General features: G+C 36.0%; 10 protein-coding genes, 4 long non-coding RNA genes and 3 pseudogenes across 31 annotated transcripts in view; 11 read left to right on the top strand and 6 right to left on the bottom strand.

The window, feature by feature from the left end:
• Positions 1-2,304, bottom strand: part of LOC125204626 (uncharacterized) — a 5,612-nt gene extending 3,308 nt beyond the window's left edge. The window contains exons 1-2 of the mRNA XM_048103333.2: positions 1,357-2,304; positions 1,079-1,150 (exon numbers count right to left, since the gene is read on the bottom strand). Coding sequence (XP_047959290.2) covers positions 1,079-1,150; positions 1,357-2,266 — 982 coding nt within the window. The 5' untranslated portion in view covers positions 2,267-2,304. The remainder of the gene's footprint in view (positions 1-1,078; positions 1,151-1,356) is intronic.
• Positions 2,305-10,745: 8,441 nt separating this feature from the next.
• On the top strand, positions 10,746-13,088 carry LOC125204331 (glucan endo-1,3-beta-glucosidase, acidic-like). The gene is made up of 2 exons (XM_048102951.2): positions 10,746-10,894; positions 11,958-13,088. Exons 1-2 carry the CDS (start codon positions 10,816-10,818, stop codon positions 12,965-12,967), a joined length of 1,089 nt encoding a protein of 362 aa, XP_047958908.2. The 5' UTR covers positions 10,746-10,815; the 3' UTR covers positions 12,968-13,088.
• Positions 13,089-17,382: 4,294 nt separating this feature from the next.
• LOC148923654 (uncharacterized) lies at positions 17,383-21,683 on the top strand. Of its 3 annotated transcripts, none has more exons than XR_016132714.1 (8): positions 17,383-17,804; positions 18,057-18,113; positions 19,397-19,453; positions 19,553-19,598; positions 19,756-19,836; positions 20,029-20,116; positions 20,226-20,318; positions 21,606-21,683. It is a non-coding gene; the product is annotated as an uncharacterized LOC148923654 (long non-coding RNA). The 3 variants fall into 3 exon arrangements; XR_016132713.1 differs by lacking the exon at positions 18,057-18,113 and adding an exon at positions 20,785-20,868; XR_016132712.1 differs by lacking the exon at positions 18,057-18,113 and having other exon boundaries at positions 17,384-17,804.
• A 2,458-nt stretch (positions 21,684-24,141) lies between these two features.
• LOC125208306 (glucan endo-1,3-beta-glucosidase, acidic-like) lies at positions 24,142-26,141 on the top strand. Its single transcript, XM_048107886.2, has 2 exons — positions 24,142-24,244; positions 24,985-26,141. The coding sequence occupies exons 1-2, from the start codon at positions 24,166-24,168 to the stop codon at positions 25,989-25,991; spliced, it is 1,086 nt and encodes a 361-aa protein (XP_047963843.1). The 5' UTR covers positions 24,142-24,165; the 3' UTR covers positions 25,992-26,141.
• A 2,857-nt stretch (positions 26,142-28,998) lies between these two features.
• Positions 28,999-45,812, top strand: LOC125206668 (uncharacterized; annotated as a pseudogene).
• Positions 36,623-45,551, bottom strand: LOC148923655 (uncharacterized). Of its 12 annotated transcripts, none has more exons than XM_089060884.1 (10): positions 45,464-45,551; positions 45,053-45,234; positions 44,869-44,970; positions 43,286-43,308; positions 42,785-42,856; positions 38,731-38,908; positions 38,529-38,658; positions 38,113-38,418; positions 37,940-38,047; positions 36,623-37,170 (listed from the first exon to the last, which is right to left on the bottom strand). In XM_089060884.1, exons 6-10 carry the CDS (start codon positions 38,904-38,906, stop codon positions 36,775-36,777), a joined length of 1,116 nt encoding a protein of 371 aa, XP_088917010.1. In that variant the 5' UTR covers positions 38,907-38,908; positions 42,785-42,856; positions 43,286-43,308; positions 44,869-44,970; positions 45,053-45,234; positions 45,464-45,551; the 3' UTR covers positions 36,623-36,774. The 12 variants fall into 12 exon arrangements, with proteins under 12 accessions (XP_088917010.1, XP_088917011.1, XP_088917008.1 ...); XM_089060885.1 differs by having other exon boundaries at positions 43,274-43,308; XM_089060882.1 differs by having other exon boundaries at positions 43,286-43,342.
• A 2,078-nt stretch (positions 45,813-47,890) lies between the features above and the next one.
• Positions 47,891-54,784, bottom strand: LOC125193069 (uncharacterized). Its single transcript, XM_089061171.1, has 4 exons — positions 53,839-54,784; positions 52,916-52,987; positions 49,801-50,751; positions 47,891-49,337 (listed from the first exon to the last, which is right to left on the bottom strand). Exons 1-4 carry the CDS (start codon positions 54,761-54,763, stop codon positions 47,983-47,985), a joined length of 3,303 nt encoding a protein of 1,100 aa, XP_088917297.1. The 5' UTR covers positions 54,764-54,784; the 3' UTR covers positions 47,891-47,982.
• On the top strand, positions 54,591-55,854 carry LOC148923656 (uncharacterized). Of its 2 annotated transcripts, none has more exons than XR_016132799.1 (2): positions 54,591-54,732; positions 55,314-55,854. It is a non-coding gene; the product is annotated as an uncharacterized LOC148923656 (long non-coding RNA). The 2 variants fall into 2 exon arrangements; XR_016132798.1 differs by having other exon boundaries at positions 54,605-54,736.
• Positions 55,855-59,746: 3,892 nt separating this feature from the next.
• Positions 59,747-66,878, top strand: LOC148923657 (uncharacterized). The gene is made up of 2 exons (XR_016132598.1): positions 59,747-60,853; positions 66,423-66,878. It is a non-coding gene; the product is annotated as an uncharacterized LOC148923657 (long non-coding RNA).
• On the bottom strand, positions 62,314-62,979 carry LOC148923658 (secreted RxLR effector protein 161 pseudogene; annotated as a pseudogene).
• Positions 66,879-80,902: 14,024 nt separating the features above from the next.
• Positions 80,903-81,695, top strand: LOC148923659 (putative glucan endo-1,3-beta-glucosidase BG1 pseudogene; annotated as a pseudogene).
• An 11,186-nt stretch (positions 81,696-92,881) lies between these two features.
• Positions 92,882-98,930, bottom strand: LOC148923660 (putative LRR receptor-like serine/threonine-protein kinase At3g47570). Of its 3 annotated transcripts, none has more exons than XM_089060873.1 (4): positions 97,811-98,930; positions 97,268-97,742; positions 93,524-95,497; positions 92,882-93,414 (listed from the first exon to the last, which is right to left on the bottom strand). In XM_089060873.1, the coding sequence occupies exons 2-4, from the start codon at positions 97,359-97,361 to the stop codon at positions 93,047-93,049; spliced, it is 2,436 nt and encodes an 811-aa protein (XP_088916999.1). In that variant the 5' UTR covers positions 97,362-97,742; positions 97,811-98,930; the 3' UTR covers positions 92,882-93,046. The 3 variants fall into 3 exon arrangements, with proteins under 3 accessions (XP_088916999.1, XP_088917000.1, XP_088916998.1); XM_089060874.1 differs by lacking the exon at positions 97,811-98,930 and having other exon boundaries at positions 97,268-97,339; positions 97,595-97,638; XM_089060872.1 differs by having other exon boundaries at positions 97,268-98,930.
• Positions 98,931-101,307: 2,377 nt separating this feature from the next.
• LOC148923661 (uncharacterized) lies at positions 101,308-102,816 on the bottom strand. The gene is made up of 2 exons (XR_016132711.1): positions 101,676-102,816; positions 101,308-101,607 (listed from the first exon to the last, which is right to left on the bottom strand). It is a non-coding gene; the product is annotated as an uncharacterized LOC148923661 (long non-coding RNA).
• An 11,656-nt stretch (positions 102,817-114,472) lies between these two features.
• LOC125205947 (glucan endo-1,3-beta-glucosidase, acidic-like) lies at positions 114,473-116,318 on the top strand. Its single transcript, XM_048105170.2, has 2 exons — positions 114,473-114,569; positions 115,633-116,318. Exons 1-2 carry the CDS (start codon positions 114,491-114,493, stop codon positions 116,295-116,297), a joined length of 744 nt encoding a protein of 247 aa, XP_047961127.1. The 5' UTR covers positions 114,473-114,490; the 3' UTR covers positions 116,298-116,318.
• A 3,877-nt stretch (positions 116,319-120,195) lies between these two features.
• On the top strand, positions 120,196-125,600 carry LOC125206659 (uncharacterized). The gene is made up of 5 exons (XM_089060653.1): positions 120,196-120,896; positions 120,988-121,131; positions 122,122-122,193; positions 122,790-124,784; positions 125,131-125,600. Exons 1-5 carry the CDS (start codon positions 120,209-120,211, stop codon positions 125,496-125,498), a joined length of 3,267 nt encoding a protein of 1,088 aa, XP_088916779.1. The 5' UTR covers positions 120,196-120,208; the 3' UTR covers positions 125,499-125,600.
• A 2,865-nt stretch (positions 125,601-128,465) lies between these two features.
• LOC125205944 (uncharacterized) lies at positions 128,466-135,270 on the top strand. Of its 2 annotated transcripts, none has more exons than XM_048105168.2 (6): positions 128,466-129,225; positions 129,319-129,462; positions 130,161-130,232; positions 130,504-130,575; positions 132,142-134,139; positions 134,889-135,270. In XM_048105168.2, exons 1-6 carry the CDS (start codon positions 128,529-128,531, stop codon positions 134,930-134,932), a joined length of 3,027 nt encoding a protein of 1,008 aa, XP_047961125.1. In that variant the 5' UTR covers positions 128,466-128,528; the 3' UTR covers positions 134,933-135,270. The 2 variants fall into 2 exon arrangements, with proteins under 2 accessions (XP_047961125.1, XP_047961123.1); XM_048105166.2 differs by lacking the exon at positions 134,889-135,270 and adding an exon at positions 134,212-134,810 and having other exon boundaries at positions 128,468-129,225.
• Positions 135,271-141,611: 6,341 nt separating this feature from the next.
• The window catches only part of LOC125205946 (glucan endo-1,3-beta-glucosidase-like), a 2,571-nt gene continuing 3 nt past the window's right edge, over positions 141,612-144,179 (top strand). Inside the window, exons 1-3 of the mRNA XM_048105169.2 lie at positions 141,612-141,704; positions 142,390-143,003; positions 143,593-144,179. The exon at positions 143,593-144,179 is cut by the window's right edge and continues 3 nt beyond it. Coding sequence (XP_047961126.1) covers positions 141,626-141,704; positions 142,390-143,003; positions 143,593-144,030 — 1,131 coding nt within the window. The 5' untranslated portion in view covers positions 141,612-141,625 and the 3' untranslated portion in view covers positions 144,031-144,179. The remainder of the gene's footprint in view (positions 141,705-142,389; positions 143,004-143,592) is intronic.

The following is a 144,179-nucleotide window of genomic DNA, read 5'->3' on the forward strand; positions in this document are numbered from 1 at the left end:
AAATATGTGCATTCCATTTTTATAAAGTTAAATCAATTTAATAATGTAGGTCTCACTATTCACTAACTCTATTTTAACTACTATTCTCCTCCTCTCTCTTACTTTACCATACTATTCACTTCATCTCTCTTACTTTACCAATTTTATCTTAATTCTCGTAACATATTCATTGCCCACATTTATATGGGACGGAGGGAGTATTATTTATCCAATTGATTTTTTTGCTTTGCTCCAGTGGTTGTTTGAGTTATTATTTGTGCCTCTTTCATTCAATTGATTAGTTACCTCTTTAATGTTGTTAGGGTTAATAAGATTAATCATGAGACGAAACACTTAACTTTGATTAAATGATAATTTACACTTTGATTAATAGAACTCGGGAGAGTTGAGTTTTGTGTGAGGCGTTTGATCATAGTGATTTAAGGAGTTAGATGTTAGGTATTTGAAGAGGACTTTAATCTTAACAACTAATCTTCGGATTTCTAAGTTCGGGGGAAGGTTTAATCTAATAGAGTGACCGACCTAACATCACTAAAGACACTAAAAGCAAGGGAGAATAATTGGATAATAACATAGAACTGTGCATTAGATAGTAGAGTTCTACATTCATTCTAAAATATGCACTGTGGTACTGAAGTTGACACTATAGTGTCTGTAGGAAACGATATTCTTATTTACATTAGCTTCATACACTTGTGCGATTGGTTAAGTAGTAAATACAAAAGCTAGTCACATATGCAGTTTGGTACGGGTGAATTGACCAATTTATACCATAAGTAGATTAGAGGAGACAATGAGGAAGCTAAATGAAACATTTCTTTTTTTTAAGAAATAATTAACACCTTTCTATCTCATATACAAAATATTATTTTATTATCTTTCTTACTTTATTTTATTTTATTTTTATTTCGGTCTCATATTTTGTCCCTACTCTCTTATCTATTACTCCTACTACACACCACTTTCTAAACTTTCGTAAAAAATAAAAATGTCTCATTTTGATCGGATCGTTTTTACTGTTCATTTTGACTATGTCAGATTTCACCTCTGTTATAAATGAAAGAACAAAATAACGTACCTTCCAGCTGATTAGAAGAGAGTCCAAGAAGTTTCAGAGATGTAAGATTTCCAACTTCCTTTGGTATGCGACCTAGATTATCAGTCACGAACATAGAATTTGATTAGCTATACATACAAATCAAATATTTTCGATAAAAATATTGAACATATTCATAATATATGTTCAATATTTAATTAATTGATGTTCAAATAAGTCCAAAAAAAAAGTAAAACATCAGTTTCAAAGAATTTAATTTATTCTAAATATGACACATTCCAACAAGAAGACAGCCATACCTGTTAAACCGTTGGTCGACAATGATAAAAACTCAAGCTTGCTCAAACCCCCAATTTCAAGTGGTATGCTTCCACTTATGTTATTATCATTTAACCAAATCTCTTCCAGCTCTCTGCAATTGCCAATATTCGGTGGAATACTCCCCAACAACTGGTTATTATTCAATATTATTCTTTTTAGTTTTGGATTTTCATTACTACACACATCATTTGGCATCTCACCACTTAAACTATTAGATCTCATATTCACATTCACCATAGTAGAAATATTGAATATGCCATAAGGCAAAGAGCCTATGAACATATTCCCCTCCAAATTCAACCTTTCTAGTGAAGAAAAGTTGGCAATCTCTTTCGGAACATATTCTTCAAGAGAATTGTTTCCGAAATTCAAAGTTAGCAAAGTGGAAGCATTGAACAAAGAAGGAGGGATTGTCCCAAAGAAGGTGTTGTTATTGAGATGGACATGTTGGAGTTGTGATAAGGATCCTAACCATAACGGGATTTCTCCGGTGAGGTTGTTGAATCCCGCGTTTATTACCCTCAAACGACGTAGTTTGGAGAGGTGGGAGGGGATCGAGCCGGTAAAGTTGTTGGAGCTTATGTCGAGGGATCGGAGAAACGTTAGGTTTCCGAGATGTGGAGCTAGGGTTCCGCGGAGGGAGAGGCCGGAGACGTTGAGGGCGGTGACACGTTGGTGGCGGGGCCCGCATGAGACGCCGGTCCATTCGCAGATGGAGGTGTTGGTGGACCAGTTGTTGAGGGAATTAGGGTTTGATGTGAGGGAGTTTTTGAAGGAAATTAGGGATTGTTGTTCATTTGTGTAGTTGGGAGTTGTTTGGGTTGAGGAGAGAGTCAATAAGTTTAGTATGTAAAGTGTAAGGGAAAAAGAAAGGAAATAAGTCTTCATTCTAATTTCTTTTGATTGATGAATAATTGGACTGTGTGTGGTTATGAAAAGTAAGTATTTTTGTAGTATATTTATGAATATTTGATTGTGTGTGTATGCAAATTCTGATGATGGAAAAGTGAATAATAAAACAAGGTTGGGCGTGTCGATCACGACGACGTCGTTTTCAATTCTACCGTTTAATTATGTCTTTTTTCGTCTCTTAATTAATTGAAGTTGTTGGCTTTGAGAGTGGAAGATGGGAACGTCGGAAAATTCAGATTCAGGTCAATGAAGAATTTTCCATTTCATATTAAATTCTACATATTAAAAATAAATGCAAGATTGACGGAGTGGACATCCAATTATTGTTTTGGGACCCAAACACTCTAGTCCACGAGTTTAGTTTTTGGATTATTTTTCGAAGATTAAATAGTTTCATATTGCTATATTACCAATGAAATAGTCTCTGTGTTATCGGTCCATCAAAATTAATTTACTTTTATATTTTAAACTTGATTACCACACATTTACTACACATTTACTACTAATGTTATATAATTCATTATCCATTAACACTATTTCAACTACTTTTTTATTAATTATTCAATCATATTTTCCTTATTTTAATTAAAAACTTTTGATGTCTCCTAAATTTTTATTTTTAAAGGACAGTGAGACTATAATATTATGTCATTTGTGTTAAGAGTACGGGTAACTAAAAAAATCAATCTCAACTAAACTGAAATATTAAATTTGGTAATGAGTTTTCGTATCTTTGAATTAGATTAGGTCGAAATTTATTTTCTTCAAAAATTTTTAGATTTTGAGTTCAATTTGGAAAATTTAAATGGAAAAATTCAAAAAATCTTAATCATATTATATGTTTATACATATACAGGTTTGTGTTAAAATGACAACACCTCTTAAAATAACACCATACCACCATTCCTAGCCAATCATTTGTACACATGGATGAATAATCAGCTGCCATGTTGCAATTATAAAAAATGTTCAAGGGAAAATTTTCTCGGGCTACAATATCCAATACGGTAGACTGCAATTTTTCTCAGCGTATTTGATATTGCAGTGTAGCGTTTATAATATTGCAGTGTAGCGTGGTGTCACAGTGTCATTTTAAGAGATGTTGTCATTTTAATGCACCCCAACATAAACATAATTAAATAACATGTTTTATTCAAACATAATATTTTATTTTAATAAATATAGTTAAATGGAGTAGTAGTTTTTATTAAGTTTTTAAGATATTCAGCTTTTGGGGGAATTTTTGGATATTTCAGATTTCCGATTATCTTCATATTTTCAAAATTATTGGATCAGTTTGGATTTGGTAAAAAATTGTTTTGAAAACAGAATGCTCACCCCTTAATAAGAGTACAAATATATTCTTAGACCCAAAAAACATAAAATATTATTGTTGTAGTGGTATTTTAATTTAGACAAAGTTTGAAGAAAACACAACAATAAATGTTCATTTATTTACATACGAAAAATCTAATCGAAGATATTTCAACTAACAATTATATATATATATATATATATATATATATATAGGGGCGCACTATGGTCCATAAGGCAAATTCTGTCAAAAATCAAAGCAAATCTCAGCCCTTGGATCCTTAGATTTGATGGTTGTGATCATAATATACGAGCTATATTATTACATTAAAAGCGTTACATTATTAACTGAGTTACATTATTGGACTGCACAATCTACATTATTAGACTAAAGTGCGTTACATTATTAGCTGAGCTACATTATTAGACTACACAATCTACATTATTAGATGACACGTGGCATTAATCTAACGGTTACATCACAGGATCCAATGGTTGAGATTTGCTTTGATTTTTGACAAAATTTCACTTATGGACCTGATCACATCCCTATATATATATATATATATATATATATATATATATATATATATATATATATATATGTTTGTGTTAAAATGACAACCCCTCTTAAAATGACAACGTGACAACGCTTATACAGCAATATCCAACACGTTAGACATATAAATTGATGTCTAACGTGTTGGATATTGCTGTTCAAGAAAAATTGTTGTTTAAAGAGCACAAAATTGTTGCCCGTCTTTTTTGGTTTTTTTTTTTTTTGCCACGTGGCAGCTTATTATTCGTCCACGTGTACAAATGATTGGCTAGAAATGGTGGTATAGTGTTATTTTAAGGGGTGGTGACACCCTAACATGCCACTATATATATATATACTCTTTACATAATACTCCCTCTGTCCGCGAATAGGAATCCCGTTTTTCCATTTTAGTCCGTCCGCGAATAGGAGTCCCGGTTCACTTATACCATAAATGGTAATATGTCTCACCTTCCACTAACTCATTACACTCACATTTCATTTAAAACTAATATAAACAAGTGGGACCCCTATTCCACTAACTTTTTTCCATCCACTTTTCTTAACATTTCTTAAAATTCGTGCCGCCCATGAATGAGACTCCTAATGACGGACGGAGGGAGTAATATATTTCGTTTTTGGTTGTTGGAGCTGCCATTCAGCGTGGTTGGTTTGCACCAAACTAAAATATTCTGCAATATAAAGATAATTTTAAAAATGAACTACAGTAACACCACGTCCATGAGCTAGTATTTCCATGAAAATACAATTCGATACTACCCGGAATACAATGATAAATTATTTTATAGATGTGTACATAGAGTAGAAAGTCGTAACAATAGAACAATTAACCAACAACCAGCCAAATGTGGAAAAAAGTTTGAAGTGAGATTTAAAATTCTTTAGTCTGTCTTGATCACAACTTTTTTAGTCCTCAGACCACCAAGCGTGAATTCTTTTTTGTCTTGCTTTCACCAAAAGTAAAATTTTGAGTTTTCATGGAAAGTGTATGGCTTGATTTCTTCGAGAAGGGAATATCACATTAGCCAAATAAGCTCTAGTGAGATTAGGTAATGCCAACTTCGTCCTCATATTGAGCATTTTACAATATCAAAACGGCCACAAATTAAAGGAGGAGGTCAATGGGGCTTAACCTTAACTTTTTTAAGAGGCAACATAAAAAATATTTTTTATGATGATCGTGCACTGTCAAATTATCATTTTAGGTGTTAAAAATATCATTTGAGGTTTGTCAAATTAGAGTTAATATCAGTTATTATTAAAAATTGTTTTAAAATATTTTATTTAATTTTAAATACTACTTTTAATAATTGATGGAATTACCCCTCAAAACATTGAAGATATTATTGACCAAAAATTTTGAAAATAGTAAAAAAGTACTTCAATTGATTTTAATTCGTAGTTGACTGACCTCAAATGATATTTTCAAAGTTCATGAGCCTAAAATGGACCTAAAATGATAGTTTGACAAAATTCGCGGACCATAAAAAAATATTCTCTCTCTTATTTAATTATTTTATAGAAGATTCGGTCCGGCCAGTTTTTAAATTATTGCTATTAGAGTGTCCACAATAGCTCAGCCACGGCGGTTGACGGGGCGCAGCTGCGGCGGTGTATTGCACGTCGTGGACCGCCGCAGCGGTGCCGGTGTTTGTAATTTTTGTTTCTTATTTTATTTATATAAATACAACCTATTCCCAATTCATTTTTTTTTCATTCCATTATTTTTATTCTACTCCAATTAAAATATACCAACGATTAATAAAATAATGTGATTGATAGCTGTGGCGTGGGCTGAACAAGTTTTTGTGATTGTGGATAAGTTTTTTGACTGTGGCGTGACTGTGTCGGATTATTGTGGACACTCTTATGGTTGAGTTTAAAATTGTCACATGCAATTGGCCGGCAACATATTAAATTGAAGATGGAAAGGTCAATCAGATCTTCAGAATGAGTTGTTTTCAATTGATTGGAATAAATCAATAAAAATTGATGCATGCATAATAAAAGTATATAGTCGGAACCGATCTTAACATTTTTTCTGCTCATGCAATTAATACATTGACCTAAGTCAACCTTATGTTTGGTCAATTAAATCAACTGTATATTTTATTCACTGTCCCTTTATTTTATTTTGTTGGTATTCATGATTCTCGATCAGTCGATTGTGTGTGCATATACGTAATTGGCGACATCATTTTCAATTCCTCAAATCATAGTTGGAAAATTTAAATGCATACCCTGTTGATTTGTTGGGACAGAACATTTTTTCCTCATGCGTTTAATATGTCGACACATAATTCAATTTTTTCTTTCTTAATTATTTCATGTCTAAGCTAGGCGTTAAAAGTGGAAGATGGGAGTATATGATGCATGGAAATGATTTTTGGCGTAATTTTGTTTTTTGTTTGTGAAAATGTGTTAATTTAAGGTCCGTAGTGAAGGGTAAGGGCGTGTTATGCAATTTCTAACTTTGGGCATGTTGTATGATCAGAATATATCATAGGAATACTGCAATTTCATGATACAAATAGTCACGGAAAGGGAAAATAATTTTGCGACCTTCTACAGTCGGCGAGTTCCATCCCCACGATATTTTTTTCTTCTATATATTCAACTAAAGATAAAAATAATAGTACTAATTTAGGAAAATCTATAAAAAGTAGTAGTAGTAATAGATTTCACTTTCAGTCTCAATAATTCGAGTCGCTCATGATCTTTAGGTTTAATATCAGAAATAGACTCGCAGAAAACACGTTATTGAGTAATAATACTCCTTCTATCCTACTCTAACTGGATCATGCATTTCTTATTTAGCACGAGATTTTATATAGCGTAAAGTGGAGAGAATAAAGTAAGAAAGTGAAAAAGGTAGAGAGGGTGATATTTTGATATGTAGAAATGTATTATTTGTAGTGGGACATCCCAAAACTAAAAATTTGTTCCTTGAAGTGGGATGGAGTGAGTATAATTTTCAAATTGATAAATTTAGAGATAATAACAGTTAACATCACTAGTATCAATCATCTGAATATAAAAACCACAAAATCTTATTAGCTAAATGATGTCGGGGTCCTATGAGAATGACCAAGCCAAGATAAAATGGAATGAAAGATTGAAGAAATGCTACTTTCTTAAATCTAAATTTAATCTTAAAATGATATATATGAGACCTAAAATGATTTCTACAGTGTTTACAATTACATGGCCTAAAAACTTTCCATAATTCCTTAACAATTCAAGATAAAATAAAATAAAATAAATTGATGTTTTCGCCTCTCAAACAACTCAGGGTGGCCAAAATCTATCTCGATTTCTATGTCTGTTTCGCAAGTTGTGTATGAATTTCAAGGAATTCTTACTTGACTTTTCGTGAAAACCCATATTTAATAAAATTAATTGAATTTAAGTCCATGAAGCGATTTAGAACAAATATTAAATCGCCATCTTGTCTCTAGCAAAAACTTCCTCTACATTATTATTAAATTCTACAAATAAATTTATATCATCATCTTGTCTCTAGCAAAAATTTCCATTGCATAATTGAATTCTACACATAAATTCCACATGTGCAAGTATTGTTTCTGAACCCAAATACACTCATCCACAAGTTCAGTGTACCATTCTTATTGAGAATACAACTGTTTTCTTAGACCAACAAACATATTTTTCTTGTACCATTTTAATTTGAACATAACTTGACAAAAATATCTAAAATAGGTGAAGGCTCGTGTATTTTACATGCAAACAATCAATGGAAAGTGATAAGTATTTGAATTGATACAATTTTGTAGTCTGTGTTGAACACAATGAAAAGACTAGAAGACTATACATATATGATCATATCAACTTCAAGCTGCACGATTAATAATAAATCAAAAAATAAAAATAAAAAAGAAAAGAAAAGAAAAATTGTATTCTAACAATTTTATTAATAATTTTTTTATCACATCAATCAATTAATTTAGTTATTATTTTAATTAATTGATTGAATTTACTTATTGATTAGTAGTATGATATTTATGAATACTATTCCATGTATGTATTACACTATACAATAATACAAAGATACATTTGATAATTAATGATGATGGAAAGCTTAATAATAAACAAAGGTTTTGCCGTGACGACTAAGAAGACATCGTTTTTCAACTCCTTAGTCATCGTTGAATAATTAAATGAATACCCATCCATTTGTTGGGACAAACCTTACTATTTTATTCTCATACATTTCATATGTGGACTTATAGTTCATATTTTGTGTCTTTTAATTAATCCATGTCTAGGCGTTAAAAGTGGAACATGGGAGCATCACAAACTTAAGATATAGGTCAGCTAGTAAGTACTATTACACTACTATAATTTTATTTTTTCTAAAAATATGTTAATCTAATGTCGTAGAATGAGAAAAAGGTATTTGAAAAGATAAATAGAAAGATAAAGTTTTATAACTATCATATTTCATATTGCCAAAAGTCTCCATAAATCAACCTCCGATTGAGCACTATAGCTTCGCCTCCGATTTAGAAAAAAAAAAAAAAAAACGCCACAAATATCATTCTTGTACTATTTTTATTCGAACAATAGTTGAATGAAATACGTAAATAGTTGAAAGCTCATGTATTTACATCCAAATAATCAAATTGAAAATGTGAACTAATATTTGGATATTATATACTAATATAGAGTTATTTTGGGGGGAGTTGCCACTCATCATGATATTAGTTATGCACCTAATTAGTTAACACAAATGCCAAATATTCTTGTAAGAAAATTCATAACCACATTGATAGTTTTTCTATTAATATTAATGTAGAGTAGAAAGTTCAACCAATAGAACAACCACCAAGGGCCTAATGTGGAAAAGTATTTGAAAGTGAAATAACAATATTAATGTGTATCGTGTCACAATAAATAGACTGGAATTATAAATTATATATTAGGTCGGTATTCAAAGCGCCAACCTAGAATTCTTTTTCGTCTTGTGCTTCACTATAGGATATAAGTAAAGCTTTGGTCTTTTAAATTGACTTCTATTTTCTCACAGCTACATCAAATTTTTTAAGTTTTCAGACATTTGATTTCCTCCTAATGTGAAATGACCGCTACAACTTACTCCCGGAGTTCCACAAAAGATATCACACTTCCCTTTTTAGTTTGTCCCACAAAAGATGTCACATTTTCCTTTTTGAAAAAAGTTCTCTCACATGAATATAAAAATTATATTTTATCTCTCCATTTAACACACAAAATAAAACCTCCTAAAATCTCATGCCGGCCCACAAGTGTGACATCTTTTATGGGACGGAGGGAGTACATAATAAAGTTATCTAAGAAAGTATTAAAACAAATTATTTTTCAACTAACAAATTACTCTCACTCAAAATGATCATACTCCCTATGTCCACAAACAATAGATCACTTTTGCCATTTTGGGACGTCCACAAAAAATGGATCACTTTCTTAAAATGGAAAGTTTATCTCTCATACCTTTCCCACTTTTTCTTCCATCTCTCTAACTTTACTCACTTTTTCTCCCTATTTCTCTTACTTTACCTACTTTTTCTCTTCCTCTCTCTTACTTTACCAATTCTACATTAAAACTCGTGTTATAAACAAAGTGATTTATTTTTTGTGGACGGAGGGAGTATTTTTTAGTCACTAAGGTTTAGGTGGAATAATTAATTTTGATAAAGTAGAGTGGAAAAAGTGATTGAATATTTTAATAAGCAGAAATGAGAGAGGTGTAATTCCAAATATAGAAAGTGGACATCTTGAATGAGACAAACTTAAAATGAAAGATGAACATCTTGAATGGGACGGAAGGAGTAGTTTTTAAGATTAAATAAAAAAAATTAAGTCTGTGTACAATTAGTTCCCAAATCGCCTTGATGTTTTCGGGCGAAGAGTATTTGCTAGAAATGAGCCATGTTTATCCATGCACTTATTTATAAAAAAAGTTCAATTCACCATTTTATCAATGTGAGATAAGAATATGGTTTAAAAAGGAACCACAATGTGTAGGCTCGAATAATCACCCGAGTTACGCACTTGCAAGTTGCAATAATGAAATTTATTGTCAACTTAATTATATTTTGATACCATATTAAAAATGAGTCCCTTTCTGCTTTAAAAGTCTTAGAAAAGGAAAGTTATATACTTATTTAAGTGAGTGTTGAGTTTCCTAAATAAAATAATATCAAAAAATAATTTGAGATTGAGTTGTGAGATTATTTCAGTTATAGTGGGTTAGCTATAACTAATTTTCTCATGATTATACATTTAGGATTGAATTGTAGAATTAAATTTCATGAACCAAATACACTACAAATTTAATCATAAAACATAATCGTACAAATCGAACACTCCTTATATAAATATGTTACGTCATGATAAGGAGTTTTAGTAATACTATGTAGAGTTTATCTTTTTCAATATGATAGTTTGCTTATATGTTTACATAACTCAATTATTAGCTAGTTCTCTAATCTATTAGTTAGGCAAGAAAAATATAATAATTGAATGGGCATAATTACAAATATGCCAGCATATACTAGTCTTGACTCTTGAGTGATGGAAAGTCTATATAAAGGAAGGTAACCGATAACAAGATTCACCAACACTTGTTCAATTGCTCTTTCCTTTCTGTGCAATGGCAATCACAATGAATCACTTCTTCCTATCTGCAATGGTCATACTTATTTTCTCGTTCACATCTCTGGATTTAACTGGTTAGTCTTTTTTTGTTCTCTTTTCAATATCAGTTAAATTTATCTTTAATTAATGTTCAAATGCTCACTTTCACTCATAGTTGAGACATAAAAAAATATCTACCATTGCTCAATCTTATTTTAACATCTAAATCAATTGTATGCATTGGCCTAACCTATCACATTAAAAAGTAATACTAGTATTAATATCTTTTCTATCCATCATAAGTTCATGACTATGTATAGTGCGATGCATTCCTTAAAATTAAGAGCTTTTGTTGATTTTATAGTTGGTACACAACTTTTAACATGAAACTCAAAGTGTTACAACTAAAAGATAGCACTATAGGACTATGGTAATAAAAGATACTCTCTCTCCCACAATAATTGTCACCCTTTTCAATTTCGGTTTGTCCCACAATAATTGTCACATTTCTTTTTTACCATAAATGGTAAGTAGGTCCCACATTCCTATATAAACAAATGAGTCTCATATTCTACTAACTTTTCTAATTAACTTTATTTTACATTTCTTAAAACTCGTACCCATAATAAGAGTTATAATTATTGTGGGACGGAGGGAGTATTGAATTCAAATTATAGTTTACTTTTATGTACGGTGTTGTATTTTCCCACATTATGGTAGCGTAGTTGCGGTGACCTTATTGTTTGAAAAAAAAAAAAACTGTCTTACCAAATTGAGTCAGAGGTGGACCACCTTATGACTAAGTTTGTCAAATGTTCATTCACAAATATTTTTACATATACTAGTATTTCTTTTTTTAATTCTGTAATTTTTTCTATTTTTATTTTCAAATTCTCAAAATGTTGTTACCAATAATTTTTCCACATCAAATTTATTTTCCCAGCTATGCTTAGGATCTCCTACTGTGCTTCCCTCCACAGTAGGGGTGTTGTGCACTTACAGCTTCAGCCTCAATATTTTATTCATTAAAATATTTTAATGAATAAAATATTAGGATTGTAAAACTACATTAACCCTACTGCAGAGGAAGCACAACAAGGTATCTATGACCCCGAAACGTTATTAAAAACCTTTTACTATTTTCGATAATTGATGCAGCGGCACAAATCGGAGTATGCTACGGACGGAACGGCGCCGGCCTACCCCCTCCGTCCCGAGTCGTGGAGCTATTCAAGCAGTACAACATCAAAAGAATGCGAATTTACGACACATACCAACCCGCCCTCGAAGCCCTCCGCGGCTCGGACATCGAGCTCACCGTAGGAATCCTAAACATGCAGCTCCAGGAGATCGCCGCCGCCCAATCCAACGCCGACCGCTGGGTCCAAGACAACATCCGCAACTACGGAAACGTCCGCTTCCGCACCGTCGTCGTCGGCAACGAGGTCAGCCCGATCCGACCCGAAACCTCCCAATACGTCCCCTTCCTCCTCAACGCCATGCGCAACATCCGCGCCGCCCTCGATGCCGCCGGCCTCGGCGCGATCAAAGTCACCACAGCCATCGAGACCGAGGTCGTGGACCCCGCCACAAATTTCCCGCCAAGCAAGGGCGATTTTCGACCTGAGGTGAGGCCGTTTCTCGACCCGATCGTCGCGTTCCTCTCCGACACGGGCGCGCCTATCTTCGCCAGCATATACCCCTTCTTGGCCTACTTGAACAACAAGGCGCAGATCTCTTTCAACTACGCCTTTCTGCAGCCGAACAGCGGCATCACTGCGGACGGGGTTTACTACGACAATCTCTACTACGCGCTCGTGGACGTCGTCAACGCGGCGCTGGAGAAGAGCGCTGCGAGGGTGTCGGGTGCGGCTTCTGCGGACCAGGGGGGGCCGAAGAAGCCGCCGCCTGAGGTGGGAGGGGGGGAGTCGGGCGTGCCGACAGCCGGGTCGGGGGATGCGACGTCGAGCGTGGAGAATGCGAGGATTTATAATAATAATTTGGTGAGGGTTGTGAAGAACGGGACGCCGTTGAGGCCGGGAAAGCCGATTGAGACTTACATTTTTGCGATGTTTGATGAGAGTGATAAGCCCGGTTCAGAAATGGAGAGGAATTTCGGGCTTTTTAATGCCAATGGGGATCCCAAATACCCAATGAATTTTAATTAGCTAAAAAATGATGGTTGTAACTTGTAATGGTTGACGACAATAAAGGCCTATATGAAGCCTTTGTAGTGTAGCACGTGTGTAAAATTGCAAGAACTATAATAAAGAGTTGATTGATGGAATATTTTTAATATTTGTGAATTAGGAGAGTTTGATATGAAATAATACTTATGTAATTCATATGTGCAATAGTAAAGTAAAAAAGAGAATAATAGAATAATTTTAATATTTGTGAATTAGGAGTTTGATATGAAGTAATACTTCTATAATTTATGCAATAGTACAATAAAAAAGAGAATAATATTAAAAAGACTTTTATCAACATTGTTCTCTCTCTTAATTTATCATTTCTCCACTTTAACTATTTATTATATCATTTTTATAAAACGAGTGAGCAAAAGTGGCCGGGACTCCTAATGGCGGACGGAGTGAGTACAAAGAAAAGGGGTCTGACATTCCACTAACTTTTCCAACAACTTTTCTTTACATTTCTTAAAACCCATGATAAAAACTCATTTTTTTCTATTTTTTAGAAATTGATTTTGTTTTTATTAGTGTAAACAATGTTATTATATTTAAATCAAATATTTTAATTTAAATGATGTAATTTTTTGGAATAAAAATATGGTTTTTATTAATATAGTTTTTTATTAACATTTATTTGGAAAAATAAATAATTAAGAAAAAATAATAAATGTGAACCCTTTTAATTTTAATAATATTACTGATTAAATATATATGTATATTCCTACACTGGAATGTGAATGCCCTAAATAAGACAACGAAACAAAGTATAGTAGTATACTGACTATTGTTTAAAAAGATGTAAATTATGCGCATATTCAAGATTCAACCACAGTCATTGCTGATGAAAATGTAGTCTTTTTCACTTTAGCGACATATTAATATCATATTCGAATTAATTGAAAGCGACATTAATTTGATGATGAAGTGTTCTGACTTATCTATCTAGAGTTGCGTAATATTCTCCGACTCCGACTAATTGCTACTACGTCAATACACTTCCATTTAACATAAAATAATTGGTCAATCTTTGAATTCTGTTTTATTTTAACTTTTAGCAATAATTGATCATTAATATAAATTTGGGCATCTGATGAATTTATTTTATAATTGATTAAGAGATCAATTATAAAATAAATTCAAGTAATTGATTTCGAATTTAGGATAATCTAGAAGATATGTCAAGATCAAGTAATTGATTACGATAATCAAATTGATTATAATTAATCCTTTTCCTGATAAACCTTACTATATGTATGTATTCTCTACCTATTTTAGGCGTGTAAATCCTCCCATATTGATAGACAAGTTGAATAAATATACATAGCAATATTCAACAAGTACTTATGGGAAATGGAATGTGAATGTTAGCTCTAAGAAGCCAACGAAGCAAAGTAAACTGTTTTATTGATTTAAAAAGATGTAAATTATGCATATGTTCATAATCGATGGAGCAAAAGTATTTTCTAAATAAAAAATTTCAAACATCAATTATTGCTGATGAAAATGTTGAAAGTTTTTTCATTTTAAATCTAGCTTAAACTAATTACAGATTTAATAGCTTTCCATGGATGTGGATAAGAACTAGTCAACAGCATTTCTTAGATAGTGATATTAATATAATTATTAATTGATAGTGACACAGTAATATTATACTGAAATATTATGACTTACTAGTTTTACCACCCGTGCTATGCACGGGCCATAAGATTTTCAAATAATGAAGATAAATTCTAAGGTAAGTATATTAAAATATAAAAAGGGATAACGATAATATAATTATGTTTATAGTGCTAATTAAAATAAATATTTTAATAAGTATTCAGAAAATTATAAACAATAATAAAAAGAGAAATGTACTTCTCTCAACCTACTCTTTTGAAATATTTCATATAAACCAAAACGATTATATACCGTTTAAATTTTTTATATGAGTGAAATAAAATAAAATAAATTAAATGACAAAGAGGAGGTGTGCGACTAAGGATTAAAGAATTTAGAATAGTATTATAAAGTAATTAAATTCACGTGTTAAAAGTAAAATCCTTTGATGAACCAATTAAAATCATTCTTCAACTTTAAAAATTAGAAATAAAGTGCAATTATGTGGATGTTAAGAGCATCATTAACGCTGCTGGGCCGGGCCGCAACTTGCGAGTCCCGGCCCGATTTCAGCGTTGGAGGGGGGAGAGTCACGGCCCGGGATGGTCCCGGGGCCACAGTTCCGTCCCTGGGCCGCTCCCGTGGTCCGGCCCGGCTCAGGGTTATATGCATCGGGACAGGCCGCAAACTCCCAAAATTTTTATTTTTATTTTTATTTTTTATTTTTTTGCCATTTTATTATATCCATTTCTTCAACATTCTTCCACCAATTTCTCCATTTCTATCCTCTAAATTATTTTAATATTTTTTCTAGGATGTAATTTTTATTTTCTAGGTCTTAATAATTTTTTTTTAGGATTTGTAAAATTTTTTCCTCGGATTTTTAATTTTCTATTTTTTGACTGAACAATGAATTTTCCCGGTTTTAATTGTTCAAATTCTATTTTACGATTAAAATATGTTGTAGTTGTGAATAGTGCAAATGAATAGTTGTGGTCTGAGTTGTGGCCTGCGGGATTAATGGAGTTGTGGCCTGGAACTCCTAATTTGAGGGAATGATGACGTGGAGGGACTTGCGGCCCAAATCCGGGACGGGGTTAAGGATGCTCTAAATGAAACAAATGTACTCTATGTGTCTCACTATAAGTGAGGCGTTTTTTTCGGCCGTTGTTTTGCGAAAATAATGAAAAATAGTTAGAGTGAAGAGAAAGTAATGTAAGTAAGAGAATAATGTAAATATGACTCTCTCCTGTATTATTCTCTCTCTTACTTTACTTCCGATCCACTTTCAATTTAAATATTTATTATTATTTTCGCAAAACAACAGTCGAAGCCCGAAAAAAAACGTCTAACTTATAGAAGGACAAAGAGAGTAGTAAAGAATAGTAACATCTTATTAATCATATAAGAGTATATAACTAAATAATTTAGAAATTAATATAGAAAACACAAACGAATGTGTAAATTAATTATATATACAATGGGAATATCAACGGATCCACTGATATCAACTACCCCAAAAAATTTATTATTAGATGAATAAAAGTAAATTAACTATAATAAAATCACAAATCAATAATTATTTAAAAATTTTAGAAAATTAGAGAGAATTAACACATTTACAAAACAATTACAACATAAAAGCACAATTTCATTACAAAAATCCAAAATTTTCTAAATTAAGACATAAATTGACAAAGGGGCCGATGATTTTTTATTAAATTTAACTCACAATCCAATTCAATTATAAAGAAAAGTCCAAAAAAAATAAAATGCCAAGCCCAATCTCAGATACATTACAATAGCCGAAAATAAAGGCCCAAACGATTTTTAAACAAAAGCAACACTTAGTTATTCATACTTAGTTCTAAAACGTTATTAACTCAAAAATATATAATGCTTCTGTCAAACAATTTGTGCCGCCACAAGTGTGACATCTTTTCTGGGATGGAGGGAGTATTAATAAAAATTTAGTTAAGAAACTTATATTCCAACATATGAATATCAGTTGAAGATAAACGTCTTTCATGAAAATGTGGCATTTCTATATGCATTTATAAAATATTGATATTTAAAAGAAAGAGTGATTAAAAATCCTCCATGTCAATTTAAAATTAAGAAATAGTATATAACTAAATAATTTAGAAATTAATATAGAAAACACAAACGAATGTGTAAATTAATTATATATACAATGGGAATATCAACGGATCCACTGATATCAACTACCCCAAAAAATTTATTATTAGATGAATAAAAGTAAATTAACTATAATAAAATCACAAATCAATAATTATTTAAAATTGACGAAACAAATTTATTCTGATTCAAATATATGAATTATGTTCGCCATAAATAATAGGACTTCCAATTGATCCACCCACATCGACTACAAAAAAATAAATAATTATTAGTACGACCAAAATAAATAAAATATAATTCAAATTTAAATTTATGTAAAATAAAACAAAAATAGAAATATATTTTACAATAATAAAATAATTAATCTTTGAATTAATTCTAATTATATTAGAATTAGAATATCCAAACAATCCAAAAAAGTATCTGTCCCAAAAAATACTATATAAGAGCAATAGCCCAAAGAAACAATACTCATGGCCCAAACGTCATATACACAAAATGGCCCACAACTCTAATCCAATTACTGAATAATTAAAACAATTACACTTTGCAGCAGATTAAATTAATGAGAGATTACAGCTAATTAAATTAATCGTACTTAGGAATTTCTAAGCTTGATTATTACAACATATAAATACAGTTTTTCACCATTTCTTCTCTCCTCAGCAGCGCCGACACACACAAACCCTAGAAATTCGAAGACTCCGCGATCTTCAGCTCCGGCGACTGAATCGCCGCCATCAATAGACGTAAACTGCGACATCTGACCACAACGGACTGAATCGCGATGTCTCCTTGCCAAAACAGCGTCGTCTCACCTCAAACTCTAAAGCTTCTACCCTACTCCGCCGATTTTTAGCGGCGACAACCAAAGCGCCGACGTCGCCGGCACAAAACCTAGCCAGCATAGTCTTATCCACGCTGCCTGCGCAAACTCTTGCCGATACAGGCTTATCCACGTCTAACAGAAGCTATTCAATTTAACCGACGACAGTATAGAATCGCAAACCCCAGCCCCAATTCAAGGCGTTCAGAAGTTATTCGGTTAGATCGAAGACGGTTTTGATTTAAGGTAAAATCCAAACAAATTTATTTTTTCTCCAATCCTCGAAATTTACTTATACTCCAACATCTTTCATGTACTATTATTTTATACAAACTGAATGTCACTGAACGTGTCGTTCTAAGTTTTTAGTACCATTAAGTTTTTAAATACTACTTACATTTCAGTCTTAAAGGTAATAACCTATAAAATATTTTAATTTGTATCTGCAACATGTTTATTTTAATTAACTCATAAAGTTTACTCTCTTATTCTGCATAGGAAGAGAAAGACATTTAGGTAGTACAAAAAGACTAAATTTGGTGTTTTGCGTTCAAGGTAATTTAGTAATTACTCAACATTAGAATAGTAATTTAATATATATGCAATACTTCAATACTAATAAACAACAATCTGATTTTTCTGAGTACAAAAAAACTAAAACTGAAGCTATGCATTAAAGGTAATTCAAAAATTTCTTGAATTGCATACTTTGCTAATATTTGTGATAATTTGATCATTTTGGTTCAATATGGGTCTTTGTAGAAAACATAAGCTAATTCTGAAGTCAAATAATTTACTTTGCATGATTTGTATATTTTAAAATAGGTTGGTGCATGCTTGCAATATATGAGCCTGCTTTACTGATATATAAAACTTTTTGATCAGTTTGGTCTCAATATGAATGTTAAAAGCTAATTCACTATGCATTAAAGATGAGATTTTCAGTTGGTGAATGTGATATACAGATGTTATAAGCCTCATATTTAGTGTCTCAATAGCTTCTCCTCATTGTTACTTGCTAAAATCAGTTGCACGAATTTGCAACCAAAAAAATACAAAAATTTACAACTTAGAATCAAATATAAAATGTCTTAAGATATATACCTAATTTACTGAAACAACATCAGAAACACTTTCCTAATAGATTGGTAGCCTCTCAGTCCCAAAGAATGATTCTTCCGTAGTTTTGAAAAGTTTTCCTAAAGGGTCTTACATGAAACATGCAAAATTGGAATATACAGTCAGTCACTTTAAAACTTCCTGTTTTAGCAACCATGGTAATCCTATATTGGTAACTGGTAGTCTTATTTCTGAGATTGTTTGCCCTCACAAAAATCCTAATGAAGAAAATCACTCCTTCCCAAAGTAGAAAACCAACTTTCTAGCATGAATTCTTTGGAGATGATGCTTGGAACCTGGTGCCCTGTAAACAAAAAAAAAAAAAAAAAAAAACTTCCAAGAATGAATACATCTTTTTTATATTAAACTGATCTTTTAAAGGACCCTGTTTCATTTAGATAGTTTACTATAATACTGATTTTTTGTTTATAAAATCAGTTTTAGAATGTGCTGAAATTAGTAAACTTACCATACGATCATGGTAATGAAAGGTGCCATTACTTCAGTTGGTGCTTTCTGCCAAAAAAAATATTCAAAATCACTCAATTGTTTAATGCATATGCAGTATTTGAAGCAATTAATGTTTTGTGCAGGTGATGATATGAATCAGCAAGTAACATTGCTGCCAAAAAAAGGATAAAACAACTTTCATAGAACTATTGACTAAGTTATTGCTTTCAATGTTAATATACTGAATGCTACTTGAATTTTTATTGCAGGGAATCATCTTAATGAACATAAAAAGAACAAAGATTGCATATAAACTAAAATATGAGGTCAGTGAATATTTACAGGAACTGAAAATTCAAATTCATATTGAATCGACTTGCAGCTAAATACAGAAAGTAACAAATAATTTCACATTTTAACTGCAGGAACAAACTGGGCAAAAATGACATGTGATATGCATTCATGCAAAAAGTGAGTTCTAATGAATTCTTACTCCTCCAATGGCAAGGATATGAAAAGTACTGAAGTGTTGCACAATATCTGGTTTCATGCAAGCCTGATACATAGAGAAAACAAAAAAAAAGATGGATATGTTAACTATGCAGTTAACTATTATTGTATCTTGCAGGTTTGAGGACCAAAATTTCTGTTTTTATATGGGATGAAGAACATCCATTAAAGTGGGATCAAGAGTCTCAGGAATAATAAGGTAAAGAAGCTAAGCCAAGATCAATATTCAGTTGTAAATGATTTTAGAAGAATAATAAATGAGTATTCGAAACTGAAATTTAACATCAAAAAGCAAGAACAGAAAAGGAAAGAATCACTTAGCTGAAACATGGAGAAAACAAAAACAAAAGATTGATATGTTAAGGCTGCTAACTTTTCTTGTATCTTGCAGGTTTGAGAAGAAAATTTAACAAACATAGAACGAAAAACATCCACTACAGAGGATCAAGAGTGTGTTTCAAAACGCATAAAACAATAAGGTAAAGAGTCTGAAGCTAAGATCAATAAACAGTTGCACGATTCAGTTCATATGAATGTTGGCAATGTAATAAATAATTATTCAACAATGCTACTTTTTGAATATTGCAGATTTGAAAGGAAGCCACTAAAAATCATGAAATGAAGAAGATTTATTCGAAGCAGATGAAAAGAGAACAAATTTGGGAAGAAAGAAATGTGGAGGTAAAAAGGCTGAACTACCTAATATTTCATTTGCTTGTTTCAGTTGATAGTAATTTTGGAAGGATAATCAGTAGGTTTTATAGAGGAAAAAACGTGGGCTTACATAATAAAAGGTGGGCCTGTTGTGTACTCCAAAAGTATGCATGTTCCCCATAAAAACATAATCATAGAAAGGACCTTCCAAATAACACAATAAAAAAGAATCAGAAATTAATTATCGTTCATGAAATATATTATTATGATTAGTAAAATATTAAATATGTATTATATAAAAGGTTTAGTAAATCTTAGAATAAATAGAGTTTAGTATAGTCTGTCAGTTGGAAACCGATTACATTTAATATATAGAATTTATTACAACCACCTGGAAACATAATATTACGGTTAGTAAAGTATAAATGAAATAGTTTATTAGCTGAAGTAAATCTTAGTATACATCTTAATAAACAGAGTATTATTATTACAGAGAAAAAAGAAAAAGATGAGATGGCAAGTATGAGAGGCAACAAAGCCTACTCCTACTGATTCTGAACTTAGTTTTTAAAAAGAGGTATCTAATTCTTGCTTTTTAATTGTTTTTACTTTAATACTATGAATGCTACACATTCTATCATCTATGATTAATACAAAAATATTAATCATATGCTTACTACAATTCTTCACATTCTTTCTATTTAATCTATGAATATAAATTATGTTCACAAATAGGTTAGGAACTTAGCCCTAATGGGTGCACATTAACTTCTATAACTGCTTATCATTTCATGATCTAGAATACTATTCATAGAATACTAAAGTTTATCATTACAGACTTTTAAACTTATAATCTAGATTTTAAATATAGAACCTAACACGTTTTTTTAACTTTGTTCAATGAGACCTTGCATTGGAATCTGATAAAGTAATTGCTATTGATTTGCATGAATGACTTTTGTAGTCTTTTGTTCTCCATTTAATAACCTGCCACCACCACCCCCCCCCCCCCCTATTTTTTATGTTATAAATATGTGATTTTATTATCTAACTATTCATATCACAGGTATTAATTGCATTGGTAGAAAATGTGAATCTCTCTCAGTATTTTTTTAAATTTTAAATTGAATCAAGATTCTGTCAATTATTAAAGTATAAACGAATTCTTCATATTTCTCTGGGTCGAAATCCATCAAAATAAATTCTTCTTTAGAGTTTTGCAAAGATGCTTGGTTCAAAAAATGAGATTTCTTCGTCCTATTGTTCAGGTTCTAAATGTATGCAGACTAATATTTTGTTTTTATGTTTGTTCAGGTATTTATTGCATTGGAATCTGGAGTAAATATGTATCTCAATCCCTTTTCAAAAATGAATATATAAGTTTATCTGATATCTCTATATTTGTAATAGAATAGGTTTAAGTGCACATACCAATAAAAGTATAGATAAAAAAGGGAAAAAAAACAAAATAACAACATTGGAACCATAAATTGCTTTCAGATTTCGTGTAAAAACAGTAACAAACGCACGTGAAAGAAGCCAAGTAATAAAAACAAAAATACATAGAACTTCATTTTCCCGCCTAAAATAGTGACATGTGGCGGTTTAAAAAACTGTCACTCTATATATTGATAGATTTATCTGTCACTCTATATATTGATAGATTTATCTAAAGTTGTGATTTATGAGGCCCAATTGCTTGGGATATCTGCAAGGCGCAATTGAGTATGCTTGCCGGCCCAAATCTGCTACTTCCAGGCTTCTCTATACATCGCACACCAACAGTTTCAAAGAATGACTCGATTGAAAAATGTTGCTGGTGGTTAGAACCTTTAAAAGCTAAGATCGAATATGCATTCAGATAATCGAATATGCATTCGGTGCATTTTATAGCCTAATCTAGTGTTTGGCTCGTTGGTTAAATTTTCTGCCGGTCAAATTAAGGCTGAAAATGGTTGTTTTATCATCATCAAAAATTGAGTTCTAGTAATAATACTTGAAACACTATTTCAATTTTAAATTTTCTGGCATGATTAATATAGCCATCAGTCTAGGAAATATAGGAAAAGTCAAAGGATAGTTTTGAAATTTCCTACTATAATTGGCTTTATATAACAAACAAAACATGTGTTATTAAATGCTATAGATAATATACCATCAATTCAAATACCACAAATAGAAATGGAAAACCAAGAAAAACATGCTACAAAATGATTGTGTACTTATCTAAATAAAAGATAAACTCCAATTCAAACAAACCCTACATTTGAAGAGTGCCATATTGTATATAGTTGCACATCATCATTACATCGTGTGTTATTTTGATCAATTTAAAAAATAACGAAATAGAATTTATTGCTCCCAGTCCCTTAAATTTTGTCATACTTTGATCGAACACGAATTTTAAGAAATGTAACGGAAAGTGAATTGAAAAGATTAGTGGAGAGTGAGTCCTACTTGTTGGAATAAGTAGTGAAATATGGGGTGGGGCCACTACCAAAAATAATAAAAAAGTGAAATGTGACAAGTTTGGGATGGACATAAATAGAAAAATAAGATAAAATTTAAGGGACGGAGGGAGTATTATTACCCTTTGGGGATAACTTGTTGATGAGGTGGGATGTTTGCCTAGAATCTACGAAAATGATCAATGCGTAAAGCTTCACAATCTTCAAGGTAACATAAGAATTCTCCACCATAGATTGAAAGTCTTCAACTTAGATTGAGATTCCCTTACTACTCTATAAATAGATTCTATCAACATTCACTAGAGTGGTGTATATATTATGAAAAAGACACATGCATTGACCTATTTATTAGATATTTTTCACTTGTTTTGTGATAGTGTATGAATCTAACATAGGATGATAATATTGTTTGAATATTAATATTTAGGATTTAAAATATAATTTATGTGGAAAAGTTAATGCATGCGAGAGACACAAATATTTACTTATGCATAGTATCAACATAATTATGTATGGTAATACCACACATTTCCACTTTATTTGCTCTTTCTAACTTTACTCTCTCCACTTAACATCCAAAATACACCCAAAATACAGATGCATAATGCTGCCCAAGGAATAGGTGTCAAAATGTACACCCCGCAAAAAGAGATATAAAAGCATCAAGAATTATTCTTATGCTTCTCGTTACAAACCAAACAAAAAAACTTATTCAAAAAAACTAGTCTGTTAAGAGAAAGAGCTCATGTAGTCTATATACCTCAAACCCGTTGATCTCATAACCTATGTGGGACATTGAGTCTGTAACAATTGAATATCATTTATGATCCTAACCATATATCCATTGTATTATTTCAATTATTTTTTCTCATTCTCTCTAACTTTACCAACTAATGTATTAAAACTCTTGTCAATCCTAAATAACTTGTTTTCTATTGACGGAGGGAGTATAATATGTACACGAGTCATGTTAATTTTCAACCGTTGAATATTTCCTTCGAATAATGGGTTTTTATATTTGTTTCTTAGTGACAATTTGGCATATAAAGATCAAAGGCTAGTTAGTACTTCCTCCGTTCCATAATAATGGATACATTTTTTTTAGCATGCGTTTAAGAAAAATTTGTGTTAGGTGAGTTAAGTAAAAGAGGAATAAAGTAGAAATGAAAAAGGAAGAGAGACGAAGAGAGCATAAAATAAGAAAGAGTAAAGCAAGTGGGAAGAAATGTGTTGAATATTCTAAAAGGAAAATAACTTCACTACAATGGAACATACCAAAATGGCAAAACGACTTCACTGCTATGGAACAATGGAACAGAGGGAGTCCTTAGTAACTCTAATTTTTTTTTTTTACATTATGAGATTTCCAAACCTCTATAAAACCCAGCTTTTAGTACACACTTTTCATGGCTACTTCACAACAAAACTTCATGTCACCTATTCTCATGCTGGGGTTGCTCATACTGCTATCTCTCAACTCCACAGGTTCATTTCTTCCATCAAATTTTGTCGAAATTTCAATTACTATCAAACATATACAGACTTCTTCCATCTCACCTTCCATGAGCACTGCTGATCACGTTCTATCCACATAAATAGTAACATTATTTTGTTTCATATTTCACAAAAACCAAAGATAAGATTTATTCTTCTTATTATTGATTTGAAATTAAAAATGTAATTCAATTTGATATTATTTTTATAATTAAGTTTCATATCATTTGTAGTAATTAATACTCCTTCCATTCCAACTAAGTTGATATATTTTTTCTTTGGCATAGAGATAAAAAATATTGTATCAAGTTAGTTAAATAAAGAAAACAAAATAAGAGAGTGAATACAATAGCAGATACAAAAGAGTAGATACAAGAGAGAAAGAGTGATTAAATATTTTATTATTTTATTTTAAATACAAAAGAGTAAGAGCGATCAGATGTACTACCTCCGTTCCCCAAATTTTGACTCAGTTTACCATTTCGATCCGTCCCTAAAAATTTGACACACTTCACTTTTATCATTTTTGGTAATGGACCTCATATTCTACTAACTCATTCCTACTCACATTTTATTATAAAACTAATACTTTAAAAGTAGGACCCACCTCCCACCAACTTTCCATTACATTTCTTAAAATCCGTGCTCGGTCAAAGTATGTTAAAATTTAGAGGACGGAGGTAGTATTATTTTTTTTAATCAAATGATGAAATGACTCAACTTAATTGCAGATGCCAAGGTGGGCGTTTGCTACGGCCGCCTCGGCGCAAATCTACCATGCCCAACAGAAGTAGTAGCTCTATACAAGAAGCACAACATCAAAAAAATGCGTCTCTACGACCCTCACCCGCCCACTCTCCTCGCCCTCGGCGGCGCCGACATCGACCTCATGGTCGGAATCCCGGAATCCGACCTCCCACATCTCGCCGAATCCCAGGGCCACGCAGACGCCTGGGTCGCCGCCAACATCTCCGCCTACCCCGCCGTCAAATTCCGCTCCATCGCCGTCGGAAACGAGGTAAACCCCTCCTCGTCCGCGTACTCCCGCTTCGTCCTCCCCGCGATGCAGAACATCCGCCGAGCCGTATGCGGGGCCGGCCTCGGTAACCGGATCGCCGTTTCCACTTCCATAAAACCCGACCTTCTCCAAAAATCATCTCCCCCGAAAGAGGGGGAGTTTTACTCGAACGTCACGTGGTATGTCAAGCCAATCATCGAATTTCTGAGGGACGAAAATGCCCCTCTGCTTGTCAACGTGTATCCTTACTTCGCTTACTTAAACGATATGGAAAACATCAGCCGCGGATTTGCGCTTCTGCAGCGTGGCTGCGGCGTTGTGCTTGGCGGAGTTTATTACGACAACCTTTTTTACGCGATGCTCGACGCGATTTACGCGGCGATGGAGAGGATGCTTGGGAATGGGCCATCTGTGATGTCCGGGGTAGGGGGGCCGGGGCTGACGGTGTCGGAGACGGGGCACTCGTCTCGGGGCGGAGGGAGACCGGTGAGTGATGGTGATGGAGATGGGGATTTCAGCAGTGTTGAGAATGCGCGGATTTATAATAATAATTTGATGCGGGTGGTGAAGAAGGGGACGCCGATGAGGCCCGGGATTCCGATTGAGGCGTACATATTTGGGATGTTTGATGAGGATATGAAGCCCGGCCCGGAATATGAGAGGCATTTTGGGATCTTTCTAAGCAATGGGACACGTAAATACGGGCTTCGGTTTTACTAGGAATGTTGTTTAGGTAATTGTACTGTATTGTTGGAATAATTGAGGAGATATGGCCTACTGTGGCATAGCTCTTCACATGTAAACAAAAATGTTGTATGTAATTTCATCCTATCTTTTAGTGTATATTAATCTTGTCTTTAAGTACTCAAATGTTATTTTCTACTATCAATTTATTCTATCATTCAAAACAAATGCTCCTAGGATCATTGATTTTAATTGGATTTATTGGTTAGTGCTAAAAAATACTCCCTCCGTCTCAGATAGTTTGTCTCACTTTGATCGGGCACGGGTGTTAAGAAATGTAATGAGAAGTGAGTTGAAAAAGTTAGTGGATTTATAGATTGGTTAGTACTAAAAAAATTAATGGAATGTAAGTCCTACTTTTATATAGTTTTATAATAAAATGTGAGTAAGAATGACTTAGTGGAATATGAGGTCCACTACAAAAAATGGTAAAAAGTGAAATGAGACAAACTATGTGGAGCGGACCGAAATGGATAAATGAGACAAACTATGTGAGGCGGACCGAAAGGGATAAATGAGACAAACTATCTGAACGGAGGGAGTAAAGTAAAAGAGAAGAGAAAAAACTTCCATAAATGAATATGGATTATTTGTACGAAATAGAGGGAGTATATATTTTGTTGTCCAAGTGTTGAAATGTAATACTCAATACTCACATTTCCAATTTTGTAATAAACTTGGGTACACGGTTTTAGGTTATTCGGTTAACCGAGAACCGAACCGAAACCGTTCGGTTATAATTCAATTTTAATTTCAATTATATACTCCCTCCGTTCCATAGTAGTAGAGTCATTTTGCCATTTTGGTACGTTCCATAGTAGTAGAGTCATTTCCTTTTTTGGTAAAAGTCAACACATTTCTTCCCACCTACTTTACTCTCTCTTACTTTATTCTCTCTACATCTCTCTACCTTTTTCATTTCCTACTTTATCTTCATTTATTTAACTCACCTAACACAACTTTTTTTTAATCTCCGTGCCGAAAAGAAATGCCTCCACTACTATGGAACGGAGGGAGTATTTATTTAACCCTAGAAGAAATTATAATTTAATTTCAAACTTTGTCACAATGGAAGAAATTGTAATTTATATCTAAATTTTGTTAAAGTCTCATATTGCAATGTCAAAAAGTCCATTTTAATTTGTGTCACTATCAATTATAGTATTATTGTAACACCCCACTTTTTCGAACCCTAATTTTAAAGCCGTAAAAATTTTTTATTGATGACGTGGGAGACGCGAATTAATTGAGGAACGAAATTATGACCGAGTCGAGTTTAGGGTTTTGCGTTGGAAGTTTGAAAAGTCAAACTTGTTGATTATATGACGTGGCATGCGAATATTTGAATTAAAGGTGAAATTATGTGATGATTTAATTGTTTAAGGGTGAGTGAGATTTTTAGGATACTATCCATAACCTTTTCCTTGGAATTTTTGAAAATCATAGCCTTAGTGGAGAAAATCTCATTTTTCCGGATTTAATTTAATTCTTGAGATATTTATCCAAATTAAATCCAAAACCCAATTATTCTCTATTTCCTAATAAGCAAAAATCGAACCCTATTGTTTTAAGGTGATTTTCAAAAATCACCTATATTTGGGAAGGAAGAATTATTTTATTTTTAATTGATCCCTTATTGATTTCCTTCCATACCTAGAATTTAAATATTCTACCAAATCTTTCCATACCTCAAGGAGATCTTGCCATATCTTATTTTAGTTAATATTAAAGATCCATTCCTTATTTAAAGGAGCAAATATACACGCCTATTTCTTTTCCCAATGGGGAGGATTTTTATATTTATTTTGCTCCATGATATTTTATTCTACTCCGTAAAATACACAAAACAAAATCTTGGCTAATTAAAAGCCATATATTTTGAAAATCCCCATGCTTGAACCCTAGATCTTTTTCTTCCTCCCTACTCCACAATATTTGTTTTTAATTAATTATAGAGAATAAAATCTTACCAAATATTCTATATTATTTACCTAAAGATCTTATTGAGCACTATAAATAAGAGAAACCCCTAACCCTAGCTATCACAATTTTCACCCCCTCCCTCTTTTCCTTCTCTCTCAATTTTCTTCTACCTTACTCCAATAATCCTTCATCCTTTGAGAAGAATTAGAGTTTGAGCCTCAAGATTTTTGAAGAACCAAGTCTTTACTTCGTTTCTACCGTTCGTTATTCTCAAAAAGGTATTCTCATATTAATCTTCTTCTTTCTACTCGATTCCTCTTCTTTCTAACCGATTAATCGGTATTCTTGAACCCTCATGCATCTTGTTGGGTGAAAGTGGGATAAAGGGGATATGGAAATATGTATGCATGTGTGTGGCGTGTGTGCGTGTGGGTGTGGCGAGTGTGCGTGCGTGTTGTGTGTGTGTGTTGTGTGTATGTTGGCAAAATACTCTTGTGTGACATATGTTGATGTTAGATGTAGAGTTGAGATGCAAATGGAACTTATGTGATGAACATGGCCTTGATTGATGACGTTAAGATAAATCGATGGGAAAAGGGAAAAGCGTTGAGACATGCATGAGTTAGGAGTTTGTGTTGAATCTGATTTGTGATATATGCCTATGTGATTAAAAGGTGAAACCTCGGTTGCGAAGCAGGATAACAAAGGAAAGAACATACTTGAAATCTAAGCAGTCGAGGTGGGCTTTATTCCTAAACTCTTTTATGTTGCAAATTTATGAAAGTGGAGAGATAAGGGTGGTTTAACTGTTATGCCATGCCTATGTTTGTTTTGTGATGATATTGTGTGCCTGATGCCTAGTTTGTGAGTACGCTCCATTAGGCTACAGTGGCTATGGATATGTTTAAACGAATTCGGGTTTGAGTATGGGCCGCAAACCCTATCACGATTAGTCTAATATTCATAACAAAATTCTATATCATTTAACCATTCCATGAAAGCATAATCTATCGTGCCTTTTAGCAGTGCCAAGTGCTAACATATGAAAGAATCTTTTGTCATGGCAACTACTAAAAGTGGTAGTATATATTCGACTACATATCTCTTAACATTTTTCTTGATTATGTTGAATACAAAAATCCATATTTAATTCCACTTGTTTCATATAGTATTAGCGTTTTTATAAAATTTTATAAATAACATTGTCAATTTTATTATTTAGGTCGAATACCACGCCAAATCGGGAACATATCTTCACTAGTAGATCTTGATCTTGCTTTGAATAAGCTGACCGGTATGTTTATAAATTTCTATACTTGTCGTATATTGCTAGTTTATTACATCAAATATTTCATAATAAATTGTTACTCCCTCCGTCCACGAATAAGAGTCCCGTTTGCTTTTTCGCACTTGTTTTGTAAAAATGATAATAAATAGTTAAAGTGAAGAAATGATAAAGTAAAAGAGAGAATAATGTAGACAAGAGTCTTATCTACACTATTCTCTCTCTTATTCGTGGACGGAGGGAGTATTTGTTAATACTCCTTCGTCCCACTCTAAGTAGAGTATTTATTTTTTGATACAAGATTTTATGTAGTGTTTCTTTTTAATTATGTGACTAGAGATGCCCACGGTTCGTAAACCGGCGGTTCCGGTTCGGAACCGCCGGTTCCGGTTTCGCGAAATGTGGAACCGGAACCGAACCGTGAGGCTTTTTGACGGTTCCGGTTCCGGTTCCAAAACCGGCGGTTCCGGTTCTGGTTCCGAACCGCCGGTTTTCGTACGGTTCTCACGGTTCCGGTTCGGTTTTCGTACGGTTCCAACGGTTTTTTTTTTTTTTTTTTTTTGCTTATATAATTTGGAATTTTGGATTTATATAATAAATTGGAACAAGGCTATAATTTAAATTGAAATAAGACGAATAAGGTGAAAATCATATCAATTTTATTGAATTTGAGTTGTAACTTGTAACGGACAACAATACATTACAATAATACAATTGTCAATACATTACAATAATACAACAATGTGATATAATTTACAAGTGTCGTCGGAACATAAATAAAAAAAACCATGAAATGGGGGGAAAAAGGAAAATATTGAAAAGGGCTTGAACTCAACTTAAACATTCAAAGTTAAACTTTTCAAATTTAAGTTGAGTTGCCTACGTATCCACAATTTTATTGAGGAATCAAAGCCCACGTAGTTCTCTTACCTTGCTTACCTTTTTGGCCGGCCGTGCTCGCCGTTCACCGCCCCCCCGTCATTGATATTGTTGAGCGCCTTCGCTTCCGACCTCGTCATCGGTGGAAAACTCTTCACCATCACTCTCTACACGAAAGTCGAAATCCGGCTCTTGTGCTCTCATGTCCGCCTTTGCCCAATCATCAAGTAACATAGTGGCTTCCATGTTTTTGGCGGAGAGATTGCTCCTTTTGTCGTCTAGGACACAACCGCCGACACTAAAAGCTTGCTCCACGGCGACGGTGGAAGCGGGAACGGCGAAAATCTCCTTAGCCATTATCGAAAGTATCGGAAACTCTTTGTCATGTGTTCCCCACCAATCAAGGACGTCAATTTGTTGAGTAGGGGGACCTGGATTTTGAAAAATAGAGCGCGATTCCAAATATATATCTAACTCACTAGTAGCTCTAGTCCTATTGGTTGTAGCACCGTATAGATCTTGCAATTGTGATACTACGTCGGGATCAATCATGACATTGCTATAATTCCCGCCACCAAAATCAAATGTCGAAGGACTAGGAGGAGCACGTACCTGGTGAATGGTGTTATATCGCATTTCATATTCCCCGAAGAGAGCACGAAGCGCACTATCTAATCTTAGTTTGATTTCTTCAACATTCGGAAGATTTAGTTCGAAGCTTTCTCCTCTTGTCAAGCCCATTTCGCGAAGTTGAGAAAAATCCAAATCGTGCAAACAACCATAGTACATGTCTATAATTTTATGCACACCATGCAACTTCCACTTTGGATCCAAGCATTTTGCAATCAAGAACACATTTGGAATACGCGCAAAATATTTCAACCATTTTTCAACCATATAAAACAAAATAGCCTTCAACTCAATGAATTGAGTATTTTTCACACATGTCTTAAAACCAATTGCCACATACATGCAATGCTCCAAAACGCGCACAGAAGTAGGATAATAAACACCGGATAACTCAACAGTGGCATTTTTGAAAGCTTGGAATAATCGAAACAAATCCATGCTGTGGTCCCAACAAGAGGGTATCAAAAGCAAATCAGAAGGAACATGCGGGCAAGTTCTAAAAAAATCACATAAATACTCAATGTGGTTCAAAGTCGACTCCAACATATCGTACGTCGAGTTCCAACGAGTTGAAACATCCAAACGAAAATTGGTGTACCTGCACTGCTTGCTATGACAATATTTCTTCCAAGCTCTACCAATAGGAGCTTTGTTATGAATCAATTTAACAGCAGTTCTAATAGGATCAACATACTTTTGCCACAAATCGATCGCATCTTGAACACACAAATTCAAAATATGAGCAATACATCGCACATGAAAATATTTGCCATCAATAACAGGAGAACATGCACTGATGAGATCATCTATACTAGCAGTGTTAGCACTTGCATTATCAAAACCAATAGAAAAAATTTTATTGATCAATTGAAATTCATTCAAAACTTGAATGATCAATTGAGCAATTGCTTGTGCAGTGTGTGGTGCGGGAAATTCCCGAAATGCAATCAAACGTTTGTTCAAAGTCCAACTGTGATCAACGAAATGCACAGTAATGCCCATATATGAATTTTTGCAAAAACAATCAGTCCACACATCAGAGCAAATCGAAACTTTATGACCCAAGTTAACAATAAACGTACCTAATTGCACCTTCTTTTCCATGCATTGTCTAACAACAGCTCGAGTCATAGAAGTTCGACTCAATTTTCTTGCAGCGGCATTATAAACTTGTCGCATACTCGACTCAAAAGCATCGTTATCAAAAGCATTGAATGGAAAATGTTTCATCACAGCAAATCTAGACATCACATTAAGAGCATTTTTATGATCATATTTTAAAAGAGTATTGCTACACATACCTGATGTTTGGGATGAACCCGTCCCACTTCCGGTCCCGCCTCCATGTTGAAAGTTGAGTTGAGTTTGGGTTGGAGCGATACCAAACTCGACCGGATGCGCTTTCTCCATGTGACGGGTAAATGTACCATATCCTCCACTCTTTCGTAATGTGTATACGTTTTCACAATAGTTGCAATACACATTAAAAGTGTTCGGATCGGTACTATCTCGTACCTTCTTGAAATGTTTGACCATGATATCTGAGGTTAAAGTCCTTTCAACTGGTTTAGGAGGTTGAGGAGGATGTCCACGACCACGACCACGACGACTCCTTGGTGGTGGGGGTGGGGGTGGCATTTCTTGTTGTTGTTCCTCTTCCGCCTCCTCCTCCTCTTCCTCCTCGTCATCATCGTCGTCATCAAGATTCACCGGGGTTGGAATTTGTTGAGAATAGGCACCGGGACCGGGAGCACCACTACCACTACCAACATAAGCATCGCCTCCATATCCACGTCCGCCTTGGGATTGAGAGCGGGAAAGAGCAATAGCATTGGCCATATCTTGCTCTTCTCGATTCTACAAAATAATATTTGTAGCGAAAGTATCAAATAACATTATGAACAATAATGTAATGTAATTCATAATTAATAATATTAGTAGATAATAAATATTAACCTGCCACATATCCATGTTCCTTTGAGAAATCTCATCAATAACGGATTTTCGACTTGGCCTCTTGGACTTTCCTTTTCCCTTATCAATACGACCTTCTCGGGATGAAGACATCTTGATAGTTTATGGAATTATAGTAGAAATATGGACTTATAATTTTTTTTTTGTTTTAGCAATTGAGAAAGACAACTTATAGAACTATAGATCAAGTATAACAATGCGTAATATAAGAGTAGCACTTGAATAATTCAAATGTAAGCACAAATAGCACAATGAGAATGGGAGACAAAGAGAGAGAATTGGGAGATTGAAGAGAGAAACTCTTATTAACACAAGAGTGGGGTAAATGTAAGTGAGGATAGAGGGGGGTATTTATAGATAAAAATTTGGGGGGAAATCTGAAATTGAATTCAAAATTCGAATTTAAAAAAAAAAAAAAAAAAAAAAAAAAATTTAAAACGGTCAAAAACCGCCGGAACCGCCGGAACCGCCGGTTAACCGCCGGAAACCGCCGGTTTTACACCCGAAACCGCCGGTTTGGTCAACAAACCGTCTGACCACCATCCCATCGAAGCTGCAACGTGTCAGCCTTGTGTTCCGCACCAAAACCGAAAACCGCCGGTTTGGCGGTTAACCGCCGGTTTTCACGGTTAACCGCCGGTTTTGGTCAAAAACCGCCTGCAAAACCGCCTGAAAAAGCCGACCATCCTACCGAAAGCTGGCCGCCTCGAAAACCTCGCCGGAACCGTGAAACCGCCGGTTAACCGGCGGTTCGGAACCGTCCGGAACCGGCGGTTCGGTGACGGTTTCGGTTCATTAAATTTGGAACCGGAACCGGCCCGCGGTTCAAATTATCACGGTTCCGGTTCAAGATTTTTGTCACGGTTCCGGTTCCGAACCGGAACCGGCGGTTCCGGTTTCGCGGTTAACCGCCGGAACCGAAAACCTTGGGCATCTCTATATGTGACAGAATAAAGACAGAATAAAGTAAAACATAGGGAAAAAGTAGAGAGTGATATTTCAATTTTAGAAATGAGTCATTTAGAATGAAACATCTAAAAAAGGAAAATATGTCACCTAAAGTGGTGACTTTGAAGACTAATTAATCATATTTGAATAATTACATACTGTAGGTGAGTTGCCTGAAGAGCTTGGTAATCTAGCAAAAATCGAGTTCTTAACAACATCTTTCAACGATTTGTTGTCTGGTCCCATCCCCTCTTCCACCTTCAACTTATCAAATTTGGTGATACTCTCTCTTCAACAAAACCAGTTTTCTGGTAGTCTTCCTTCAGTCATGGGGATCTCACTTGCCAATCTCGAAGAACTTTATTTATTCTTTAACAGACTCACAGGCGAAATTCCGGCCTCTATCACCAATGCTTCTCAGCTTACTGTTATAGAATTGAACAGAAACTCATTCACTGGTCCCATTCCCGACTTTCGTAATCTAAGACAGCTGCAAGTGCTTCGCCTTTGGGAAAATAATCTGACTGGTGCAGACTCTCCAAATCAAGAATTGGAATTTCTCTCTTCGTTAACAAACTGCCAAAATTTGCTGCACTTGGAAATTACCAACAATCCGATGATGAATGGTATCCTTCCCGCTTCGATTGGGAACTTATCTGCTTCTCTTGTCACCTTTTCAGCGTCTAACTGCAGCATCAGAGGTATTATTCCTCTTGAAATTGGAAATTTAGCAAGTTTGGAGGTTTTGGATTTATCCAAGAATCAACTCACAGGATTCATCCCAACAACAGTGGGAAAGCTAAATCAGCTTGGAAAGTTGCACCTTTATGATAACCAGCTACAAGGATATATCACTCATAGTCTTTGCCAAAACACTTCTTTATTAGAGTTATATTTGGATAGTAATATGCTTATAGGTTCAATACCTGAATGTTTGGGAGATATTAAATCCCTTCAAAAGGTTTCTTTTGCATCAAACAAGCTAAATTCCACACTCCCTTTCAACTTCTTAAATCTTCCAAAGCTCATAAATCTCAACCTGTCTTCAAACAGTTTGAGTGGTCAAATTCCTGATCAATTCACAAGTTTGACTACTCTGAACTATCTTGACTTGTCTTCTAACAAGTTTATAGGAAACATTCCAAACACAATTGGTAGTTGTCAATCTCTTCAGGTCCTATTTTTGTCGAATAATATGTTGAATGGATCCATCCCCGATTCTCTGGAGAAGGTTAAAGGCTTGACGAATCTGAGTCTATCATGTAATAATCTCTCCGGTTCGATACCCGCCTCCCTAGAAAAGCTCAAACTCCAATATTTTAATGTTTCGCGCAACAATTTGCAAGGGAAGATTCCGGAAGGGGGTTGCTTTGCCAACTATCTGCTGACTCTTTTACTCAAAACCCTAATCTATGCGGCGCCAGAAGATTCCAAGTGCCACCTTGTGGGAGTGGAAGGTCAAGATTGGAAACAACTGCAATGATAATGAAATATGTTGTGCCTCACTTCGTTGGAGCTTTGATTTTGGTCAGTGGGAGCTTCGTGGAAGATCGTCTCAGAGAGGGAACTCATACAGGGGACGAGTTCGTTTAGTGAGATGAACCTACTCGGAAAAGGTAGCTTTGGTTCGGTATTCAAAGCAGAGCTCTCGGATGACACAACTGCAGCAGTGAAAGTGTTCAACTTGGAACTGGAAGGAGCGCTCAAGAGCTTCGACACAGAGAGTCGGATACTTGTCAGTATTCGCCACAGGAACTTGATCAAGATACTTGGTTGTTGTAGCAACGAGCAGTTCAAGGCCTTGATTCTTGCTTACATGCCTAATGAGAGTCTGGAGAAATGGATGCATTCTGATGTGTATGTTTTGGATTTGGTGAAGAGGTTGAACATAGCCATAGATGTCGCGTTGGCCTTGGAGTATCTTCATCACAATCACACATTTACAGTTGTGCATTGTGATATAAAGCCGAACAATGTGTTGCTTGATGAAGATATGACTGCGCATGTCGGTGATTTTGGCATTTCGAAACTTTCTGAGGATCGGGAAGCTGTGATTCACACTATAACTATGGCAACTATCGGTTATGCAGCACCAGGTAATCTAAATTACTCTAGAACATCTTATATTCTAATGACTATGATGAGGTGTGATCTTTTACTAACTCTGGTAACTTAATTATCAATTCAGTGTATTAAAAATGTCAACACGATAAAATTGAAATATCAACATAAACTTAGTTGATATTTTAATACACTGTATTGACTTGATATTCAGTGTTGACATTTTAATGTGATCGCATCGACATTTTTAATACACTGCGGCGATGAGCAAGCAAGTTTGCAATTTAAGTAAAGTTAACATTATAAAGCACCCCTGTCTATAAGTTTCTTTTCTTCTTGTGGCTATTGACAAACATGTGCAATGTTACAAATAGAGTATGGATCAGAAGGAAAAGTATCTACTCACGGGGATGTATATAGTTTCGGGATACTGCTGTTGGAGATTTTTACAAGTAAGAAGCCAACAGATGATATGTTTAGAGGAGAAATGCACTACAAAAAATGCGCTGTTTACCGACGGAATATTCCGTCGGTAATTCCCCAAATTCCGTCGGTAATGTGCTTACCGACGGAAATTCCGACCAAAATTTCCCGTACGTAAATTGCTCGTCGGTAATAGTTACCGAAAGATAAAATCCGTCGGTAATATTTTCGACGGATTCTCCGACCGATTTCTGTCGCCGGTAATGCGAAACCGTCGGTAAATGCCGATTTCTTGTTCACACTAATTTCCGTCGGTAATTATACCAATTCCGTCGGTAACTAGATTCCACTATTTCCGTCGGTAATTAAATCATTTCCGTCGGTAATTAATAAGTATTTTTTACAAATTGATTCTATAATTTACAGTGAGAGTGTGAGACACCTATTTTCATTTATACAGTCAAATCACCTATAATAGCCAAAATAATCCAATAATGAAGATATGATAGATAAAAGGTATATTAGTTAAACATAACCAAAGTACGAATAAAAAAACACAAAATAGGAAGTTTATATCAAATTTGGAATTGTTGGGACTATCATGATCCGATTCATCTTCTCCTCCATCAATATGTATCAGGTCTGTGAAGCATCATCATCAATGAGTCGTGAGAAATTGGATTGTTGAGACATCAAGATCCGGTTCATCTTCTCCTCCATTGCTGAAATTTTGACACTTTGCGCATCTAAATCTTGTCGAAATTCCCCCCTTATTTCCTCCCTAATTTCCTCCCTTATTTCTCCTCTTAATTCAGCCCTTAATTCAGCCCTTAATTCATCACGCAATTCATCTCGCAAGGTTTGTGCTCTTGCGGACTCTGTCGAGGTGTAGAACACAAGGTTAGATGCCAAGTTTCCTATCCCGAACATCCTCTTCTTCTTGTCGAGCTTTCCTCCACAAACATCATTGATGAAGATGTCACTCAAATTTGGATTTTCGCCCTTTGTTGCTGCAATCGCTTGCACCTTCGCCTAGATAATAAAAAATTATACACATAACTTAAAACATTGAACTACACCTCAAAAAACATATTACTTGAATAATTGATAACAAATAACCAATATAACAAATTGTTCATGAAAACTTCTTCATTCCCATGCCCCTGACCTCTCCTACCCCCTAAACCAGACCCCCCACCCCCTGACCTCTCCTATACCCCTGATTTGATAGTTTTTGTGTTGTGATAGCATTTAGAGTCCAAACTTTGTAATCTCATATCCATGTTGTGAAATCAACTTCAGATAATAGTAAATATCCACTGCTGCAGTTTTAATAACAATATCATATCATTAATAACTTTTCCTTTCTTTCATTACCAAATTTAATATATTTCCCAATATACTAAGCAATCTTGCATGTTGCCAGTATAAGGAATCACCAAATAAAAGAAATTCAAAAAATTTATGTGCTAGCCACCTAATTCCAGTATGACATATGGAAATCAGAATACATTCAGCTCAAATTTGCAGCTAAACCCTATCACCATGCTTCATGTAGGTAGCCAGCAGCCCAAAGCAAAAATCCAATACAAAACTAGACTTAATTAGTCTTCTTCCAACCCTAAATATCTCAACAAATCCTTTTATTAATCGAGAGGGAGGTCCAAATTCTATCATAGATCCATGCTGTTTTTTTCTTGTGTTTTCACATCTTGTCATTTATTGTAAAGATAATCCAAAGATATAGCCAGCTTGTCATGTATTATAAAGAACATCTACATTAATATATACTATAACTTACATCGACATCTGCAGCCTTTTTGCAAGTGTATGTCCCATCTTTATAGGTGTGGAGTGATTTGAATCCGGCATATGCAACATCCTTCAATGATACACCTCTCTCGGCTGCCTATTTATTAAAATATAAATATAAGTTAAAATATAAATATATGTAGCGTATAAAAAAACACTTACCATTCGTAGAGATTTCTCTGTGACTGACGTTGACCCTCCTAAATGTGTCCTCATGCCCGTACCAGGTCCATCTGGTTCAGATCGTCTGGCCTTACTTGCAATAATTGACCTTTTGACAGTATTAGGATCTTGCCAGTAAAGTATCAATCCTGCCCACATCTCTTGAGGTACATAAATTGGCCTAGGTTGACCTTTATTGTACCTATCCTTCACTTCACTAATATAATCCGAGTATCTTCTACCAGCTCGCTGTCCCCATGCTTTCTTCACATCATTCTCCCATTCGGGGGGCCAAGAAAAAGATTTCTGTACAAAAAATGAAATACTTACTCGAAATTATTCATAATACATCTCCTTGACTTCCTCAGGTTAGTGCAAATCAAAATAGTTTTCTATGTAACAAAAATAATACTTACTCGAAATTCTTCATAATACAGCTCCTTGACTTCCACAGGTGTCCTTTTCCAGTTAAACCCAGTATTGTTTTGAATCTGATGAAATGAAGATGTAATCACCCTTGACATCTTACTGTGATCGGCTATTTTCCTATAACACCAAAATATTAATCAACTATTGATAAATAATGTGAAAGTAATAATTAGTAAACTAATAACAAACCCAGTATATGGATTCCTCTGAAGTGGAATCCTACTATCAAGCATAGTAGAAGTTGCTTCAACGGTCTCCTCTTCCCTTTCACCAGAAGTTTGTGCTGACTGCGTTTGAGTATGTCTTGTATGAGATGAGTTGCTGGTCTGTCCACTACCTATAGCATGACGAACGCGACGATCCATATCTAAAATAAGTAATTGAATGTTAGCGCAGATCATGGCAAAAATCATTTTTAACAATATCCGTCATCATCAAAATAAATCAATAAACATAGAAAAAATTAACCTTATCATATATCATCATCATCATTTGCAATATTGTCATCATCAGAAATTATTATACTATCATCTGAAGGGTATCCATCATAATCATCGATGTCGACCATTCCACCATTTGGATGAAGTACTGGAATGCTATCACCTATCGTTTGGTTACAATCCAACAATGACATATGCAATTCATCCTCTTGAAACGGTGGTTGTTCAGTTACTGTTGAAGATGTTACCGGATTTGGAACTTCAACTTTAGATCTTGCTTTGACCTTGCATACTTCCCACCAATCCTTTCTTGATTGATTCATGCTAGGATACGAACAATAATACACTTGATTAGCTTGATTCGCTAACACAAATGGTTCAAACTTGGATAACCTGCGAGTGTGGTTTATAGAAACCAATCCGAAGTCCTTATGAATTAATGTCCCAGAAGGTGATGGATCAAACCATTCACATTTAAATAATGTGATGCTCTTAAGTGGGAAACCAGGATACTCCAATACACAAACCTCCAATAATCTTCCATAAAAGTTCATCTCTTCATTGCCATATATCTCACCTTTAATGCACAATCCACTATTCATCGTGGCTTGACTTGACTCACGTGTTATGGTGTGAAACCTATATCCATTAATAACATACCCATGATATGTTTTGACCTTTACTAAAGGCCCTTTTGCTAGATCTTGGATATATTTGTTCATGTCAGAGGGGCCCTGATTCCCTCCAAATCTTTTGAACCATTCAGCAAATTGTGTGTCAACCATGTCTCCTAGATCAGAATCTGATAGTCTTGGATTTGCTGATAGCATTTCATCTTCAAACAACCTTTCAAAAAGAAAAGATATAAAGCATATGTATAGAAATATGGATTGAAAGGAAAACATTTTCGGTATTTTACTACTTACTTCAGATAAATGGTTGAAACTTCGGGACAATTGAGTAGAACATAAGTATGTGCAGCCTTGTATTCTGAACTGTCCAAATATCTTACTGACATTTTTCCAAGTGGACGTCCTGTTTCTTTGAAAATAGAAGGAGCATCTGGATCCTCGTTAATGCCACTACAACTTTCTCCACCACAGTTACGAGGCTCGTTCCTTATCTTGGTACTCACATGATCCTCAAAATAGTATGAACCAAATGTAGACACTTCTTCTAGCAAATAAGCATTGCTTATGGAGCCTTCAACTCGAGCTTTATTTTTTATATTGTTTTTCAACCTCTTAAGATACCTTTCAAATGGATACATCCATCGATATTGAACAGGACCAGCAAGGCGAGCTTCATCGGCTAAGTGAACTGGCAGATGTTCCATTGAGTCAAAAAAACTAGGTGGAAAGATACGCTCAAGATTGCATAAGATTATCGGAATATGATCACTAAGCCTGCACATATCATCCATTCTAACTGCTCGAGTTGTCAAGTTCTTGAAAAACATACTCAAATCTGTAATCGCTTTCCAAACATTTTGTGGAAGAAGCTCACGAAATGCAACAGGAAGTATGCGTTGCATGAATATATGGCAATCGTGACTTTTCATTCCATACAACTTGAGTTTACTCGAGTCCACACATCTACCCAAATTAGATACATATCCATCCGGAAACTTAAGACTTTTCACCCATTCACATAAGACCTTCTTCTCACGATTGTCAAGGGTGTATGAAGCTTTTGGAAACATTCCTGTTGTTTCATCGCGCTTTAATTCAGGTCTTGCACAATATTGATTCAATTCTTCCCTCGACTTAGTTGTATCTTTAGTCTTCCCTTGGACATTAAGCACTGTGTTGAAGATATTATCAAACACATTCTTTTCAATATGCATTACATCCAAATTATGTCGAATCAACAAGTCTTTCCAGTAGGGGAGATCCCAAAATATGCTTCTTTTCTTCCAACCTGAACTAGCACGATTAGACAAAATTCTATTCATCCCATTAGAGTCCTCCATCACTCTAACTAGACCCAATCTTTCTATCTCATTCAAGAGTTCTTCTCCAGATTTTGATTCTGGTGGGTCCACTAAAATCATCTTATTCTTTCGAAACGCCCTTTTGTTCTTTCGATAAGGATGATTCTGGGGCAAGAATTTTCGATGATTGTCAAACCATGATTGTTTGCCACTTTTCTCCAACGTAAATGCATCAGTGTTTCCCATGCAGTGAGGACAAGCCAATCTTCCAGCAGTACTCCATCCAGACAACATAGAATATGCTGGAAAATCACTTATGGTCCACATCAACATTGCTCGCATTTGAAAATTTTGCTTCAATGAAATATCATAGGTGGACACGCCTACTTCCCACAATTGATTCAATTCTTCTACCAATGGTTGAAGGAAAACATCCAACTTCTCTTTAGGATTACGTGGACCAGGAATTAAAACTGTGAGAAACATGAACTGCTCCTTCATACACAACCAAGGAGGAAGATTGTAGGGAGTTAAAATAACCGGCCACGAGGAGTACTGTTGTCCTAATTGTCCGAACGGCTGAAAACCATCAGTTGAAAGACCAAGTCGCACGTTACGACTTTCTGATGCAAAATCTGGAAAAATATTGTTTACGTGCTTCCACGCTAGAGAGTCGGCCGGATGTCGCATCACCTCATCATCTATTGATGTAGCATGCCAACGCATTTCTGCTGCTGTGGCTTTAGATGCATACAATCTTTGCAGTCGAGGAGTCAAAGGAAAGTAATACATCTTTGACACTGCCACTTGTCTGTTCTTGTGGGATTCAGATTGTTCCTTAAAACGTGAAGTCCCACAATATCTACATGTATGTAGTTCACTATCATTCCGCCAAAAGATCATACAGTTATTTGGACAACAATCAATCTTTTCAACTGGTAATCCCATGCCACGCAATAGCTTTTTGGTTTTATAATAGCTATTAGGTAATAAGTCCCCATCGGGCAACCCCTCTTTTATCAACTCAGTAAGCCGATCATAGCATCTCTCCGGCCAGTGATACTCTGCCTTAAGACTCATTAGTCGAACCACAAATGACAATTGTGAATGTCTCCTACAACCAGACCACAACTCATTATCAGCTGCATCTAACATATCATAAAGCTGTTGGGCATTAGGATTTGGTGGCTCTTCTGCCTCCTCATTGTTAAATTGAGGACCACCAACGTCTAATACCATTGTGTGGTAAGTGCTAGGTGCTCCAATTTCAAAATCCATTCCGATGTTTCCAGCTGATTCTGATTCTGATTCTGATTCGACTGTGTTTTCGACTGTGTTTTCGACTATGTTTTCAGATGGTTCTATTGATCTTTCACCGTGAAACCTCCATATGTGGTAATTCTTTACGAAACCAAACCTGGAAATATGATACTCTACTTCATCTGTGTCTCTAAAGCACTTGTTATCACATTTTTTACAGGCACATCTGATTTTGTCTCCATCCATATATGCAGGTTTACCACTTGCAAACTTGATGAAATTGTCAAGTCCCTCCAAAAATTCTGGATTAAATTCACCATGTGGAAGTATACGTCTATACATCCACTGGCGATTTCCACTCATTTTTATAATTCCTAATTGAAAATTCAGCTTATTTATTCATCAAAATATAAAAGCATCTTCACATATCATACAATAACACAACAATATCACATAGTATACCACTCGCTTCACCTTAACAACAAGTCGATGGAGCTAGGAAAGCTCCACCCCAAGCCTAGCCACCAATTTCTAACACTAAGGCATGCTCCTAAACAAATGAGTGTAGGCATGACCGTGAATAAGAGAAAATAAACGGAAAGCGGCTTACCCTTGGAGCTAAATTCTTCTCTTCAACTCCAAGCTATAAATCTCCTAGCTCCGCTCGTTGAATAAGAGACAACTGCAAAAAAATGGTGATTAATCAGTACACATGCCCTATTTATACTTAGTTTGTGAAATAACATTGATTTGTTGCACGTATACTGACTTAATTCCATCTAGGATGAATGAAATTCACAAACATGGTGCTGTTATAAAAAAATCGATCAGAAAAGAAAGCAGAATGAATTAGCTGTTATCCTCACATTAACGAAATGACTAATGAAAGCTACATAACTCATCGTTGTCATAATTATGTCTGCAAATTACCACCGGGTTTTATTATTGTATGTATGTAGTTCTTGCATTTTCTCCTCTCTTTATATGACCTAAAGACCTGTGGTTTTTCATTTCAGTACTCTTAACAGATAAAACTGATAAAAATAAAAGATTTAGGTGCCATAGCTGTAAAGGATTTTGTCCACAAGCTTGTGAGAACCTTTTAGAATACCTCATCACCATGAAAGAGATCACCTGTGAAAAATTAGTTAGACCAAAGCATTAACATCTGCATGAATCAACAAGAGGGAAAAAAGAATCAGTACATATCAATGCGTATGACATAAACTGAAACTATATTGGAATTGCTTCAAGAGTACTTGAATATCATAAACTGATAAAATTGTTTTGCAAAGATTTAACTAAATCTGAAACTGTTCATGCAAAATATTTAATAAAATTTGTATTGTAGTCCATCTTCGTTCCAAAAGAAAGGAAAATGAAAAGAACCCTGTGAAAGGCATTAGAATAAAACTGTTAGTTTTAATATAATATATTTGCGTATGTGCAGTTTCAGGTGGAATGCTCCAGCATGGCAAGTACAGCTGAGGAGATCGTAAAGCTAAATGGATATTTAAATGGTAATGGTCATTTTGGTGTTTGTAAAATCATGGATATTTGTTGGTTTCAAGTACATAGATGCAGATTAAAGATGATTGAGAAAGAAGAGAACAAACAGAATGAACAATTTCAGAAGCAAAAATAGAAGAGGTAACAACAAAACTGAAAAATAGAAACATTATATTGATAAATTAACTTGGATTCACATAAGTTGTCATTAACCATAAGCAAGCATTGGATCAAGAAAAAATAACGGGATAGTCCCAAAGATTCACATTTCCTTGTTTAAAAAATGATGTTACAAGATGAATGACTAACTAATCCAATGATGCAACACAGGACAAGGAACACTTTATAGATCAATTTCTCAGCATTTTACAGCATGAAGATCTGATGTGTTTTAATTAACATTTCTGTATAGAAAAGAAAATAAAATCACAACTAGAATTACTGGTACAAGGCAGTGATCACAGCTGATACACTTAACATATTCCTGCCTAAATCCAATAAGAAGGTAATACTGACTCATGTGATGGCAAAATATTTGGTCCTATAACTATAACACAATGGCCAACATCAAGACCAGCCATGGACAAAGAAACTTTAGTCTAAGTAGTACATTCCAAAACTCTATCACATGTAACAGTCTCACTGCAGATATCCCATCCTAGGCAACCTTAATGGCCATTGAATCGTGATTCGTGCATAGCTCTTGGATTCATAAAAGTGCAAGTAGAAGAAAGCATCTATGTCCATTGCCATATATTAGGAAATCTCAGACTATGCAAAACAATTTTACATTCTGTTCCAATATACCATCGGACTAAAATAAGCAAATGGAGATATAAATCATATAAGTCTAAACAAATGAAGGTAGAAGAAGCACTTGATCCTAGCAGCAATGGTATCTAAACAGCAACAATGGTATCGAAACAGACTCGAGTTCCCTCAAAGAGACTCGAGTTTCCTCAAAACAGATCAGCTAAACGTAAAGCAAATTTCTAATAGAGCAAATTTTCTGCTAACACATTACATATCACCTCACAATTAGAAGACCAGTGATGGCATATATACCCACTCACAATTAATTCTGCTAACACATTACAAAAACTTCCTACATATATTGATAATATTAAGTAGAAAAAACCCTTATTATAACATAACATGTAAAAGGAGAAGAATGAAGAGTAATACCTCTGTGAAAATGTGAAGTAAAAGAGTGGTGGAAGAGAGCGCTCAAATGAACCCTAGCAAATCCAATTTAAGAAAAACTCAACCAATTCCCCCAAATCCAACCTACACTTGCAATATTTGAATTCGCTGTCACCTTAATTCTTCAAAAAATGGTGTAATGGATAGGTGAAAAGGGGATTCTCACCTTAATTCTTCAAAAATTGGAGGTTAGAGCTGTGGACAAGGGTGGAGTCGAGAAAACAGAATGCCGCCGATTTGAGGGGAGGAGACGGCGGTGGCTGTAGGTCAGCGACGGCGATGGCTGTAGCTCGTCGACGGCGCAGGCTGTAGCTCGGCGACGGCGTAGGCTGCAGCTCGGCGACGGCACTGGTGTAGCTCGGCGCAGAAGAATGAATGACTTCAGCAAACGGTTGTGTTTTGGAAATTTAATTTAATTCTTAAGATTATTTAATTCTCTTATTGTGTATTGGAATATTTAAATTAATTCTTAAGATTACCGACAGATCAATTCGGTCGGTGATAGCTTTACATTAACAAATAGAGAAAAACAATTCCGTGTACAATAAAATGCCACTAAAAAAAGTGAGAAAATTACCGACGGAACTGTTCCCTCGGTATTCCGGCGGTAATCACAGACGGATTTGTGTATGTCGGTAATTCCGTCGGTAAATAGCGCATTTTTTGTAGTGATGGGCATAAAGGAGTGGGTAGGCAAAGCATTACAAGAAGATGGAATAAGTGAAGTTGTGGCTCCCGGTTTGCTATCAAGATCCGATCGGCATTTCCCTGCAAACGAGCAATGTGTGTCGTCTATATTTGATTTGACAATGAAATGTTTGGCCTTTTCGCCCGAGCAAAGGATCAACATGATGCAAGCAGCAGCTGCATTACAGAAGTTCAGGGCTATAGTACAAGCAGCCAAGAAGAAGCAAAGCAGATCTTGATTATGTATAATACTTATCATACGTAAGCACTATTCTCGTTTACTCCGTGTAATTAGCCTATTATTTATCATCTGATTGTGTGTTTACAAGTTCAAAGTTTACTAGTAATACAATATGATTTCGTACTTTGTTTTGATGATTAGATGGCGGATGTCACATGTATATATTTATATAAGGAATGCAAGATACCAAAGTCCAAAACTAATTCTTATATTAATTAGATTAAGATGATCCACCTGCTAGATTGTGTCATGTGGCAGATTTATATGATTTATTTTAGTGTAAATTTGGAAAGCAATGACGATTCTTAAAAATCTCAATAAATCCTTAAAACTTAAATTTTATGTATAAATTTTCTTTCAATTGAAATTTTTTTTTTTTTTTATGCCATATAGTATCAAATTAAAGTATCAAATTAAAGGTTATTTTACGAGGATTTTAATGAAGTCTAAATTGCATACTTTTCGACAAAAAAAAAAATTGCACAAAAATATAATTTGTTGAGTATATTTCTATAATGTTCTTCATTGCATTACTTTGATGTCCTAAGTAAATGTACATGATACCATACGTTCAACGTGTATAACAGTAACACTGAAAAATTGTACTACGAATATTTAAGTGTGCTTTAAAATTTACAAGCACTTTGGGCTTAATGCAGTATGTTACAGTAGTGTAATGCATCAAGTGCAATGTATATATGCCTGAGCTCAGTTTATATAATGCCAATAAAATGTGTATATTTTCGAATTATGTGTATTTAGTACAATTATCAATGAGACCATTTTAACCTTAATGCCTATTCAGTGTTCTTAATATAGACACATTTGTCACACTCGTTGATTTTAAACCCATTTGATAACATTACATTATCAAATTTCAAGTGTCATTGTAACGGTGCTTGCTTCAATCCATAGAGGGACTTCACCAGTTTGCATACCTTCTTCTCTTGTCCAGGTACTACAAACTCTTCGGGTTGTTCCATATAGATTTCGTCCTCTAGTTCACCATTTAGAAACGCAGTCTTTTAACATTCATTTGATGAATCTCAAGATTGTGCAATGCAGCAATCGCGAGAAGCACTCGGATAGATGTAATCCTCGTTACAGGTGAATAAGTGTCGAAGAAGTCATGTCCTTCCTTTTGTTTAAAACCCTTTACAACCGGTCGGGCTTTATACTTATTCACTGTTCAATCAGCCTTAAATTTTCTTTTAAGCACTCATTTGCACCCTAAAGGTTTTGCACATTCGGGCAAATCAACCAACACCCAAGTAACCAGTCAGGCTTTATACTTATTCACTGTTCCATCGGCCTCAAATTTTGTTTTAAGCACTCATTTGCACCCTAAAGGTTTTGCACCGAACCAACACCCATGTGTGATTTAGCAAAATTGAATCAATTTCGCTTTGAACAGCTTCTCTCCAATGTAGTCAGGACCAAATGTTTTTGATGTTCTGACCCTACTACCACGTCTTAGTACTGCATCACTTCAGCACGCGGCTCGCGGCGGGGCGGGCGGCGGTAGCGCGCGTGTGTGCGCGCGTGTGGGCTTTACAACCCATCTTAGTCCACTATAATTATTACATGTAATAATCCTTCTTATTAAATACTGGTTTAATAAGGTTGTAACCATAATTAACTCTCATAATTATTCGCTAAGCTTCTCTCACAGCTCATTAAGTTTACAATTTTGCACAACTTTAATCCATTATTTCTCACTCACCGGGAATCGCATTTGAGAAAATGAATATACAACGGTCATCTACTCCGAACATAGATCGACTCTATATCATTTAATTTCACAAAATTAAATGTCTCGTTGAAATTATAATTGGTCAAAGTCCATTGACCGGCATAGATTCCAACATTGTTATCGTGTCATGTTGACCCGAAGTGGTTCGTGTTGTTAATGGGTTCGTATCGTGTTCATGTCTGAGGGTAGCGGGCCGTGTTCGTGTTCGTGTTTAGAGTTTTTTAACGGGTCGTGTTCGTGTTTGTTGTTACCGTATCGTGTCGTTATCGTGTCGACACGATAACGACACAACAAGCACAATTTGCCAACCCTACACTCATGGATAAGGAAGCAATGGATTGTAGAACACAACTTAGAAAGTTCAGCATAACATGCAAACAAATGTGACAAAACACAATAGCCATTATTCAAATTCTTATCTTCTTCTTTGTGGTGCTCGGCTTCTCATCTTTATCATGTAAAATCTGTAGATCCATTCCAACAACCATTTAGGCCTTCCATACCCAAGAGTCAGACCACCCACAATCAGACCGATTGCGAATCCACATCCATATCCGGAAACAACCGCCTGCCAACCGAATCCGTCTAGAATACCATAATCATCATCATGATCTTCTTCTTGCAGCATGACAGGAGGCGAAGGCTCTTCACATTTTCGTGTTAATGGAAATCCACACAGTCCAAAATTCCCAGCATATGATGTATTTTCAAACGTGGAAAACTGGCCATTGGATTGAGGTATCTTCCCTGAAAGATTATTCATGGAAAGGTTTATCACAGCAAGAAATGTGAGCTTTGTAAGCTCTGTTGGAATTTCCCCTTCCAATCGGTTTGAAGACAGGTCCAACGACTCGAGTTCTGCCACGTTTCCAAGAGATGCAGGTATACCTCCTGTGAGGCAGTTGTGAGACAGATTCAAATATATCAAGAAATTCAAATTTCCTATGGAGTTTGGGATACTGCCTGAAAATCTGTTGGATGACATGTCGATTGTTGTGAAGGTAGTCAAAAGATTCTCGTATTCTAGATCTGAACCTTTCACTGTTAATGTCAATGAATATCTATAAAATGAAACCCGTTCTTGATCTACTGGATGATTCTCTTGTACATCCATCATCCCTTTGAAATTCCTCAGATATCTTTGGGGCAGATTGCCAATGAATGCATTATGAGATATATCAAAAACTTGAAGCTTGGGGAATGGAAGCCTGGTTTTGGAAATGAGAGAAGAAATGGTACCACTAAAGTTGTTGGATCTCAATATGAGGACGCGAAGATCAGTGAAATTTCCGGTCCAAACTGGAAAGGTGTCTTGTATTCTGTTGTTTCCAATATCAAGAACCTGCAGACTTTGACAATTTGAAAGGGATTGGGGTAATGCTCCTTCCAACTTATTACCATTGAAATCGAGTAATTCAAGCATACATCCTTTTCGAAATATAGGTGGGATGAATCCTCTGATGCTGCAGTTGGATGCTGTGAAGGTGACAAGAGAAACAGACAAATTTCCAAAGGAAGCTGGAAGGACACCATTCATCATCGGATTGTTACTAATATCCAAGTAGCTTAAATTTGGGCAGTTTGATAAAGAAGAAAGAAATCCCAATTCTTGATTGGGAGATTCTGCTCCGGTCAGATTATTTTTACTGAGGACAAGGAATACCAGCTGGCTTAGATTACCGAAGTTGGGAATGGAACCCGTGAATGAGTTACTGCTCAAGTCAATAAAGGAAACCCGAGAAGCATTGGTGATAGAGGTTGGAATTTCACCTGTCAATGTGAGTCTGTTAATTAGAAACATACCTATATACTTATTCAAAAGTAAGATCCAGGCATTGTACTGAAGAGAGGTCAAAATTAATAACAAAATTTTATAAAAAAAGCTGAAATTTTATGGGAGAAGTAAACTTAAAGATTCAAAATTATATTAGACCAATTGTAAGAGACAGATAAGTCAGATTATTTTATTCTGAAATCAAAGTAAGTTATCAAATCATATTTATCAAGCCGTTATCATAAAGAGACAGATAAGTCTAGTAAGTTTTCCAATTTGTTGTGAGACACATTGAAGTACTCAAGAAGCTCGAGGTGTTGCAGTGACTTAGGTATGAATCCAGAAAGACTGTTGTTATGCAAAAACAGCGTTTCTAAACTTATAATATCTCCCAAGGAATCAAAAATGCTTCCATCAAAATTGTTATCATTAAAAAATCAATCGAGCTAGGAATATTACCTGAAAATTGATTATACGAGAGGTCTAATATGTCTATTTCCTTCAAATCTCCAATAAGTGGTGGAAGCTCACCACTCAATTGGTTTGATTGCAACTCTAGATACACCAAATCCTTAAGACTCCAGAAGCTCAAAGGTATTGCCGAGTTCATCTTGTTCATCGCAAAGGAGATGCTTCTTAGGGTTTGAATTTCACCTAGGCATCCCGGGATCGAGCCAGTGAACAGATTCGCACTCATATTCAAGTCCCCCAGCATCCGGAGCTGACAGAGATCATTTGTGATTTTCCCCTCAAGTTGATTTTCTCCAAGCCTCAATACTTGGAGGTTTTCCAAGTTTCGAATAGTGGTTGGGATGGATCCGGTGAGTTTATTACCAGACAACTGCAAATTCAGCAAACTAGTTAAGTTTCCAATCTCAGAGGGAATGCCACCTCTAATGTCAGAGTATGTAGCCCTAATAACTTCAAGCGAATTCGAGAAGTTCCCGATCGAAGGAGGGAGAACTCCGGCCATTTCATAATTGAATGAAATTTCTAAGAATTTCAAAACGGGGCAGTTTGTTAGGGAAGATAGGAGTTCATTCGCTCCGGTGAGATTATTTTCCCAGAGGGCGAGCCTTTCGAGGTAGTGTAGGTTGGAGAAGGCGGGAACAGAGCCGGTGAATGAGTTTCTGTTGAGTTGCAAGCTAGTGAGCATGGTGGCATTGTTGATGGAGCTTGGGATTGTGCCGCTGAGTCGGTTTAAGAATAGAGTAAGATCCTCGAGATTGGGAAGTGTAGCCCCCATGTCTGGTGGGAGTGTTCCAGAAAAGAGATTTTGTTGAAGTTGTAATGCTTTCAATGTTGAGATGTTGAATATGGAAGATGGGATGGAGCCATTTAAATGGTCATTGAAGGCAACATGCAAACGCTCAAGGTTTGCTAGTTTACCTAGCTCTTCTGGCAGTTCACCTGCCATACAAATTTAGAACAACGATTTGGAAATATTACATAGAGTAATGATACAAAGTATGAATTAAAATAATAAAAAAACTGCACATAATATACACACACTACACAACAAACACTATGCACACACACTGCATACAAACATACACTACACATACTATACACTCACTGTGCACATTATAAAAAAAAAAATACTCAACACATTGCACACTCTACACACACGCTATACACAAAAGAAACACACTACATACTCTATATGTAAAATACACACATTCCACACAAATTACACACACTACGCACACTGCACATTAAATACACACACTGCGCCTACATCATTCACAAACTGAAATTTTAAATTTGGCTCGGTTTTACAGTTTTTCGGTTTGGTTCAGTTTAAACACTAGGCAAATTCAGTTTTTCAATTCAATTCAAATCGGATTGGAAAAAAAATCTAAAAACTAAAAAAAAAAAAATGGATGCTTGAAATGTGTGTAATTTGTTAAGTGTGTGAAATGTGTGTGGTATGTAGTATGTGAAATGTGTGTAGTGTGCGTAATGTGTGTGGTGTGTGAAAATATGTGTAGTGTGTGAAATGTGTGTAGTGTCTGTAGGTGTCAAAATGTGTGTAGTGTGTGAAAAGTATATAGTGTGTGAAATTTGTGTATTGTGCGAACTGTGTAGTGTTTGAAATGTGAAATGTCTGTAGTGTGTGTACTGTGTGAAATATTTGTATAATGTGTGTAGCGTGTGAAATATTTGTAGAGTGCATGTAGTGTGTAAAGTGCGTCTAGACTGTAGTACTATATTCAGAAAATGGATGCTACATTCCACTAACTCAATCCACACACATTTTAATATAAAATCAATATAAAAAAGTAAGACTCACCTTCCACTAACTTTTTCTACCACTTTCTTTTACAAAATCAAAAATTTCTTAAAACTTGAGGAAATGAGACATTTATTAATGCACGGAGGGAGTAATAGACTTTTGGATTCGAGCAAAAAATGTCTAAGTTGGTTCCTAGTTACAAGTAAAAATTGTCTAGATTAACTAGCTAATCTCGACACGACTATCAATTTTAAATTGAAATGCTTTTACACACGAGTCAAAACCGTCAACAGAAAAAATGAAAATACTCCGTGCAACGAGCCTAAATTTTCAATGAAGAAAAATGAAAAGCTCCATGATACTCCTAAATACGATTATAAACTATTCATCAAATTGAAGACTATTTCGAGTTACGTACTCCCTCCGTCCACAAAAAATAGACAAAGTTATGAATGACACGATTTTAATGTATAGTTGGTAAAGTAAGAGAGAGATATGAAAAAGTAATAGAGGGATGGAAAAGGTAATGGAATGAGTGTTAGTGGATTGTGGGGTCCACATTCAGAATGATGTGTATGGTTAGTATTGGTTGAAAATTTCCCATTTTTAGAGCATTCACAATAGGTAGGACTAACCAATAGCTTTGCACTAGGACAAACCAAAAACACCTCCTGCCACATCACTAGGACTAACCACAGTACAATAATTACCTAGCACTAGGACTAGCCGACGCCCTAGCCAATAAAACAAATTCACAGATTCGCAAATACATAGTAAAAATTCAACACGAATACGGACGGAAGAGAAACTCGTTAATACAACAACGAGACGTATATATAGAGTTTTAAAAAAATTTAGAAAAAAACGTTAGGATCGCTCACCAATCGCGTGTCCACAATAGCAGACGAGCGATCGGCTAACGCCCTCCCCTGACGGATGACCGCTCGTCCTACTCGCTCGTCCGTCGCCAGCTCACCGACTCCAATAGTGGACGAGCGCGACGGACGAGCCGTTAGTCGGTCGCTCGTCCATCTGTTCGTTCGCTATTGCGGATGCTCTTAGACTTGGTACAAAGTTGGTGGATACCCCTAAATGGCAAAAACAGTCTATTTTTTTTGGATGGAGGGAGTAAAAATATTTCTGATACTTAACTTGAGGATATGAATAGATTTAATTAATGAAATTATAGATATATATTCGTATCATATTTTTAGAGATATCTAGTACGATTAGAACTATGTTTTCCCTATATAAAGAGTATGAAAATATTTCTGATACTTAACTTGAGGATATGAATAGATTTAATTAATGAAATTTGTAATGCGACAGAAAACATACCTTCCAGCTGATTTAAAGAGAGTCCTAGAGTTTTGAGGTATGTAAGATTTCCGATTTCCTTTGGTATGGGACCTATATTTTAAGTCCACACATATATCAAGACTTTATAAGGTTTACGTACAGAAGATGAAAATAATCAATTAAACACAGAATTTAATTAGCTATATATACAACTTTCAATCAAATATTAGGGTCATATATAAGATACAGTTAATGAATTCGAGCAAAAAACTATATGAGGTCTTTATGTTAAAAAGACACACCTAAATTACCGTGTATTATATATGAACTCATAAGCAAATTATAACCCAATCATTAATTTATCAATTATGAACTATTCATCAAAGGATGTGTTAAAATGACAACCACTCTTAAAATAACACTATACCACCATTTCTAGCCAATCATTTGTACACGTGGACGAATAATCAGCTGTCATGTGGAAATCATAAAAAAATCGCAAGGGTAAATTTACACGGACGGCAACATCCAATACTCTAGACTGCAATATCCAATACTCTAGACTGCAAGGTGACGCGGCCTGCAATATCCAATACGCTAGACTGCAATCTATAGATTGTTGTAGATTGCTGTCTAGCGTTTATACTATTGCAGTCTAGCATGATGTCACATTGTCATTTTAAGAGTGTTGTTATTTTAACGCACCCCCATAATAAATTGCAGAAATATAGAATTCTAAAAATCTTATTTTTATCATAGCTTATTCAAATTAATCTTAATAAAGATAGATTAATGAATTAGGTATAATTAGGTTAAAGCTCTAACATATCATTAATCAATTATCATATTATTAACATTACTAGGTGTTCAAATAAATCCAAGTATAAAATGAAACATCAATTTCAAAGCATTTAATATATTACTAAAAAATATGACATGTGCCGACAAGAAGACAGCCATACCTGTTAACCGGTTGGTCGAGAATGATATAACCTTGAGCTTGCTCAAACTCCCAATTTCAATTGGTACACTGCCACTTAACTCATTACTACTTAACCAAATCTCTTCCAGCTCTTTGCATTTTCCAATATTTGGTGGAATCCTCCCTAACAACTGGTTGTTATCCATTATAATTCTTTTGAGTTTTGGATTTTCATTACCACACATATCATTTGGTATCTCACCACTTAAACCATTAAGTTTCATATTCAAATACACCAAAGAAGAAATATTGAAGATGCCACGAGGCAAAGTGCCCATGAACATATTCCCTCTCAAATTCAACCATTCTAGTGAAGAAAAATTGGCAATCTCTTTCGGAACATATCCTTCAAGAAAATTGTTTCCGAGCTCCAAAGTTAGCAAAGTGGAAGCATTGAACAAAGAAGGAGGGATTGTCCCAAAGAAGGAGTTGTTATTGAGACGGACATGTTGGAGTTGAGATAAAGATCCTAACCACGGCGGGATTTCTCCGGTGAGGTTGTTAAATCCCGCGTTTATCGTCCTCAAACGACGTAGTTTGGAGAGGTGGGAGGGTATGGGGCCGGTGAAGTTGTTGGAGCTGATGTCGAGGGATCGGAGAAACATTAGGTTTCCGAGATGCGGAGGGAGGGTTCCGTGGAGGGCGAAGCCGGAGATGTTGAGGGCGGTGACACGTTGGTGGCGGGGCCCGCATGAGACACCGGTCCATTCGCAGATGGAGGTGTTGGTGGACCAGTTGTTGAGGGAATTAGGGTTTTGTGTGAGGGAATTTCTGAAGATAATTAGGGATTGTTGATCAGTGGAGTAGTTGGGAGTTGTTTGGGTTGAGGAGAGGGTCAAGGAATTTAGAATGAAAAGTGCAAGGGAAAGAGAAAGTAAGTAAGTCTCCATTCTAATTCTTTTCATTGATGAATGATTAGATTGTGTATGTTTGAAAAGTGAGTGATTTTTTTGTTGATATTTATGAATATTTGGTAGTGTGTGTACATGCAAAGAGAAAGTAAGTCCCCCTCTAGTCCCCACTAAATGTTCCACATTCGACTGACGAAGGTTTAAAGAAATTGTTTAACTCTGTTAGTAAAAGTGGGTATAAAAAGTTAATGAAAATGAGTCTTACTTTTATATATTTTGTATTAGTTTTTTCATAATAAAATATGAGTTAAAATGAAATAGTAAAATAAAAGGTCTATTATCAGAAAACAGTAAAAATGAAATAAGACATTTATTGGGACCATCCAAATAAGAAAATATGTGATATTTAATATAGATTGAAGGGAGAGGGATATGATGTTAATGGAAAGGTAGATGACAAAACAAGTTGACCGTGAGGACCACGTCGACGTTTTTAGTTATAATTCCTTGCTCATCGGTGGAAAATTAAATGCATATTTATTTGTCATGCATTTACTATTTTTCAAATTAGACCTTTTTTTATCCATCTCTTAATTAATTGCAGTTATCGGCGTCGAGAGTGGACGATGGGAACGCAGAAAATTAAGACTTAACTCATTTAAGTCAATCAATTGATTTTCCTCTGCATACTTTAATTCTACGTACACATTAAAAGTAAGATGGCGTAGTGGACATGTAAGTATTGTTTTTGGACCAAAACACACTCAGCCACAAGTTTAGTTCTTGGATTTTCATTTATAACTGTCGCATATTTTTTTATCCATCAAAATTATCTACTCCCTCCGTCCTACAATGAATCACTCATATTGTGTACACAGATTTAAAAATGTAAAGAATAGTGGAATGAAAAAGTTAGTGGAATACGAGGTCAACTTTTTTATATTGCTTTTATATTAAAATGTGAGTGATGTGAGTTAGTGCAATATGAGATCTACTTACCATTTATGGTAAAAATGAAGTATGACTCTTATTGGGGGACGGACCAAAATAACAAAGTGTGACTCTTATTGCGGGACGGAGGGAATACTATTTTCGATGTTCTAGAATGTTTATCACTTGTTTCATTTTCTGTTCTTCTAACAAAATTTGTCACGTTTTACATTTACCAATTTTGGTAGTGGGACGACCCTACATCCCACCCACTAACTCATTCCTACTCATAGTTTATATATAAACTAATATAGTACTCCATAAAAGTAGAATCTATATTCCACTAAATGTTTCAACTCAGTTTTTATTATATTTCTTAAAACTCATGCTGGATCAAAATTGACAAATTTTGTTGGACGATCATAAAGAATCACAAATTAGGACACAAAAACAAGCGCGCGTTTCTAAGTTGAGGATAATTTATTATAATTATATTTTTTAGGACACTTTTACTTTTGGCCAGAACACCAACAATAAAGGCACTTTATAAAACATTGATATAATAAAAAATATAAATTAATATTATTAATAGCGTTAAAATATCCTTAGCCATTTTTTTATTGCACTAATTATTACCGTAACACGTACAACCTCTGATTAAAATAAACTACAGTAACACTCAGAGTCTCAGACTATGTCCAAGAAAATGCAATTCATTACTATCCGGAATATAATGATTATTAGATGTGAATCTAGACTAGAAATTCGTACTAATTATCTGAAAAATCCGGTCAAATGATGACAAAAGGTTGATAGTTAAAAAAAAAAAATTGAGTCCGTCTTATCATAACCTTTTAGTCATCAGATCGCCAACCAAGAATTCTCTTTTTATCTTGAGCTTCACCACTGTAAAATTTTGACCTTTCATGGAAAGTGTATGACTTAATAAGGTCATGCTATCCTCGTCCACATAGAGGTCAAGTGGCTGAAGGCTTAAGCGCCTACCAAATTTTAGTGCAAAAGCCTCTATTTTGGTCACACTCAACTAAAATTAAAAATGAGTTTAATCGGTAGATAGTTCACATGTGAATCGATCTGTTGTTCACATGCGAATCGACCGGTTCATCCGGTTCAAAATGGCTCTTTATATAGATCATTGGTTTATTAATGCAAGCTAGAATTAACCAAGCACGGTTTGTAGCTAAACCATATGTCCTGGCGGCCGCGGTCCAGTTATTAAATACTTCATCCGTCCCACCCTAATTGACACATTTTGTTTTTTGGAATGTCGCACTTTAATGACATATTTTTAAATATAGAAACATCACCCTCGATTTCTAATTTTTCTCATTCTTACTTTATCTTCTGTCAACATAACTAACAAAATAACACTGTGTTAAATCTCATGTCAAAAGGGAAATATTCCACTTAGGACGGGACAAAGGGCATAATTGTTTTTATGGTATAGGTTAAAAAAATCACATGCAAATTATGCAATTGGCCGGCAAGATATTAGAAAATCACATGGAAGGCGTCGTAGTCGTTTTCAATTGATTGGAACAAATTCGTGCATACATACAACTTGATAATGGAGTCAATCATAACATATTTTAAATATTGCATTTAATAAGTTGACTTAAGTCCACCTTTCGTTAGGTCAATTTATTCTGTATTTTACTGTTTCCCTTAATTTTATTTTGTAGATATTTGTGAATTCTCGATTATATCCAGGAGTTAGAAGTGGAAGAAGGGAGTTACAATGCATGAAAATATTTTATGGAGTAATTTTTATTTGTTTGAAAAATGTTTATTAAAGGTGGAAGAAGGGAGTCTATGATGTACTATCAAATTAGTTAAGGTTGGCATCTGAAAATGATTTTCACAGTATTCATATGGCGTGTAAAACCTTCCTACAAACACTGAACAACCTAAAACTAAATTTAGAAAATTCCAAAAAATTAATAAAATCATAATAATACTCACAAATTGACGTTTTCTCCTTTTAAACGAACTCGGTTGGCCAAACTAGAGCTTGATTTCTAGGGCAGTTTGGAAAATCATCTGCGAAATTTACGGAATTCTAACTTGAATTTTAGCGGAAAACTGCATTTAGTGAAATATGAAATACTAATATTTAGGTCCATGAAGTAACTCGAACAAAATTTAAGTCATCATATTGTCTTTAGCAAAAATATCCCCTGCATAATTAAATTCTACATGTGCAAGCACAATTTTTGGACCCAAACACACTCATCCACAAGTTAAGTGGCCCATTCTATTGAGAATACAACTGTATTGTTAGACCAAAACAAAATACGCCAGAAATATTACTTGAAAGAGACTACATTAAATAGCCGGAAGTTTCGGGTATTTATATGCAAATAAATAGAGAAGTGGAAAAATTTGTGGACTAATATTAATTTAGCTATTTTTATATACATAAGAGTTTGCAAAGTTTAGTGTATTTATATAAATTAAAGAAATTGAAAATTTGTAGACTAATATTTTAGTTATTTTTATATACATAAGAGTTTGCTTTATGTTTGTTGGAGTTACCATTCGTCGTGATTTTTTGGCTAAGCACCTAGCTAGTTAACACTAATAACAAATATTCTTGTAAGAAAATTCATAACTACATTGGTAGTTTTTCTATTGATGCTAATTGAGAATAGAAAGTTCAACTAATAGAACAACCACCAACAGCTAGCCCATGTGTGGAAAAGTATTTGAAAGTGAAATAACAATATTAAATTATATACTAGGGCAGTATTCTATTAAAAATGGCTAGATGAGACTATTTTGTGGACGAATGGAGTAATAAAGTGTGGATGGAGTAAGATTAGTGGAATGTGGGCCTACTATCATTTATGGAAATAGTGAACGGTGAGAGTAATAAAATGTGGATGGAATAAAATTAATGGAATGTTGGCCTATTATCATTTATGGAAATAGTGAACGGAGGGAGTAATAAAGTGTGGATGGAATAAGATTAGTGGAATGTGGGCATATTATCATTTATGGAAATAGTGAACTTAGATTCCAAATGTGAGACGGAAGGAGTATTTGGTGGAAATGGATTGCTCACATCTTTAAAAGGTATTATACGTAGGGAGGATTGTCCACTCATTTATATGCCCTCTGTACATGAAATGTTCTCCACATTTTGACTCGACGGGTTCTAATAAATGTGATGAAAATGAGTGGAAAAAGTTAGTGGATTGTGGGTTCCACATTTATATATTAGTTTTATAATAAAATGTGAGTGTAATGAGTTAATGAATAGTGAGCTTCATTTATGCAAAATGGAAAAAGAAAAAAATAGAATATATTTCGCGAACGGAACTAAATGACAAAAGTAGACAACATTTCATGTACGGAAGGGTGTAAGAGTTAGGATTACCATTTTACTGATGCGGACAAGAAGATGTTGTTGTACGACCCCATAACGTGTAAGGCTTGAATGATTATTAGGCTTTCACGCTTGCAAGTTTGCAATAAAAAAAACTTGTTACTAACATGAATATGTTCTAATACTATGTTAAAAATAGAACACCTATTCCCTTAAATATCTTATAAGAAGGACGAGTTATCTGCTCAATTATAAAAGAGTTCAATTACTATTATGTTTGTGTGACAAAAATGAGTTTCACTAATATACTTCTTTCGTCCTAATTAAGTTGGGTCATATTCTTTTTGTTATGTTCTAACTAAATTGAGTTATATTTTCTTTTTTGACAAAATATAAAATATTCAATCATTCTTACTTTATTCCATCACCCACTTTACTCTCTCTTTATCCTTTCTACTTTATTCCTCTCTCTTACTTTTCAACATAATTTCTTAATCTCCGTGCTCAAAAATTGTGACTCAACTTTGTTGGGACGGGGGTAGATTTTTTTATGTATGAAGCTTGCCTAACTATTTACATGACTCAGTTATTTTAGCTGGTTTTCGAATACATTAATTAGGCAAGAAAAAATATACTACTGTTTAATAATTGAATGGGCATATATAATTACAAATACGTCCAGCATATACTACTCTTGAGTGATAGAAAGTCTATATAAAGGGAGGTAAGTGATAACAAGATTCACCAACACTTGCTCAATTGCTCTTTCCTTCCTCTGCTATGGCTATCACAAAAAATTACTTCTTCCTATCTGCAATATTCACACTTATATTTTTGTTCACATCTCTGGATTTCACTGGTTAGTTTTATTTCTCTTTTCAATATTATTTAAATTTATCTTTAATTAATGTACAATTAATGTTCATTCTCAGTCATATAGTTGAGATAAACTTTTTTAATATAGATTATTCTACCATTGATCAATCTTGCTTGATCATCTAACTTAATTACATTCCATCATGACTATATGTAGAGCGATACATCCCTTAAAATTAAATATTTTGGTTGATTTTTTAATTGGTACACAACTTTTAACTTGCAATTTAACTCAAACTTTTAAAATTTTAAGAAAGATGTTGGATTCAAAGATTTTACACCTTCCGTGCTTAATATGAGTCTCATTTTAATAAGACACGAGTTTTAAGAAATGTAATAGAAAATGGGTTGAAAAGGGGTGTAAAATGTGGGTCCTACTTTTATACTCTCTCCGTCTCATAGAAATCGACCATATTTCTTTTTTCGTACTTCCCATACAAATAGTCGATATCCATTTATCGTAACTTTTTTCTCTTTCTCTTTTACTTTATCATTTATGGATCCCGCCATCCACTTCACAATTTCAACTAATTTTTCTTTTTCTCTCATACTTTACCAATTATGCATTAAAACCCGTGTCCATAACAAATGACTTATTTCTGTGTGAATGAGGGAGTATTAGTATATAATAATATGTGAGTGGAAATAAAATAATGGAATGCTAGGTACACAATAAAAAATGTGAAAATGGGACGAGTAATTTGGGACGGACAAAAATAAAAAACTAGAACTAATATTGTGAGACAGAGGGAGTATGTTCTTTTAAACTCATACTTAAACGTAAATATGCGGGTTAATTTAAATTGAACATATTTCTTATCCATCTGAGTGGCGCTTCATTGTCAATTCGAACCCCTTGACGAGTTTCGGGTACTCGATGCAGCTACTCAAATCGGGGTATGCTACGGATGGAACGGCGCGGGTCTACTGTTGGGGAAAATCGCAGCGGAAATTGCAAATTAAATAAATCTACAAAAGAATCTATTTAGGTGATTATGTGGGTCGATTCAATTTTATGCTTGAACATGTAGAAACATATAATTGCGCAATTAATCACATAATTTAAATTAAATTATGTTATTGAATACTTACAACAATGATTCTCCAAAGAATCGAAGTGGCTTGCTACTTCTCCACGAGTAGATCTTGAAGCTTGATTGTGAATGCAAGACCAAAGATCTTCTAACCTATGACCCTTAACTCTATAGATCTAAATTCCTTGTGGGAGGAATCTCTTAGAAATTATAAGAATCTTGAAGGAGAAGACAAGAAAGCCAAGTGTGGAGGCTAGGGTTTTGTGATAACATTTGTCTCATCTCCTTACATTCTTATTTATAGAGTTTATGATGGGCTAGGTTAGGGATCTATGGGGCTTGGATTGGGCCTCCCCTATTGGACCTTCTTTACTAAATAAATTATAACCCATAATTTAATATAAGGCCAACGGAATATTTCTTGTGCCACTATAGAAAAAATATTGACCGCCCATCCAATCCGTGATTACAAGCAATCCGGGTTAACCTCTTTAATATATTATTTCCCGTGTCTAAGAATTTCTATATCCATTAATTAATTTGTAGTCTGCTATAGACTTTAAATTAATTAATATCTTTATTTCCAAGAGTTTGTCTAGTACGAGATGTATATTAAAAATATACTTTTCCTTTTCTATTTATTCTTGGATTAAATCCAAACCGGCCGGGTTTCCGAATAATAGAACTTCTCTCGAACACCTCTTGGGGATATAGTCAAACCACGCAGGCACACGATTCAATGTAATAATAAAACTGGCACCATTCTAGTTATTAATTACTACTACCCAAGATATCAGAAATATTGGGTTACGAAAAACCCGCACCTATTGATAAGTCAAAGCAGCGTATGATTAAATAACGTGTGTCCTATATTATTACAAAGATTAGGAAATATTAAATCTCCAAGACATCGTCTTACAGTAGATAGCAACAAAGACGTGTCTATACTTTAGATCCATTCAATGCTATACCACACCAGTGTCACTAGTTATTCTCAAGGTAAAGACGACTTTCAGATGGACACTACAACCTTTCGCGATAGGTAGCCAAAGCCTATCTAGGTTGTGAAAAAGTTTTACTTCTACAAGGTACCGGTTGGGCCACCTACAGTGATGACCTGTTCCACTACCCTACCTTCAATGTAGAAGACTTAGACTGATTTTACTTTCCGGCGCTTTAATTATATAATTTAATATATAATTAAATACGGTCAATACCCATTAAAGTAAAATACACAGTGTGAAGAAAACATTTATTATTCTCATTAAATGAAGAGTGTTTACAATATACAAGCAATTTATCAAATTCAAAAACTCAAAAAATGCTTTTTAGTATATATGTTCCAACAATTTCCCACTTATACTCAAAACATGCTTTCGAGTATACTACTGTCAATTTTCTTCAATTTCTCCCACTTATAGAGAAAGCAGGTCTGAGTCTTTAATGCATCTAACACCTATCCCTTCCATATGACGATCGAACGTCCCACCCGAGAGGGCTTTCGTGAAAGGATCAGCAAGGTTGTTTTCTGTTGCAATCTTGACTACTTGTATGTCACCTCTCTGTACAATCTCCCGAATGATATGATACTTCCTCTCAATGTGTTTGCTTGCCTTATGGGATCGTGGTTCCTTTGAGTTTGCAACAACTCCAGAGTTATCACAATATACCGTGATGCTCTTGGGCAAACTCTGAATCACACCCAACTCCTTTAGAAAGTTCTTGAGCCATACAGCCTCTTTTGCAGCTTCAGAAGCAGCTACATACTCGGCTTCCATGGTCGAGTCCGCAATGCATTTCTGCTTTGCACTCTTCCATATAACGGCTCCACCTCCCAAGGTGAACACATAACCAGAAGTAGACTTCCTCGAATCACGATCGGATTGAAAATCTGAATCCGTGTACCCCATCGGACATAGATCAGATGCCTTGTAAACAAGAACATACTCTTTAGTCCTCTTCAGGTACTTGAGTATATTCTTTACTGCAGTCCAATGTCCTTGGCCAGGGTTCGACTGATACCTTGCCACCATGCCTACGGCAAAGCATATATCAGGTCGTGTACACAACATAGCATACATGAGACTTCCAACTGCCGAGGCATAGGGAACCTTCTTCATGTCCTCTATCTCTGTATGTGTCGTAGGACACATCTCCTTTGATAGATGAATTCCATGTCTGAAAAGAACAAAACCCTTCTTGGAATTTTCCATGCTAAAACGTTGTAGTACAGTATCGATGTAGGATTCTTGAGACAAGCACAACATTCTTTTCTTGCGATCTCTGATCACTTTGATTCCTAGAATGTGTCCCGCATCTCCCAAGTCCTTCATCTCAAACTGGGTAGACAACCAGTTTCTTACGGACGAAAACATCTTATTATTGTTTCCAATTAGTAAGATGTCATCCACGTAAAGTACCAAGAACACCACATTTGCACCTTCAACTTTCTTATATACGCAACTCTCTTCTGGGCACTGATCAAAACCAAATGATTTAACAGTTTTATCGAAGCACATGTTCCATGCTCTGGATGCTTGCTTGATTCCATAAATGGATCTTTTAAGCTTCCACACCATGTGCTCCTTGCCCTTAATTTCATAGCCCTCGGGTTGTTTCATGTAAATGGTTTCCTCAAGACTACCATGCAAGAAGGCGGTCTTGACATCCATTTGCCAAACTTCCCAGTCCATGTAGGCTGCGATGGATAGGAGAATCCGAATTGATTTAAGCATAGCGACGGGTGAGAAGGTCTCATCATAATCGATGCCTTCTCTTTCGGTATAACCCTTTGCCACTAATCTAGCTTTGAACAATTTAACTTTCCCATCCGGACCTCGTTTACGCTTGAATATCCACTTACTCCCAATGGCAATGCAGCCTTCGGGTAGATTTTCAAGGTCGTAAACGTCCTTATCCTCCATTGATTGTAATTCGGAATCCATTGCCTCAATCTAGTTGAGACTATCCAAATCATTTATTGCTTCTTTGTAGTTCCAGGGGTCAGGTTCCAGATGTCCGGAAGCTGAGTCTGAAGACTCTCCCAGACCAATCCACCTTTCCGGTTCTTTTGAAATCCTCCCACTACGACGAGGCTCTACAATCATAGGAGTAGAAGAAGTTGCATTACGTGGTGCAATATTTTCTTGTGGAGTTTTCTCTTGTGTAATTGGAACGTCATCATCTCTCATTTCTTCAAGAGTGATTACACTTCTGGGTTTTTTATTCTTAATATACTCCTCTTCCAAGAACTTTGCATTTGTGCTTACAAATACTTTGTTGTCTTGAGGACTATAGAATTCATAGCCTTTTGTTCCTTTGGCATATCCCACAAACAAACATACCTCTGTGCGAGAGTCCAATTTACTTGGATCTTTAAGTAGCACATGCGCCGAACAACCCCATATCTTGAGATGTTCTAGGTTGGGCTTACGCCCAGTCCACAACTCATGAGGTGTTTTGGGTGCTGACTTTGTAGGTAAGTTATTGTGGGTATAACACGCTGTTTCTAGTGCAAACCCCCAAAGGAATTTTGGCAACTGAGCATAACACATCATTGATCAAACCATTTCAAGAAATGTTCGATTTCTCCTTTCCGCAACTCCATTTTGTTGAGGAGTGCCAGGTGCAGTCAGTTGGGATTCAATCCCAGCTTCCGCTAAGTAGCCAAAAAATTCATCACTAAGGTACTCGCCTCCTCGATCAGATCGTAAGGCTTTTATAGTCTTACTATGATGCGTTTCTGCAAATGCCTTGAATAGTTTGAATTTTTCAAAAGATTCTGATTTGCGTTGCATCAAATAGACTTGGGCTAGTCTTGAATAATCATCAATAAAGGTGATGAAATATACATAGCCTCCCCTAGTTTGAATTTGGAATGGACCACACACATCCGAGTGAATGAGATCTAGTACTTTCTTGGCTCTATTTCCTTTGATCTTAAAGGATCTTTTGGTCATCTTGCCTTCCAAGCAGGATTCGCAAGTTGGAAAAGGGTCTAAGCTTAGTCCCTCAATTGAGCCAAGGCTCGCCAACTTTTGGATCCTTCTCGGATTGGCATGCCCAAGCCTTATATGCCATAAGTACATATCATTCATATCATGTGGTGAAGTCTTTCTCTTGCGAGAAACAGATATGTTATTCGACTCAACAATTTGATGCGTAGAGCGTATAGTATACAAGTTATTATCCATGATACCTTGACAGATAAAATAATCATATCTCCTTATAATGCAAGCATCATTGAAAGAAATAGAATATCCGTCAAAAACCAGTTTAGAAACAGAAATCAAGTTCCTTCTAAACGAAGGTATCAATAAAACATTGTTTAATACCAAAACTCTACTACTAGAAAAGCGAATATAAACAGCTCCCACTGCAATAGCTCCCACTCTAGTAGCATCCCCCAGATGGACAATTATCTCCCCTTCACTTAGTTTCCTTGAATCCTGCAACAAAGCGGGATCGAAACATACATGATCAGTTGCTCCCGTATCTACTACCCATTGATGGGTAGAAACAATTGCTAAGTAAGTTTCAAGAACATGAGCTTGGTGTTTACCTTGACCATGACCTTTACCCTTCTTGGGGCAATCAGGCTTCCAATGTCCCTTTTCACCACACTTGAAACACTTTCCAGTTTTTCTTGCTTTAACCTTCTTCTTGCCCTTCCTTGCCTTCAATCCCTTGGCAGCCTGCTCCGCCTTGCCATCCTTCCTAGGTCTAGTGACTTTGGAACTGGAGGCGCGGTCAACCAACATAGCTTGCTTAGCTTGGGCATAAATGCCTTCAGCGTTTTGAAGCTCAGTTAGAAGCTCAGCCAAGTTAAGGTCTTGCTTAATCATCTCATAGTTGACTTTAAACTGTTGAAAACTTGCCGGAAGACTTTGGAGTATTATGTCTACCTGAGAATCTGGATCAATCGATCCTCCCAAGACCTCAATTTGATTGAGATGGCGCATCATTTCAAGGACATGATCCCTGACTGGCGTGCCCTCCTTCATCGTCTTATTCATGAGACTCCTAATCGCTAGAGATCTAGCAGATCGACTCTGAGTCCCAAAAAGAGATCTAAGGTTCTCCATGATCTCATAAGCGGATTTGTAGGAATGATGCTGATGTTGAAGCACATTTGACATAGAAGCCAAAATATAGCACTTCGCCATCTCATTGGCCTTAATCCACTTATTGTACACGGCCTTATCTTCCGCGGAAGCATTATCAGCAGGTTTTGCAGGGCAATCGGTCTCAAGCACAAACTTATAATCATCAGCGATAAGGACAATGTCCAAATTACGTTTCCAGTCTACATAGTTAGGCCCCTCGAGTTTGTTTTCTTTCAAGATTACAGATAATGGATTGAGCGACATAATTGATATTGACTGAGAAAAATAAAAGGTATCCATCACACAACCATACATGATAAAGGAATGTAAAAACCATATGATAAGGCTAATTTCATGCATTGGTTATGTAGTGAAAAACATCACATTTCTGCTGGATCTAACAAGTTTTGTTAAGCCAGGTGTGTGTGTAGCGCTAGATCCAGGAGATGCTGGAGGAGGATATCTAGCGAGGAGCAGGAACGGAATCACGAGGAAAAGCTAGAGGAAGGAAGCCAAAAGCTGAGGGCAATCAAGTCAATCAATACCTCGCTGGGCCCCACCTCGAAGCTTATAAATAAAGGAGTGCGCAACAAGAATGGCAGATCGGTTACACTCCACACACAGTCACGCTCTTAGCACACACACTAGGGATATGGGAAATTTGGGGTGGTTTTCGTTTTCAGGAGTCTCGTATCAGTGCATCACCGTCCCTTGAGGGCGAAGAAACAATTGTTCTTTTAAAATTTCTGTTTGGTACTCAGTTCAGTCTCGAACTTCACGTTTGGAAGTCGAGCTTGTTGTTTTGTTGCTGAATCAGTTTATCCGTTCTATTTACATTTGATTTGCTTTGATGAAGTTAGATTTCGTGTTGATTATTATGATGCTTGCTATTTTGGTTTGTTTATTTGAGATGTTCTCTTGAATTTGTTGCTGAATATTTTAGGAGATTCGAGAATCGTGGTATTGAAGTTGTGTTCGGTTGGATTTTTGTTCTGATGCTTGGATCCGGAGTGGATTTAGCATCCGAAGTGTGGATCTGAACAGGGGAGGTGAAATTTGTGCATGAGATTATGGGGATTTTGTTCTGCTTGGTTTGCTTCGTCTAGCAGTTTAATTTCCGTCGTTGTTTAGTTTTCTGTTAAGATTATGCCTCCGATCTACATCTGAGTTTGTTTTTCTTGATCTCTGCATTTATTTGTGTTCGTTGAAGAAGATGAAGTCATTTTCAGTTGATGCTTTAGTTAGTTAGGCTGCAGATTCGATTCTGTCCGTACTTACCTTTTTCAGAGTTTGGTCCCCACTTGTTTTAATCTCCTTGGTCTAGAGATGTTCGTAGAAGTCCCAGATCTAGTAGTTGATTTGATTTAGTTCTTATACATAATTCATTTTTTGCCTAGATCTAGCAGTTAGCATAGCATACTTTATTTCCAAATTCACTTAGTTAAATTCCTCAACCCAAAATATGCGTGGCAGCAGCCAACCCAAAAATAGTTTCCAATTCTCTACGCATGTATTTTACGAGTCCATCTCTGTGGGATCGATCCCTACTTCCCTGTGCTAGTTTAGTATCTGTGGTTGAGGGTTTTGAAGGTTTGCTTGCGTACCAACGACCAGACTTCCAGTCTTGTGAGTCTCTAGACCTTGTGATCTAGTTGATTTACTGGATCTAGGAAGTGTGTAATTAGAAATTGATAGGATACAGCAAGCAAGAAAATCAACTCTTCAAATGGCGCCGTTGCCGGGGATGGATGGCGTAGTTTGTTTATGTGTTTAGAGATTTGGTGTAAATAGTTTTAATCTTTTGAATTTCGCTTTTGGCAGTTTATGAGCAAGGGCTCAAGGTCAGGAATCTGGAGCAACCCATCTTGGTCAAGGAACGTGCAGTTGAAGTGGCAAGTTAAGGAATCAACATCCGCCATAACTACCAGATCGGGGTTGTCAACTGTAGATCCATTTCCGTTTGAATCAGGGAGTGAAGAAGAGTGGAATTCATCGGGGAAAGAGGATTCACGGTCGTCGTCAGAAACTGAGCATTCGGAAAGGGAGGAAGAGGAGTCTGTAATGGCAAACTTAGTGGACCTAGACCCAGAGATTGGTTCGCTAACTGCACATCTCGACGGAGAGCCAGCTCATGCCATAGTGTCAAATCAACGTCAGCGGTCTATTGAGATCAAGACGAATGTGCTGGGCGTTTTACCTACATTCTCTGGACGGAGGAATGAGTGTCCTTATGAGTTTTTGAACGAGTTTAGTAAGCTATGTAGCATCCAGAAAAGGCCTAACGAAACTACCGAGGAGGACTATCGCCTGCGAGCGATTCCATTTGCATTGAAAGGAGAGGCAAACACTTGGTTGCTGAGGCTTCCACCTGACTCGATCACCACATGGAGGGATTTCAAATTGGAGTTCCTGGACTATTTCTTTCCGTCCAATAAGACAAACGCTTTGAAAAAAGAAATTCAAGAGTGTAAGCAGGACTACGATGAATCTTTAAGCCAATATTGGTCTCGGTTTAAAGGCCTGCTTGACGCTTGCCCAAATCACAGGATGACGGAGGCTGAAACATTTTATCTATTCTACGAAGGGGCAAATCCTGAGTCCAAGGACTTAATGAATTCCTCGAGCGGGGGGAATTTCACCAAGAATAAGGCAAGCGAGGCACGCGAGATTCTGGGAAGATTAATCGACGCGAAGAAGGCGTATGACTGCCCGCGTGCTATCATGAGGAGAAGCTCCGCGAACACAGTTAAGGAACGAGAAGGAGAAGAGGTTAGAGACAGAATAGATCGACTGGAGAAGGCACTGCTAAATGCCATTGAAAAGAAAAATACCCCTGGGTCGACTGATAAGGAAAAAAACCCAGGTCAAGAGGAACATCAGCTTCAATTTTACAATAATCCCTCACTCGATGGAGATTTCCAAGCTCAAGTGAATGCAATGGGGAATTGGAATCAAAGTAATCAAAATACCAACTGGAACCAGTGGAAGATTAAGGAGGCACCATGGAGGGACAATCCTTGTTTCAGATGGGCTGAAGGGAACCAACAACCACAGTCACAACACCCAGGTCCAGCGGAGAACCAGCAGACATGGCCCAGCCGGAATCAGGAAGGACCACAGCATAATTCTAACTGGGCAGGGAAGCAGCAAGAGGGGCTGAACAACTGGAATTTCCGTAACCAAGGGGATCAGCATAACTGGAACAACAGGAACCAGAGCAACCAAGGGAATTCTTATGTGCCACCGCATCAGAGGAACAATTCAGGAAACAATCAAAATTTCCAACAGAGTCACCCAGGTCCAGCAACCCAGTACAACAATAATCAAGGAGGTCAGGGAAATTTTCGCCAGAACCAGGTGGTTGGAACCAATCAAAATCAAGGATTTAATCCCAGTTCAATTCAAGGTTTCCGACCACAGCGGAATCTTGATGACATGGTGCATGATCTGGTAAATTCCCAACAACACATGCAGAATAACATGCAGGCTAACAATGACGTGGTGCACAAAATTCAAGATGCCCAGCAGGAGCAGAAGTCTGCCATGGACATGCTGGCAAAGCAGATGTCCCAGTTGGCCACGTCGCTGAACGAAATGCGGGGAAATGAAGGGAAATTGCCTGCCACTGTCAAACCACCAGACCGAGCAAATATTAGTCAAATTACCTTGAGATCGGGGAAAGGCTATGAAGGACCGAAGCAAGTGATAAACGAGGAGACACCCTCACAGATGAACGGAGAAAAGGGGAATCAGAAGTCTCGAGGAGATGATCCTGGACTCAGAGAAATTCCTATACAGGATGACCTCCAGGAGGGAGATTTAAGGGGATCTATGCCTCGACTAAGTGACCCATTTTTCCTTGATCCAGAACCTGAGTTGGAACTTAAAGAGGGAAGCAGGGAGACAGGTGCAGCCCCAGCAGGGAGTTCCACGAATGCAGTAAAGCGACCCAAACCATTCCCATATCGAGGAGAAGCCAAGAAAAAGAAAGATGATACTGAGGACCTTGTGGAAATATTTAGCAAGCTGGAGATAAACCTACCCTTCTTGCAGGCTCTGAAATTACCGACCTTCAGCAAGTTCATTAAGGAATTCATAGCTGGAAAAACCAAACCTGATGGGAAGATTGTCATAGGAGAAAATGTATCCGCCGTGATACAAAAGAGAAGGATGCCGTCAAAGTGTACAGACCCAGGTATGTTCACTCTCCCTATTTCTTTAGGTGACATTAAAATTGAGCATGCCATGTGTGATCTAGGTGCATCGATAAATGTCCTACCGCTGTCAATATATAAAAAATTGGTGGGAGTCAGTTTGGTTGATACTAAAGTAGTGATTCAGTTGGCCGATAGAACATGCATCTCTCCTGAGGGAGTATTGGAAAATGTTATAGTTAGAGTGCATGATTTCCTATACCCAGCTGATTTTCATGTGATAAAAATGAGGGGAAATGAATCTACTGAGTCTAGTGGGGTGTTACTGGGGAGACCCTTCCTTCGCACCGCGAAGACTGTTATTGATGTGTTTGATGGAACCATATGCCTGGACTATCATGGGGAGAAATACACCTTCAACATTGAAGAAGCTATGAAAAAACCGCTTGATGTTGAAAACTTGCATGTTGTAGATGTAATTAACCCCCTAGTCCAAGAATATCTTGAGACTGAACTAATGCAGGAACAGTTTGACAATTCGGAGCTGAGCCAGACTGTAGAAAAGGAGGTGACAGGATGGTGTGAAACTTTTTTCACACAGGACTTGACAGATGATCAGATCAATGAAGCGATCATGGCATTCTGCCACCAGCCACTATCATTCCAATCAGCCAGATCTGTTCAGGAGAAGAGCCCAGACGAGGGAGCGAATCTAGAGGAAATGGCGCCAAGAAGTAAGGCGGAGAACCCTTTACCTCAGGAAGCCATCACACCGCAGAAGGAGTTGAAAACTTTGCCTGAAAATTTAAAGTATGCATACCTGGAGGAAGGAGAAACTTGTCCAGTGATAATTAACAGCCGCTTGACTGAAGACCAAGAGAGTGCGCTGCTGGAAGTAATAAGGAGGAACAAGAAGGCCATAGGGTGGACACTTTCTGACCTAGTTGGAATTAGCCCTGATCTTTGCATGCACCACATCAGACTAGAGGAAGGGGCAAAGGCTCGGCGTGATCCACAAAGGAAACTGAATCCAAACATGAGGGAGGAAGTGCTCAAGGAAGTTCTGAAACTACTGTCCCTTGGAATCATATACTCTATTCCAGATAGCGAGTGGGTCAGTCCGGTTCACATGGTACCGAAGAAATCTGGAATACAAGTGGTGAAGAATGACAAGAACGAGTTGGTGCCTACTCGACTGGTCACTGGATGGAGGATGTGCATCGACTATAGGAAACTAAATGAAGCCACCAAAAAGGATCATTTTCCTTTACCATTCATTGACCAGATGCTAGAGAGGCTGGCTGGCAAACAGTATTTCTGTTTCCTCGACGGATATAGCGGTTATTTCCAGATTTTCGTGAACCCAGAGGACCAGGAAAAGACCACATTTACATGCCCTTTTGGAACTTATGCCTACCGAAGGATGCCATTTGGTCTATGTAATGCACCAGGGACATTCCAACGTTGTATGATGAGTATTTTTTCGGATCTACTAGAGGTGTGCATCGAGATATTCATGGATGATTTCACTGTATATGGAGGCTCATTTGACACTTGTTTAGCCAGCCTTGACCTAGTGCTGCAAAGATGTCAAGAGAAACATCTAGTTCTGAATTTTGAAAAATGTCACTTCATGGTAACTGAGGGGATTGTTTTAGGTCATGTGGTCTCTGAAAGAGGAATACAAGTGGACAAGGCAAAGGTGGAAGTGATTGCAAAGCTACCTTACCCTACAAATCAAAAGGAAGTTAGAGGATTCCTCGGTCACGCAGGGTTTTATCGAAGGTTTATCAAGGACTTTGCAAAAATTGCGCAACCACTCACTCATTTGCTGCACAACGATGTGGAGTTCGAGTTTGATGAGGGATGCAAGAGGGCATTTCAATTGCTCAAGGAGAGACTAGTGTCCGCACCAATTATCAGGGCACCGGACTGGAATCACCCTTTTGAGATAATGTGCGACGCGAGCGATTTCGCTGTGGGAGCCGTCCTAGGGCAGAAGATAGATGGGAAAAACTACGTAATTTTCTATGCGTCCAAGACACTAAATCAAGCTCAGAAGAATTACGATACTACGGAGAAGGAAATGTTGGCTGTCGTCTACTCGTTCGAAAAATTCCGCCCTTATCTTCTTGGGTCAAAGGTTATTGTTTTCACTGATCATGCAGCAATAAAGTACTTGCTAGCTAAGAAAGAATCAAAGCCAAGGCTAATTCGATGGGTCCTACTTCTACAGGAGTTTGATTGGGAAGTAAGAGACAAAAGAGGAACAGAGAATCGAGTGGCTGACCACTTGAGTAGAATTCATCAAGGAGATACGGACGAGGCTATTCCCGATGTTTTTCCCGAAGAGCATTTGTACTATATGGACGAACCACCTAGACCGATAAGCTGGGAATCTGTCTTAGTTTTAACCGGTCCAGGAGAATCTGATCGAGGAAAGCGCGTACGTAACGCAGAACCATGGTACGCAGACCTGGCAAATTACTTGGTCACGGGAGAGGAGCCAAGTTCAGAGGAAGCCTCCCGGGCCCAGAAGATGAAGCTTAAAAGCGAAGCCAAATATTACTTCTGGGATGATCCTTATCTTTGGAAGATGTGCGCAGATCAGATAATTCGACGCTGCATTCCTGAATGGGAACAAAGAGATGTACTCCATCATTGTCACTCCTTGGCGTGTGGAGGGCATTTCGGACCAAGGAGAACCGCAAGGAAAGTTCTAGACAGTGGATTCTACTGGCCTACATTGAACAAGGATGCCTTTGAATACTGTCAATGCTGCGAAAGGTGTCAACAGACAGGGGGAATCTCGAGACGAGATGAGATGCCCCAAGTGCCCATAGTGATCTGCGAAATTTTCGATGTTTGGGGGATGGATTTTATGGGCCCATTTCCGTCGTCGTACGGAAATGCTTACATATTGGTCGCTGTAGACTACGTTTCCAAATGGATAGAGGCGAAGGCTACGCCCACTTGTGAGTCTAAAGAGGTGGCCAAGTTTCTGAAGTCAAACATTTTCAGCAGATATGGAGTTCCTAGAGCGATTATCTCAGATCAAGGAACACACTTCTGCAACCGCACTATAGAAGCGCTCATGAGGAAATACGGCGTGCATCATAGATTGTCTACACCATATCACCCCCAATCGAATGGGCAAGCTGAAGTCTCTAATAGGGAGATAAAGAGTATTTTGGAAAAATCAGTTAACACCACAAGGAAGGATTGGAGTAAACGCCTTGACGATGCTTTGTGGGCGTATAGAACTGCTTACAAGACACCAATCGGGATGTCACCTTATAGGTTGGTGTTTGGGAAAATGTGTCACTTACCCGTGGAAGTGGAGCACAAGGCATACTGGGCCATTAAGGAAATGAATATGAAGTCTGTGGCATGTGAAGAAGAAAGGAAGCTGCAATTACAGGAGCTGGAGGAACTACGGCTAGAGGCATTCGATTCAGCAATGTGGTACAAGGAAAGAACGAAGCTCTGGCACGACAAGAACCTCCGGGTCAAGGAACTTCAGGTGGGGCAGAAAGTACTTCTATTTCAGTCCAGACTCAAGCTAATGCCAGGGAAGTTGAAGTCAAAGTGGGTAGGTCCATATACCATCGTTGGCCTCCGCGCACACGGAGCAGTGGAAATCCAGGGAAGTGCTCCTAACTCGGTCCCTTTTCTTGTTAATGGCCATAGATTGAAAGTCTATAGGGATAATTCTGAGCTATGCGTAGTGGAGGAAATACCACTACGTGCGCTCTCAGTTATCACTTAGCCAGACAAAGGAATATTCTCGATGAACTCCTGGGTCAAGGGAAATGTTATGTTTTTACACACTGATCCAGGGGATTCGAGAATATTCAAAGGTAATTGTACATAGTTTAATTGCTTTAGAAGACAAAGAAAATCCAAACAAAATAAAAATTCAAAAATTTCCAAAAATATTTTCGAAGACCCAAACTCAAAGGGGGTTTATGTCTCGTACTTTAACCTTGACCCAGGAGTCTGGGGTCTTCATATTTTTTTAGGTCGCGGTCAAGGGAATCAATTAGAGGAAGCTGAGGAGGCCATGCCAAGTGAAGAGGTGGAAGAGCTTAGGAAGGAGGTGCAGGAGATGAGGAAAGAAGTGCAAGACGTTAGGAAGGAAATGCAGCTGATGAGGAAGGAGATGATGAAGGAACTAGGTGGGGTACGAAAGGAACTCAATGGGAGTCGGGAGGAAGTGAAAGGTCTGAGCAGCAACGTAGCAGATTTGGCCACGAAATGTGCCAAACAAAGTGAAAGAGTGGCGGAAGCTGTGGAGATATCTACGCGGATGTTGAAATGGCTGCATCAGACGCTTCCCTTGACCCAGTCGAAGTCGACTCCTGGGTCAAGTGGCGAGGCACAGAAGATCATCCACAGCAGTCCCTCGATCAAGCCATTCCAGCAGTTGACCACCCCGACTATTCCCGAGAAAGTTCCAAATCCACCGAGGACGAAAATGCTAATGAGGAAACCAGGACTCGATCAAGCTGCAGAAGGAAAGGAAGAGCTGGAGCAACCAGCGAAGAAGAAAGTGAAAACAAACCGCCCCAGTGTTCCACCACCGTCTGGCTCTCGCGGGAGCCAGCCCCAGAAATGAGCAATTTCCCCAGACCAAGTAAATTTTAGTTTTTGTGTTTCTTTTTCTGTGTTTTATTTCCATGCGTTGCTGTGTTTTATGCTATCTTCTCCCACTTAGCCCAATGCTTGGTCTAAGTGTGAGAAGTTCTATGTTTTCTGTTGGTTTATTCTTCTCCCACTTAGCCCGTTGCTCGGTCTAAGTGTGAGAAGTGAAATTGTTGTTTAATTCTGCATTGAATTCTCTGTTTTCCCCCCTTCACGACGATGGCTTGAGGACAAGCTTGAGTGAAGTGGGAGGGGGAGAGGAATCAATGCAGTGTTATTATGCTTTGAGGAGTTGTAGGTCTAGGATTGTATCGCATGAACTAGTGGATATAATACGGCAGATTCCCTTAGGGAGAGTAATTGAAAATAGGAGGTATTCCAACTTAGAAGCCTGATTCTTTAGTAAGCCGAACCAATCTGAATGAAGCAAGAACGATAGTAAATGCCTTTACTTGCCTAGTTGTGAAGCCCTACTCTAGAGGTGAGTTATAAGCCTGTGATAACACTTAGAGCTAACACATGTCAAAAGTCTGCCACTGAATGCTGAAGGAAAAGAGAAAAGAAAAAAATAATAAAAAAAAGGGAAAGGAGAAAATATATAATCATAAAATCTGGAGGTATAAGCTGGACGAAGTCCAGAGGAGGAAATAAAAAGAGAGAAAAAAATCAAGGAGGTATAAGCTGGACGAAGTCCAGGAAATCAAGGAGGTATAAGCTGGACGAAGTCCAGAAAGAAAGAAAAAAAAAAAAAAAAAAAAGAAAAAAAAAGGGGGATAGTGACGGAGGATAGAAGGAGAAATTCTCATAACCCGAGGCTTCAGTGGTTTGGCAATAACTTAAGAGAGAATCGGTCCTAACATCCCTGGTAAGGAATGAGCGATCGAGTGAATCTAACAATTGGGGAAGTAACAGGCTATCTTGACGAGCTGACAGGTTGGCTAGGTAGAGGGGAGAAAAAGGCCTATTTGGAGGAGTGCAGCCTGTTGGATTGATCTTAATCTTGTGGGGACGGTTGCCTAAAAGTTGAAACCAGTTCATGCATATGTGTTTATATGTTTTCATCCTATGTGATTATGTACTCTTTGTTTTAGTGTCTAGCTTTGCCTCAGTTGTGTCTAGGTGTAGGAGTTTTGTCTAGAGTCTGTAGAGTCGGTCAAGGGGATAACCATGCTTGAAATTCGCCTTATTCTTCTTTTCTTCTTGTCTTTATACTTGAGGACAAGTATGGTTTAAGTGTGAGCAGTTTGATAAGGCTAATTTCATGCATTGGTTATGTAGTGAAAAACATCACATTTCTGCTGGATCTAACAAGTTTTGTTAAGCCAGGTGTGTGTGTAGCGCTAGATCCAGGAGATGCTGGAGGAGGATATCTAGCGAGGAGCAGGAACGGAATCACGAGGAAAAGCTAGAGGAAGGAAGCCAAAAGCTGAGGGCAATCAAGTCAATCAATACCTCGCTGGGCCCCACCTCGAAGCTTATAAATAAAGGAGTGCGCAACAAGAATGGCAGATCGGTTACACTCCACACACAGTCACGCTCTTAGCACACACACTAGGGATATGGGAAATTTGGGGTGGTTTTCGTTTTCAGGAGTCTCGTATCAGTGCATCACCGTCCCTTGAGGGCGAAGAAACAATTGTTCTTTTAAAATTTCTGTTTGGTACTCAGTTCAGTCTCGAACTTCACGTTTGGAAGTCGAGCTTGTTGTTTTGTTGCTGAATCAGTTTATCCGTTCTATTTACATTTGATTTGCTTTGATGAAGTTAGATTTCGTGTTGATTATTATGATGCTTGCTATTTTGGTTTGTTTATTTGAGATGTTCTCTTGAATTTGTTGCTGAATATTTTAGGAGATTCGAGAATCGTGGTATTGAAGTTGTGTTCGGTTGGATTTTTGTTCTGATGCTTGGATCCGGAGTGGATTTAGCATCCGAAGTGTGGATCTGAACAGGGGAGGTGAAATTTGTGCATGAGATTATGGGGATTTTGTTCTGCTTGGTTTGCTTCGTCTAGCAGTTTAATTTCCGTCGTTGTTTAGTTTTCTGTTAAGATTATGCCTCCGATCTACATCTGAGTTTGTTTTTCTTGATCTCTGCATTTATTTGTGTTCGTTGAAGAAGATGAAGTCATTTTCAGTTGATGCTTTAGTTAGTTAGGCTGCAGATTCGATTCTGTCCGTACTTACCTTTTTCAGAGTTTGGTCCCCACTTGTTTTAATCTCCTTGGTCTAGAGATGTTCGTAGAAGTCCCAGATCTAGTAGTTGATTTGATTTAGTTCTTATACATAATTCATTTTTTGCCTAGATCTAGCAGTTAGCATAGCATACTTTATTTCCAAATTCACTTAGTTAAATTCCTCAACCCAAAATATGCGTGGCAGCAGCCAACCCAAAAATAGTTTCCAATTCTCTACGCATGTATTTTACGAGTCCATCTCTGTGGGATCGATCCCTACTTCCCTGTGCTAGTTTAGTATCTGTGGTTGAGGGTTTTGAAGGTTTGCTTGCGTACCAACGACCAGACTTCCAGTCTTGTGAGTCTCTAGACCTTGTGATCTAGTTGATTTACTGGATCTAGGAAGTGTGTAATTAGAAATTGATAGGATACAGCAAGCAAGAAAATCAACTCTTCACCATAAAACATTCGAAAATCACATATGCTATTAAAACGCTAAATAAACAAGCACCAAAAGGATGTCATGGATTATTTAGATTTTTAAAAAAAATTCTTGGTCACAATACCGACAGATAGTCCAGAGACCATAAGAATGGCATGGCTGCCTAATATTGCCTAAGCTAGTACCATAATTATAGTCCTCAAGGATCTTATCTTGCTTTGAATACTCCTCTAAAGAAAGGTCACACGCCACTCAACAAGATTCTAAGACCATGGTTAACATCTTTTAAATAATGCTCATTTCGTGATAATATCGCTCCCACTGGACTCAATATTCCTTCAGAAACATGCCTTTCATTTAAAAGAACCATTTTAGTTATTCAAATATTATGAAAGCTTGTAAATATTACTAATAACATAACTCCTCTAAAGAAAGGTCGAAATGTTATATAATTTACTTCACATTTGAATACCATTTGTGGAGACCATATACAACATGACTGTTCGTAATTATCGCTTAGTCATTTTTAGTTAAAATGGTTTTCATTTGATTATCATGCAAGCAAATAATTATTTAACTCACATAAGATGTAAATCACATAGGCAAATAAATTTGCACACTTTGTCACATCACACATAACCAAATAAATCATTTGATTTTAAACCACTAAGTGTCTAAAACCAAATAATTAAAATAAATCACAATTTATCCTTTCCATGAACCATGGTACTCCGGATAAAAAGGATTAAATAAAATATATATACCCCATTTGAATAAAACAAATATCTAGGGTATAAAAATTAGGTCAAGACCACACATTGGGCCTTGCCTATTAAACGGGCCATCCAAAACCCTAATTGCCCTAAAATAAAAACAACTAGCCGCCGCCGCCTTCTAGGGATCTGCGCCGCCGTCGTCTTCATCGGGCTGCCTTGCCGCCGCCGAGCACCGGGAGCTGCCGCCGCGCCGTCAGCCACCAGCCGCCGCTGCATCGATCTGCGTGCGGTCGAACCCTAGGGGTCTCGACCGCCGCCAAGGCTGCGCCAGCCCAGCCGCCAGCCGCTGCCGTGTCCCCTGCCCAGCTGTTGCCGCCGCCGCTGCCAGCCTGGAGCCGCCGACGCAGCGCTGCTGCGGCTGCTTCGTAAAGCAGCCGCTGCCGCCACATGGCCTCCTGCCGCCGCCGCCGTTTGCTCAGCCGCCAGCCACCACCGCCACCTAGATCTGCGTGCGGCCGAGCCCGCTAGGGTTTCGGCCGCCGCCTAGGTCATTGTCGCCGGTTCCGTTCTTCGTCTTGTTTGCTCCATTGTATTACATTTCTTTTTATTCTAACTATTACATTTGTTTACAAAAGAAATATACAAGGGAAAAACAAAACCTAATCTACCACGGTCAACCTCCGTGGGTTTATAATAAAACGAAGAACAACAAGATTCAACAATCACGCAATATTGCAAGCATGAAAACAATCATCCATCACATTTTTCAAACATGTAGATCTACACAAGTAGAACACAATAAACATAGATCAAGAATAAACTATCATAGATCTACAATATTCTTAAGAATATTCTTATAGATCTAGAATATTCCATTTAACAACTATATAAAATAGATCTAGAATATATTCTATAAATCTTGGAGTACTCTATTGTAGATCAAGACATTCTTCATCAATCTTGAATAAAATTCATAGATCTAGAATGTTCTTTAGCCGATCTAGAGTATTCACTTATAGATCTAAAATATTCTTCATTGATCCATGTAATTTTGAAAAAACAAGATTAAACCCACATAATCAGAGCCTAAAAGCATGGCTTCGATACCAGTTGTTGGGGAAAATCGCAGCGGAAATTGCAAATTAAATAAATTCACAAAAGAATCTATTTAGGTGATTATGTGGGTCGATTCAATTTCATGCTTGAACATGTAGAAACATATAATTGCGCAATTAATCACATAATTTAAATTAAATCATGTTATTGAATACTTACAACAATGATTCTCCAAAGAATCGAAGTGGCTTGCTACTTCTCCACGTGTAGATCTTGAAGCTTGATTATGAATGCAAGACCAAAGATCTTCTAACCTATGACCCTTAACTCTATAGATCTAAATTGCTTGTGGGAGGAATCTCTTAGAAATTATAAGAATCTTGAAGGAGAAGACAAGAAAGCCAAGTGTGGAGGCTAGGGTTTTGTGATAACATTTGTCTCATCTCCTTACATTCTTATTTATAGAGTTTATGATGGGTTAGGTTAGGGATCTATGGGGCTTGGATTGGGCCTCTCCTATTGGACCTTCTTTACTAATTAAATTATAACCCATAATTTAATATAAGGCCAATGGAATATTTCTTGTGCCACTATAGAAGAAATATTGACCGCCCATCCAATCCGTGAATACAAGCAATCTGGGTTAACCTCTTTAATATATTATTTCCCGTGACTAAGACTTTCTATATCCATTAATTAATTTGTAGTCTGCTATAGACTTTAAATTAATTAATATCTTTATTTCCAAGAGTTTGTCTAGTACGAGATGTATATTAAAAATATACTTTTCCTTTTCTATTTATTCTTGGATTAAATCCAAACCGGCCGGGTTTCCGAATAATAGAACTTCTCTCGAACACCTCTTGGGGATATAGTCAAACCACGCAGGCACACGATTCAATGTAATAATAAAACTGACACCATTCTAGTTATTAAATACTACTACCCAAGATATCAGAAATATTGGGTTACGAAAAAACCGCACCTATTGATAAGTCAAAGCAGCGTATGATTAAATAACGTGTGTCCTATATTATTACAAAGATTAGGAAATATTAAATCTCCAAGACATCGTCTTACAGTAGATAGCAACAAAGACGTGTCTATACTTTAGATCCATTCAATGCTATACCACACCAGTGTCACTAGTCATTCTCAAGGTAAAGACGACTTTCGGATGGACACTGCAACCTTTCGCGATAGGTAGCCAAAGCCTATCTAGGTTGTGAAAAAGTTTTACTTCTACAAGGTACCTGTTGGGCCACCTACTGTGATGACCTGTTCCACTACCCAACCTTCAATGTAGAAGACTTAGACTGATTTTACTTTCCGGCGCTTTAATTATATAATTTAATATATAATTAAATACGGTCAATACCCATTAAAGTAAAATACACAGTGTGAAGAAAACATTTATTATTCTCATTAAATGAAGAGTGTTTACAATATACAAGCAATTTATCAAATTCAAAAACTCGAAAAATGCTTTTTAGTTTATATGTTCCAACAATTTCCCACTTATACTCAAAACATGCTTTCGAGTATACTACTGTCAATTTTCTTCAATTTCTACCACTTATAGAGAAAGCAGGTCTGAGTCTTTAATGCATCTAACACCTATCCCTTCCATATGACGATCGAACGTCCCACCCGAGAGGGCTTTCGTGAAAGGATCAGCAAGGTTGTTTTCGGTTGCAATCTTGACTACTTGTATGTCACCTCTCTGTACAATCTCCCTCGACGCCGCCAACCTCGGCGCAATCATGGTCTCCACGGCCATCGAGACCGAGGTCATCGACCACCAACTACCCGCCGAGCAAGGGGGATTTCCGGGGCGATGTGAGGCCGTTTCTAGACCCCATCGTGAGGTTTCTCGTCGACACGGACGCCCCTCTCTTCGCCAACATATACCCCTTCTTCGCCTACCTTTACAACAAGGCGCAGATCCCTTACAACTACGCCTTTCTGGAGGAGGGCGGTGGGACCAACACCCCGGACGGGTTTTACGACAATCTCTACTACGCGCTCCTGGACGTCGTGAACGCGGCGCTGGAGAAGAGCACGGCGAGAGTGTTTCCGGACGCGGCCGGGAAGGTGCCCCCGGTGGCGAAAGGGTCGGAGACGGGAGCGGCCAGTGACGGGTCGGGGGATGCCACGGCGAGCATTGAGAATGCGCGGAGATACAACAATAATTTGGTGAGGGTGGTGAAGAGTGGGACGCCGAGGAGGCCGGGCCGGCCGATTGAGACGTACATATTTGCGATGTTTGATGAGAATCAGAAGCCTGGCTCGGCAATGGAGCAGCATTTCGGGCTGTTTTATGCCAACGGGCAGCCCAAATACCCGATGAATTTTAATTAGCTGAATATGCCTACTTTTGATGGTTGAAGAAAATAAAGGCCTTTGCTATGTATGAAGCCTTTGCGGTGTCACACTATGTGCATTTGCACGAATTGTAATAAAGAGTTGATTGATGAAATATACAACCATTTAAAAGCCCCGAAATTATACTTATCTCACTTTAAGAGTCGCATATGAGTTCGACACGAAGTTTAAAAAAAAGAAAGGAAAGTTGGTGAAAAAACATGGTGGAATATAAGTCATATTTTTATATATTGGTTTTCCCTTAACTATGATCGACGACTACCTTCGGCGATCGATACTCTCTCCGGCGTCCAATCGTAGGATTGGCGGAGGCAAGATTTGGTTGTGCGTGGAAGTCTTTTCCGTCGGGCAACACAAGATCTAGGGTTTGTACAATAATCAACGAGAAGTTGGGGAAAATAATATTTTCATTCATAATGAGTTTATGAACAAAAGCCCTATTTATAATCAAAGGACACTAGGGTTGATTCGACCTAATCCTATTCATCTCGGGAAAGGATCAACAAAGAAAACCCGAAACGGAGCTTATAATTATGCTCGACTCATACTTAAATTAAAATAATAAAATTACCACAAAGTTCAAAAAGGAAATAATAAAAACATAAAGAACTACTTGCTAAACTTGTAACAGCTCGCCCACCTAGGGTACAATAAATGTGGCGGCTGCTACCCAAACCGACTCTAAAGAAGTAAACGTAGGCTAGGGTTTCATTTAAAGAGTGTTAACCAAAAGATTAGAAAGAACTATCAGAGTATTTAAAACAACAACTTCACCTAGAAACTTGAATAAGAAAAAGGAAGGTATAATATATATGGCGTTCAAGAATCTCCAGAGTATGACATAGTTTCCAAGATACAAACCATAAGATAGTCTAAGGCCTCTAAACCGAAAGGAGAGTGCAAAATATTCAAAATGAACATAAGTGTATCAAAAACTCAGCGGAAAGCGACCAAGAGAAAGAATAGCTATGTATGAAGACACAACTACGCTTGAAGTTCAAACCAACCATCTTAATTAATTATCATGCTCAACACCCGCCACCGCTCGTCATCGTTCAACCTGCACATAAGGAAAACACATGCAGGGCTGAGTATTTTGAAATACTCAGTGAGCTCGTTGCCAAAACATTTTATTAGTTATGCCACCCTTACCATAGTGAACTCGAGTTTTTAAGCAGTTATAAGAAAATATCACGAGTATCACAAAAATATATTTTCATAGATTGGCCAATCAAACATACTCCCCACTTTTCTCATCAAATTCCACAATCACAATCTTTCCATGGTGCGACGAAAGTGTGGCCACACTTTTCGCCCACGAGACCGGCCGACTAGCAAGGACGGCTCCCGATCCCCACGTGTACACAGCCTGGTAGGGTTTGCGGCCCGTACTCAGACCCGAATTCGTATAACATATCCACAGCCCTAGCCCAATGGAGCGAACTCACAAACTAGGCATCAGGCGCACAATATCACAACAAAACAAACATAGGCATGGCATAACAGTTAAACCACCCTTATAACACCAATCAATATTTTTGCAAAAAGTAAAAGAGTTTAAAAATAAAGCCCACCTCGACTGCTTAGATTTCAAGTAAGTTTCTCTTTTCCTTTATCTGACTTTGCAACCGAGGTTTCACCTTTTAAATCACATAGGTACATACAAATCAAATTCACAATTCAAAACCTAATTCATGCATGTCTCGACGTTTTTCCCTTTTCCCAACGACTTAACTTAATATGACCAAACATAAACATGTTCACTATATATAATTTACTCGCATATCAACTCTAGATCTAACATCAACATATATTGCACATGAGTATTTTGCCAACACACAACACACACACACACTCGACACACACGACACACACACACATCACACACACCTCATGCATACATATTTTCTATATCCCTTTTATCCCACTTTCGCTCAATTAACATGCATGAAGGTTCAAGAATACCGATTAATCGGTTAGAAAGAAAAGGATTCAAGTAGAATAAGAAGATAATTATAAGAATACCTTTTTGAGAAAAACGATCGGTAGAAAGTAAGTAAAGACTTGGTTCTTCAAGAATTCTTGGATCAAACTTCAATTTCTTCTCAAGGGATGCAAGATTAATGGAGTAAAGTAGAAGAAAATTGAGAGAGTATGAAGAGAGGGGGAGAGGGGACGGAAATTAGGAGGGGGCGAAAATTATGAGCTAGGGTTGGGGTCTTGGCTCCTTATTTATAGAGTCCAAAAAGATCTTTAGAATATTTGGTAAGATTTTATTCTCCACAATTAAATAAATAAATATTATGGAGTAGGGAGGAAGAATTAACAAAAATAGACTAGGGCACCAAGGCATGTAGTTTTCGAAAATTAGGCTACATAATTAGCCAAGATTTTGTTTTGGTATCTTTTTTTTTCATGGAGTAGAATAAAATATCACGGGGCAAATTAAATAAATAAATAAAATTCCTCCAATTTGGAGAATGGAACTAGCCGTGTATTAGCCTATTAAATAACGAATGAGTTTTTTTTTAATATTAACTAAAATAGGATATGACAAGATCTCTTGAGGTATGGAAAGATTTGGTAGAATAATTAAATTCTAGGTATGGAAGGAAATCAAATAAGGAATCAATAAAATAAGCAAAATATTATTTCCTTCCCAACATGGTGATTTTCGAAAATCACTATTAAATAAAAGAGGGTTTTTCGATTTTCTCTAGAGATAAGGAATAATTGGGTCTTGGATTTAATTTGGATAAATATCCCAAGAATTAAATTAAATCCGGAAAAATAGAATTTCTTCTTCAAAAATTCAAGGGGGTCGAAAATACAAGAATTGGGTGGCAAGTATTTATGGAAATTTTCTCTAATATTCTCACTCACCCTTAAACGAATATTTCACCCCATGAATTAATAAATCACATGCCACATCACATAATCACTAAGTTTGACTTTTCAAACTTCCAACGAGAACCCTAGACTCGACTCGGCCATAGCATCTCATGCAATAAATGCATTCACGACTCCACGTCATCAATAATAAATTCTAGGGCTCTAAAATTAGGGTTCGGAAATTCGAGGTGTTACAAAACTAACGGCTTATTTGGGAACGAAGTAGCCGAGCTTGTTCGGCGGTTTGATGTTCCTCTTCGGCTTCGACTTCGCAATGGATTGTTGCTTCATCTACTCGCTCCGTACCTTCGTCGTAGCTTCCTTCGATTCTGCTGTCACAGGATTCTGCGGCTGCGGTTGTGGAACCGTATCATTTTATAATATAATGTGAGTGGAAAAATGTTAGTGGAATGTGAGTCTATGACTATTTGTGGAATATTTCAACAAGAATTCCTAAAGTGGGAAACTTAAAAATGGTAAACAGGAACTGCTATATTGAGACAGAAGGAGTAGTATAATAATATACTCTCTCCGTTTTTTAAAAATAACAACTTTTTCCATTTTAGTTTGTTCTTTAAAAATAGCAACATTCAAACTTTCTATTTTTGGAAATCTTTACACACTTATACATCAATTTATTTACCACTTGTGTAACGCCCTACTTTTTCGAACCCTAATTTTTGAGCCATAAATATTTGCATTAAATTTTTTTATGGCGTGAAGTATGTGGATTAATAATGAGTGAAATTATTAAATGATTTTCTATGGTGACCTAATTTTGATTTGGAGTTAGAATTTGGATTGACTGAGTCAATTCCGTTGAATATATCACGTGGATGTAGAATGATCAATCCGTTGAATTTGTGACGTGGTTGTTTGAATAATTGATGTGGGGTGAAATTTATTGTGGAGAATTATTTTCCTAAGGGTGAGTGAGATTAAATAGGTTCATTGATAATTATCTTACCCATATTCTTGGAATTTTCGACGGCTATTATTGTTGGAAAAGAATTCTATTTTTCTTGGATTTAATTAATTGCTTGGGATATTTATCCAAATTAAATTCAAACCCGATTATTCCTTATTTTTCTCCATGAGAATTCGACCCCATGCTTGTTCCTAGGGAGATTTCGAAAATCTCCTATTTAAAGGGAGAAGGAATTATTTATCATATTATTTGATCCCTTATTTATTCCCTTCCATGAATAAATGCAAATATCCTAGCAAATCTTACCATACCTAGGAAGATCTTGCCATATCCCTTTTAATTACGATTTGAATTTAATTTTTTGTGGGAGAGCATAAAAATCGCCTAATCCCTATTTTATATTGCAGAAATTATTATTTTATTATGTTCCGTGATATCTTGCTCTCTGTAAATATTTAAATAAATCCTACACATATTTAATAAGAAAAAAATCGCCTACTCCTTATTTCTCCCCAAAAATCACGCCAACTTCCCTCCATATGTGACAGTCCGCCTTCCTAGGGTACAATAAATGCAGCGATTGCTACCAAAACGGACTCAGAGAAATGAACAAAGGCTGGGGTTTCATTTAAAGAGTGTTGACCAAAAGATTAGAAAGAACTATCAGAGCATTTAAAACAACAACTTAACCTAGAAGCTTGAACAAGAAAAAGGAAGGTATAATAGATGACGTTCAAGAATCTCAAGAGTATGACATAGTTTCCAAGATAAAAACCACAAGATAGTCTAAGGCCTCTAAACCGAAAGGAGAGTGCAAAATATTCAGAATAAACATAAGTGTTTCAAGGAATTCAGCGGAAACGACCAAGATACAGTGAAGCCATGTATGAAGACACGACTACACTCGAAGTTCAAGACATCCATCTTAATTAATTAATACGCTCAACACCCACCACCGCTCGTCATCGTTCAACCTGCACATAAGGAAAACACATGCAGGGCTGAGTATTTTGAAATACTCAGTGAACTCGTTGCCAAAACATTTTATAAGTTATGCCACCCTTACCAAGTGAACTCGAGTTTTATGCAGTTATAAGAGAATCTCACGAGTATCACAAAATATATTTTCCATAGACTGGCCAGTCAAACAACTCCCCACTTTTCTCATCAAATTCCACAATCACAATCTTTCCATGGTGCGACGAAAGTGTGGCCACACTTTTCGCCCACGAGACCGGCCGACTAGCATGGACGGCTCCCGATCCCCTCGTGTACACAGCCTGGTAGGATTTGCGGCCCGTAATCAGACCCGAATTCTTTTAACATATCCATAGCCCTATAGCCCAATGGAGCGAACTCTCAAACTGGACATCAGGTGCACAATATCACAACAAAACAGACATAGGCATGGCATAACAGTTATCCACCCTTTTTTCTCCACATTCTTATATTTGCACATAAAAGAGTTTAAGAGTAAAGCCCACCTCGACTGCTTAGATTTCAAGTAAGTTCTTTCCCTTGTTATCCGGCTTCGCAAATGAGGTTTCACCTTTTTATTCACATAGGCACATATCACAAATCAGATTCAATACAAACTCTTAACTCATGCATGTCTCAACGTTTTTCCCTTTTCCCACCGATCTATTTTAGTATCATTAATCAATCAAGGTCACGTTCATCGCATAAGTTCCATTCGCATCTCAAATCTAGATCTAACATCAACATATGTCACACAAGAGTATTTTGCCATCATACACACACCACACAAACACCACACGCACACACACACACGCCACGCACACACACGCGCAACGCATACACACACATACATGTTCTTCGTATCCTCTTTATCCCACTTTCACTCAATAAGATGCATGAGGATTCAAGAATACCGATTAATCGGTTAGAAAGAAGAGGAATCGAGTAGAAAGAAGAAGATTAAAATGAGAATACCTTTTCGAGAAAAACGAACGGTAGAAACGAAGTAAAGACTTGGTTCTTCAAAATCTTGAGGCTCAAACTCTAATTCTTCTCAAAGGTTGAAGGATTATTGAAGTAAAGTAGAAGAAAATTGAGAGAGAGTGGAGAAGGGAGGGGGGCGAAAATTATGGGGGCTAGGGTTAGGGGTTCCTCTTATTTATAGTGCTCAATAAGATGTTTAGGTAAATAGAATAGAATATTTGGTAAGATTTTATTCTCCACCATTAAATAAATAAATATTGTGAAGTGGGGAAGAAGAATTAACAAAAAATAGACTAGGGTATCAAGGTATGTAATTTTCGAAATATATGGCTCCCAATTAGCCAAGATTTTGTTTTGGTATATTTTACGGAGTAGAATAAAATATTGCGGAGCAAAATAAAATAAAAATTCTCCCATTGGAGGAAAGGAAATAGGCGTGTAGTAGCCTTTTAAATTAAGGCATGGATTTCTAATATTAACTAAAATAAGATATGGCAAGATCTCTTGAGGTATGGAAAGATTTGGTAGAATATTTAAATTCTAGGTATGGAAGGAAATCAAGTAATGAATCAATTAAACAAGCAAAATAATATTTCCTTCCCTACATGGGTGATTTTCGAAAATCACCTAGAAAAATAAAGGGCTCGACTTTTCTCAATAAAAATAAGGAAATAATTAGGTTTTGGATTTAATTTGGAGAAATATCCCAAGAATTAAATTAAATCCAGAAAAATAAAATTCCTCCTTCAAAGAGGTCAAGGGTTCGAAAATCTCAATATTTAGGTGACTAGTATTTATGGAAATTTTCTCTAATATTCTCACTCACCCTTAAACAAATAATTCACCTCATAATTTAATAAATCACATGCCACATCACATAGTCAACAATTTTGACTTTTCAAACTTCCAGGTCAAAGAAACTCACGCAATAAATTCGTTTATCAAATAAATCACATTTCCCACGTCATCAATAATAAATTCTAGGACTCTAAAATTAGGGTTCGGAAATTCGGGATGTTACACCATATCTTTCCAAACCTTTGATTATTTAATTGTGGGAATTTATTCTTGAACTCTATAAATATGTGAGAAAACCCTAACCCAAACCCCACTACTACACGCCTCCTCCCTCACTCCACACGCCACTTTTCTCTCTTCCATTCTTCTTCAACTCGTTTTCTATTTTATTCAAGATCTTTTCATTCTTTGCAAAGAATTGAAGTTGGAACTCAAGAATTGTTGAAGAATCAAGACTATTACTTTGTTCTACCGTTCGTTCTATCAAGAAAAGGTATTTTAGATCTATCTTTTCTCATCTAACCGATTAATCGGTGTTCTTGAACCCTCATGCATATAGATCTAGTGAAAGGGGGGAAAAATCAATTGATGAATGAGAAGCATGGATGTGTGTGTGTGTCGGCGTGTGTGTGTGTATCGATGTGTGTGTGTAATGTGTGTTGTGTGAAGAACACTCATGTGTGACCATGTTTTGATGGTAGATCTAACATTGAAGTATGAATAAACCGATATGATGAACATGCCTTGATTTTGACTGTTAATATGAAACAAATCGGTAAAAAAAGGGAACGTTTGGGGGCATGCATGATTTCAAGTTCGTTGTTTGAGACTGATTCGTAATGCATATTATCTAAAGGTGATAACTGGCGCACGAAGCGTGATATCAAAGGGAAGAAAGTACTAGAAAGTTAAATAAGGACAATGCCCTAAATATTTTATGGATAGAAGTGAAACTGTGTTTATCATGCGGTGATTTGGATTTTAACGTGCCTGCCTGATGTGGCTTTTTCCATTATTATTTAAATCGAATTCGGATCCTCGTAGGGCCACAAACCCTACTTGGATTAGAGTACATGATACGACCACGCCCGAAAGGCCCATGACGAGGTCTATGACGAGGCGCCTACATGAGGGGATCTCCACTTTCATCCAAAAAGCCATGCTGGAGGAGTCTACGAAGACGGAGGAGCACGCGATAAGACTCGTGCTGAAATTTGAAGACTGGGAGCTCCTACCCGGCCGGGTGGATTTTGAGGCGCTACCTCACTCGGGCCGGGTGATTCCACTGGAATCGCTAAGGCCAAGTTCTTCCACTCGACTGAGTGACCTTTCTGTCACCCGCCCGGGTGGCCCGTCCAAGGCGTGAGGAAGTCAGGGGATTTCACCCGGCCAGGTGATTTAACACCTTAATTCCACCCGGCCGGGTAGAGTGACGCAGGCCAGATTCTGTGGGCCTTTTCATTGGAAATTGGACCATAGTATAAATATTTTTTGATGTCATCTTTTTCCTTAGATTTTGCTGAATTAAAGTTTCTACCCTAGAGAGTTTTCTCTTTGAGGATTGTATCCAATTCCTTCCTTGAAGGTTGCTTGTCTCCATCATTGATTGATTCAAGTAAAGGTATGCATCAATGGGTTGTATCCATTGAGTAGTGGAGCCAAGGGGTGATAGAGCTATTGAAAGTTGTCTAGGGTTGTTTCCATTCTTTGGGTCAAGGTACTATGGTCATAACTCTTTTATCTCATCATTATATACATGCTTTCCATTCCTAATCTTCCATCCTTTCTTGTTTAGATTCAATTTTTGTGGTTTGATCTCTTTTTATTATCTTTTCCTTTGTGTTGAGAAACTGAAAATAGCCTCCAAAAAAAATTGTTAGATCAAACCTCATAAGTAGCAAATTCTTAGGAAATGGATCATAAAATACATGGATCCTTACCAGTACACCTATGGTAGACCGTGTGTCAGTGTACAGGTTGGCCGGTCTAGTGACTTGGTCTGCGGCCGCATTCCATGTCATATATGTGCAGATATGGTAAATGTCAATAGAAAAATGACTGATCAATCGACTTTTGAAACGGAAACTATTTTGAGTATCTCGGGCCCTTCTAAAAGCTAAACCTCGATGATTACTTATTGATGGCATGATAAATACTAATTTTAAATAACTTGTTTTCGGCATAAGTCCACTGGGTATTTCAAAATACTCAAGTTTGCATGTGTTTTCCCTATGTGCAGATTCAGATGACGATGAGCGGTTGGTGGTGTTGAGCAAATTAATTAAAACACTATGGTTGTCTTGAAACTCCGAGTGTCGTTGTGTCTTCACGCATGACTTCACTCTTCTTTTGGATGCTTCCGTTGAAACATGTTTTACTTATCGTTGGTTGATCTTGAAACTATATTTATTTTCATTTAGAACCTAGAGGCATGATATATATATATATATATATATATATATATATATATATATATATATATATATGGGATGTATTCAGATCAGGACGCTAAGTATAAGTAAAACTCAAAACACTTGCAGTCCATTGGATCATATGATCTAATGGTTAGATTAATGCCACGTGTCATCTAATAATGTAGAATTTTAGACTAATAATGTAGCTCGGATAATAATGTAGCAATTTAGTTTAATAATGTAGCATTTTAGTTTAGAAATGTACAGTTTTAGTCTTACAATGTACATTTCTAGTCTAATAATGTACCTCGCCTAATAATGTAGATTTTTAGTATGATAATGTAACAAATCACAACCATCCAATCTAATGATCCAAGGGCTGTGATTTGTGCTGTGTTTTACACTAAGATGCTGTAAGGACCCTAACACACCCCTATATATATATATATATATATATATAGGTGTGTAATCAAATACTAACTAATTTGTAGTAATAACTAATAACTAACATCAATTTTGTATGTTAAAAATATCAACACCAAGACATAAATTTATCAATATTCTTGTGTTGATAAACTTATGTCTTTGTGTTGATATTTAAATTTTACATGTTGTATTGATATAATTATGTCTTTGTGTTGATATTTCTAATACACAGAATTGAAAGTTATTAGTTATTACTGTAAATTAGTTAGCACACTAACTCATCCCTATATATATATATATATATATATATATATATATATATATATATATATATATAGGTTTGTGTTAAAATGACAACACCTCTTAAGGTAACACCATACCACCAATCCTAGCCAATCATTTGTACACATGGACGAATAATCAGCTGCCATGTGGCAATCATAAAAATTGCCCAAGGGTAAATTTTCGCGGACTGCAATATCCAATACGCTAGACTGCAATTTTTCTCGCCTGCAATATCCAATACACTAGACTGCAATCTATAGATTGCAGTCTAGTGTATTGGATATTGCAGTCTAGCGTTTATAATATTGCAGTCTAGCGTGGTGTCACAGTGTCATTTTAAGAGTGTTGTCATTTTAACGCATCCCTATATATATATATATATATATATATATGGGTGTATTCAGATTAAAACCATAATGTATATTAAAACATCAAACCATGTAAAATAATGTACATTATACACACTAATAATGTATATTTTATTCATGTATAATGTACTGTTAGCATAATGTACAGAATTCATATAATGTAAATGTACATTATTAGTGTGTACAATATTTAGAACAGTACATTATACATGAATAAAATGTACATTATTAGTGTGTATAATGTACATTATTTACATGGTTTGATGTTTTAATATACATTATGGTTTTCATCTGAATACACCCTTATATATATATATATATATATATATATATATATATTATTTCATTGAACCCTTTTCGTTTTGATTATTTATGATGATAGTTGTTATCCATTAGATTTAACTATCAAAGCGTTACTCTGATTTTTCTTGTTGTTAACCGTTCATTAAATACGTTGGTCAAATCCTTTAATGAAACCCTAGTCCTTGTCTTCGTATGCATTTAAGCACTTTTGGTCGCGATTGCCCGCATATATTTAACCCTAGAAGGGCGGTCGTGACAACTTGTGCCATTTACACCTCCCTAATAAAGTAGGCCACATAATCCACTAACACTAATTCCATTACTTTTTTCTTTCCCTCCCTCCTACTTTACCAATTTTTGTCTCCCTTTCTTTTACTTTACCAAATTGTGCATTAAAACCTGTGTCGTTTCAAATGTCCCTATTTTAGAAAAACAGAGGAAGTAATAGAATGTGAGTGTAGTGTGTATAATAAAATACCCTAAAATTACTTCTAACTGTAACATAACATTGTCAAAGTAGGAATTAGGGGTCGAAGTAGATTCGTTGTTTTGGAAAGGACCAGAGAAACCAAAGCTTGAAAAACGAAGCACTAGAAAATCAACAAGACAGAAAACCGTTTAAAGTTACTCCCTCTGTTTCACAAGAATATGCAGTTTTAGTTGGACACGGATTTTAACGCACAATTGATAAAGTAAGAGAGAAGTAGAATAAAAAAGTAATTAAAGTATTATTAGTGAAAACTGGGTTCCACCACATTAGAGACAAAAGAGCTTCTAAATTTAGAAAGTACATATTCTTGTGGGACAGAAGAAGTATATTTTTTGTGTGGGAAAGTATAGAGAATAAATTTTAAATCAAATTATTGTTCCATAATATTACAAACTTTGGCCTAATTTTATGGTATTTCCTAGGAATTTGATATTTGGTCATAGAAATCAAAACTTATTTAATTCATTTGTTCCTTGTACAATTTGCATCATAGTCTATCACTGCACTGCAACGCGTAACCTTATTCAAAACTGAAATCACATACCATAATTTTCCTTATTCAAAACTAGAATATATCGGGCATTATTTGCAATACAACATGAGAATCATCGCCTGACGTTGCTGGCCCTTTCTGCTGTTGCTTTGGATTTGATCTTCTGAAGAGAAGCCACTACTTCGATCATGTTGATTCTTTCCTCCGGCGAGAAGGCTACGCATTTCATAGCCACATCAAAAATTGATGAGACACATTGCTCATTTGATTCAAAGTATTGATCATCTCTCGATAACAATCCAACTGCCACAATTTCAGATACTCGACTTTCTTGCAAAGCCGCACTCACCCACTCCTTTACGCTCATTTCCCCGTTGAACATATCATTCGTTGGCCTCTTTCCTGTAAACATCTCGAACAGCAAGATTCCGTAGCTGTATACATCCCCATTTATGGATACTTTTCCTTCCGATCCATACTCTGATCATGTTACAAGTACAGCACCAACATTGTCACCATGACATAATTACTAAAAAAAAATTAAAATTTAAGAAATTATTTAAAATATGGAAAGTTATATATACATCACCTGGTGCTGCATAACCGACAGTTGCTAGGGTTTTTGTTAGAACCATAGCTTCCCCTTCGTCAAAGAGCTTGGCAATGCCAAAATCAGCAACACGAGCAACCATGTCTTCATCAAGCAACACATTGCTTGGCTTCACATCACAATGGACAACGGGATACGTATGGCCATGATGAAGATATTCCAAAGCTAACGCAACATCTATTGCTATCTGCAAGCTTTGCGGAAGATCCAAGCAATGGCTTCCGGAATGCAGCCATTTCTCCAAACTCCCATTTGGCATGTATTCAAGAATCAAAGCTCGGAACTCTGGATTTACACAACAGCCAATTATTCGGACTAAATTCCTGTGGCGAAGCGCGCTTAGTATCTCACTCTCAGTATCAAAGCTCTTGCTAGCACCTTCCAACTCCAAATTGAATATCTTCACCGCAACATTTAGCCCATCGGAAAGTATTGCTTTGAATACCGAACCAAAGCTCCCTCTTCCAAGCAGATTCGTTTCACCAAAAGAATCCGTTCCTCGCTCAAGTTCTAAATACGAAATTCTCCTCCAATCAATTTTCAATCCAATGCCCTCATCCGGAGTTGTGATCCTTTTCTGATTGCGTCTCCTTATAACAAAAACTACGATCACCACCAAAACGACAACCGCAACGAGAGGGGGCACGAGATACTTCACCAACCGATCATTCTTCGATCTTTTAGGGCAAGGCGGCACTTCAAACCTTGCATCACCGCATAGACCAGCGTTGCCAGAAAACGAATCAGCAGTGAAGTTAACAAAGCAGCCCTCATTCGGAATTTCTCCTTCCAATCTGTTGTTAGACACATTGAAGTAAAGAAGAAGCTCGAGGCCTTGTAGTGACTTAGGTATAAATCCAGAAAGACTGTTGTTATACAAATACAGTGATTGTAAACTTTTCACATCTCCCAAGGATTCAGGAATGCTTCCATCAAATTTGTTATCATTCAAAAGCAAAGTAGTCAGTGATTCACACTCACCAATTGAGCTTGGAATCAGACCACTAAATTGATTAGAAGAGAGGTCTAATATATCTATTCCCTTCAAATCCCCAATCAGAGATGGAATCTCCCCACTAAATTGATTCAACTGCAGCTCTAGATACACCAAATCTTTAAGACTCCAGAAGCTCAAAGGTATCGTCGAGTTCATCTCGTTCATCGCGAAGGAGACACTTCTTAGCGTTTGAATTTCACCTAGGCATCCCGGGATCGAGCCGGTGAACAGATTCGCACTCATATTCAAGTCCCCCAGCATCCGGAGCTGACAAAGATCGGATGTGATGTGCCCCTCAAGTTGATTTTCTCCAAGCCTCAATACTTGGAGGTTTGTCAAATTTCGAATAGTCGTTGGGACGAATCCGGTTAGTTTATTACCAGAAATTTGCAAATTCAGCAAACTAGTTAAGTTCCCAATCTCAGAAGGAATGCCACCTCTAAAGTCACAGTATGAAGCCCTTATCACTTGAAGCGTATTCGAGAAGTTCCCGATCGAACGAGGGAGAACTCCCACCATTTCGTGATTATACGACACTTCTAATCTTTTCAAAACGGGGCAGTTTGTTAGGGAAGATAGGAATTCATCAGCTCCGGTGAGATTGTTTTCCCAGAGGGCGATCCTTTCTAGGTTTCGTAGATTGGAGAAGGAGGGAATGGAGCCGGTGAATGAGTTTCTGTTGAGTTCCAGGATAGTGAGCTTGGTGGCGTTGTTGATGGAGGTTGGGATTTTGCCCGTGAGTCTGTTGAAGAATAAAGTAAGTAGCTCGAGATTGGGAAGTGAAGCTCCCATGTTTGGAGGGAGAGGTCCGGAAAAGAGGTTTTGTTGGAGATGTAATCCTTCCAATGTTGAGAGGTTGAATATGGAAGATGGGATGGAGCCGTTTAAATGATCGTTAAAGGGAACCTGAAAATGCTCAAGGTTTGATAGTTTTCCTAGCTCTTCAGGCAGTTCACCTGTCATACAAATTAATGATAATGATTTGCATTTATTACAGAGTTGCAAGGCTACAAAGTAATCCCTCCATCCCGCTTTAGCAGTCCCGATTACTTTTACAGTTTTGTGTACTCGTTTTGTATATATGATAATAAATAGTTAAAGTGGAGAAATGGTAAACTACCGAGAGAATAATATAGAGAAGTTTTGTCTCTACAATATTCTCTCTATTACTTTACTATTTCTCCACTTTAACTATTTATTACTTCCTCCGTCCCAAGGAAGATGACCCCTTCCTTGGGCGTACGGGAATTTATGCAACTTTATTTTGTGTGTGAAGTGGAGAGAGTAAAGTAAGAGAGAGAATAAAATAGAAAGTAAAATGTTTCCATTTTTAGTAATGAGTCATCATAGTTGAAACAAACCAAAAAGGAAAGTGAGTCATCTTTAATGGAACGGAGGAAGTATCATTTTTACAAAACGAATGTAGAAAAGTAATCGGAACCTCTAAAGCAGGACGGAGGGAGTATGCAATTGTGATAATAAAAATAATGTTTAGTCGACAACTTAGTTGGAATAAAACTAGTCAATTTTTAGATTTTGTGAAAACTAATTGAATCTTTATTTTAGAATTTTTAGTGAAGATGTATTGGTTATACACTCCCTCCGTCTCATAAAAATATGTGCACTTTACATTTTCGTTCGTTGCACAAAATATGTGCATTCCATTTTTATAAAGTTAAATCAATTTAATAATGTAGGTCTCACTATTCACTAACTCTATTTTAACTACTATTCTCCTCCTCTCTCTTACTTTACCATACTATTCACTTCATCTCTCTTACTTTACCAATTTTATCTTAATTCTCGTAACATATTCATTGCCCACATTTATATGGGACGGAGGGAGTATTATTTATCCAATTGATTTTTTTGCTTTGCTCCAGTGGTTGTTTGAGTTATTATTTGTGCCTCTTTCATTCAATTGATTAGTTACCTCTTTAATGTTGTTAGGGTTAATAAGATTAATCATGAGACGAAACACTTAACTTTGATTAAATGATAATTTACACTTTGATTAATAGAACTCGGGAGAGTTGAGTTTTGTGTGAGGCGTTTGATCATAGTGATTTAAGGAGTTAGATGTTAGGTATTTGAAGAGGACTTTAATCTTAACAACTAATCTTCGGATTTCTAAGTTCGGGGGAAGGTTTAATCTAATAGAGTGACCGACCTAACATCACTAAAGACACTAAAAGCAAGGGAGAATAATTGGATAATAACATAGAACTGTGCATTAGATAGTAGAGTTCTACATTCATTCTAAAATATGCACTGTGGTACTGAAGTTGACACTATAGTGTCTGTAGGAAACGATATTCTTATTTACATTAGCTTCATACACTTGTGCGATTGGTTAAGTAGTAAATACAAAAGCTAGTCACATATGCAGTTTGGTACGGGTGAATTGACCAATTTATACCATAAGTAGATTAGAGGAGACAATGAGGAAGCTAAATGAAACATTTCTTTTTTTTAAGAAATAATTAACACCTTTCTATCTCATATACAAAATATTATTTTATTATCTTTCTTACTTTATTTTATTTTATTTTTATTTCGGTCTCATATTTTGTCCCTACTCTCTTATCTATTACTCCTACTACACACCACTTTCTAAACTTTCGTAAAAAATAAAAATGTCTCATTTTGATCGGATCGTTTTTACTGTTCATTTTGACTATGTCAGATTTCACCTCTGTTATAAATGAAAGAACAAAATAACGTACCTTCCAGCTGATTAGAAGAGAGTCCAAGAAGTTTCAGAGATGTAAGATTTCCAACTTCCTTTGGTATGCGACCTAGATTATCAGTCACGAACATAGAATTTGATTAGCTATACATACAAATTGTAACACCCCGACTTTTGAACATCTTTTAAGCTCTTCTAAAAGGGACGCCGAATGGCTAGAAATTTTTTTTTAAGATGATCGTTAAGACGATCAAAGGAGAATTTGGACATTTAAGATTGACCAAGAGTATTTTCAATTTCATTTAGTACAAGAGAACTTAAGCCCAAAATAAATAATGGATCAAGAACATGTTTCAGATTATACAAAAAAAATGTGTATAGATTTCGGGCCTCTTCTTATCCAGCCAAATGTCTTTTCTTCGGCCCACTCAAAACTCGGCCCAATAGCTTGAAGATCAGCCACATAGGGCCTCAACCGATTGTCACCTGTTTAGCTAACAACACTCCTATGCCTGCATGATAAATCCAAATTCAGTTAAGGAAAAGCAAGTGAGGAGTTATTGAAGATGAGTACACCTACACAAAATGTCAAAAGTAGTTAACAAAGAGCCAAGGAAGAGCTGGGTTGTCCCTAATCAAAATCTGGGTTGTCCCTAATCAAAATATTGACCAAATCCCAAAAGGTCGCAGGAGCTGCAACAAGAAGACAAACTCCATTAAGGTCTAAGCAAGAAGAAGCCAAGAGAGCAGATTTCTCTCTGCACACATCCCTCTGCCAAAATCCCAACAACCAAGCAGATTTTCAGCCTATATATATACATGTATACATAGCCAGTTCCATCCTCTCCCCACCATTTTCGACCCCCAAAAATCCACAAGTGACGGAGGAGTAACGAGGGAGGAAGGCAGTGGCTGTGCGAGAGGGCAGCCCGGTAAACCAAGAGGAATCACCAAGCCAAGGTAATCTCCCAACACCACCCTTTGCATCACGTTAGAAATCCCACATCTTTAAAACTTAGAACCATAGATGCTCAAGAACACATAAATTTTAGAGTTCAATACCATAGCTTTCAAATGAAACAGAAAAACCAAATAGTGCACCACTGTGAACTAGCCAAACCACCAAGTAATAACATCCCAAACATCGAACATAATTATGTTAAGTAGCAAACTGGATAGAAGGCTTAGCTTAGCATATGGGGCTATCCGGCGAGGGTCGAGTGACGACGGAGCTCCGGAGAGCCGACAGGGGCAGCAGCCGCAGCTGTTGCCGGCGCTCCGAGTGAAGATAGAGAAAAGGGCGATGACGACCCCCGAGTTCCACGCACGACGGAGAAAGAGACGGAGGGAGAAAGGCGATGCCTTTCCCCTCAATTGATGACTCTGCCGGAGCAGCAACGCGAACCGTCGGCGGCGATCGCCGGAGAGGAAAGGCGGCGATGGCTGGTCCACTGGAGCCGTCGCCGAGCGACGCAGCAGGCGGCAGCCCTGCTCGTCGAGCAGCCGAGGACTCCTCCGAACTCGACGGAGGGAGAGAACCCGATGGAGGAGGGAGTATCCGCTGACGGGACTCCGAGATCCCGTCGAGGTAGCGGCGATTTTCGCCGGAGAAGAGAGGCACTGCTGCTGTTCTGAAATTTAGGGATTTTGACTAAAATTGAGAAGAGAGAAGTCACGTTGGAAGGGAGTATATGTTTGGGTTGACTCCAATTTTAATTAATTGGTTTGGGCCGGAAGTGATAAATTAAGGAGTTTGGGCCATCATTTAATTAGTTAGTGACCTGGGCCAGAGGGCTAATTAATTTAAAGGGGCCAAGGAGGATTTAAATATTGAGCCAAGGTTGTTTAAGAAATGGGCTGACTTTTAATCGGTAGAAAATTTAGAGACGCCAGAAAAGGGAAACGACGTTCTCAAGTCATGAAAATAATCATGTTTATGAAAGAAATGCTATTAATTAAATTTCCCGATTTAATTAATATGCAAGTTTAGTGAACAAAGAATAAAAGAAATTAATTAGGGCATGCATTCCTATAAGTATGAGATTTTGTCTCGAGTCTAATTAGTATGTCGTTATGTTATGTTTTTCACAAAGGACTATCTCCGCGAGTTAAGATCAGAGCGAGAAATTCAAGTAAAGAACAAGGTGGGCTTTCTGTTAATGTTACAGTTTTTACGAGAAATATATTTTTAGTGAGCTTTCAGTTTAAAGTATGTTACAGTTTTATGAGAAGTATTATGTTTAGAGTACAGTTTTTATGAAAAGTGCTATTGTGATATGATATTACGTGAGCCTTATACGAATGCGCTTTCAGTTATTTATGTTCCCTGAATGTTTTGAAGTATGAATGCTTCCAGTTATTTACATTCTCATTTTAAGTGAATGCTTTCAGTTATTTAAGTTCTCAGTATGTTTTTGTCTTGCCAAGTTTTGTTTTGAACTTTGCCTATCTGTTTGTCTAGCAAGGGCGACGTCCCTACTAGACCAGGAGTTCGTGAATTTCGGTTCACCAGGAATTAGTGAATGCGGGTTTGTAAGTGGGACGAGCCCATACATTCCGATTCACCAGGAGTTATTTCAGATATGGCATTAGTTCCAGGAAAAATAGACTACAGTCAAAGATTTTACTTAGAAAATGCTTTTAGTGTCCTCGGGCCTTTTAAGATAAAACCCCGAGCCCACTCAGTATTGGCTTGACAAAACCAGTTTTCTTTTCAGTAAAATATATTTCGGCACGTGTCCACTGAGTACACCAAGTACTCAGCCCTGCATATGTTTTAAAAATGTGCAGGTTGAGCAGTGATGACGGCGGGCGGTGTTGAGCACAGATAAATGAAGATCCTTCGATAGAATAGTACTTGGATGCGTCGTGTCTCCATACACGATGCCATCTGCTCTTGACTCTTCCGCTGCAATGTAAAAGTCGAGTTTACACTCCTTGTATTATGCATTCTGATATATATTATTCCAAGTTATTTCAGTTCAAGTTCAGTTGTGCCACCGTTTTCCCCCTTTCTTCCCCGCTTCTTTCATCCTCCCCTAGTCGCGATCAACCGAGCTTTCTATCCTTAGGAAGTGCGGTCGTGACAGAGTGGTATCAGAGCAATTTTCTTTCTGCTCTGGACCCAAGAGTCTTCTTTCAGTCTTAGTCTAGAATCGTACCTCTAGATTAACAGTTTAAACGTCGAAGGCTCAACACCCCGACTTGTCACGCTCAACCAGGAAAGGAGGTAACTTTACTTTTTGAAATAGAAAGGAATTTTGAAAAAAAGTTTTTATGTAGTAAAGGAAGTGTATTCCCTTTGTGGAACAGTTTTCAGTTTAAAGGAGTGTAGAGAATATTCTCTATGTGGACAGTTTTCAGTTTTAAAGAAAGGTGTAGCGTATTCCCTTTGAGGGATTGATTTCAGTTTAAAATAGAAAATAGTGAGTTTTGAATTTTGAGAAATTATGATTAGTTTCTTCATAAAAGTTTTTGAGATTTTTAAAGTGAGAAAAATAGTTTTGATTTGCAAAGTGAAAGTTAAAAAGTTTTTCTACAGTGATGTTTGCTTTCAGTTAAAGAGTTTGAAAAGTACAAGATATCTTTTATGAGTCGAGTTCTCAAACAGTGAGACCTATAGAATAGAGAACTTAGACGTTTCTCTCAGAACATAGAGTGTCTTAGGATGCATGCCTACTAGAACGTGGTTCGACCTCGAACTTGATGGAATAGTTTCCAAGATCACTACCGCTTTCCCGAGCAATAAAAACGATGAGAATATCAAGAGCAGAGTATGAGAAAGAACCAAAAAGAAGATAAGAAAAATAGACTAGAGCTATGAAGAGAAGCTCGAAGTAAATTTTTGGCTGATGGGCGCAATAGTTAAGGATTGGTCGATTCCTTCAGTAAAGTTGTGTTAGGAAAAACACCACAGACAAGAAGAGGCTACATGAGGATTGGAATGAGATTAAGGAGAAATATAAAACGATTTAAAGGACGTAACCAAATTTCGGGACGAAATTTTTTTTAAGGTGGGTAGAATGTAACACCCCGACTTTTGAACATCTTTTAAGCTCTTCTAAAAGGGACGCCGAATGGCTAGAAATTTTTTTTTAAGATGATCGTTAAGACGATCAAAGGAGAATTTGGACATTTAAGATTGACCAAGAGTATTTTCAATTTCATTTAGTACAAGAGAACTTAAGCCCAAAATAAATAATGGATCAAGAACATGTTTCAGATTATACAAAAAAAATGTGTATAGATTTCGGGCCTCTTCTTATCCAGCCAAATGTCTTTTCTTCGGCCCACTCAAAACTCGGCCCAATAGCTTGAAGATCAGCCACATAGGGCCTCAACCGATTGTCACCTGTTTAGCTAACAACACTCCTATGCCTGCATGATAAATCCAAATTCAGTTAAGGAAAAGCAAGTGAGGAGTTATTGAAGATGAGTACACCTACACAAAATGTCAAAAGTAGTTAACAAAGAGCCAAGGAAGAGCTGGGTTGTCCCTAATCAAAATCTGGGTTGTCCCTAATCAAAATATTGACCAAATCCCAAAAGGTCGCAGGAGCTGCAACAAGAAGACAAACTCCATTAAGGTCTAAGCAAGAAGAAGCCAAGAGAGCAGATTTCTCTCTGCACACATCCCTCTGCCAAAATCCCAACAACCAAGCAGATTTTCAGCCTATATATATACATGTATACATAGCCAGTTCCATCCTCTCCCCACCATTTTCGACCCCCAAAAATCCACAAGTGACGGAGGAGTAACGAGGGAGGAAGGCAGTGGCTGTGCGAGAGGGCAGCCCGGTAAACCAAGAGGAATCACCAAGCCAAGGTAATCTCCCAACACCACCCTTTGCATCACGTTAGAAATCCCACATCTTTAAAACTTAGAACCATAGATGCTCAAGAACACATAAATTTTAGAGTTCAATACCATAGCTTTCAAATGAAACAGAAAAACCAAATAGTGCACCACTGTGAACTAGCCAAACCACCAAGTAATAACATCCCAAACATCGAACATAATTATGTTAAGTAGCAAACTGGATAGAAGGCTTAGCTTAGCATATGGGGCTATCCGGCGAGGGTCGAGTGACGACGGAGCTCCGGAGAGCCGACAGGGGCAGCAGCCGCAGCTGTTGCCGGCGCTCCGAGTGAAGATAGAGAAAAGGGCGATGACGACCCCCGAGTTCCACGCACGACGGAGAAAGAGACGGAGGGAGAAAGGCGATGCCTTTCCCCTCAATTGATGACTCTGCCGGAGCAGCAACGCGAACCGTCGGCGGCGATCGCCGGAGAGGAAAGGCGGCGATGGCTGGTCCACTGGAGCCGTCGCCGAGCGACGCAGCAGGCGGCAGCCCTGCTCGTCGAGCAGCCGAGGACTCCTCCGAACTCGACGGAGGGAGAGAACCCGATGGAGGAGGGAGTATCCGCTGACGGGACTCCGAGATCCCGTCGAGGTAGCGGCGATTTTCGCCGGAGAAGAGAGGCACTGCTGCTGTTCTGAAATTTAGGGATTTTGACTAAAATTGAGAAGAGAGAAGTCACGTTGGAAGGGAGTATATGTTTGGGTTGACTCCAATTTTAATTAATTGGTTTGGGCCGGAAGTGATAAATTAAGGAGTTTGGGCCATCATTTAATTAGTTAGTGACCTGGGCCAGAGGGCTAATTAATTTAAAGGGGCCAAGGAGGACTTAAATATTGAGCCAAGGTTGTTTAAGAAATGGGCTGACTTTTAATCGGTAGAAAATTTAGAGACGCCAGAAAAGGGAAACGACGTTCTCAAGTCATGAAAATAATCATGTTTATGAAAGAAATGCTATTAATTAAATTTCCCGATTTAATTAATATGCAAGTTTAGTGAACAAAGAATAAAAGAAATTAATTAGGGCATGCATTCCTATAAGTATGAGATTTTGTCTCGAGTCTAATTAGTATGTCGTTATGTTATGTTTTTCACAAAGGACTATCTCCGCGAGTTAAGATCAGAGCGAGAAATTCAAGTAAAGAACAAGGTGGGCTTTCTGTTAATGTTACAGTTTTTACGAGAAATATATTTTTAGTGAGCTTTCAGTTTAAAGTATGTTACAGTTTTATGAGAAGTATTATGTTTAGAGTACAGTTTTTATGAAAAGTGCTATTGTGATATGATATTACGTGAGCCTTATACGAATGCGCTTTCAGTTATTTATGTTCCCTGAATGTTTTGAAGTATGAATGCTTCCAGTTATTTACATTCTCATTTTAAGTGAATGCTTTCAGTTATTTAAGTTCTCAGTATGTTTTTGTCTTGCCAAGTTTTGTTTTGAACTTTGCCTATCTGTTTGTCTAGCAAGGGCGACGTCCCTACTAGACCAGGAGTTCGTGAATTTCGGTTCACCAGGAATTAGTGAATGCGGGTTTGTAAGTGGGACGAGCCCATACATTCCGATTCACCAGGAGTTATTTCAGATATGGCATTAGTTCCAGGAAAAATAGACTACAGTCAAAGATTTTACTTAGAAAATGCTTTTAGTGTCCTCGGGCCTTTTAAGATAAAACCCCGAGCCCACTCAGTATTGGCTTGACAAAACCAGTTTTCTTTTCAGTAAAATATATTTCGGCACGTGTCCACTGAGTACACCAAGTACTCAGCCCTGCATATGTTTTAAAAATGTGCAGGTTGAGCAGTGATGACGGCGGGCGGTGTTGAGCACAGATAAATGAAGATCCTTCGATAGAATAGTACTTGGATGCGTCGTGTCTCCATACACGATGCCATCTGCTCTTGACTCTTCCGCTGCAATGTAAAAGTCGAGTTTACACTCCTTGTATTATGCATTCTGATATATATTATTCCAAGTTATTTCAGTTCAAGTTCAGTTGTGCCACCGTTTTCCCCCTTTCTTCCCCGCTTCTTTCATCCTCCCCTAGTCGCGATCAACCGAGCTTTCTATCCTTAGGAAGTGCGGTCGTGACACAAATCAAATATTTTCGATAAAAATATTGAACATATTCATAATATATGTTCAATATTTAATTAATTGATGTTCAAATAAGTCCAAAAAAAAAGTAAAACATCAGTTTCAAAGAATTTAATTTATTCTAAATATGACACATTCCAACAAGAAGACAGCCATACCTGTTAAACCGTTGGTCGACAATGATAAAAACTCAAGCTTGCTCAAACCCCCAATTTCAAGTGGTATGCTTCCACTTATGTTATTATCATTTAACCAAATCTCTTCCAGCTCTCTGCAATTGCCAATATTCGGTGGAATACTCCCCAACAACTGGTTATTATTCAATATTATTCTTTTTAGTTTTGGATTTTCATTACTACACACATCATTTGGCATCTCACCACTTAAACTATTAGATCTCATATTCACATTCACCATAGTAGAAATATTGAATATGCCATAAGGCAAAGAGCCTATGAACATATTCCCCTCCAAATTCAACCTTTCTAGTGAAGAAAAGTTGGCAATCTCTTTCGGAACATATTCTTCAAGAGAATTGTTTCCGAAATTCAAAGTTAGCAAAGTGGAAGCATTGAACAAAGAAGGAGGGATTGTCCCAAAGAAGGTGTTGTTATTGAGATGGACATGTTGGAGTTGTGATAAGGATCCTAACCATAACGGGATTTCTCCGGTGAGGTTGTTGAATCCCGCGTTTATTACCCTCAAACGACGTAGTTTGGAGAGGTGGGAGGGGATCGAGCCGGTAAAGTTGTTGGAGCTTATGTCGAGGGATCGGAGAAACGTTAGGTTTCCGAGATGTGGAGCTAGGGTTCCGCGGAGGGAGAGGCCGGAGACGTTGAGGGCGGTGACACGTTGGTGGCGGGGCCCGCATGAGACGCCGGTCCATTCGCAGATGGAGGTGTTGGTGGACCAGTTGTTGAGGGAATTAGGGTTTGATGTGAGGGAGTTTTTGAAGGAAATTAGGGATTGTTGTTCATTTGTGTAGTTGGGAGTTGTTTGGGTTGAGGAGAGAGTCAATAAGTTTAGTATGTAAAGTGTAAGGGAAAAAGAAAGGAAATAAGTCTTCATTCTAATTTCTTTTGATTGATGAATAATTGGACTGTGTGTGGTTATGAAAAGTAAGTATTTTTGTAGTATATTTATGAATATTTGATTGTGTGTGTATGCAAATTCTGATGATGGAAAAGTGAATAATAAAACAAGGTTGGGCGTGTCGATCACGACGACGTCGTTTTCAATTCTACCGTTTAATTATGTCTTTTTTCGTCTCTTAATTAATTGAAGTTGTTGGCTTTGAGAGTGGAAGATGGGAACGTCGGAAAATTCAGATTCAGGTCAATGAAGAATTTTCCATTTCATATTAAATTCTACATATTAAAAATAAATGCAAGATTGACGGAGTGGACATCCAATTATTGTTTTGGGACCCAAACACTCTAGTCCACGAGTTTAGTTTTTGGATTATTTTTCGAAGATTAAATAGTTTCATATTGCTATATTACCAATGAAATAGTCTCTGTGTTATCGGTCCATCAAAATTAATTTACTTTTATATTTTAAACTTGATTACCACACATTTACTACACATTTACTACTAATGTTATATAATTCATTATCCATTAACACTATTTCAACTACTTTTTTATTAATTATTCAATCATATTTTCCTTATTTTAATTAAAAACTTTTGATGTCTCCTAAATTTTTATTTTTAAAGGACAGTGAGACTATAATATTATGTCATTTGTGTTAAGAGTACGGGTAACTAAAAAAATCAATCTCAACTAAACTGAAATATTAAATTTGGTAATGAGTTTTCGTATCTTTGAATTAGATTAGGTCGAAATTTATTTTCTTCAAAAATTTTTAGATTTTGAGTTCAATTTGGAAAATTTAAATGGAAAAATTCAAAAAATCTTAATCATATTATATGTTTATACATATACAGGTTTGTGTTAAAATGACAACACCTCTTAAAATAACACCATACCACCATTCCTAGCCAATCATTTGTACACATGGATGAATAATCAGCTGCCATGTTGCAATTATAAAAAATGTTCAAGGGAAAATTTTCTCGGGCTACAATATCCAATACGGTAGACTGCAATTTTTCTCAGCGTATTTGATATTGCAGTGTAGCGTTTATAATATTGCAGTGTAGCGTGGTGTCACAGTGTCATTTTAAGAGATGTTGTCATTTTAATGCACCCCAACATAAACATAATTAAATAACATGTTTTATTCAAACATAATATTTTATTTTAATAAATATAGTTAAATGGAGTAGTAGTTTTTATTAAGTTTTTAAGATATTCAGCTTTTGGGGGAATTTTTGGATATTTCAGATTTCCGATTATCTTCATATTTTCAAAATTATTGGATCAGTTTGGATTTGGTAAAAAATTGTTTTGAAAACAGAATGCTCACCCCTTAATAAGAGTACAAATATATTCTTAGACCCAAAAAACATAAAATATTATTGTTGTAGTGGTATTTTAATTTAGACAAAGTTTGAAGAAAACACAACAATAAATGTTCATTTATTTACATACGAAAAATCTAATCGAAGATATTTCAACTAACAATTATATATATATATATATATATATATATATAGGGGCGCACTATGGTCCATAAGGCAAATTCTGTCAAAAATCAAAGCAAATCTCAGCCCTTGGATCCTTAGATTTGATGGTTGTGATCATAATATACGAGCTATATTATTACATTAAAAGCGTTACATTATTAACTGAGTTACATTATTGGACTGCACAATCTACATTATTAGACTAAAGTGCGTTACATTATTAGCTGAGCTACATTATTAGACTACACAATCTACATTATTAGATGACACGTGGCATTAATCTAACGGTTACATCACAGGATCCAATGGTTGAGATTTGCTTTGATTTTTGACAAAATTTCACTTATGGACCTGATCACATCCCTATATATATATATATATATATATATATATATATATATATATATATATATATATGTTTGTGTTAAAATGACAACCCCTCTTAAAATGACAACGTGACAACGCTTATACAGCAATATCCAACACGTTAGACATATAAATTGATGTCTAACGTGTTGGATATTGCTGTTCAAGAAAAATTGTTGTTTAAAGAGCACAAAATTGTTGCCCGTCTTTTTTGGTTTTTTTTTTTTTTTGCCACGTGGCAGCTTATTATTCGTCCACGTGTACAAATGATTGGCTAGAAATGGTGGTATAGTGTTATTTTAAGGGGTGGTGACACCCTAACATGCCACTATATATATATATACTCTTTACATAATACTCCCTCTGTCCGCGAATAGGAATCCCGTTTTTCCATTTTAGTCCGTCCGCGAATAGGAGTCCCGGTTCACTTATACCATAAATGGTAATATGTCTCACCTTCCACTAACTCATTACACTCACATTTCATTTAAAACTAATATAAACAAGTGGGACCCCTATTCCACTAACTTTTTTCCATCCACTTTTCTTAACATTTCTTAAAATTCGTGCCGCCCATGAATGAGACTCCTAATGACGGACGGAGGGAGTAATATATTTCGTTTTTGGTTGTTGGAGCTGCCATTCAGCGTGGTTGGTTTGCACCAAACTAAAATATTCTGCAATATAAAGATAATTTTAAAAATGAACTACAGTAACACCACGTCCATGAGCTAGTATTTCCATGAAAATACAATTCGATACTACCCGGAATACAATGATAAATTATTTTATAGATGTGTACATAGAGTAGAAAGTCGTAACAATAGAACAATTAACCAACAACCAGCCAAATGTGGAAAAAAGTTTGAAGTGAGATTTAAAATTCTTTAGTCTGTCTTGATCACAACTTTTTTAGTCCTCAGACCACCAAGCGTGAATTCTTTTTTGTCTTGCTTTCACCAAAAGTAAAATTTTGAGTTTTCATGGAAAGTGTATGGCTTGATTTCTTCGAGAAGGGAATATCACATTAGCCAAATAAGCTCTAGTGAGATTAGGTAATGCCAACTTCGTCCTCATATTGAGCATTTTACAATATCAAAACGGCCACAAATTAAAGGAGGAGGTCAATGGGGCTTAACCTTAACTTTTTTAAGAGGCAACATAAAAAATATTTTTTATGATGATCGTGCACTGTCAAATTATCATTTTAGGTGTTAAAAATATCATTTGAGGTTTGTCAAATTAGAGTTAATATCAGTTATTATTAAAAATTGTTTTAAAATATTTTATTTAATTTTAAATACTACTTTTAATAATTGATGGAATTACCCCTCAAAACATTGAAGATATTATTGACCAAAAATTTTGAAAATAGTAAAAAAGTACTTCAATTGATTTTAATTCGTAGTTGACTGACCTCAAATGATATTTTCAAAGTTCATGAGCCTAAAATGGACCTAAAATGATAGTTTGACAAAATTCGCGGACCATAAAAAAATATTCTCTCTCTTATTTAATTATTTTATAGAAGATTCGGTCCGGCCAGTTTTTAAATTATTGCTATTAGAGTGTCCACAATAGCTCAGCCACGGCGGTTGACGGGGCGCAGCTGCGGCGGTGTATTGCACGTCGTGGACCGCCGCAGCGGTGCCGGTGTTTGTAATTTTTGTTTCTTATTTTATTTATATAAATACAACCTATTCCCAATTCATTTTTTTTTCATTCCATTATTTTTATTCTACTCCAATTAAAATATACCAACGATTAATAAAATAATGTGATTGATAGCTGTGGCGTGGGCTGAACAAGTTTTTGTGATTGTGGATAAGTTTTTTGACTGTGGCGTGACTGTGTCGGATTATTGTGGACACTCTTATGGTTGAGTTTAAAATTGTCACATGCAATTGGCCGGCAACATATTAAGTTGAAGATGGAAAGGTCAATCAGATCTTCAGAATGAGTTGTTTTCAATTGATTGGAATAAATCAATAAAAATTGATGCATGCATAATAAAAGTATATAGTCGGAACCGATCTTAACATTTTTTCTGCTCATGCAATTAATACATTGACCTAAGTCAACCTTATGTTTGGTCAATTAAATCAACTGTATATTTTATTCACTGTCCCTTTATTTTATTTTGTTGGTATTCATGATTCTCGATCAGTCGATTGTGTGTGCATATACGTAATTGGCGACATCATTTTCAATTCCTCAAATCATAGTTGGAAAATTTAAATGCATACCCTGTTGATTTGTTGGGACAGAACATTTTTTCCTCATGCGTTTAATATGTCGACACATAATTCAATTTTTTCTTTCTTAATTATTTCATGTCTAAGCTAGGCGTTAAAAGTGGAAGATGGGAGTATATGATGCATGGAAATGATTTTTGGCGTAATTTTGTTTTTTGTTTGTGAAAATGTGTTAATTTAAGGTCCGTAGTGAAGGGTAAGGGCGTGTTATGCAATTTCTAACTTTGGGCATGTTGTATGATCAGAATATATCATAGGAATACTGCAATTTCATGATACAAATAGTCACGGAAAGGGAAAATAATTTTGCGACCTTCTACAGTCGGCGAGTTCCATCCCCACGATATTTTTTTCTTCTATATATTCAACTAAAGATAAAAATAATAGTACTAATTTAGGAAAATCTATAAAAAGTAGTAGTAGTAATAGATTTCACTTTCAGTCTCAATAATTCGAGTCGCTCATGATCTTTAGGTTTAATATCAGAAATAGACTCGCAGAAAACACGTTATTGAGTAATAATACTCCTTCTATCCTACTCTAACTGGATCATGCATTTCTTATTTAGCACGAGATTTTATATAGCGTAAAGTGGAGAGAATAAAGTAAGAAAGTGAAAAAGGTAGAGAGGGTGATATTTTGATATGTAGAAATGTATTATTTGTAGTGGGACATCCCAAAACTAAAAATTTGTTCCTTGAAGTGGGATGGAGTGAGTATAATTTTCAAATTGATAAATTTAGAGATAATAACAGTTAACATCACTAGTATCAATCATCTGAATATAAAAACCACAAAATCTTATTAGCTAAATGATGTCGGGGTCCTATGAGAATGACCAAGCCAAGATAAAATGGAATGAAAGATTGAAGAAATGCTACTTTCTTAAATCTAAATTTAATCTTAAAATGATATATATGAGACCTAAAATGATTTCTACAGTGTTTACAATTACATGGCCTAAAAACTTTCCATAATTCCTTAACTATTCAAGATAAAATAAAATAAAATAAATTGATGTTTTCGCCTCTCAAACAACTCAGGGTGGCCAAAATCTATCTCGATTTCTATGTCTGTTTCGCAAGTTGTGTATGAATTTCAAGGAATTCTTACTTGACTTTTCGTGAAAACCCATATTTAATAAAATTAATTGAATTTAAGTCCATGAAGCGATTTAGAACAAATATTAAGTCGCCATCTTGTCTCTAGCAAAAACTTCCTCTACATTATTATTAAATTCTACAAATAAATTTATATCATCATCTTGTCTCTAGCAAAAATTTCCATTGCATAATTGAATTCTAAACATAAATTCCACATGTGCAAGTATTGTTTCTGAACCCAAATACACTCATCCACAAGTTCAGTGTACCATTCTTATTGAGAATACAACTGTTTTCTTAGACCAACAAACATATTTTTCTTGTACCATTTTAATTTGAACATAACTTGACAAAAATATCTAAAATAGGTGAAGGCTCGTGTATTTTACATGCAAACAATCAATGGAAAGTGATAAGTATTTGAATTGATACAATTTTGTAGTCTGTGTTGAACACAATGAAAAGACTAGAAGACTATACATATATGATCATATCAACTTCAAGCTGCACGATTAATAATAAATCAAAAAATAAAAATAAAAAAGAAAAGAAAAGAAAAATTGTATTCTAACAATTTTATTAATAATTTTTTTATCACATCAATCAATTAATTTAGTTATTATTTTAATTAATTGATTGAATTTACTTATTGATTAGTAGTATGATATTTATGAATACTATTCCATGTATGTATTACACTATACAATAATACAAAGATACATTTGATAATTAATGATGATGGAAAGCTTAATAATAAACAAAGGTTTTGCCGTGACGACTAAGAAGACATCGTTTTTCAACTCCTTAGTCATCGTTGAATAATTAAATGAATACCCATCCATTTGTTGGGACAAACCTTACTATTTTATTCTCATACATTTCATATGTGGACTTATAGTTCATATTTTGTGTCTTTTAATTAATCCATGTCTAGGCGTTAAAAGTGGAACATGGGAGCATCACAAACTTAAGATATAGGTCAGCTAGTAAGTACTATTACACTACTATAATTTTATTTTTTCTAAAAATGTGTTAATCTAATGTCGTAGAGAAAAGGTATTTGAAAAGATAAATAAAAAGATAAAGTTTTATAATTATCATATTTCTGCCAAAAGTCTCCATAAATCAACCTCCAATTGAGCACTACAGCTTCGCCTCCGATTTAGAAAAAAAAAAAAAAAAAACGCCACAAATATCATTCTTGTACTATTTTTATTCGAACAATATATAGTTGAATGAAATACGTAAATAGTTGAAAGCTCATGTATTTACATGCAAATAATCAAATTGAAAATGTGAACTAATATTTGGATATTATATACTAATATAGAGTTATTTTGGGGGGAGTTGCCACTCATCATGATATTAGTTATGCACCTAATTAATTAACACAAATGCCAAATATTCTTGTAAGAAAATTCATAACCACATTGATAGTTTTTCTATTAATATTAAAGTAGAGTAGAAAGTTCAACCAATAGAACAACCACCAAGGGCCTAATGTGGAAAAGTATTTGAAAGTGAAATAACAATATTAATGTGTATCGTGTCACAATAAATAGACTGGAATTATAAATTATATATTAGGTCGGTGTTCAAAGCGCCAGCCTAGAATTCTTTTTCGTCTTGTGCTTCACTATAGGATATAAGTAAAGCTTTGGTCTTTTAAATTGACTTCTATTTTCTCACAGCTATATCAAATTTTTTAAGTTTTCAGACATTTGATTTCCTCCTAATGTGAAATGACCGCTACAACTTACTCTCGGAGTACTACAAAAGATATCACACTTTCCTTTTTAGTTTGTCCCACAAAAGATGTCACATTTTCCTTTTTAGAAAAAGTTCTCTCTCACATGAATATAAAAATTATATTTTATCTCTTCATTTAACACACAAAACAAAACCTCCTAAAATCTCATGCCGGCCCACAAGTGTGACATCTTTTGTGGGACGGAGGAAGTACATAATAAAGTTATCTAAGAAAGTATTAAAACAAATTATTTTTCAATTAATTACTCTCACTCAAAATGATCATACTCCCTATGTCCACAAACAATAGATCACTTTTGTCATTTTGGGACGTCCACAAAAAATAGATTACTTTCTTAAAATGGAAAGTTTATCTCTCATACCTTTCCCACTTTTTCTTCCATCTCTCCAACTTTACTCACTTTTTCTCCCTATCTCTCTTACTTTACCTACTTTTTCTCTTCCTCTTTCTTACTTTACCAATTCTACATTAAAATTTGTGTCATAAACAAAGTGATCTATTTTTTGTGGACGGAGGGAGTATTTTTTAGTGACACTAAGGTTTAGGTGGAATAATTAATTTTGATAAAGTAGAGTGGAAAAAGTGATTGAATATTTTAATAAGGAGAAATGAGAGAGGTGTAATTCCAAATAAAGAAAGTGAACATCTTGAATGAGACAAACTTAAAATGAAAGATGAACATCTTGAATGGGACGGAAAGAGTAGTTTTTAAGATTAAATAAAAAAAATTAAGTCTGTGTACAATTAGTTCCCAAATCGCCTTGATGTTTTCGGGCGAAGCGTATTTGCTAGAAATGAGCCATGTTTATCCATGCACTTATTTATAAAAAAAGTTCAATTCACCATTTTATCAATGTGAGATAAGAATATGGTTTAAAAAGGATCCACAATGTGTAGGCTCGAATAATCACCCGAGTTACGCACTTGCAAGTTGCAATAATGAAATTTATTGTCAACTTAATTATGTTATGATACCATGTTAAAAATGAGTTCCTTTTTGCTTTGAAAGTCTTAGAGCACTCCTAATGGTTAGGCGTTAGGGTCGGCGAAAAATCGCCGAAAATCGCCGGATTTTCGCCGGGCGTTGGGGTGATTTCGACGATAATTCGGCGTTAATTCTACCGATTCATCGCCAACTCCCGATTCGCGATTCGGCGAATTTTTTTTTTTTTTTTTTTTGTGCAACCAACGGCTATAATTCCTACACTATATATAATTCCTCTTCCTCCATTCATCACACACAATCTTCATTCTATCTCTCAATTTTTCAATCTCATTATCTCAATCTTCAATCTTCAAAATTATGAGTTCAAGTAGGAAAAATTCCCGAAAAGGTAAGGGCAAAGAGCCGAGTACGGAATTTCCCACTGATGACGCCCCTCCCTCTTAGTTTTTTAAATCTTTGTTTTTTATGGTTTTTTATTTGTAGTTTTTTTTTTCTCGTTGTATTATATTTTCCAATGATTAATACAACGATGAATTGTTCATTATAAATCTATTAAAGACATTTGTAGGGAAAATTAAACAATATTAAAAATGATGATGTAAAAATAAAATGTTGAGTTAGGGAGAAATAAGGGAGAAACCATTGGAGCAGTTGACTAAAAGTTGGCTAAAAACTGGGGATAAATGTTGATGCTGATGTGGCGCTGCAGGAGTTAGGGAGAAATAAGGGAGTTTTTAGCCGGACCATTGGGAGTGCTCTTAGAAAAGGGAAGTTATATACTTATTTAAGTGAGTGTTCAGTTTCCTAAATAAAATAATATCAAAAAATAATTTAAGATTGAGTGGTGAGATTATTTCAGTCATAGTGGGTTAGCTCTGACTAATTATCTCATGATTATACATCTAGGATTGAATTGTAGAATTAAATTTTATGAACCAAATACACTACAAATTTAATCATAAAACATAATCTTACGAATCGAACACCCCTTATATAAATATGTTACGTCATGATAAGGAGTTTTAGTAATACTATGTAGAGTTTATCTTTTTCAATATGATAGTTTGCTTATATGTTTACATAACTCAATTATTAGCTAGTTCTCTAATCTATTAGTTAGGCAAGAAAAATATAATAATTGAATGGGCATAATTACAAATATGCCAGCATATACTAGTCTTGACTCTTGAGTGATGGAAAGTCTATATAAAGGAAGGTAACCGATGACAAGATTCACCAACACTTGTTCAATTGCTCTTTCCTTTCTGTGCAATGGCAATCACAATGAATCACTTCTTCCTACCTGCAATGGTCATACTTATTTTCTCGTTCACATCTCTGGATTTAACTGGTTAGTCTTTTTTTGTTCTCTTTTCAATATCAGTTAAATTTATCTTTAATTAATGTTCAAATGCTCACTTTCACTCATAGTTGAGACATAAAAAAATATCTACCATTGCTCAATCTTATTTTAACTTCTAAATCAATTGTATGCATTGGCCTAACCTATCACATTAAAAAGTAATACTAGTATTAATATCTTTTCTATCCATCATAAGTTCATGACTATGTATAGTGCGATGCATTCCTTAAAATTAAGAGCTTTTGTTGATTTTATAGTTGGTACACAACTTTTAACATGAAACTCAAAGTGTTACAACTAAATAATAGCACTATAGGGCTATGGTAATAAAAGATACTCTCTCTCCCACAATAATTGTCACTCTTTTCAATTTCGGTTCGTCTCACAATAATTGTCACATTTTATTTTTTACCATAAATGGTAAGTAGGTCCCACATTCCTATATAAACAAATGACTCTCATATTCCACTAACTTTTCTAATTAACTTTTCTTTATATTTTTTAAAACTTGTGCCCATAATAAGAGTTATAATTATTGTGGGACGGAGGGAGTATTGAATTCAAATTATAGTTTACTTTTATGTACGGTGTTGTATTTTCCCACATTATGGTAGCGTAGTTGCGGTGACCTTATTGTTGAAAAAAAAAGTTGTCTTACCAAACTGAGTCAGAGGTGGACCACCTTATGACTAAGTTTGTCAAATGTTCATTCACAAATATTTTTACATATACTAGTATTTATTTTTTTAATTCTGTAATTTTTCTATTTTTATTTTCAAATTCTCAAAATGTTGTTACCAATAATTTTTCCACATCAAATTTATTTTCCCAGCTATGCTTAGGATCTCCTGCTGTGCTCCCTTCCCTCCACAGTAGGGGTGTTGTGCACTTATAGCTTCAGCCTCAATATTTTATTCATTAAAATATTTTAATGAATAAAATATTGGGATGATAAAAGTACATAAACCCTACTGTAGAGAAAGCCCAGCAAGGGATCTATGTCCCCAAAACATTATTAAAAACCTTTTACTATTTTCGATAATATATGCAGCCGCCCAAATCGGAGTATGCTACGGACGGAACGGCGCCGGACTTCCCCCTCCGTCCCGAGTCGTGGAGCTTTTCAAGCAATACAATATCAAAAGAATGCGAATCTACGACACATACCAACCCGCCCTCGAAGCCCTCCGCGGCTCGGACATTGAGCTCACCGTAGGAATCCACAACCCGCAGCTCCAAGACATCGCCAACAGCCGTCCCAACGCGGACCGCTGGGTCCAAGACAACATCCGCAACTACGGCAACGTCCGCTTCCGCGCAGTCGTCGTCGGCAACGAGGTCAGCCCGATCCGGCCCGAAACCTCCCAATACGTCCCCTTCCTCCTCAACGCCATGCGCAACATCCGCGCCGCCCTCGATGCCGCCGGCCTCGGCGCGATCAAAGTCACCACAGCCATCGAGACCGAGGTCGTGGACCCCGCCACAAATTTCCCGCCAAGCAAGGGCGATTTTCGACCTGAGGTGAGGCCGTTTCTCGACCCGATCGTCGCGTTCCTCTCCGACACGGGCGCGCCTATCTTCGCCAGCATATACCCCTTCTTGGCCTACTTGAACAACAAGGCGCAGATCTCTTTCAACTACGCCTTTCTGCAGCCGAACAGCGGCATCACTGCGGACGGGGTTTACTACGACAATCTCTACTACGCGCTCGGTTAACCGAGAACCGAACCGAAACCGGTCAGTTATAGTTCAATTTTAATTTTAATTATATGTTTATTTAATACTAGAAGAAATTATAATTTACTTTCAAACTTTATCACAATGGAAGAAATTGTAATTTATATCTAAATTTTGTCAAAGTCTCGTATTGCAATGTCAAAAAGTCCATTTTAATTTGTGTCACTATCAATTATAGTATTATACTTATAAATTTATATCTCAAAGTCAATAAAGTGCTTAAGCATTACTATTTTAAGAAAAGAATCACCCTTCACTTATTATTAGAGAAATTTTTTTAAATTATAGATCATGTAAATTTTAAGTCTTTTAAAGTGCCTAAACAATTTATGTATTACTTGTAAATAATAATAATAATAATAATAATAATAATAATAATAACAATAAAGTAGACGAAAAGTTAAAAGTTAAAACAATAAACAATTTTAATTTCAATTATATTTTAATTAATAATAGAAGAAATTGTAATTTACTTTCAAATTTTATCAAAGTCTCATATTTTAATGTCAAAAAAGTCTATTTTAATTTGTATTACTATCAGTTATATTTATAATATCTCAAAGCTTATAAAGTTTCTAAATAGTATTAGTATTTTATAAATAAGATCTCTCAAATTCAATAAAGTGGTTAAGGATTACTACTATTTTAACCCTTCTCTTATTATTGGAATTTTTTTTTTATATTTTAGATCATTTAAAGTAAAGTCTTTTAAAGTGCCTAAACAATTTATGTATTACTTGTAAATAGAAATATAATAATAATAATAATAATAATAATAGAAGTAGATGAAAAGTTAAAAATCATAAAAATTTTTTATTTCAATTCGGTTAGTTCGGTTATAACCGATAATCGACCGGTTCTAACCGAGTCGATTAATTAAGTAACCGAACTTGAGATCGGGTCGATTCCGGTTAGTTTTTTAGTGAAATTTTGGGGTCGGTTAACCAACCGAATAACCACCCCTAATTCAAATGTACCTTGTGTGCATTCCAATTTTAATTTTTATATTATATTTAAAAATTTTGTAGTACTATATTTTATTTTATTCTTTTTTAACCTTTTAAAAGTTTTAAAGAAAGAGAAAGAAAGTTGATCTGACATAAACTGATTATAAAAAGTGGTGAAAAAAATCATTTCAGTCCCTCATATTAAAAAAAATACCATGAATGTCTAAAAATGTCATCCATGTCTTGGGGGCATTTTTGGTGCAAAATTATGATGAATAGTGGCAGAATACCACGAATGTGATTATACCTTAGTCCACAAAGTGCTCAAAATATTTTTAAATTCTAGGAACTATTTGCGTGCAAAACGCAAAGTTCAAGGCTATTTGCGTAGTTGATCACTCCTCAAAAGAAGATGTAATGAATTTTGTGTAATGGATGAAATAAAAAAAAATAGATCTAGGAACGAATAAATTATATTACTGTAATAGTTTTATAATAAATTTAAGTTAATTGAATTAATAAAATCTGGAACTTATTTTAATTTATGTAAAATTGAAAATGAGACTTGGCCAACAAAACTAAAAAACAAGTTTTCAAACTCCCATTTTTGGTTTTGAACTAGGTCCCGGTAACGAAGCCTTAGTGTACTGTCATAAGCCTCATCTCTCTCTCTTTATTCCCTGCAAGAGTATATATTAATTTATGAATCTATACATATATAAAATGAGTTTTGACCTTCTTTTGAAATATTTATAAGTTTTGGATATGAATTTTAATTATATACAAATTTTGGTGTAACCAACAATCATGAATAAATTTTGGTGTTAAATTTACGTGCAGTTATGCACGAATAAATTTTGGGTCATTATTCTTGCAATTAATTATAATTATTATTCCCAATGACTGTGAATATGAAGGGAATTTAGTATCATGAGAATATCCGAAATTACATACATGCCATTAATACATTATAATATATCTATTTATACATATAAAAGGATAATTTTAGAAAAAATAAAAAAAAATCATTTATGAATATTATGATAAAATAAAATAAAAAGAATTAACGATAGAAATTAAACGGTTTTGGTTTTACAGTCAATCCAAATGAACACATTAAATTTCTCTATATTCTACAACAAATGCTAATTAATACATGAATAAGAAGAGTCAATTGAAACAAAGCAAATCTCTATGAATACCTCATTCACAAAATAATTTTTTTACTCAAGTTCAACAATGAAAAACGTCGGCACAAGACGATGGATTTTTGAACAATGAAACTCCATATCTGGAGTTACACTGTTTACGAACACATTTTTTTCTAAAATTGTATTCGAAATGTCAATATTTTGTTTTATTTTGAAAATATATAGAAAGTGTTTATAATTTATCTCAGGAAACAATATAGAAAAAGAAGGGAAGGCAAGAGGAAAGGAAGAAAGAGAAACCGATACAGAAGAACGACACAAGCACTTCAAGAGGATTTGGTGGTGAATATTTTTCTGGCAGCCATATAAGAAGATAACGAGAAGAGGAAGGACTGCATAAACAGAAGAGGGAGGGTTTAGGAAATGAAACTTTTTTATGCAAAATCGTACTACTATTGAAAACGGTAGGAATATTTTCCATATGGAGTATAATTGTTTAGTACAATATCTATATGTAACACTAAATTTTGAATTACATTTACATTTGTTATATAGATCTAAATTAGTTACAATCTATCCCTATAATTATGCATCTATCCCTAAAATTATGGAATTAAATTAGTGTTACCATAATTACATGAATTATGAATTATTGTACTTTTAAGATTGTTTGCAAATATAAGTACTTTTTTCATGACTTACGAATTATTGTTTTATTTACTATTAGATTTTATTCATATTTATACATGTGTGCTTTTTATTTGTTTTATAGTTCATCATTTTATCATTTTACAATGATATTATTGTCTCCTAATATTTCATTTGTATATAAAATATTTTATTAGATTTATATACTCTACCTTGGTATATATTCTTAAATTTTTTAGTCTTATATAATATGTAATGATATTGTCACTTATTTTATTTATTCATAATATCAAAATGATAGTACAAAAATATTCTAAGTCGCGCATAGCGCGTGGATTAATACTAGTTTGCATAAAAAACTAGTTTATTGTTCACTGAAACACACACACTGACTGTAGTTGTAACCACCTAACCGGTATTATTAGGTTTAGTGAATCCAAGATATTGGATATATGAGGTTAAAATTAAAAGATGATATTGACTTAAACTGTGTTAGTATGCCTTAAATCTATACTGGTTGCCGCTAGCTAAACGAGGGTCTCGTTGTGTGCCTATTCCGTCGTCTGTGTGCCTATTTATATAGAATAACACATAACTTTGTAATATGAATGTTATTCTGTTGTCTGTGTGCCTATTTATATAGAAGATCACATAAGTTTGTAATCTGAATGCAATCTGTTCTCCGTTTTCTGCCTATGGATGTAGCCAGCACAACATTGGTGAACCACGTAAATCTGTGTTTCTTTACGTTTATGTTTGTCTCGATTACACAATTGCTCTATTCTGTTACAACAAACTGACACCCCAAACTAAGTCACGCGTGATGGTGTAGCATGGGACTCAATAGGATAGGGATGGTGTAGCCAAAAGTAAGTCACGCGTGATGGTGTAGCCATGGGACTAAATTTAAGAGTTAGTAAAAGTTGAACAAGCAAATCTTATTATTATTGACTGCAACACTTCACTCAACTTGATAGATGATTGCAACTTGAAAGTTGAAAACTTTTCTGTGTCTACTTCATATTTGACAAGGCAAAATATCCCCACTTCATTTAGCTTCTATTTATAAAACCCTCAAAAATTTGTTTCATTTACCATCCTCATCCTCATTAACAAACCTAAATTGCAATTTAATACCACTTTCATGGGGACCTCTTTCCTGTTTCCTATTTTGATTACATTAAACTTCTTCTTCTTCACCCTCACCTCATCTTCGACTTTAATCACTGATCAAGATGCTCTTCTTGCTTTCAAAAATGCCACTGTAGACACAAATGGTGTGTTGCGCAACAACTGGCTCACCAATATTTCCATATGTGATTGGGCGGGGGTCTCGTGTGGCCTCAAACACCACAGGGTCACAGACCTCAACCTCTCCAACTTCGCCCTCTATGGAAGCCTCACTCCACATCTGGGAAACCTAACGTTTCTTCAGTCTTTGGACATCAGCTCCAACAACTTCACAGGCGTCTTACCTACTGAGCTAGCAAAACTACGCCGTTTGAAGCAAGTAAACGTGGCATATAACAACTTCCGTGGAGAAATACCAAGAGGTATCCTTGTAAACATGTCTGTACTGGAAACAATAGATCTGAGATTTAACAAGCTATCGGGCAAGCTCCCAAGTGATATATGCAACAATACTCCGAAACTTAAGAGATTATTTCTCAAACGGAATCAAATATATGGAAAAATTCCAACGAGTATATATAAGTGCAAAGAGATGGAGGAGTTGAGCTTGTCAAAAAACCAATTCAATGGCAACATACCTACTGAAATTGGCAATTTGAGCATGCTTACTCTTTTATCTATATATGGCAACAATCTCCAAGGTAATTATATTTATCTATGCATAATTAACTTAAGGGAACTTTCACATTAAATTAACTATTTTAACTAATATAATTTTTCATGTTCTAACAGGAAATATTCCGGCTTCTATCTTCAACATTTCATTGTTGCAATTCGTATACCTCAATGACAATAATTTTTCTGAAAGTATACCCACGAATTTAGACAATTTACTCAACCTCCAAGAGTTGTATCTTTACTCAAACAATTTAACAGGTGCGAGCAACAACTTGGAAATATATATCCATAATACTTACTATATCTGAGTATCTCTACATTTTGTTTAAACATTCATTAGGACCATCAGCATATCTGTATAACCTTATAACTTGGAAATATATATCCGTTGTACTATATCTCTATATATTTTGTTTAAACATTTATTAGGACCATTGGCATATCTATATATTTAACCTTATAACTGTCAAACGGGCTAATTTGTTTATAACAATATGAGTTTCCATCTTCCATTCTTGACTACTCTATGGAAACAAGTTAACGGATATTAGTTGATCGTTTCTTTCATTTTGAAATAATAACTTTATATAGTATGTCGTAGTGACGATTTTTTGGGCGAGAGCATACCTTATACACTACATAACATATTAAAGTCAACCACATAATACGAATACAAGTTACACAAGACTCAATGATGTATAACATTAATACAGGACCATACTACAACATGACGAAGACACCCTAGCTTCATATTTCCCACTCTATGCTAGTGACCACACTTGCATATCAATGTCTAACTCCATATTTATAGGCTAATAGTGCAAGTTGCCAAGTTGATTCATTCTCCACAACTCCAGAATTCTACAAATTAATTAGCTTCTAAAACTTTCTAGCAAAATCGGTGTTGATCTTCTTAATACCTTCCAAAATCCAATTCGAGTTTGTCTATTTTGATTGCAAATATGTCTACCACGATTACTCTAATATTCATAACAAAATTCTAAATCATTTAACCATTCCATGAAAGCATAATCTATCATGCCTTTTAGCAGTGCCAAGTGCTAACATATGAAAGAATATTTTGTCATGGCAACTACTAAAAGTGGTTGTATATATTCGACTACATATCTCTTAACATTTTTCTTGATTATATTGAATCCAAAAATCCATATTTAATTTCACTTGTTTCATATAGTATTAGCGTTTTTATAAAATTTTATAAATAACATTGTCAATTTTATTATTTAGGTCGAATACCACGCCGAATCGGGAACATATCTTCACTAGTAGATCTTGATCTTGCTTTGAATAAGCTGACCGGTATGTTTATAAATTTAAGTACATTGCTAGTTTATTACATCAAATATTTCATAATAAATTGTTATTTGTAAATACTCCTTCTTCCCGCTCTAAGTAGAATATTTCTTTTTTGATGCGAGATTTTATGTAGCGTTGTTTTGTGAATTATGTGGACAGAATAAAGTACTCCCTCCGTCCCAGATAATTTGACCCAGTATTCCATTTCGGGCCGTCCCACATAATTTCTCTCATTTCACTTTTACCATTTTTGGTAGTGGACCCATTATTCCACTAACTCATTCCTAATCACATTTTATTATAAAACTAATACTTTAAAAGTAGGACCCATATCCCACCAACTTTTTCAACTCACTTTCCATTAGATTTCTTACAACCCGTGCCAAGTCAAAGTGTCTCAAATTATCTGGGATGGAGGGAGTAAAACATATGAAAAAAGTAGAGAGAGTGATGTTTCAATTCTAGAAATAAGTTATTTAGAGTGAAACATCTCAACAAGGAAAAAAAATATGTCACCTAAAGTGGTGACTTTGACCAATGTTCCAAAAATGGTGACTTTGAAGACTAATTAATCATATTTGAATAATTACATACTGTAGGTGAGTTGCCTGAAGAGCTTGGTAATCTAGCAAACATCGAGTTCTTAACAACATCCTTCAACGATTTGTTGTCTGATCCCATCCCCTCTTCCATCTTCAACTTATCAAATTTGGTGATACTCTCTCTTCAACAAAACCAGTTTTCTGGTAGTCTTCCTTCAGACATGGGGATCTCACTTGCCAATCTCGAAGAACTTTATTTATTCTTTAACAGACTCACAGGCGAAATTCCGGCCTCTATCACCAATGCTTCTCAGCTTACTGTTATAGAATTGAACAGAAACTCATTCTCTGGTCCCATTCCCCACTTTGGTAGTCTCAGAAAGCTGGAAACCCTTCGCCTTTGGGAAAATAATCTGACTGGAGCAGACTCTCCGAATCAAGAATTGGAATTTCTCTCTTCGTTAACAAACTGCCAGAATTTGCTGCACTTGGAAATTACCAACAATCCGATGATGAATGGTATCCTTCCCGCTTCGATTGGGAACTTATCTGCTTCTCTTGACGCCTTTTCAGCGTCTAACTGCAGCATCAGAGGTATTATTCCTCTTGAAATTGGAAATTTAACAAGTTTGGAGGTTTTGGATTTATCCAAGAATCAACTCACAGGATTCATCCCAACAGTGGGAAAACTAAATCAGCTTGGAAAGTTGCATCTTTATGATAACCAGCTACAAGGATATATCACTCATAGTCTTTGCCAAAACATTGCTTTATTAGAGTTATATTTGGATAGTAATATGCTTATAGGTTCAATACCTGAATGTTTGGGAGATATTAAATCCCTTCAAAAGGTTTCTTTTGCATCAAACAAGCTAAATTCCACACTCCCTTTAAACTTCTTAAATCTTCCAAAGCTCATAAATCTCAACCTGTCTTCAAACAGTTTGAGCGGTCAAATTCCTGATCAATTCACTAGTTTGACTGCTCTGAACTATCTTGACTTGTCTTCTAACAAGTTTATAGGAAACATTCCAAACACAATTGGTAGTTGCCAATCTCTTCAGGTCCTGTTTTTGTCAAATAATATGTTAAATGGATCCATCCCCGGATCTTTGGAGAAGGTTAGAGGCTTGACGAATCTGAGTCTATCATGTAATAATCTTTCCGGTTCGATACCTGCCTCTCTAGAAAAGCTCAAACTACAATATTTTAATGTTTCGCGCAACAATTTGCAAGGGAAGATTCCGGAAGGGGGTTGCTTTGACAACTTCTCTGCTGACTCTTTTACTCAAAACCCTAATCTATGCGGCGCCAGAAGATTCCAAGTGCCACCTTGTGGGAGTGGAAGGTCAAGATTGGAAACAACTGCAATGATAATGAAATATGTTGTGCCTCCCTTCATTGGAGCTTTGATTTTGGTATTGATCATAGTTTTCCTCATAAAGAGACGCAGACGAAAAAATGTGCCAGCTCCTGACGTCTCGTCAGTGGGAGCTTCGTGGAAGATCGTCTCAGAGAGAGAACTCACGCAGGGGACGAGTTCGTTTAGTGAGATGAACCTACTCGGAAAAGGTAGCTTTGGTTCAGTATTCAAAGCAGTGCTTGCGGATGACACGACTGTAGCAGTGAAAGTGTTCAACTTGGAACTGGAAGGAGCGCTCAAGAGCTTCGACACAGAGAGTCGGATACTTGGCAGTATTCGCCACAGGAACTTGATCAAGATACTTGGTTGTTGTAGCAACGAGCAGTTCAAGGCCTTGATTCTTGCGTACACGCCTAATGGGAGTCTGGAGAAATGGCTGCATTCTGATGTGTATGTTTTGGATTTGGTGAAGAGGTTGAACATAGCCATAGATGTCGCGTTGGCCTTGGAGTATCTTCATCACAATCACACTTTTACAGTTGTGCATTGTGATATAAAGCCGAACAATGTATTGCTTGGTGAAGATATGACTGCGCATGTTGGGGATTTTGGCATTTCGAAACTTTTTGAGGATCGGGAAGCTGTGATTCACACTATAACTATGGCAACTATCGGTTATGCAGCACCAGGTAATCTAAATTACTCTAAAACATCTTATATTCGAATGTCTATAATGAGGTGTGAACTTTTACTAACTCTGGTAACTTAATTATCAATTCAGTGTATTAAAAATGTCAACACGATGACATTGAAATATCAACATAAACTTAGTTGATATTTTAATACACTGTATTGACTTGATATTCAGTGTTGACATTTTAATGTGATAGCATCGACATTTTTAATACACTGCGGTGATGAGCAAACAAGTTTGCAATTTAAGTAAAGTTAACATAATAACGCACCCCTGTCTATAAGTTTAAAGTTTCTTTGCTTCTTGTGGCTATTGACAAACATGTGCAATATGACAAATAGAGTATGGATCAGAAGGAAAAGTATCCACACACGGGGATGTATATAGTTTTGGGATATTGCTGTTGGAGATTTTTACGAGTAAGAAGCCAACAAATGATATGTTTAGAGGAGAAATGGGCATAAAGGAGTGGGTAGGCAAAGCATTACAAGAAGATGGGATAAGTGAAGTTGTGGCGCCTGGTTTGCTATCAAGATCCGATCGGCATTTCCCTGCAAACGAGCAATGTGTGTCTTCTATATTTGATTTGGCGATGAAATGTTTGGCCTTTTCACCCGAGCAAAGGATCAACATGATGCAAGCAGCAGCTGCATTACAGAAGTTCAGGGCTATAGTAGAAGCAGCCAAGAAGAAGCAAAGCAGATCTTGATTATGTATAATACTAGTACTTATACTACATATCATACGTAAGCATCATTCTCGTTTACTCCATGTTAGCCTATTATTTATCATCTGTTTGTGTGTTTACAACTCCAGAATTTACTACTACAATATGTTTTCGTACTTTGGTTTGATGATCAGATGGTGGATGTCACGTGTATATATATATTTATATAGGGAATGCAACATATCAAAACTAATTCTTATATTAAAATCAAGGATAAACTAGAGTCATTAGATTAGGATGATCAATCCGCCAGAATGTGTCATGTGGCAGATTTTATGATTTATTTTATATACTATAGTAACTGTAAATTTGGAAATCAATGACGATTCTTAAAAATCTCAATAAATCCTTAAAACTTAAATTTTATACTATATCTTTTCTTTCAATTTAAATTATTTTTTACATGGCATACAACATCAAATGAAATGTTATTTTATGAGGGTTTTAATGAAGTCTAAATAGCATACTTTTCGACAAAAAAAATTGCACAAAAATATAATTTGTATATTTCTATTATGACCTATAGCATATTGTTCTTCATTGCATACTTTGATATCCTGAGTAAATGTATATGATGCCATAATTAAGTTCAATGTGTATATAAGACAATTTTAATAATGTTTAAAGGTGCTTTCAAATTTACAAGCAGTTTGGGCTTAATGCAGTATGTTATAGTGGTGTAATGCACCAAGGGGTATGTATATAATGCCCTGAGCACAGTGTATATAATACCAATAAAATGTGTAAATTTTCGAATTATGTGTGTATATAATACAATTATCAATGAGACCATTTTAACCTTAATGCCCTATTCACATTTAACTAATTGCGGCCAAAAACCCTTGATCTTCATCCTCCATTTGTTTATCTGTGGAATCATATTTGGCCTTAGTTTTGATATAAAATTAGGATTCAATTAACAATAACCTATAGACATAGATTGTCTATTTTGTATAACAAATAATTTATTTCGCATAATAAACATTAAATACAATTCGTACATATATACAATACAAAAAAAAAACAGTCAATCTCTATAATGCACAATAGACAGTCTTTAATAATATCCGCAGAACTTCATCTACAACGTCCACTAATTAATTTGTATAATAGCATTTTTGGTTCGCATTATATGTGTCACGTGCCAACACGAGATTATAAGTACGTTATTTTGCATTATAGACCCATTTCAAAACAACCCGAATATAGCCAGCGGTCTCACTAGGCGTAAGCTTTAACCTAACTCTACTTATTTCTATTGGGCCAAAACCTTGCTGATTTTTAGTTGGAAAATTCAACGGATACCCTACTGATCTCTTGGATCAAAATCGCATTGATATTAGTTTGAAAATTTAAGTTTACACCTTAATTGGTTGGGCCAAAACGGTGTAATTTTTCTTTCATGCGTTTAAATATGGGCCTAGACGGCCAACTTAAGCAGAAGCAAATACTCATTCATTTCATCTGAGTTTTGTTTAATTTTTGTTAGATTAAAATGATTTCTTTAGAGTAAATAAACCAGATTTTGAAGAAAAAAATCATATCGACAATATTAATTTACATTTAAAATTTTGAAATATTGATTCTTTCGCTATTTGAGAAATCTAACATCTTACAAATGATTTAGTTATATTTATTGTTTGATACCACCTCGTCCGCGAAACATAATCTTGTTCTTTTCTTTTAAGATATCCACCAAAATTAATTGCTATTTAGTTTTAGTTATATCTATGTAATGAGGTGAGTTCTATTCTTTATAATAATATTTTTTTTCTTATCTCTTATATTTATCAATTTTGTACTAATAAGATTATTTTTCGGTGAACAGATGTAGCATTACTAAATTATTGTGGATGGCCTTAATTAGTGGTTTTGAGTATACATCGAATTCCCATTTTCGGGCATATTGGAAGAAATTGACGAAGACTATGTTAAATTCCTATAAAAGCATTAGTATTACTTTGTGAAATTTATGGTGGAAACCCCACACTTTGTTCTATAAACTTGTTTTCATTAGAAAACATATATAGACAGCTATGAAAATAATGCACGCGTGATGGTGATTGGGATTTGCAGTGGGGCTCGCTTGCTCTGAAATTTTTAGTTTTTCTATTTATAAAAATATTTTATTTCTTTACGTAGAACTAGACTTGCAGTAGTCTCTCCATTCATCAATAAAACTCTCATAGTATAATACTAATAAAAGTCTAATTTTACATTTATTATAACGATACATCTAATTATATTTCACCATAAAACTATTGTATAAAAATAACATTCAATTTTTTACTAACATTTTCAATTCACAATTTTAAACGGGTGCCAAAATATAAGAGTTCTATTGTGGACAAAGGGAGTAATTTTCATGCAATTTTGTTCTTATATAGTAGTACATGCAATGCTCCCTCCGTCCTAAAATTAGTCACTTTCAGTTTTGACATTTTTTTTCTTAGAATGAGATTGTCCATATTCTCCACTAATAATACTCTAATCATTTTATTTATATATTTGTTATAATGTACTAATTTTGCATTAAACCAGTGACATTTTTATTTTCTTTATTTTTATGGGATGGAGGAGTATGTTTTAGAATTTCAGAGAGTGAAAAAAAAATTAAATTAAATTTAATATATAGTACAAACCGATGCATCTATTTAATTAATTTTTAAATATGATTAATAAATTATAATTTAGAATTTGTGAAAGTTGAACAAGGAAAATTTGTTTGATATGATTATTCATTTGGAAATCAAAAGATCCACTTTCATAATCTTGAATGGGAGCATCTCCCTAAAGTTGATAAATGATTACTACATGAAAAAGGGAGACTTTTCTTCGTTTACTTAAGACTTTTCTTCGTTTACTTAATTCATGAGAGATACTTACTTCAAATAGGCATATTGCTTCCACTAACATGCTATATAATCTCATCCAAATCTCCAAAACTTTGTTTCAACTTACCAACAATCTCATCATCATTAACAAAACCAAATTGCAATTTCCTACCACTTTATGGGGACCTCTTTCTTACTCCCTTTCCCACTCAAACTTTTAATTACACTAAACATCTTCTCCACCTTCACCTCATGTACAACTTTAACCACTGATCAAGATGCTCTTCTTGCTTTCAAAAATTCCACTATAGACGCAAATGGAGTCTTGACCAACAACTGGCTCACCAACACCTCCATCTGTGATTGGGCCGGGGTCTCGTGTGGCCTAAAACACCAGAGGGTCACAGCCCTCAACCTCTCCAACCTCGCCCTCCACGGAAACCTCTCCCCACATATTGGGAACCTAACATTTCTCCAGTCCTTGGACATCAGCTACAATAACTTCACAGGTGTCTTACCAACTGAGCTGTCCAAACTACACCGTCTGAAGCATGTAAACGCGGCATCTAACAACTTCAGTGGAGAAATACCAAGAGGTATCCTCACAAACATGTCTACATTGGAAGCAATAGATCTGAGATTTAACAAGCTATCGGGCGAGCTCCCAAGTGATATATGCAACAATACTCCGAAATTGAATGGGTTATATCTCAAAGATAATCAAATCTATGGCAAAATTCCAACGAGTATATATAAGTGCAAAGAGATGGAAGAGTTGAGCTTGTCAGGAAACCAATTCAATGGCAACATACCTACTGAAATTGGGAATTTGAGCATGCTTACTCTTTTATATATACATCATAACGATCTCCAAGGTAATTAGGCTAATCTGTGTTTTATTAATTCAAGGGTGGTTTCACATTAACTTGAAGATTTTAATTTAACCTAATTTCCCCATCTTATTATAGGAAATATTCCATCTTCTATCTTCAACATTTCCTCGTTGGAGTACATAAACCTTGAAGGCAATAGTCTCTCTGGAAGTATACCCACAAATTTGGCCAATTTACTTAACCTCCAAGCGTTGTATCTTAATGACAACAACTTAACAGGTACATAATTCTGTGTTAAAAATGTTTTATCCCACTTTTTTATATATTTTGTTTTATCAACAACCCAACACTAAAATTCCTTCCTTCGTTACATTATTCCACATTCCATAACATTTTTTTATCTCATTCCTTAACAATATGCACAGTTTATATTCTTTCACTCGACTCTTTAAAGGTCCCACTATTTTAATTTACTTTATGAAATCTAATAATTGTTTTTTCAAATTTTTAAAATACATTTAACTTTTCATTAATTAATATTCACATATAATTTTAATTAAAATTAATATTTCCAAATTCAACCTAACTTTAAGTATGGATCAATATCAAATTATAGTTTTATCTATGGAAACACTTTATTCTCACTCATGCTTTCTCGCATCTCTCATAATTTATTGTTTTTATTTTAAACTTTAACACATCATATTTTAAATTTTGCATCCAAAAGAAATGGAGTATTTTTGGCATAATATTACTCTTAACTTTAAACTAGATCTATGTAAGAAATTTTGACCTTTTTCTTTTTCATTCTACTATTCCTTATTATGTCTATTACATGGTGCATCCGCCAGTGGGGGTGACATCATTTCCCATATAGTTATGGATTGATGTGACATATTATTGGCGTTGCAATTGTTCAAACTTTGCAGGTTGTTTCTTAGCATATGGAGTAATTAGTAGCACACGTTAATGGACAGGTAGTATACCAATGGAGATTGGACATCTTGAGTTCTTGAGTTATATGTACCTTTATCAAAACAAATTGACAGGTATGATTTGATCACTTTCCACAACCCAATTCGAATTTGTATGTAATAAATTTAAATCCTATAAGAATGTCACAATTACTCCAATTAGCCTACACAAAATTCTGATAAATCTTAAGCTTAAATTTGTTTCCAATTGTACATGCTTTCAGTAGTTTCCTCATTCATCATGAATCTCAACATCCACTATATTTGGATTCTTTGGTATAATTTCACACTTTCAGCAAGTTTTCAAATTGATCTAAGTAACTTTGTTAATCTTTTATTTATCTAGGTTACATACCAAGGCAAATCGGGAATCTCTCGTCACTAGTAGAGCTGGATGTTGCTTTGAATAAGTTGGAGGGTATGTTCATAAGCTACATTGTTAGTTTAGTATATCTCATAATCACAATAAACGTTACTAAATATATTATGTGGTGTGTAGAATAGAGAGTGTTAGTACACCCATATCTTTCATCTTAATTTCTTAAAATTAGTCCATCTTCAATTTTTTAATCTCCGCCTCCTATAGTGATCATATATAATTTGACAAGTTAATCGGTCCTTGATCCTTATTATTCTTCAGGAAAATGTATGGTCTAAGTTATTCTGTTTAAATCTATCCCAAGCATTAGAGTCATTGAATTGATGTAGGGTCAGTCAATGTTTGCAACATTCGTCAATAAAACTCGAATAATATTCATCTTGGCTACTGGCTGGTTCGACATTGGAATCGAGATGTGTGGTTCATAGTAGAGGTTCATTACTACTATGCTCACTCCACCGAACCATACAGCTGGTTGTAAAAATACTCTCTTTCAAAGAAATTATATCTCATGGTAGTGAAATTTAGACAAATTTTTGGTTCATATCATCTATATACCTGACAAGCACACTTAACAACGCATGGAGAAAATTTAAATCGTCCATGTTTAGGGATGCGGACAAAAATAGAGCAATCATAAACTTTGGGTTTTAGGATAAGGGCAAGTTGTATTTTAGCCGGAAGGAATTAGGAGAGGAGTTTGAAGGTTTAAATTTTTTTTTCTTTTCAAGTATTCCTTCCGTCCAATAAAAGATGTCTCACTTTCCTTGTTAGTTTATCTCATTAAAGATGTATTCTCTTTCACATTAATATAAATATTACATTTTCTCTTTTCACTTAACACACAAAACAAAACCTCATAAAATCTCGTGTCGTTCCACAAGTGTGACATCTCTGTGAGACGGAGGGAGTAATTTTTAGAATCTTAAGACAAAATTGAAAAGTTTCAACACCTAGGGAACCTGGATACAAATATCTAGAAGTTAATGGACTAGATATAAGTATGCCAATATATGAGGGGCTTTTTGCAAAATTGAATGGAAGGAAGAAACCACCTTCTTCCCTTCCAAATACACTCGCCGCTGCCCTTCTTTTTTGGACGGCGATTTCTCCATTTCGGGCGGTATTGGTTGACAACGTTGTGAGTTGTTTCAAAAACTTCAAGCTCTGTCTCCTTCCACTATCTTCCCCGATTGGATGACAACTGTCTCCTCCAATTGGTATGTTTGTTGTAAATTCGAGCTTTTTTTTGGTCTCTCTGTGAGATAAATCCATAGATTTTGTCGATTAAGGTTTCGATTGATTTACTATTAGTGAGAATTACAATTGATTGAGAATAATTCATCAATTGAACCTGCTCTGTTACCATTTTAAGTGATGCAGAGACTATTAAGAGATATTAGCTTCATATAAAGAGGATTTACTGTATTCACTTTTAGTATGTTTTGTTGCACATTTTTAGAATACTTTAGAATCATTTACATCATTTTATTGCTCTTCAATAATACCATGGCTTGAAAGTTGAAATTAGACCAATGTTCCAAAAATGGTGAGTTGGTGACTTTGAAAACTAATGTATCAAATTTGAATAATTACCAACTGTAGGTGAGTTGCCGGAAGAGCTTGGTAATCTAGCAAACATCGAGTTCTTAACAGCATCCTTCAATGATTTGTTGTCCGGTCCCATCCCCTCTTCCATATTCAACTTATCAAATTTGGTGATACTCTCTCTTCAACAGAATCAGTTTTCTGGTAGTCTTCCTTCAGACATGGGGATCTCACTTGTGAAGCTCCAACAACTTTATTTATTCTATAACAGACTCACTGGCGAAATTCCGGCCTCTATCACCAATGCTTCTCAGCTTACTGTTGTAGAATTGAACAGAAACTCGTTCACTGGTCCCATTCCCAATTTTGGTGATCTAAGACAGCTGAAATCCCTTCGCCTTTGGGAAAATAATCTAACTGGAGTAGACTCTCCGAATCAAGAATTGGAATTTCTCTCTTCATTAACAAACTGCCGAAGTTTGCAGCACTTGGAAATTACCAACAATTCGATGATGAACGGTATCCTTCCAGCTTCCATTGGGAACTTATCTGCTTCTCTCGTCAACTTTGAAGTATCTAACTGCGGCATCAGAGGTGTAATTCCTCCTGAAATTGGAAATTTGAGGAGTTTGCGGATTTTGGATTTATCCATGAATCAACTCACAGGATTCATCCCAGCACCAATGGGAAAACTGAATGCACTTGGAATATTTTATCTTTTTGATAACCAGCTACAAGGAAATATCCCTCGTCATCTTTGCCAAAACAGTGCTTTGGTGGATTTAGACTTGAGTGGTAATATGTTCACGGGTTCAATACCTGAATGTTTGGGTGGACTTAAATCTCTTCAGACAATCTCTTTTGCATCTAACAAGCTCAATTCCACACTTCCATTCAATTTTTTTAACCTTCAAAAGCTCATAAGTCTAGACTTGTCCTCAAACTATTTCAGTGGTCGAATTCCTGATCAAATAGCAAATTTGAAGGCTATTGACACCCTAGACCTGTCTTTTAACAACTTTTTAGGAAACATTCCAAACACACTTGTTGGTTGCCAATCTCTTGAGTATCTGCTTTTGGCAAATAATATGTTGAATGGTTCCATTCCCTTGTCTTTGGGAGAGGTTAAAGGGTTGAGGGAGCTTGATCTTTCTGGTAATAATCTCACTGGTTTGATACCCAACCCTATTGCAAAGCTCGCTCTCGAATCTTTCAATGTTTCGCACAACAATTTGCAGGGAAAGATTCCGGAAGGGGGTTGTTTCGTTAACTTCACTGCTGAATCTTTTACTCAAAACCCTGATCTATGTGGTTCAAAGAAATTCCAAGTGCCACCATGTGGGAGTGGAAGGTCAAGATCGGAAACAATTGCTCTGATAATGAAGTATGGTGTGCCTCCCTTCGTTGGAGCTTTGATTTTGGTACTAATCATAATTTTCCTCATAAAGAGACGCAGACGGAAAAATGTGCCAGCTCCTGACGTCTCATCAGTGGGAGCTTCGTGGAAGATCGTCTCAGAGAGGGAACTCATGCAGGCGACAAGTTCTTTTAGTGAGATGAACCTACTCGGAAAAGGGAGCTTTGGTTCAGTATTCAAAGCAATTCTTGCGGATGACACAACTGTAGCAGTGAAAGTGTTCAACTTGGAATTGGAAGGAGCGCTCAAGAGCTTCGACACAGAGAGTCGTATACTTGGCACTATTCGACACAGGAACTTGATCAAGATACTTGGTTGTTGCAGCCATGAGCAGTTCAAGGCCTTGATTCTGGCGTACATGCCTAACGGGAGTCTGGAGAAATGGCTGCATTCTGATGTATATGTTTTGGATTTGGTGAAGAGGTTGAACATAGCCATAGACGTCGCGTCGGCCTTGGAGTATCTTCATCACAATCACACTTTTACGGTTGTGCATTGTGATATAAAGCCGAACAATGTGTTGCTTGATGAAGATATGACTGCGCATGTTGGTGATTTTGGCATTTCGAAACTTTTTGAGGATCGGGAAGCTGTGATTCATACTATTACTATGGCAACTATCGGTTATGCAGCACCAGGTAATCTTTGTAACTTTAAAATCTTATATTTCAAATTTTCAATGTCTATAACTTTCTTTTTCTCGTGAATAGAGTATGGATCAGAAGGAATAGTATCCACAAACGGGGATGTATATAGTTTTGGGATATTGTTGTTGGAGATTTTTACGAGTAAGAAGCCAACAGATGATATGTTTAGAGGGGAAATGGGCATAAAGGAGTGGGTAGGCAAAGCATTAGAAGAAAATGGGATAAGTGAAATTGTCGCTTCTGGTTTGCTATCAAGAGCAGATCGGCATTTCCCTGCAAACGAGCAATGTGTGTCGTCTATTTTTGATTTGGCAATGAAATGTTTGGCCTTTTCGCCCGGGCAAAGGATCAACATGGTGCAAGCAGCAGCTGCATTACAGAAGTTCAGAGCTGTAGTGGAAGCAGCCAACAAGAGACAAAGGAGATCTTGAAATAGTATGTATAAATATTGTAGGGGTGACTAATATATCAGGAGAAATAGAAATGCTATGCTACATATCATATATGGATGTGACTGCCAATCTCGATTAGTCCATGTTGGAATATTATATATCATCTGATTGTGTGTTACAACTTCAAAATTTTCTGTTACAAGATGTTTTCGTACTTTGGTTTGCTGATCAGAGATGGTAAATGTCTCATATAAATATGGCTTTTAATTATATTGTTGGTCTTGAATGATATGCTCAGAACTTTAGCATGAACAAAAAAAATGAAAAATCTGTTTTTTGTACATGTAGAACAGAGGATAGAGTGCATTCCTCTTAGGGCATTCACAACATAGCCAGCATGGATGGTTGCTAGCCGAGGCCCTACTGCAGAGTCGCCTCTATCTGGGCTGCCGAGATTTCAGCCCTAGCACGGTGAGTGGTCAGCCGGACTGCTCGGTTATTTCATTGCGCTACTGTGACCGCTGTGGTTATCGGGATGGAATTTTTCTCCTTCCTTAACATTTTTTTGATTTTATTAATTTAAAACTATTGGTTTCTCTCTGTTTTCTGAACTATGTTGAGTTAATTATGTTGTGTGTATATTAATTGAATTTGTATGCGGTGTTTATCCATTGCATTAAAATACTGACACTTCTGCATTATACATTTGGCATATAATTATTCCTCCGTATTATTTCGACTAACGTACTTGGTTTTTTTTCAATACTTGGCACAACAAAAGTAATGTAGTTTTCTACGTGGTTTGTTTTATCTTACTTGCCATGAATAGAAAAGGTGGTCTTAAAATTATAAATGTTACAAGGTTGTCCACGTAGTGCTATTTTGCTGAAAATAACTTATTTGGATCGGGTTGGGAAATAACAGAGAGGATGTAAAGTTTGTGATTTTTGACTCAATAAGAATTTTAAAATATGCTACTATAATAGAAAGTAAATTAAAAAAGTTACTGAAATGTTGGCTTACTTTTACGGAGTATTAGTTTTATAATAAAATAAATCATCGATCAACTCTATGTAACCCTCTCTGGGAGGGAACGCTTGCAATACCTTCCCCATTCCGTTCCGACGTGACGAAATGCATCCCTTGCATTGCGAATGCCATATCTTTTGCACTCGTTCAGTGGATAGTCTCTATTTAGTGTTGTGTCAAATTGAAGTTGATGGATCCGATAATGGTGATAATTTTTCCAACACTATCATAAACTAAAATAAGATTAGCCTATTGTGAAAGGCAGAAAGGGTATATTCCATGTAGTCTCCTTTGTAATGTTGAGTTAATTTTATATGCCACTACTTAAGTGGCATAGTATTACTTAAGTGAAGTAAGTGGGTTAATTTTATATGCCACTACTTAAGTGAAGTAAGTGGGATTATAATAAGTTCCACTCCCAAATTACAAAGGAAAATGCTTATGGCTTACCTTGTAAAAAACACTAATGATCTTTAATTACATATCTAATTGTGGATTGCACGTGTGCCTACCTAATTAATCATCTTTTTGGAAAGACATGTCTTATCTTGGTGAACCCAAAATTTTGTTGTCGGGAAATTAATCTCAACATATTTGTAATTTTATTTTAATACAGTTTTGAAATTTTTTGTTATACTAATATCTTTCGATGGAGCTTCTTTCATGTGTATATCGATAAGAAAATTGCTCATACTTACAAGTACCAATGTGTTTATTTAAATACGCACTCCGCTTAGTCTTATTCTAATTAATGGATATAGTTTTTGAGTCACACTCTAAATGACAAATTTCTAAAAACAACAACACTATTCTCTCTCTGTATATCTTATAAATAACACTACATAAAATCTCGTTTCAAATAAGTTATGCTTAATTTGGATATAGGTGTAAAACTTGTAATATTCTGACATTTTTTTTTTATCTTTTACTATTTAATAGTATATGCGTTTAAAATTATTAATAGATTTAATGCATTATTTTGTGTTTATGTATCTACATGGAATATATACCCTTTCACAATAGGCCAATCTTATTTTCGTTTAAGACAGTGTTGGAAAAATTAACACCATTATCGGATCCATCAACTTCAACTTGACACAACACTAATTAGAGACAATCCACTGAATGAGTGCAACTTATGGAGTGTTCGGTTGGCAAGACTAAATCTCATGATTAAATATGTATCATGTTTGGTTCATAAGATTGACCCCCTCAACTTAATCCTAGATGGATAGTCTCATGCTAATTAGTCATAGCCTCCCCCCTCCAATTAAAATAATCCTACAACTTAATCCTAGATGGATAGTCCCATGATAATTAGTCATGACAACCGAACGCCACCTTAGAAACCGAACGCCACCTTAGAAGACAATTATGGCATTCGCAATGCAAGGGATGCATTCCGTCACGTCGAAACGGAATGGGGAACGTATTACAAGCGTTTCCTCTCAAAAAAGGGTTACTTAGAGTTGAATCGATAAATTGGTTAAAAATTATATTTTATTGTATATAATAGGGGTGTATTAGGGTCCTCGCAGCTTTTTGGCGTTAAGCTTCAAACAGATTACAATCCTTAGATCTTTGGATTGGATGTTTGTGATAAACTACATTATTATACTAAATGTCTAAATTATTAGTCGGTGTACATTATTAGGATGAAAATCTACATTATTAGACTATAATGCTACATTATTAGAATGAAAATCTACATTATTAAATGACGCGTGACATTAATCTAACTCTTAGATGACAAAATTGTGGGGCTGAGATTCAGTTGAATATTTGAACATTATATAGAAAAAGAATATGAATATATCTTGTATATAATATATAGTATTAGAAAGTAAGTTTTCAAATACTAGAAATGCCTTTTTCTTAGATAGGATTTTCAACTTTAATATTCGCATTTTTTAAAATAGGATTTTCAAGTTTAATATTCCTTATGATTTTGATGTGGTTTATAGTTAATGAGAGTTTTTATATTTAATAAGAGTTCTTATTGCTCTATATAAATTCATTGGATTTTAAAGAAAGTCAATGCTTAGTCTAGTAAATAAATCCAAGAGGTTAATAGAATATGAATCTATGTTTATATATTGGTTAGTAAAATAAGTCAGTAAAATATTAGTGCTATATATATTATTAGAAATGAGTCACTCATCCTTTAAAAGGTCTTATAAGGGGGAGGGTTGTCCATACTTTTATAGGTGAATTAGGATCGTTACCAAGCCGATGTGGGACAAGATATTAGAATTTTAACACGCCCCCTCACGTGTGGGACGGAATGACATATCGGACTTCCATCACGTGGGTAGGCAAGAGAAGAAATTAAGATAAATCCATCATCGGCTTGGTCCCGCTCTGATACCATATTAGAAATGGGCCACTCACCCCTTAAAAGGCCTTATCACTCTTCCGCATATCACTCTTATCTCCCGATCTATTTCCTCTTTGTTCATAATGAACAAACGTAGTGATTTGTTGCCGGAGAGTTCTCCGATCGACTCACCGCCAGCGGAAAAAGTGTTTGATCTCCTCTCAGTTTTTCAGTTTCCTCTCATCAATCTCTGTTTTTCATTTCAATCCAAAATCGGCTTGGGCCCGCTCTAATACCATATTAGAAATGGCCACTCACCCCTTAAAAGGCCTTGTCACTCTGCCGCATATCACTCTTACTTCAAGATCTATTTCCTCTTTGTTCATAATGAACCAACGTAGTGATTTGTTGCCGGAGAGTTCTCCGATCGACTCACAGCCGGCGGAAAAAGTGTTTGATCTCCTCTCAGTTTTTCAGTTTCCTCTCATCAATCTTTGTTTTTCATTTCAATTTTGAATCAGTTGATTTGAATCTCAGCGATCTGATTTTTTTTTCTCATTAAAGTTGCTCTGATACCATATTAAAAATGTGACACTCACCCCTTAGAAGGCCTTATAAGGGGGAGGGTTGTCCATACTATTATAGGTGAACTAAGATCATTACCAAGTCGATGTAGGACAAGATATTAGAATTTTAACATATATGCCTAAATAAGGGATTTATATACTACACTCTCTGTCCCATTGGAAATGCAACGTTTTCCTTTTTGGGTTGTCCCACTAAAAATGAAACGTTTCCTAAAATGGAAGCATCAGTCTCTCTACTTTTCCCTCTCTTATTTTACTCTCTTTTCATTAACTCACAAAACAACACTGCATAAAATCCCGTGCCAAAAACTATGTTTCATATTTATTGGGACGCAACGCAGGGAGTATTTATCAGCGCACAAAGTAGTGATTTTATTGACATTTTTTTATAAAGAAGCAAAATGCTCAAACTATCGAAGATAGTGAGCTAAAGTTCAACAAAAGGTTGTTTGCGGTTAAAATTATATAATTATATTTATAATAATTTTAAAGCATTATTTATATTTATTTACTGAAACATGGATTCACTAGATAGTGTTGGAAAATTATCACCATTGTTGAATCCATTAACCAACTTGACAGAAACGTAAACAGAGACCATCCATCCACCGAGGGCCAAACTATTTCCATGTAAGGCTATCATTATTATTGAGAATTGAGAATCATCTATTTTATTACCTTATAAAATACTGTTTAATACTTACTATCTTCGTCCACCAAAATTTGTCCCTATTTAATCCGGCACGGATTTTAAGAAATGAAATAGAAAATGAGTTGAAAAAGTTTGTGGATTGTGAGTCTTATTTTTATATATTAGTTTTATAATATAATGTGAGTAGGAATGAGTTAGTGGAAGATGGGGTCCACTACCAAAAATGGTAAAAGTGAAATGAGACAAATTTTAGGGGACGGACGGAAATAGAAAAATGGGACAAATTTTGGTGGACGGAGGTAGTATTAAAAAGTAAAAAAATAAGCAGATTTTTCTTAAAATTAAAAACACTTCAACTAGAATTGAACTAACTGATTCTTTCATAGTATTTCCTTAACAAAAAAAAAATCAATCAATGAAAATCCGTAAAATTAAACTACTGCTGCTATGGTAAACCAAACTATCACATGCAACGTAAAATATGGTCATGCAAAGTCTAAAATATTAAACCTTAAAAAGTTAATAAATCTGCAGATTTTTCTTCAAATGAGGAACACTTTTAATACTCAATCAGCAGATTTTGAAATATCACCATCGACTGTTTAAAAAAATCTAGTTCTGTCACTAGGCAACGACAAAACAAAGAAGAAAAGTACTAGTGAATGCCGATATAGGGTTGAGAAAATTAATAATTTCATATTTCTTCTCAATGCAGAAAAACTAAATAACATTTCTATTTATACGAATATTAAACCTTATACGATTCGACTCTCTTGAAAAAAAAATGTCGATGAAAAACCCGAGAATATACTATTCTATCCAAGAAAATTACTACCTCCATGACTCACTTTTCTTTTTGGTTTGTTTAAATCAAGATGACCCAATACTAAAAATAGAAATATCTTTCTATCTACTTTATTCTCTCTCTTTTCCTTTACTCTCTCCAATCTACACATAAAATAAAGTTGCATAAAATCATGTGCGGCCAAGAAATGGGGCATTTTCCTTGGGACGGAGGGAGTACATGAGAAAACCTCACAAAAAAATTTGATAGTTCTATAATACTCCCTCCGTCCCATTAAAAATGAAACATTTTTCTTTCCTATAACAAATGAAACGTTTCCTAAAATGGAAACAATGTCATCTCTACTTTTTCATCTCTATTACTTTACTCGTTCCTCGTCAACTCACAAAACAACATTACATAAAATCCTGTGCTGAGAAACAAATGTTTCATTTCTAATGAGACGGAGGGAGTATCCTTTCGAACATTCGGGTGGCGTGCGGACATCCTCGAGCTGTCGACTGGTCTTCGAGTTCTGACTCTGTCTTGGGCTGGACTTGGCTGCTTGGAGTGGAAGGGGCCGTGGTGTTTGGTGGGTTAGCTAATGGGCCCGTATAAATTATAGAAGTACTCAATATAGATTACTTTTTTATTATACTTGCTTCAACTCCTAAATCTTTTTTAACATTTACTCTAAAACCTTATTTTTTATGTGAGAGAATATGGACTCGGATCAAGTTGTGATTCTTTCTGGAGTTTACCTTCATAATTGGCCATTTCACCTAATCAAACGTACACTTATTCATAGTTGTGATTCGGAGCACTTAATTGGGCCACAAAGGAAATTTCCACTTACTTGATGTGGCTTTCTTGGAACCTGGCCTTCCAAAATTACTTGTTATTTTAGTTTCCCCAAATCTTAGCTTAGTGTAAAGTTTAAAAAAAGGATAATTGTAACTAAAATAGTAAAATTTGGGTCAATGCATTTAACAAGGATAATTGAGAACTTTGTGTCATACATTTAAAAAATTTAACACTAAAAGTTGTAAAAACAATAATAAATAGTTAGAGTGGAGAAAATCTTGAAATTGTGTGGATACTTTGTTGACATTAAAATCTTGAAATTTTACACTGTGTTGATATTGTATTGAAACTGTGTTGAAGCTGTGTTGAGGAGTTTTGAGTCTGTACAATATATAAGTTTGCATATCACTACCTTTAAACATGAAATATATTTATCTACACAAACTAGTAGAAATAAAAAAGTCTCACATTCCACTTACTTTCTCTATTTACTTTTTCTTTAAAAAGTCAAATAATTTCTTAACCCGTGCCGAATCAAAATGGTTCTTTAAATGGTGGAAGCGGTTCCAAGTGCACACTTGTGGCAAAATGTGCATATCTTGGTACGGGTGCAATAGATGGACATGCAACGACGTCGTTTAATTTAATTTTTAGATACTTTGTACGTGTTGGCATTCTACGCTTGAAGCTCTGCTACGATTTAAATGTAATTGTTGATGCTTTCGTATTTTCAGCAAGAATTTGTCTAAGTGGAGAGATTATATTGTCAAGAAGATTTTGGCCCCATTAATTATAGTATTATTGACAAAATTAGTACTATAGTTAGCACCCAAAGCTCTATAAATAATGAAGTGGCTATAGGGATGTAATTAACTTGCACAATTCAATCTTATTTGGGGCTTTCCTTTGACCATGGCTACTACATTAAATCACTTCATCACAACAATGCTCATCTTGGGGCTGCTTGTAACTATCTCTCTCGATTTCACAGGTCAATTTGCATCTCATTTCCTTCGTTTGCTCTTTAAATATATGTTTCATGTCTAATTATACACACATGTATATGGAAACACTGCTTAAAATAGTATATGTCGGCTACATATAGCTTTTATAAATCTCTATTTTTATTTAAATATATACCCTAATATGTCCAACATATTTGGTCCTTACTTCATTCGGCAGGAGTTTTCAGAAAAATGTAAAATGGGTGAAAAAAATGGATATTGTATCTCACTTGTATATACTTTGTTCGTCCATAAAAAACATTAGTATATTTTTATTTTGGTTTGTCCTCTAAAACTAGTCCATTTTTATACTCCATCCGCTCGTAAAAATATGTACACTTTTCATTTTCATCCGTCTCATAAAAATATATGCATTCCATTTGTTTGAAAGTTATCCAATTTATTACTCCTATACATCAACTCGTTTATAACTTATACCATCATTAAACACTAATAATTATGTGAGGCTCATTATCCACTAACACTATTTTAACTTTCCTTTTCATTACTTTATCAATTTTGTCTTAATTCTCGTGTCATATCAATTGATAGTATTTTGTGTCATATCATTAAACACTATCAATAATATGGTATAAAGATAGTATTATAGACAACAAAATTTTTCTCACTTTTCTACTTTATTCTATCTCTATTCATTCAATTTAAACGCAGTTGCCCAAATCGGAGTTTGCTACGGAAGATTGGGCAACAACCTCCTCTCGCCGCGGCAAGTGGTGGACCTCTACAAGCGCCACAACATCAAAAGAATGCGCACCTACGACGCGGACGACGCCATCCTCGAGCCCCTCCGCGGCTCGGGCATCGAGCTCAATGTCGTCATCACCAACGGATACCTCGAGTGCCTCGCCAAAGAGCCCAACAAGGCCTACGAGTGGGTCCTCAACCACATCTACAAGTACCCGGACGTCGACCTCCGCTACATCTCCGTCGGCAACGAGGTCAACCCGGCCAGCAGCGTCTCCGCCGTCTACGCGCCTTACGTCCTCCCCGCGATGCGCAACATCTACAGAGAAGTCTGCAGATTTGGGTACGGGAACCGGATCAAGGTCACCACCACCGTCGGCATGGACACCCTCGGAGCCTCGTACCCGCCTGAGAACACCGAGTTCCTCGGCGCGGTGAAGCCGTACATGAGGCCGATTGTGGCGTTCATGGTGAAAACCGGCGCGCCTTTCATGGCGAACGTGTATCCTTACTTCGCGTACAGTAGCAACGACAGGATCGACGAAGGATACGCGCTCTTGCAGGAGGGTCATGGGATCACGGTACGAGATTAATTCCCCTAATTTTTTCAACCCACTTTCCATTATATTTCTTAAAACTCGTGCCAGGTCAAAGTAGGACACGTATTGGGGAAGAAGGGAATATATCACAATCCCTTTGTCCACTAATATACATCTTGCTTTTCTGCAATTCGGATTTTAGGAAATGTTGATGGAAAAAGTTTATGCAATAAAATGCAAGTGAATGAGCTGAAAGAACCATAGATGTGTTATCCGTTGCTAACTTTTCTTAATTGCCAACCCGCTAACCCGTTAATGTAGTGTATTAAAAATGTCAATATAAACTTAAATGTCAACACAAATATGTGTTGATATTTTAATGTGATCGTGCTGACATTTTTAATACACTACGTTGATGAGTTAACAAGTTAGTAATTTAAGAAAAGTTAGCATTATAATGTACCCCTAGAATCATATATAATAAATGTGTAATGAGACGATTAAAAGTGGGTGGGTCACAATGACCGAATGAGACGTTTAATCGCAGACAGAGGGAGTAAGTAGGATAATAAAGCCTAAACAAAATCAAATTTAGGAACGAGTCGACCTCACCGATGTTTATGTGTTTCAGATAAACGGAGTGTATTACGACAATCTTTTCTATGCGATGGTCGATGCTGTCTATGCAGCGGTAGAGAGGATGGTTGATCCGTCCTTGCATGCGACCCGTGGGGTGTATAACCGTACAATCGAGAAGAAAGGAAAGCACAACCAGATAGGACCGGAAGTAGTGTCAGAGAGCAACGAGGATTCACTTTTAACAGTACTGGTGTCAGAATCCGGCCATCCGTCGCACGGCGGCCCCAAGGCAAGTATGGAAAATGCAAAACTCTATAACCAGAATTTGGTAGATATTGTGGAAGGTGGGACACCAAGGCATCCTGGGCCTATAGAGACGTACATATTTGCTCTGTTTAATGAAAATCAGAAGGACGGGGCCGAGACGGAGAGGCATTTCGGGCTCTTTTATCCAAACGGACAGCCCAAATACAGCATCAATTTCAACTAGTGCTAGTTTGAAGATGAGCCTATGTGTTCGATGTTTGTAATATATATGTGTTCAATGTTGTACAAGTGTAAGTTTTAAGATGAGCCGATGTGTTCGATGTTGTATAATATGTACTGATGTATTATGGTCGAACGAATGAAGGCAATATT

Source organism: Salvia hispanica, chromosome 6 (genome assembly GCF_029641045.1).
Source record: "Salvia hispanica isolate PSC_SH4W2 chromosome 6, Shi_PSC_v1, whole genome shotgun sequence".
In the NCBI taxonomy this organism is placed as follows: domain Eukaryota; kingdom Viridiplantae; phylum Streptophyta; class Magnoliopsida; order Lamiales; family Lamiaceae; genus Salvia; species Salvia hispanica.

Bases quoted from the DNA above. Each gene is read 5' to 3' on its own strand.
- LOC125204331 (XM_048102951.2), top strand. From the start codon at position 10,816: ATGGCAATCACAATGAATCACTTCTTCCTATCTGCAATGGTCATACTT. The intron at 10,895-11,957 runs GTTAGTCTTTTT...TAATTGATGCAG, and splicing joins CACATCTCTGGATTTAACTG to CGGCACAAATCGGAGTATGC.
- LOC125208306 (XM_048107886.2), top strand. From the start codon at position 24,166: ATGGCTACTTCACAACAAAACTTCATGTCACCTATTCTCATGCTGGGG. The intron at 24,245-24,984 runs GTTCATTTCTTC...ACTTAATTGCAG, and splicing joins GCTATCTCTCAACTCCACAG to ATGCCAAGGTGGGCGTTTGC.
- LOC148923655 (XM_089060877.1), bottom strand. From the start codon at position 42,537: ATGAGTGGAAATCGCCAGTGGATGTATAGACGTATACTTCCACATGGT. The intron at 39,828-39,907 runs GTAAGTAGTAAA...TCTTTTTGAAAG, and splicing joins GTTTCAACCATTTATCTGAA to GTTGTTTGAAGATGAAATGC.
- LOC125193069 (XM_089061171.1), bottom strand. From the start codon at position 54,763: ATGAAAAGAATTAGAATGGAGACTTACTTACTTTCTCTTTCCCTTGCA. The intron at 52,988-53,838 runs GTATGGCTGTCT...CTTAAAATATAG, and splicing joins CTCGACCAACCGGTTAACAG to GTCCCATACCAAAGGAAATC. The intron at 49,338-49,800 runs GTAATATTCCTA...TCACATTGACAG, and splicing joins CTCGTATAATCAATTTTCAG to GTGAAATTCCAACCTCTATC.
- LOC148923660 (XM_089060873.1), bottom strand. From the start codon at position 97,361: ATGTTCGTGACTGATAATCTAGGTCGCATACCAAAGGAAGTTGGAAAT. The intron at 95,498-97,267 runs GTACGTTATTTT...TTTGTATGACAG, and splicing joins CTCTTCTAATCAGCTGGAAG to GTGAACTGCCTGAAGAGCTA. The intron at 93,415-93,523 runs GTGATGTATATA...TAACATGATCAG, and splicing joins TGTCGGTTATGCAGCACCAG to AGTATGGATCGGAAGGAAAA.
- LOC125205947 (XM_048105170.2), top strand. From the start codon at position 114,491: ATGGCAATCACAATGAATCACTTCTTCCTACCTGCAATGGTCATACTT. The intron at 114,570-115,632 runs GTTAGTCTTTTT...TAATATATGCAG, and splicing joins CACATCTCTGGATTTAACTG to CCGCCCAAATCGGAGTATGC.
- LOC125206659 (XM_089060653.1), top strand. From the start codon at position 120,209: ATGGGGACCTCTTTCCTGTTTCCTATTTTGATTACATTAAACTTCTTC. The intron at 122,194-122,789 runs GTATGTTTATAA...TACATACTGTAG, and splicing joins TGCTTTGAATAAGCTGACCG to GTGAGTTGCCTGAAGAGCTT. The intron at 124,785-125,130 runs GTAATCTAAATT...TATGACAAATAG, and splicing joins TATCGGTTATGCAGCACCAG to AGTATGGATCAGAAGGAAAA.
- LOC125205944 (XM_048105166.2), top strand. From the start codon at position 128,529: ATGGGGACCTCTTTCTTACTCCCTTTCCCACTCAAACTTTTAATTACA. The intron at 129,226-129,318 runs GTAATTAGGCTA...ATCTTATTATAG, and splicing joins ACATCATAACGATCTCCAAG to GAAATATTCCATCTTCTATC. The intron at 134,140-134,211 runs GTAATCTTTGTA...TCTCGTGAATAG, and splicing joins TATCGGTTATGCAGCACCAG to AGTATGGATCAGAAGGAATA.